Source organism: Coregonus lavaretus (genome assembly GCF_964263955.1).
Source record: "Coregonus lavaretus genome assembly, contig: HAP1_SCAFFOLD_1497, whole genome shotgun sequence".
NCBI classification, from domain to species: Eukaryota; Metazoa; Chordata; class Actinopteri; order Salmoniformes; family Salmonidae; genus Coregonus; species Coregonus lavaretus.
The window spans coordinates 1-115839 of record NW_028160130.1 but is presented as its reverse complement, the minus strand read 5'-3'; the positions used below and the strand labels follow the sequence as shown (position 1 = coordinate 115839).

The window sequence follows — 115839 nt, the reverse complement described above, 5'->3', positions numbered from 1 at the left end:
GCTTCTGCACTGTGACCCAGCAGACCCAGAGTCTATAGTGTGATTGTTTAATGACGATGCAGACAGGTCACTTGAAAAAGAAAAGGAGAGCCACACTCTCCAGGAGCACGGATGCAATAATTGTATAACCAACCTGTCTACATCAGGATATGATGCAGACAGGGCAGCCACACACGCACGCACGCACGCACGCACGCACGCACGCACGCACGCACGCACGCACACACACACACACACACACACACACACACACATACACACACACACACACACACACACACACACACACACACACAGCAAACTCACAGGGGGGCGGCCAGTCTGGAGTGATAGATCAGGAGCATAAAAATATTATCTGGACAGTCTGAATGAGGCCTAGGTGTCATAATGGATAGTACCTAAATATTACCCTGTCGTAAAGTTTCATGTCTTGATTAACACTATAAAGAGAGATGGTTGGATGGATACGTTTATGCAGGAAGGGAGGCAGGGAGGGAGGAATGCACATGCACGCATACAGACAGACAGATAGACACACACACTATCATCTTCCTCTCCATTGGTCCATTCTCTTTACCTCATCTGCTATGATCCAATAGTCTCTGAGCTCAGATCTGTTGCTCTGAGTCTCTGACCGTTGTTAAATTATTAAGAGTTTAAAGGGAAACTTCACCGCTAGACACTATTTGTGGTGTTTTTCCAGAGAGTTCAACCAATGCTGTCATTGGTTGATTGAGCCTGCTGTCTGATCTAAAAATTAATGGAGTTATGTTTTGTAGCAATTATTGTGGCCTTTGTATTTCGCCGATCGGTATATCGGTAGATATGGTTGTCCTTGTTCAATAGAGCCATTTGACTTGTCTCAACGATGTTCCTATCTGCCAGGACATTGCAGGATATCTAGGTTGACTCATTTTCCCTGGCTTTGTAAAGACTGACGGAAGCCATACACCCTTGTTCCGACCCTCGAAGCCAGGCTTTTCAAAACGTGGGCGGTACTAGTTTACAGGTTCACAGGAGCTATGTTACCGTGACCGTGCACTGTCGATCCGAGACTGCTAAATAATTAGCTACAATGGCTGCTTCTGATGATTCCTCTTTCCAAGAAGAGGTGGAGGACGATCAAAAAGTTATTTAACATACAGCCCTGTTTATTTGAGCAGGAATACACTGAAGAGAAGTTGAAATGGCAAGAACATTTTTTGCGAGACCAGCAAGCCTAGACCAGCTGGACCAGGACTTGTTTTGCTGTCGTTAGCTAGCTAGCAATATAAGCTATCTTTTAACCGAGGCAGTGTTGTTCAGTACAGTACAATTTGGTGATCGATTCAGCCATAATGGGCTTGCTAGAACCACTACAAGTCTAGCTAGCTGTGTTGTTTGCTATACCTAAAAATGTTTTGTAGTCTAACGTTATAAATAGATAGCGAACTAGCCTAGCTAGCCTCAGTGCCTTTCATTATGAGCAAAACTGGAGAAATGTTTTGATGATGATGGCGGAGAGTAAAGGAATGACGTTGGCTTGATGACTGATATTAGTCTTGGGGTAACTATACCTGTGTGTTGTAGGCTAGCTAGCTAATGTGTGTCTGTGAGATGTCTCATATTCTACACCATACTGCTACAGTAGGAATACAGACAGTACACAACGAATGCCCATTAATGTGTACTAGGGTTTTTGTCTTTCTCTCAAAGACAATACCGCTTGGATACAAAGAAGTTGATGACTCCCAAGAGGACATGTGAAAGGTCCCATAAAAATAAACTCTCCTTCATTGTATCAGAGTGACTCTGAACTAGGGTTGAATATTTTACCGGTATTTTACAAATGTTCTATCCCGAGAAAAAATCACTTTTCTCCCGGGTAACCCAGTATTTCCCGCAAAAACCGGAAGTGTCATTCAAAAGCATTATAAAGCATATAAATACACTACCAGTCAAAAGTTTGGACACACCTACTCATTCAAGGTTTTTTCTTTATTTGTAAAGCATTTTACATTGTAGAATAATAGTGAAGACATCAAAACAATGAAATAACACATATGGAATCATGTAGTAACCAAAGAAGTGTTAAACAAATCAAAATATATTTTATATTTGAGATTCTTCAAGTAGCCACCCTTTGCCTTGATGACAGCTTTGCACACTCTTGGCATTCTCTCAACCAGCTTCACCTGGAATGATTTTCCAACAGTCTTGAAGGAGTTCCCACATATGGTGAGCACTTATAGGCTGCTTTTCCTTCACTCTGCCGTCCGACTCATCCCAAACCATCTCAATTGGGTACATTTACATTTTAGTCATTTAGCAGACGCTCTTATCCAGAGCGACTTACAGTTAGTGAATACATATTTTTTTTATACTGGCCCACCGTGGGAATCAAACCCACAACCCTGGCGTTGCAAACGCCATGCTCTATCAACTGAGCTACATCCCTGCCGGCCATTCCCTCCCCTACCATGGACGACGCTGGGCCAATTGTGCGCCGCCCATGAGTCTCCCGGTCGCGGCCGGCTGCGACAGAGCCTGGATTCGAACCAGGATCTCTAGTGGCACAGTTAGCACTGCGATGCAGTGCCTTAAACCACTGCGCCATTCAGGGGTATATATATTTTGATTTGTTTAACACCTTTTTGGTTACTACATGATTCCATATGTGTTATTTCATAGTTTTGATGTCTTCACTATTATTCTACAATGTAGAAAATAGTAAAAATAAAGAAAAACCCTTGAGTGAGTAGGTGTGTCCAAACTTTTGACTTGTATTGTATGCCATTATCAGCTTATGGCATCTTTAAGTGGACTACATCCAGCATCCAGACATGATGAGTGTATCATGACCGTACCACACTACAGAGGGGCAGGGCTGGCATTGTGCTGGTGGTTACAGTGTCTGTAGTGTGTATTGTGTACGTGTCAATGAGGCAGCTTTGTAGAGTAGGTGTCAGAGAGGCAGCTCTGTAGAGTAGGTCTCAGAGATACTGTAGAGATAGCCTGCAGAGCTATATCATACTATCCAGGTCTGTGCCCAAACAGTTTGAAATTCTACTTCTAAAAATCCACCTTTCCAGAAATAAATCTCTCACTGTTGCCGCTTGCTACAGACCCCCCTCAGCCCCCAGCTGTGCCCTGGACACCATATGTGAATTGATTGCCCCCCATCTATCCTCAGAGTTCGTACTGCTTGGTGACCTAAATTGGGATATGCTTAACACCCCGGCCATCCTACAATCTAAACTAGATACCCTCAATCTCACACAAATTATCAACGAACCTACCAGGTACAACCCTAAATCCGTAAACATGGGTACCCTCATAGATATGTGGTCCTCTGTAGCTCAGCTGGTAGAGCACGGCGCTTGTAACGCCAAGGTAGTGGGTTCGATCCCCGGGACCACCCATACACAAAAATGTATGCACGCATGACTGTAAGTCGCTTTGGATAAAAGCGTCTGCTAAGTGGCATATTATTATTATTATTATTATATCATCCTGACTAACTTACCCTCTAAATACACCTCCGCTGTCTTCAACCAGGATCTCAGCGATCACTGCCTTATTGCCTGCGTCCGTAACGGGTCCGCGGTCAAACGACCACCCCTCATCACTGTCAAACGCTCCCTAAAACACTTCAGCGAGCAGGCCTTCCTAATTGACCTGGCCCAGGTATCCTGGATGGATATAGATCTCATTCCGTCAGTAGAGGATGCCTGGTTGTTCTTTAAAAGTAATTTCCTCTCAATCTTAAATAAACATGCCCCATTCAAAAAATACAGAACTAAGAACAGATATAGCCCCTGGTTCTCCTCAGACTTGACTGCCCTTGACCAGCTCAAAAACATCCTGTGGCGTACTGCATTAGCATCAAATAGCCCCTGCGATATGCAACTTTTCAGGGAAGTTAGGAACCAATATACACAAGCAGTTAGGAAAGCAAAGGCTAACTTTTTCAAACAGAAATTTGCTTCCTGTAGCACTAACTCCAAAAAGTTTTGGGACACTGTAAAGTCCATGGAGAATAAGAGCACTTCCTCCCAGCTGCCCACTGCACTGAGGCTAGGAAACACTATCACCACCGATAAATCTACAATAATCGAGAATTTCAACAAGCATTTTGCTACGGCTGGCCATGCTTTCCACCTGGCTACCACTACCCCGGCCACCAGCTCTGCACCCTCCGCTGCAACTTGCCCATGCTCAGACAGCTGATGTTCTGAAAGAGCTGCAAAATCTGGACCCCTACAAATCATCTGGGCTAGACAATCTGGACCCTTTATTTCTAAAACTAGCCGCCAAAATTGTCGCAACCCCTATTACTAGCCTGTTCAACCTCTCTTTCGTAACGTCTGAGATCCCCAGAGATTGGAAAGCTGCCGCGGTCATCCCCCTCTTCAAAGGGGGTGACACTCTAGATCCAAACTGTTACAGACCCATATCCATCCTGCCCTGCCTTTCGAAAGTTTTTGAAAGCCAAGTTAACAAACAGATCACCGACCATTTCGAATCCCACCGTACCTTCTCCACTATGCAATCCGGTTTCCGAGCTGGTCATGGGTGCACTTCAGCCACGCTCAAGGTCCTAAACGATATTATAACCGCGATCGATAATAGACAGTACTGTGCAGCCGTCTTCATCGACCTGGCCAAGGCTTTCGACTCTGTCAACCACCGCATTCTTATTGGCAGACTAAATTGCCTTGGTTTCTCAAATGACTGCCTCGCCTGGTTCACCAACTACTTCTCAGATAGAGTTCAATGTGTCAAATCGGAGGGCCTGTTGTCTGGACCTATGGCAGTCTCTATGGGGGTGCCACAGGGTTCAATTCTTGAGCCGACTCTTTTCTCCGTGTATATCAATGATGTCGCTCTTGCTGCTGGTGACTCTCAGATCCACCTCTATGCAGACGACACCATTTTGTATACATCTGGCCCTTCATTGGACACTGTGTTAACAAACCTCCAAACGAGCTTCAATGCCATACAACACTCCTTCAGTAGCCTCCAACTGCTCTTAAACACTAGTAAAATTAAATGCATGCTCTTCAACCGAATGCTGCTTGCACCCGCCCACCCGACTAGAATCACTACTCTCGACGGGTCTGACCTAGAGTATGTGGACAACTACAAATACCTAGGTGTCTGGTTAGACTGTAAACTCTCCTTCCAGACTCACATTAAGAATCTCCAATCCAATGTTAAATCTAGAATCGGTTTCCTATTTCGCAACAAAGCCTCCTTCACTCATGCTGCCAAACATGCCCTCGTAAAACTGACTATCCTACCGATCCTTGACTTCGGCGATGTCATTTACAAAATAGCCTCCAACACTCTACTCAGCAAATTGGATGTAGTCTATCACAGTGCCATCCGTTTTGTCTCCAAAGCCCCATATACTGCCCACCACTGTGACCTGTACGCTCTTGTTGGCTGGTCCTCACTACATATTCGTCGCCAAACCCACTGGCTCCAGGCCATCTATAAATCACTGTTAGGCAAATCCCCGCCTTATCTTAGCTCATTGGTCACCATAGCAACACCCACCCGTAGTATGCGCTCCAGCAGGTATATCTCACTGGTCATCCCCAAAGCCAACACCTCCTTTGGCCGCCATTCCTTCCAGTTCTCTGCTGCCAATGACTGGAACAACTTGCAAAAATCTCTGAAGCTGGAGACACTTATCTCCCTCACTAACTTTAAGCATCAGTTGTCAGAGCACCTTACCGATCACTGCACCTGTACACAGCCCATCTGAAATTAGCCCGCCCAACTACCTCATCCCTATATTGTTATTTATTTTGCTCATTTGTACCCCAGTATCTCTATTTGCACATCATCTATAATTCCAGTGTTAATACTAATTGTAATTATTTTGCACTATAGCCTATTTATTGCCTTACCTCCATAACTTGCTACATTTGCACACACTGTATATATATTTTCTGTTGTATTTTTTACTTTATGTTTTGTTTTACCCCATATGTAACTCTGTGTTGTTGTTTTTATCGCACTGCTTTGCTTTATCTTGGCCAGGTCGCAGTTGTAAATGAGAACTTGTTCCCAACTGGCTTACCTGGTTAAATAAAGGTGAAAAAAAAGAAGAAAAAAAAAGAGAGGCAGCTCTGTAGAGTAGGTCTCAGAGAGGCAGCTCTCTAGAGTATGTGTCAGAGAGGCAGCTATCTAGAGTAGGTCTCAGAGAGGCAGCTCTGTAGAGTAGGTCTCAGAGAGGCAGCTCTCTAGAGGTCTCAGAGAGGCAGCTCACTAGAGTAGGTGTCAGAGAGGCAGCTCTCTAGAGTAGGTGTCAGAGAGGCAGCTCTCTAGAGTAGGTGTCAGAGAGGCAGCTCTCTAGAGTATGTGTCAGAGAGGCAGCTCTCTAGAGTAGGTGTCAGAGAGGTAGCTCTCTAGAGTAGGTGTCAGAGAGGCAGCTCTCTAGAGTAGGTGTCAGAGCCTGCGGTGGCATTGTGGTTATGGCAGTGTGTGTGCGTGTGTAGGTCCAGCAAAGCTAATTACATTTCCTCACCACGAGGTCCTCTGAAAACATCGCTCCGCCTCTCTGCCTCCCGGCTTGTTGTTGGTTTGGTTTCCCACGAGGATGGGATGTTGCGACCGTGCTTACTGTATTTGTTTGGCTGACGTCTCTACAGTGTATCCACAGTAGCATGGTGAATGGTTGTAATCACCATAGTGGAGAAGACACTGGTAAGTTTGAGCTAGACCCTCACTACATGGTAGGGGAGGAGTCTGTAGGTCTACTGTTTTACAGCAACACATTTCTCTTTATGGATTCTCCATCCAGTCCTCCTTCACACTCTGGTGATGTGATGAATATGGAGAATATGCACATGAGTATGATCCTGTGTGGCTCAGTTGGTAAGAGCTTTGCACTAGTAATGCCAAGGTCATGGGTTCAATTCCTATAGGGATCACATACATGCATTTATTATTAATATTCCACATGTTCTGAAGCCTGACACTGGCCTTTGGACTGTTTGACCTCAGGGGTCTTTTTGACCTTTGACTTGGTGACCTTTGACTGTGTGACCTTTGGGTCTCATGTTTTGTCAAAGTTGGCCTGTGAGGCTGCTGTTGTCAAAGTCCATCATGTTTTAGATTGGACACGCTGTCTCTGTGAAATGTCATGGTTTGCACTTTGTTTTGTTTACATTGTCAGGGACAAACAGAGAACATTTGGTGCTTATTGAATGCAAAGTAGAACAGAAATTGTAATACAGATTCTCGGGTGTATACGAATGACTATTCACTTATGTAATTATATTTATTTATACATTATACTTATTGTAATGGAGACGCAGGGAGTCAGGAAGCAGGTGGTGAGTTTAATATAAACGAACATGGCACAATACAAAACAAGACATGAATCTGACAGGAAAACAGAACCAATACTGCCTGGTGAGTAAAGCTACAGAGTGCTAGATATAGGGGAAGTAATCAGGGTAGTGATGAAGTCCAGGTGTGCCTAATGATGGGGCGCAGGTGTGCCTAATAATGGTTGCCAGGTGTGCCTAATGATAGGGTTGCCAGGACCGGTGGTTAGTAAACCGGCGACATAGAGCGCCAGAGTCGGGGAGCGAGTGTAGACATGACACTTATGTATAAGTGTGTTTGTGTGTATTCAAGAGAGAGAGAGGCACAGATGGAAAGTAAACACATTTCCATACTTGTTAAAATAGTGGAAATGTGTGATGACGATAACAAAACCTAATTTGAGCTTGAAGCACAGAAATGTTTTTCCCCCTGTTTTTTTCCAGGACGCAATTCATGCTTCCCTTGGGACGAGGAGAGGAGGCTTTCTGCTAAACAAAAGTACCTAAAATCACTCCATTTCACACCAATTGACATTATTATAATTTCCCAAAGTGGCAGTATTAACCGGTGCTAAAAGGTACATTTGAAGGAATTTAGCACAATCATGTCAAGTGTTTGGATATGCAATAATGCTACATTAAATTAATCACCTGTACTTCTCTCCTGGATAGGCCTTTTAATTTCTACCATTTTTCACCAAGTGCCGCACTTCCAGAAGTCTTCAGACGGCCAGACAAATGGGTTAGGACTTGATGTGGTAAACCTTGATGTTTATTGTTACTGACTAAACTATTGACAAATTCTCTGAAACGACATTGGAGTTGGCTTATGGTAGAGAAATTAACATTAAGTTATCTGGCAACAGCTCTGGTGGACATTCCTGCAGTCTGCATGCCAATTGCGCACTCCCTCACAACTAGACACATCTGTGGCATTGTGTAGTGTGACAAAAGTGCACATTTTAGTGGCCTTTTATTGTCCCCAACACAATGTGCACCTGTGTAATGATCATGCTGTTTAATCCGTTTCTTGATATGCCACACCTGTGAGGTGGATGGATTATCTTGGCAAAGGAGAAATGCTCACTAACAGGGATGTAAACAAATTTGTGCACAAAATTAGAAATAAATAAGCTTTTTGTGCATATGGAAAATGTCTGTTATCTTTTATTTCAGCTCATGAAACATGGGACCAACATATTTCACCATACAATTTCCTACACATCAAATACAATATTATACCTGAAATGAAAAATGAAAAATTTAAAAACATTTGCACGTGTGCAGAATTCATTCATTGGTATCATCACAATCCAGTTCCGTGTATTCCATATAAAGGTTCGTTTGCTCATTGTCTTGTAGACTTTCCATTGATGCACAGAAACACAATCCACAATAGAAATGAGGAATGGTGAATACAATGGAGGAACACAACTGATATGAATCTATAAGCCTCAATCCGCACCAGAGCAAAGCTCTATAATGGAAGGTCACAATGTCGAAGATGATGACTTAGGAGAAACCCAAAGTTACTTAGAAGTAACCAAACTTCATTGTCTGTAACTCTGCATGTCCGCAATATTGTAACAAAAAAAGTCCCCATTTGTCACGCCCTGACTCAGGGGACGGTTATTTGTTGAGTCAGGGTGTGTATATTTCGTGTTGTGTTTATTTCTATGTTTAGTTTCTAGATCGTTTAGATCTATGTTGGCCAGGGTGGTTCCCAATCAGAGGCAGCTGTAGCTCGTTGTCTCTGATTGGGGCCCATACTTAGGCAGCCTTTTGGCACCAGTCTGTGTGGGATCTTGTTCCGTAAAGGTATGTTATTTGTCTACCTTGGACTTCATGTTTCGTTTGTTCTTTTGTCGTGTGTTCAGTACGGAAATAAATATGAATGCATATCACGCTGCGCCTTGGTCCTTCTCGTTAATGAACGATCGTGACACCATTGCCTAGATATTTCCATATATTGTACATGGTATGACACTGATGGAGTGATTTAGAATTTTCTGCAGTAGTATTTACTGATTGCCAGAAACAGTCAACAAAATTGCACACATTTCTCTTCTGATGAAAACAATGGGTTATATCCTGTGAAAAAAACACAACAGGGTGTATTTAAAGTTTTTTTTAAAAGTGGTCTAAGATATGCAAGTCAGGTACTAAGGCAAGAAAATGTTCAGAATTTCTGTAAATGTATTTGAGCATTTGATCATTGCTGATCTGCTATAGATACGTTTCAACACAGATCCAAAAATTGTTTGTACGTGATTGAGAAACTGTAATGGCGCCTACAGATCTGTGTCTTTAGTAAATCTGATTGATAAGGGTTGTGTTTTTGAGTGATCACATGGCACTAAAGGGTTTGACGTTTCTCCGATGCCTACGCATCCTCTTTGGCCTGCTCTGAAAGAGAGAGAGTGGGATGGATCAGAAAAAGAGAGAGAGTGGGATCAGAAAAAATAAATGAGAGAGGGAGCAGCTTAGATGGAGGGAGCGAATTATATGATGGCACCGGATGGAAAGGATAGTGTTCCACAGGCCGTATGAATCAAAGCCATCATCTCTCTTTATGCCATATGAAAGGGGGATGAGGAGGAGGAGGAAGTAGAGAAAGAGAGGCTGAGAGGGAGGAGGTGTGAACTGTAATTAAAGCCTAAAGAAAGGCTGTGTGACTTTCACAGGGCCACGCTGAGGGGTACAACGGTCTCTATGGAGTTCCATCAAATGGATATAGCCTATTATTTAGTAAAACTAAATGCATGCTCTTCAACCGAACGCTGCTTGCACCCGCCCACCCGACTAGAATCACTACTCTCGGCGGGTCTGACCTAGAGTATGTGGACAATTACAAATACCTAGTTGTCTGGTTAGATTGTAAACTCTCCTTCCAGACTCACATTAGGCATCTCCAATCAAAAATTAGATCTAGAATCGGCTTCCTATTTCACAACAAAGCCTCCTTCACTCATGCTTCCAAACATGCCCTCGTAAAACTGACTATCCTACCGATCCTGGACTTCGGTGATGTCATTTACAAAATAGCCTCCAACACTCTACTCAGAAAATTGGATGTAGTCTATCACAGTGCCATCCATTTTGACACCAAAGCCCCATATACTACTCACCATTGTGACCTGTACGCTCTTGTTGGCTGGCCCTCACTACATATTCGTCGCCAAACCCACTGGCTCCAGGTCATCCATAAATCACTGCTAGGCAAATCCCTGCCTTATCTTAGCTCACTGGTCACCATAGTAACACCCACCCGTAGTATGCGTTCCAGCAGGTATATCTCACTGGTCATCCCCAAAGCCAACACTTCCTTTGGCCGCCATTCCTTCCAGTTCTCTGCTGCCAATGACTGGAACGAACTGCAAAAATCTCTGAAGCTGGAGACTCTTATCTCCCTCACTAACTTTAAGCATCAGTTGTCAGAGCAGCTTACCGATCACTGCACCTGTACACAGCCATTCTGAAATTAGCCCACCCAACTACCTCATCCCCATATTGTTATTTATTTTGCTAATTTGCACCGCAGTGTCTCTATTTGCACATCATCTTTTGCACATCTATCATTCCAGTGTTAATACGAAATTGTAACTATTTTGCACTATGGCCTATTTATTGCCTTACCACCATAACTTGCTACATTTGCACACACTGTATATATAGTTTCTGTTGTATTTTTGACTTTATGTTTTGTTTGCCACATATGTAACTCTGTGTTGTTGTTTTTTATCGCACTGCTTTGCTTTATCTTGGCCAGGTCGCAGTTGTAAATGAGAACTTGTTCTCAACTGGCTTACCTGGTTAAATAAAGGTGAAATAAAAAATAAAAAAAACAAATGATTTCTATGAAGTGCGTGCGTGTGTGTGTCTCTGCATGGCTCCCTGCATCTGGTTACTTGTTATTCCATGCGTCTTTCCACCCTAGTTACATTTTTTACAAGAAAAAAAAGCATATAAAGAATGACGTTTTTCTATGTCCCTGCTTCAGTAGTCAGCAGACCGTGTGTGTGTGTGTGTGTGTGTGTATGTTTTCTGTATGCAGCAGGCACTGCAGAGGACACCCGTGGTGGGATCCAAACACTGCATAGGCCACAGGCCCTAATGAGAAATTCAGGGATTTCACTGAACAACAAAATGGCACACAACAAGAATAAACAGAATATAAATTATAATTGGGTTGTAATATGTGTTCTGGTCCTTGTTCACATGACTGACTGAGACATGCTTGGAGCTGTGTGTGTGTGTGTGTGTGTGTGCGTGTGTGTGTGCGTGCGTGCACTCGTGGGCGTGTGTGTTTTGCTCTGAGCTGTTCTGAATGTTTATTCTCACCCTTCGGAGATGTGATGGAGATTGTCATGGAAGCCTTGTGGATGTTATGACATGATTGTTATCACATGATAGACTTTTCTCATAATCAATCTACACCGTCTGGAAATATCTAGAAAAGAACAAGACGGATGTCTGGTGGTTAACCATATGACATCTTTTTGCATCAAATTCAAATACATGTCCCTTCTCCATCCCTTAGAAAAAAATTATATTTGAAGCAAGGGTCCAGCCCTAAAGGAATTATTGTTCCTACAACAACAGAAAGCATTAACATAACCTCTTACAGCAAGTCGGCTTCTCTGAAAGGAGCAAAAGTGCCTCCTCCAGAAGTCTTCATTAAATGTTCATATCCCTGTAAGGTATCGATCTGGCGTTTTCCCTCCTTTTTCCAACAGACAGACAATACATACCCTCTAGGCTTGGGCGATATACTGTTTATACCGTATACTGGGGTATTTTGAAATACCAACGGTATGATTTTCAATACCGTTTAAAAAATGCTTATAACTATACGAAATCTAAAATGTGTCAAATAAATTATATCCAGCTCAGGGCTATGTATTTGGTTTGCTAACATGCTAGCTTATGTGGCTAGATGTCAAAATCAAGCTTATTGCTTACAGCAGAAACATTCAATCCCCTCCTGGATCAAAATCTTTTTTTTAATAGTGCCCCTTTTGTGCACATTCGGTATGGTACAGAAACGGTATGACAGCATGGAAATCTGGATACCGCCCAACCCTAATACCCTCCCTTTCTCTCTTTTCCTCTCTTCCTCCATTGGAGTTCCTCTCTACTTCACACTTGGGAACGGTAGTGGTGGTTGTGTGAGTGAGTGAGTGTGCGTATGTGTGTGTGTGTGTGTGTGTGTGTGGTGGGCTGCTGGGTAGGGAAGGATATAGGGATGGGAGCAATTGTGGAGCACTAATGAAACAATTTCACACAACAGCCTCTGCCTTGCAGTGCCAATCTCAGCATACTCTCCGCCTCGGAACTTTGTACGGTGCGACGTACGGTCAGAGAGAGAAATTACACTCTGCATCATACTACCACCACCCTCTATCTTACCACCCTTATATTATACCAACACCATGACAGAGTGGAGTGGATGGGGAAAGAGGGAAAGAGAGGAGATAGAGAGGACACAGGAGACTGAAAGAGGGGAGGAGAGGAGACCTAGTCTATGAAGATTAATGTATGCAGTAGATATATTTGAGAGGTGATGTCCAAATTGCCTTAGACAGGGCATTTAGACAGTAGACAGGGCATTTACTTTGCATCGACTTGAAAAGGTCACAAGTCGCACACCATAAATCACAACATACATATGGAGATCTAGCCTATAGCTCTATAGCTCTGGCATATCATGATAAATGATAGGCCTTTATGGGTCTTTCAAAAGGAATTTGCTATATATATATATATACTATATATACAGTGGGGGGGAAAAAGTATTTAGTCAGCCACCAATTGTGCAAGTTCTCCCACTTAAAAAGATGAGAGAGGCCTGTAATTTTCATCATAGGTACACGTCAACTATGACAGACAAAATGAGGAAAAAAAATCCAGAAAATCACATTGTAGGATTTTTTATGAATTTATTTGCAAATTATGGTGGAAAATAAGTATTTGGTCAATAACAAAAGTTTCTCAATACTTTGTTATATACCCTTTGTTGGCAATGACACAAGTCAAACATTTTCTGTAAGTCTTCACAAGGTTTTCACACACTGTTGCTGGTATTTTGGCCCATTCCTCCATGCAGATCTCCTCTAGAGCAGTGATGTTTTGGGGCTGTCGCTGGGCAACAGGGACTTTCAACTCCCTCCAAAGATTTTCTATGGGGTTGAGATCTGGAGACTGGCTAGGCCACTCCAGGACCTTGAAATGCTTCTTACGAAGCCACTCCTTCGTTGCCCGGGCGGTGTGTTTGGGATCATTGTCATGCTGAAAGACCCAGCCACGTTTCATCTTCAATGCCCTTGCTGATGGAAGGAGGTTTTCACTCAAAATCTCACGATACATGGCCCCATTCATTCTTTCCTTTACACGGATCAGTCGTCCTGGTCCCTTTGCAGAAAAACAGCCCCAAAGCATGATGTTTCCACCCCCATGCTTCACAGTAGGTATGGTGTTCTTTGGATGCAACTCAGCATTCTTTGTCCTCCAAACACGACGAGTTGAGTTTTTACCAAAAAGTTCTATTTTGGTTTCATCTGACCATATGACATTCTCCCAATCCTCTTCTGGATCATCCAAATGCACTCTAGCAAACTTCAGACGGGCCTGGACATGTACTGGCTTAAGCAGGGGGACACGTCTGGCACTGCAGGATTTGAGTCCCTGGCGGCGTAGTGTGTTACTGATGGTAGGCTTTGTTACTTTGGTCCCAGCTCTCTGCAGGTCATTCACTAGGTCCCCCCGTGTGGTTATGGGTGAGATCTTGCGTGGAGCCCCAGATCGAGGGAGATTATCAGTGGTCTTGTATGTCTTCCATTTCCTAATAATTGCTCCCACAGTTGATTTCTTCAAACCAAGCTGCTTACCTATTGCAGATTCAGTCTTCCCAGCCTGGTGCAGGTCTACAATTTTGTTTCTGGTGTCCTTTGACAGCTCTTTGGTCTTGGCCATAGCGGAGTTTGGAGTGTGACTGTTTGAGGTTGTGGACAGGTGTCTTTTATACTGATAACAAGTTCAAACAGGTGCCATTAATACAGGTAACGAGTGGAGGACAGAGGAGCCTCTTAAAGAAGAAGTTACAGGTCTGTGAGAGCCAGAAATCTTGCTTGTTTGTAGGTGACCAAATACTTATTTTCCACCATAATTTGCAAATAAATTCATTAAAAATCCTACAATGTGATTTTCTGGAAAAATATTTCTCAATTTGTCTGTCATAGTTGACGTGTACCTATGATGAAAATTACAGGCCTCTCTCATCTTTTTAAGTGGGAGAACTTGCACAATTGGTGGCTGACTAAATACTTTTTTCCCCCACTGTATACAGTACCAGTCAAAAGCTTTGACACACCTACTCATTCAAAGGTTTTTCTTTATTTTTACTATTTTCTACACTCTAGAATAATAGTGAAGACATCAAAACTATGAAATAATACAAATGAAATCATGTAGTAACCAAAGAAGTGTTAAACAATTCAAAATACATTTTATATTTGAGATTCTTCAAAATAGCCACCATTTGCCTTGATGACAGCTTTGCACACTCTTGGTATTCTCTCAACCAGGTTCATGAGGTAGTCACCTGTAATGCATACAGAAGATAGCCCTATTTGGTAAAAGACCAAGTCCATATTATGGCAAGAACAGCTCAAATAAGCAAAGAGAAACGACAGTCCATCATTACTTTAAGACATGAAGGTCAGTCAATCTGGAAAATGTCAAGAACTTTGAAAGTTTCTTCAAGTGCAGTCGCAAAAACCAACAAGCGCTATGATGAAACTGGCTCTCATGAGGACTGGCACAGGAAAGTAAGACCCAGAGTTACCTCTGCTGCAGGGGATACGTTCATTAGAGTTACCAGCTTCAGAAATTGCAGCCCAAATAAATGCTACACAGAGTTCAAGTAACAGACACATATCAAAATCAACTGTTCAGAGGAGACTGTGAATCAGGCCTTCATGGTCGAATTGCTGCAAAGAAACCACTACTAAAGGAAACCAATAATAAGAAGAGACTTGCTTGGGCCAAGAAACACGAGCAATGGACATTAGACTGGTGGAAATCTGTCATTTGGTCTGATGAGTCCAAATTTGAGATTTTTGGTATTTTTGAGACGTATAGTAGTTGAACGGATGATCTCTGCATGTGTGGTTTCCATCGTGAAGCATGGACGAGGAGGTGTTATGGTGTGGGGGTGCTTTGCTGGTGACACTGTCTGTGATTTATTTAGAATTCAAGGCACACTTAACCAGCACGGCTACCACAGCATTCTGCAGCGATACGCCATCCCATCTGGTTTGGGCTTAGTGGGACTATCATTTGTTTTTCAACAGGACAATGACCCAACACACCTCCAGGCTGTGTAAGGGCTATTTGACCAAGAAGGAGAGCGATGGAGTGCTGCATCAGATGACCTGGTCTCCACAATCACCCAACCCCAACCCAATTGAGATGGTTTGGGATGAGTTGGACCACAGTGTGAAGGAAAAGCAGCCAACAAGTGCTCAGCATATGTGGGAACTCCTTCAAGACTGTTGGAAAAGCATTCTCATGAAGCTGGTTGAAAGAATGCCACGAGTGTGCAAAGCTGTCATCAAGGCAAAGGGTGGCTACTTTGAAGAATCTAAAATCTAAAATATATTTATTTGTTTAACACGTTTTTGGTTACTACATGATTCCATATGTGTCATTTCATAGTTTTGATGTCTTCACTATTATTCTACAATGTAGAAAATAGTAAAAATAATGAAAAACTCTTAAATTAGTAGGTGTGTCCAAACTTTTGACTGGTACTGTATATCAGTGCCTTTCCATCCCATCCTGTCCTCTTCCTCCTGTCCTCCACTTCCTCTTCTCTTCCTCTCCTCTACTGCCTTTGAGGAGTTGTGATTGGAAGGTGGCCATTAGAATACAGCTGGTTAGTTCTACATCTGCCCAAGCTTTATTCTATGTTTTTCAATAAGGCTACAGTAGGTACACGGTTTGGTGGGAGCTGAAATGTGAAAGCAGTGAAAGAGCTTCAAGGGATAGCAAATTGGAATTTCGTACATGTTTTATTATGTAGTAAAAATGCAATCTTGTAGGGATTGGATGGCACACATGATTCTAGTTGATATGCCACTGGTGGCGTGGAATTATATGTCTTCACTGATGGCAGCGGTCGTTGCGTCCTTCAGTCTCTGATCCTGAGGCAGTCATTAAGTTGAAATAACCAATGTCCTTCTCAGATGAAATCATTCATGATTTAGTGTTTTAGTTAGTCACATTTGTAGTTAGAGTCACATTTGTTTTAACAGGATTATAAACTGTTGCCAGGAAACACTGTGTGTGTGTGTGGGTGGGTGGGGGTGGAGTTAGAGGAAGAGGTAAGGAAGCTTCAGGATTTAGTGTTTTATCTAATAGAAGCTAGAGCAAGGAAGCTATATTAGGGGAGACAGTATTACAGTAGGAGGACAGCTAGAACATGGCTAGCATAGAATACATCAAAGCCAGTAAAACCCTCCAACTACAGGCTCATATCCCTGTGTGTGGTGGAAGGGGGGGGGCTGCTACAGGGCCTACAAACGGGGGATGTTTTTCAACAATTTGCCTCTCGTACCTTTAAAGTTCAGAGTGATCCTTTCTTACACACTTTATTTATTCATACCGCTTTGTTCTCTCTCCCCCCTCCCCTCCCCATCTCTCTCTCTCTCTCTCTCTCTCTCTCTCTCTCTTCTACCTCCGAGACATGTCAGTAGCGACAGCTATTATTTTGGGCCCTTTCCATCGGTGTGTGATTTAATGTTTTCTATCTGTATGTCTACAACACCACAGGTTGCTCTGGAGCCTAATCCGTGTGAGTGTGAGTGTGTGGCCGTGTGCTATCTGTGCAATTATAAGCAATTAACTAAAGACTAACGGCTGCTACATGGGAAGAGAATAACACTTTGGTTGCTGTTGTCTCTGGACAGTTTCAACTTCAGGAAGTGCTCTGCGTCTGGTCTGTTTTCTGTTGTTAGTAAACACACATTTATCATTTATTCTTACAAGCCTTTCCACCATTCATTTTAGCAGAAATTACAGAAGTTTGTCATAATTTCGTTCAGGTGAATATTTAATTAGATTACACAACACATGCACAGACACACACACACCCTAGATACACACAAATGCACATTACTATTCTAATTACATGGGATAGGCCTTCCGTTGCATGAGAAGCTCATTTGGGCACAGAGGAGTGTGTGTGTGTGTGTGTGTGTGTGTGTGTGTGTGTGTGTGTGTGTGTGTGTGTGTGTGTGTGTGTGTGTGTGTGTGTGTGTGTGTGTGTGTGTGTGTGTGTGTGTGTGTGTGTGTGTGTGTGTGTGTGTGTGTGTGTGTGTGTGTGTGTGTGTGGCAGAAGAGCATATGAATGATGAGTTAATGAGAGAATTCAGTGGAACGTATCTGATGATGGTGACATTCACTTCCTGAAACCAAGCAAGGCGTCCTCCATGGAGGAGAAACTTTGTATAAGGCTAAGCCATGGGGGCTGCCTTTCCTCTCCTCCTCTCCTCCTTATCCTCCTCCTCCTCCTCTCCACAGCCTGGAGAGGGGACGCGTGTCCCTTAAAGACCAGAGGAGAAAGAGAAAGTGTCTTGGTTGTTTATTGTAAGGGGAATGCCTTCTGCCAGCCTGCCCAGCCCACCTGCTGTTTCAAACAGGAGAAAAGTTAGTCCAAATTAACAAAGAAAACAGATGGAGAACAGCGGGCAACTGGCGTGTGCGTGTGTGTGCCTGTTTGTGTGTGTGTGCGTGAGTGTGTGTGTATGTGTGTGTGTTCCTGCCGGCTAGGTGGGATGCCTTTAAGCAGGGCCTGGCATGGAGTCAGAGTGGCTCTTTAACACAAGTCCTGTTCAGTGCTCTGGTCCTGCCAAGGCCTAATAGCTTTAATATTGCAGATTTAATATTGCAGCTTTAATATTGCAGATTTAATATTGCAGCTTTAATATTGCAGATTGTGGGTTCTATCAATGTAATTGTTTGCATCATTTCCAATACCCCATATTTAATTAAAAATATATATTTTCCTTCTTCACCATTTAGAGTAAACTAATGGACAATACTTAGACTTTAATTCCAATTGATCTATTTTTGCTAACTTTCTATAAAACAATTTTGTAGTGAGATCATTTCTTTCTTTCGGGATATGAATACACTTCACCATCAGACCATTTTATTGGTCAACAACACAGTAATGTAAAAGTTGTATTTTTTAGCGATCCAATATGTAATATGGTACACTAATCATAGTTTGGTTGTAATCCATAGACGTTAGATAAATTGTCTAGATCCTCTATAAGGCTGTGCAGGGATCCTGTGGACTGTTTGAGTTAAAGTAGAGTCCTTTTGACCTGTCTACCATGCCAGGGAAATGTGTGAGTTAATGGAGAGCCATGACAGGGCAGTGTCCGTGTGCATGTGTGTTTGTGTGTGTGTAAGATAGGGTACGGTGCATGTGGAAGTAAACTGGGCTTTATGTGAAGTGATATGCATGTCCTCTGCTTGTCCACCCACCACCAGTGTTCCACTCCTGCTACTCTCACTGGTTCAGTCCAACTCACGCCAAGGGCAGAGACTGTGGCTCTCCGCTGGTACCATAGCCAATAGCAACATTTACATTTACATTTACATTTACATCATTTAGCAGACGCTCTTATCCAGAGCGACTTACAAATTGGTGCATTCAACTTATGATAATTTTTATGGGGGGTGGGGGAAGAAGGATTACTTTATACTATTCCAGGTATTCCTTAAAGAGGTAGGGTTTCAAGTGTCTCCGGAAGGTGGTCAGTGACTCCGCTGTCCTGGCGTCGTGGGGGAGCTTGTTCCACCATTGGGGTGCCAGAGCAGCGAATAGCTTTGACTGGGCTGAGCGGGAACTGTGCTTCCATAGAAGTAGGGGAGCTAGCAGGCCAGAGGTGGATGAACGTAGTGCCCTCGTTTGGGTGTAGGATCAGAGCCTGAATAATAATAATAATAATATGCCATTTAGCAGACGCTTTTATCCAAAGCGACTTACAGTCATGCGTGCATACATTTTTGTGTATGGGTGGTCCCGGGGATCGAACCCACTACCTTGGCGTTACAAGCGCCGTGCTCTACCAGCTGAGCTACAGAGGACCATACTGTAAGGAGGTGCCGTTCCCCTCACAGCTCCGTAGGCAAGCACCATGGATTTGTAGTAGATGCGAGCCTCAACTGGAAGCCAGTGGAGTGTGCGGAGGAGCGGGGTGACATGAGAGAACTTGGGAAGGTTGAACACCAGACGGGCTGCAGCGTTCTGGATAAGTTGTAGGGGTTTAATGGCACAGGCAGGGAGCCCAGCCAACAGCGAGTTGCAGTAATCCAGACGGGAGATGACAAGTGCCTGGATTAGGACCTGTGCCGCTTTCTGTGTAAGGTAGGGTCGTACTCTGCGAATGTTGTAGACAGAGCCATGTGACTTGGTATGTAGAGAGAATAGGAGAGGGCCTAGAACTGAGCCCTGGGGGACACCAGTGGTGAGAGTACGTGGTGCGGAGAAAGATTCTCGCCACGTCACCTGGTAGGAGCGACCTGTCAGGTAGGACGCAATCCAAGAGTGAGCAGCGCCGGAGATGCCCAACTCGGAGAGGGTGGAGAGGAGGATCTGATGGTTCACAGTATCAAAGGCAGAGGATAGGTCTAGAAGGATAAGAGCAGAGGAGAGGGAGTTAGCTTTAGCAGTACGGAGAGCCTCCGTGACACAGAGAAGAGCAACCTGAGTAGTATTACTTAGTCTATTCACCTTATCAACAAACTTGTTTTTCAGAGGGGTCTTTTTATTCTGTGTACAGTATATCATGGTATGTATTGTCCATTATTTGGGCATAGGAGACATGCAGCATTTAGCGATTGTGTTTCATTTAGGACCATTTTGTTCTCGGTTATTATGTAGCTGCTGGCTTTAAATCCTGTGGTTGGTATGGTTAGAGCTGAGAGAGGGTACTAGGAACTGGGATGATGAGCCTGACAGGGTGGTAAAGGTCACCTTCACTCACTGTCTGGCTGAGAGCCCCCCCCTCCACCCCACACACACACCCTCCCCGCCATCCCCATCAGCTGTGATGGTGCCACTACCTCCCTACTCTGGCAGCACCGCCACCGCCTGTCATCTCAGCCCTATCTCAGTGACCTGTAGCTGGCCTGCTATTTTCACACCACAGGGCTAATGGGGCCAAATGACCATGGCTCTGTCCCAAATGGCACCATATTCCCTATATAGTTCCCTATGAGCCTTGGTCAAAAGTAGTGCACTTATATAGGGTGCCATTTGGGATGCAGACCATTGATTCCCCAGGGGGAAATGGACAGGAGGACAAAAGCATTATACTCAGCCAGACCTGGTCATGTGGCTCTTACACTCAGTCAGACACTGTCGCCATGCTGCAATGCCACCTAGACTACCACTATTAAATGTTATTTGGACAGAAAATATGGCTTTTTAGCTGCGAGGAGTCTACAGTTTATTGATGTAGGCATTTATAGTCTGCCCTTGATGATGTCATGTGTTTGGGCCTGAGTGCCCATAGTGGCAGTGCTGCTGTTGTCCTCTAATAGAGCTCATTATTCATTGTATGTCTTTGAGAACAATTTTCTCTTGCGCTTCCCAAAGAACAAAGTATAGCTACGAGGTATGGATTTTCTTTGTCATTTCATTGATCCCCTCAAAAAAGTGGTTCCCACACAAAAACAGACAAACTAGGAAATATTAATTATTTTAATTATTTACTGGATCTACAATACATTACCAAAAGTATGTGGACAACTGCTCGTTGAACATATCATTCCCAAATCAGAGCCATTAATATGGAGTTGGTCCCCCTTTGCTGCTATAACAACCTTCACTCTTCTGTGAAGGTTTTCCACTAGATGTTGGAAAAAAAATTCACCAATTTCATGAAGCTCCCGACAAACAGTTCTTGTGCTGATGTTGCTTCCAGAGGCAGTTTGGAACTTGGGAGTGAGTGTTGCAACAGAGGACAGCCGATTTTTACGCGCTTCAGCGGTCCCATTCTGTGAGCTTGTATGGCCTACCACTTCATGGCTGAGCCGTTGTTGCTACTAGACGTTTCCACTTCACAATAACAGCGCTGACATTTGACCGGGGCAGCTCTAGCATGGCAGAAATTTGACGAACTGACTTGTTGGAAAGGTGGCATCCTATGATTGAGATTGAATGGCTGTGTGCTCGATTTTATACACCTTTCAGCAACGGCTGAAATAGCCGAATCCACAAATTTGAAGGGGTGTCCACATACTTTTGTATATACAGTGCATTCGGAAAGTATTCAGACCACTTGACTTGTTCCACATTTTGTTACGTTACAGCCTTATTCTAAAATGGATTCAATTGTTTTTTCCCTCATCAATCTACACACAATACCCCATAATGATTTGCAAAAATAAAATAAAATAATGAAATATTACATTTACATAAGTATTCAGACCATTTACTCAATACTCTGTTGAAGCACCTTTGGCAGCAATGACAGCCTCGAGTCTTCTTGGGTATGACGCCACAAGTTTGGCACACCTGTATTTAGGGAGTTTCTCCCATTCTTCTCTGCAGATCCTCTCAAGCCCGGTCAGGTTGGATGGGGAGCGTCGCTGCACAGCTATTTTCAGGTCTCTCCAGAGATGTTAGATGGGGTTCAAGTCCGGGCTTTGGCTGGGCCACTCAAGGGCATTCAGAGACTTGTGCCGAAGACACTCCTGCATTGTCTTGGCTGTGTGCTTAGGGTCATTGTCCTGTTGGAAGTTGAACCTTCACCCCAGTCTGAGGTCCTGAGCACTCTGGAGCAGGTTTTCATCAAGGATCTCTCTCTACTTTGCTCCGTTCATCGTCCCCCGATCCTGACTAGTCTCCCAGTCCCTGCCACTGAAAGACATCCCCACAGCATGGTGCTGCCACCACCGTTCTTCACGGTAGTGATGGTGACAAGTTTCCTCCAGATGTTATGCCTGGCATTGAGGCCAAGGAGTTCAATCTTGGTTTCATCAGACCAGAGAAGTTTGTTTCTCATGGTCTGAGAGTCCTTTAGGTGCCTTTTGGCAAACTCCAAGTGGGCTGTCATGTGCTTTTTATTGAGGAGTGGCTTCCGTCTAGCCACTCTACCATAAAGGCCTGATTGGTGGAGTGCTGCAGAGATGGTTGTCCTTCTGGAAGGTACTCCCATCTCCACAGAGGAACTCTAGAGCTCTGTCAGAGTGACCATCGGGTTCTTGGTCACCCACTGACCAAGGCCCTTCTCCCCCGATTGCTCAGTTTGGCCAGACTCTACGAAGAGTCTTGGTGGTTCCAAACTTCTTCCATTTAAGAATGATGGAGGCCATTGTGTTCTTGGGGACCTTCAATGCTGCAGACATTTTTTGGTACCTTTCCCCAGATCTGTGCCTCGACACAATTCTGTCTCATAGCTCTACGGACAATTTGTTTGACCTCATGGCTTGGTTTTTGCTCTGACATGCACTGTCAACTGTGGGACCTTATATACACATGTGTGTGCCTTTCCAAATCATGTCCAATCAATTGAATTTACCACAGGTGGACTCTAATCAAGTTGTAGAAACATCTCAAGGTTGATCAATGGAAACAGGATGCACCTGAGCTCAATTTCGAGTCTCATAGCAAAGGTTCTGAATACTTATGTAAATAAGGTATTTCTGTTTATTATTTTTAATACATTTGCAAAAAATCTAAAAACATTTTCCCGCTTTGTCGTTATGGGGTATTGTGTGTAGATTGATGAGGATATATATACTCAAGTACTCCTGAGTGGCGCAGTGGTCTAAGGCACTGCATCGCAGTGCTAACTGTGCCACTAGAGATCCTGGTTCGAATCCAGGCTCTGTCGCAGCCGGCCGCGACCGGGAGACTCATGGGCGGCGCACAATTGGCCCAGCGTCGTCCATGGTAGGGGAGGGAATGGCCGGCAGGGATGTAGCTCAGTTGATAGAGCATGGCGTTTGCAACGCCAGGGTTGTGGGTTCGATTCCCACGGGGGGCCAGTATAAAAAAAAATATATGTATTCACTAACTGTAAGTCGCTCTGGATAAGAGCATCTACTAAAATGTAAATATATATATTTTTAATCCATTTTAGAATAAGGCTGTAATGTAACAAAATGTGGAACAATTCAAGTGGCCTGAATACTTTCCGAATGCACTGTATAGTGTATGTTATTCTAGCTTGAAGAGCAGGGCAATAGACTTTGACCCACAAAGACTGTTTGAGTTCTAAGTTGGTTGAACGCAATGGTAACTTATTTCTTCACTATTGATGCCTTCTAACCACCACTTCCCCTCTCTTTCTTTCCCCTACAGCTGGCTGTACCTTTGACGATGACTCTGACCCTGGGCTGTGTGAGTACAAGCAGGGACAGGAGGACGACTTTGACTGGCAGCTGATGAGGACATACAACTGGCCACACACAACCCCAGACCTGCTGCGAGGTAAATCTCAACACTGTTACAATGTGCTTTATAACCTTAGGTCTTCATCTACATTTCTTTCTGATTATCATAATTTCTGATGTAAGTTTTAGCAAAGGGTCCCAAAAACTCTACCCCCTTTTCCAAATGCACACTTTACTATTTGTTATGGAGTATTTGGACAGTTGGACTATGTTTTTTTAGCCTAGGGCTGTAGCGGCCATGACATTTTGTCCGCCGGTTATTGTCATGCAAAAGACTGCCGGTCTCACGGTAATTGCCCATTAATTAACATAAACGACTTTAGCATCTCCAGGCCTCCACACATACTTGCTGCATTCAAGCTGCTGATGTGTGCCTTTGGAACATCTACATCTAAAAAGTCCCAAAAAAGCTGTATAATTTACACCATCACAATAAATCCATTTTTTATTTTAGTCCAGTCTAAAGAAACATTATGAAATGAATAAAATGTATTTTACAAGAACAGAAAATGAGTTGGCCTACTGTATGTTATCTGGCTATGCTCCATGCCATAGGCTGTAGGCTTGTTAATTTAGCTGAAGATGTGCTTATAAGGACCATTATTTTATATTAGTTTATAGTAAGAAGAATTTAATTGAACTTAGCTGAATAAAATAGAAAGGATATTTTTCCCATTCCGGAGCAAGTGTGCATATGAAGTGGCTATGTTGAGCGTGAAATTTATAATTTGAAACAGGTCCTATAGGCTAGATTTAGAGTTATTTGGCAAATTTAGATGTGAATGATACAAACCTTAGAATGTCTTTGAAATCAAAACATATATGGGCTGCATAATGTGACTATAGGCTATTGATGCTTTGAGAAAGTCTGAAAAAAAGCTTGCACTCAATTCCTTGCCTCAGGCTGCACAGCTGTTCTCGCATAAAGTGATCATATTTTCACCCATCAGACTATTCTCTATTTAATATTGTCTTTACTAATATGTCAAATTAGTTAGGAATGGATAGGCTACTTCGGTTTTATAGCAGAGCTGTGCTTAAAATGAGCAGCTGAGAAATACATATACAGTGGGGAAAAAAGTATTTAGTCAACCACCAATTGTGCAAGTTCTCCCACTTAAAAAGATGAGAGAGGCCTGTAATTTTCATCATAGGTACACGTCAACTATGACAAACAAAATGAGGAAAATAAATCCAGAAAATCACATTGTAGGATTTTTAATGAATTTATTTGCAAATTATGGTGGAAAATAAGTATTTGGTCAATAACAAAAGTTTCTCAATACTTTGTTATATACCCTTTGTTGACAATGACACAGGTCAAACGTTTTCTGTAAGTCTTCACAAGGTTTTCACACACTGTTGCTGGTATTTTGGCCCATTCCTCCATGCAGATCTCCTCTAGAGCAGTGATGTTTTGGGGCTGTCGCTGGGCAACACAGACTTTCAACTCCCTCCAAAGATTTTCTATGGGGTTGAGATCTGGAGACTGGCTAGGCCACTCCAGGACCTTGAAATGCTTCTTACGAAGCCACTCCTTCGTTGCCCGGGCGGTGTGTTTGGGATCATTGTCATGCTGAAAGACCCAGCCACGTTTCATCTTCAATGCCCTTGCTGATGGAAGGAGGTTTTCACTCAAAATCTCACGATACATGGCCCCATTCATTCTTTCCTTTACACGGATCAGTCGTCCTGGTCCCTTTGCAGAAAAACAGCCCCAAAGCATGATGTTTCCACCCCCATGCTTCACAGTAGGTATGGTGTTCTTTGGATGCAACTCAGCATTCTTTGTCCTCCAAACACGACGAGTTGAGTTTTTACCAAAAAGTTATATTTTGGTTTCATCTGACCATATGACATTATCCCAATCCTCTTCTGGATCATCCAAATGCACTCTAGCAAACTTCAGATGGGCCTGGACAAGCAGGGGGACACGTCTGGCAGTGCAGGATTTGAGTACCTGGCGGCGTAGTGTGTTACTGATGGTAGGCTTTGTTACTTTGGTCCCAGCTCTCTGCAGGTCATTCACTAGGTCCCCCCGTGTGGTTCTGGGATTTTTGCTCACCGTTCTTGTGATCATTTTGACCCCACGGGGTGAGATCTTGCGTGGAGCCCCAGATCGAGGGAGATTATCAGTGGTCTTGTATGTCTTCCATTTCCTAATAATTGCTCCCACAGTTGATTTCTTCAAACCAAGCTGCTTACCTATTGCAGATTCAGTCTTCCCAGCCTGGTGCAGGTCTACAATTTTGTTTATGGTGTCCTTTGACAGCTCTTTGGTCTTGGCCATAGTGGAATTTGGAGTGTGACTGTTTGAGGTTGTGGACAGGTGTCTTTTATACTGATAACAAGTTCAAACAGGTTCCATTAATACAGGTAACGAGTGGAGGACAGAGGAGCCTCTTAAAGAAGAAGTTACAGGTCTGTGAGAGCCAGAAATCTTGCTTGTTTGTAGGTGACCAAATACTTATTTTCCACCATAATTTGCAAATAAATTCATAAAAAATCCTACAATGTGATTTTCTGGATTTTCTTTTCTGAATTTGTCTGTCATAGTTGACGTGTACCTATGATGAAAATTACAGGCCTCTCTCATCTTTTTAAGTGGGAGAACTTGCACAATTGGTGGCTGACTAAATACTTTTTTCCCCCACTGTAAGAACAGTTATTTCACTCCATGCGTCAACCACTGTTTGAGGAGCATGCTCTTGTTGCGCGACAGGTGATATTCCGCCAAAACTCTGAATGCGATGGGCTCTCCAACCCTGTTCCTGTAGCTACCCAGTGCTTAATTTGGGAAACCAAGTGAAACCTGTTCGTGAACATCGATAGTAACATGTTTTCACAACAAAACATATTTCACTAAACTGCTGACAGCCCGTCTGTGCGATGGAGAAAGGAATAAAGGAGAGAGAGGATAAGATGGAAATGCATGGTGGTGAGATATTATGTAGCTAAAGGTAATGTCAGCCTATTAATTATGAAAATATAAAAAAATGCCCTATTACTAGGCTATTCAAAATCAAATACAAATTCACTATAATTATAAGCTAACTGTAACCCGCCCTGCACAATCAATGAACCAACAGCCTTGCTTAGACTCGTGGATGGAAATGTTGGAGCGTAGCATAAGGTAACCCAGTCCATCCAGTATGCATAATAATACAGTCCACACTCAAAGACAATTACTCAAATTTGTTTAATTTTGGAGTATAGGCTAGACCTATTATTTTTCAAAGACATCTTAAATCAGTTTTGTTTTATGTTTTTCTTCCATGCATAATATGCTGGTAGGCTATGTATTGTATAACTGCACAATCATTATTTTAATTCAGGGCTTTTTTCAGGATTGGGCTCATAAGCCTATGCATAAACTCTAATATGCATATGGGTGTTTGAATTAATCATCACCTTAGAAAGCGTTGTCCATTTCATTGTGTTAGGCTTTGAAACAACATCCACAAGGACAATGTTTTAAACTCAGTTTCAGCCTGTTTTTGAACTTCTTTCTTCAAATTGATCATCACAGTGAGGTGAGTTTTAAAAGCACAATACTGTTTTGATGATACGTTTTTGATATGATTTTCAATTGCATTTGTATTGATCTCAGAGTGGTTAGAGGGACAATAGAGCCCTGACTACCAGTCCATTAACAACCCAATGGTCGTTAGGGTACTACCAACGCATGTCCTGAATGCATAAAAGGAGATTAAAAGGAATTTTACTGCGGTCACGACTAGGGCTGTGGCGGTCACAAAATTTAGTCTGCCGGTGATTGTCAATCAAATAACTGTCGGTTTCACAGTAATTTACCGTTAATTAACATAAACACATTTAGCATAAAAATAATATGCCAGTTAGCAGACACTTTTATCCAAAGCGACTTACAGTCGTGTGCATACATTTTTACGTATGGGTGGTCCCGGGGATCGAACCCACTACCCTGGTGTTACAAGCACCATGCTCTACCAATTGAGCTACAGAGGACCACCCCTGGCTTCCACACATAGCCTACAAGCCATTTTAAAAAGTCTAATAAATCCATGTAATATAGCCTACACCTTCACAATAAATCCATTATTTATTTTAGACAGGTCTAAAGAAGCATGATATGAAGAAAATGTAGTCTATTACAGAAGAAATGAATAGCATACTCTGTGCTGTCCTTATGTTAGGTCCTGATCTGGCTATGCCAAATCGCTGTAGGCTACACTAGTTAATTAAGCTGACGAGAATTCCGTGGCACTATTTTATATTATTTCATAGTATGAAGAATACAATTGAACAAAGCTGAATAAAATATAAATATTTTCTCCAAACGATTTGAGGGAGTGCGCACATGCGGCTATTCTGTGTTGAGCGGTTACAAATAAATAGGTACTCCTAAATGCTTAATTTAGAGTTATTAATGTTGGGCTATATGTTTGGCTTTTTAATACATTATAAGGCTGCATGATGAGACTCTAATGACAATTTGAAAAAAGTCGCTTGAAAGGCATGAGCTTTGCTTAGTTTTTTTGCGCAGGCTGTACACACTCCAATAGTCTCTCATTCACAATTTGACAAGCACTTGATAATGCCTCAAATTTAAAATGCATTTATGCAAGTAATGCTTTTATTAGAAAGGTGCATTTTTACTTGAAACTCACGCGCTGCTTATATATGCCAGTTAGGCTCTACACCCCTTGTAAAGCGGATAAATGTGCTTAATTTTAAGAAATTATTTGGCCACTTTAGTTGTGATACAAACCTTATTAAAACATATAGGCCTATGGGCTAGGCTACATGAGGTGTGCCACTATGATTAGAAAAAGTCTAAAAAAAAAAGGCATTGTTTCTTATGCTGGGCATCATTCACAAGTTATAATATATAATGGTGGTCCTCTGTAGCTCAGCTGGTAGAGCGCGGCGCTTGTAACGCCAGGGTAGTGGGTTTGATCCCCAGGACCACCCATACACAAAAAATGTATGCACGCATGACTGTTAAGTCGCTTTGGATGAAAGTGTCTGCTAAATGGCATATTATTATTTATTATTATAATTCACAAGTGATAGGCTAATATTGTCTCCCATCAGACTATTCTTGATTAAATATTTACATATACTAATATATGTTTGACATTTGTTTTGATTTAGAATGGACCATTATCATGCACCTGTATCGAAACAGGGGCAGCGGGGAAAAAATAAGGAATCTATGCACTTAAATAGTGAATGGAGGACGCTTCTTCCCGTGATTTATTTTCATGTCAGCCAGGTAGGCTATACTCATTTTACATTTTTTTACATTTTAGTCATTTTAGCAGATGCTCTTATCCAGAGCAACTTACAGTTAGTGAATACATATTTTATTTATACTGGCCCCCTGTGGGAATCAAACCCACAACCCTGGCGTTGCAAACGCCATGCTCTATCAACTGAGCTACATCCCTGCCGGCCATTCCCTCCACTACCCTGGACGACGCTGGGCCAATTGTGCGCCGCCCATGAGTCTCCCGGTCGCAGCCAGCGGCGACAGAGCCTGGATTCGAACCAGGATCTCTAGTGGCACAGTTAGCACTGCGATGCAGTGCCTTAGACCACTGCGCCAGGAAAGTTGAAAAGTTGAGAAATAAATATAGTAGGTCTACCCTATAGAAAGCTGATGGGATCCTCCTCTTTTTATTAGCGGCCATCACTCTGTTTTATCCCGCAATTGCATAGTCTATAGAACTGTTGCGCAACATATGCTCATGGGCTCTCATGAAGAGTTTGATTAGATTTTCTAAAACATTTGCATTGATGTCAGAGTGATTAGAGGGACAATAGAGTGCTGAGTACCATGCAGTTAGCAGGTTTGGTAGGCTAGTAATGACCAGCAGCATCAGAGCTTGGAGAAGCCTAATTACCGTGACTGCCGGTGTGGCGGTAATACAGTCACCGCAAAAGCCCTATTTGAGCTTAGGTTACTATATGCTAGCTGGTGGAGTATTTTATTTGAGCCTGTCAGTATGTTAGTATGCTAGCTGTTTGATTCTTTCAGGCTTTGATTGAACCTAATTTAGTATGCTAGCTAGGTTTTGAAACAGGAGAAAAAAAACTGCAAATAGAACTGTTGAGTTGAGCCTAGGTACTGTAAGTACGCTATCTGGTTCACTATTTGGTATGAGCTGTTAGTATTCTATCTGCTGTACTGTTGATTTGAGCTTAAGTTACTATGCTAGCTGTTGTACTGTTGATTTGAGAGTAAGTTAGTATACTAGCTAGGTTTTGAAACAACATTTAACATTTAAGTCATTTAGCAGACGCTCTTATCCAGAGCGATTTACAAATTGGTGCATTCAACTTAGGATAGCCAGTGGGACAACCACCCTTTTTTTATGGGGGGGGGGGGGGGGGGGGGGTTGGGGGGTAGAAGGATTACTGTTATACTATTCCAGGTATTCCTTAAAGAGGTAGGGTTTCAAGTGTCTCCGGAAGGTGTCCTGGCGTCGTGGAGGAGCTTGTTCCACCATTGGGGTGCCAGAGCAGCGAATAGCTTTGACTGGGCTGAGCGGGAACTGTGCTTCCGTAGAGGTAGGGGGGCTGTAGATGCGAGCTTCAACTGGAAGCCGGTGGAGTGTGCGTAGGAGCGGGGTGACATGAGAGAACTTGGGAAGGTTGAACACCAGACGGGCTGCAGCGTTCTGGATAAGTTGTAGGGGTTTAATGGCACAGGCAGGGAGCCCAGCCAACAGCGAGTTGCAGTAATCCAGACGGGAGATGACTAGTGCCTGGATTAGGACCTGTGCCGCTTTCTGTGTAAGGTAGGGTCATACTCTGCGAATGTTGTAGAGCATGAACGTGCAGGATCGGGTCACCGCTTTGATGTTAGCGGAGAACGACAGGGTGTTGTCCAGGGTCACGCCAAGGTTCTTTGCACTCTGGGAGGAGGACACAATGGAGTTGTCAACCGTGATGGCGAGATCATGGAGTGGGCAGTCCTTCCCCGGGAGGAAGAGCAGCTCCGTCTTGCCGAGGTTCAGCTTGAGGTGGTGATCCGACAGCCACACTGATATGTCTGCCAGACATGCGGAGATGCGATTCACCACCTGGTTATCAACAAACAACAGGAGGTTGGTGCCAAACGGATCAAACACATTGTTTCCATGGAATCAATGGAATGTTGTATCAAATACATCAACAACATGGTTTCCATGTGTTTGATACCATTCCAGTCACTCCATTCCAGCATTATTATGAGCCGTTCTTCCCTCTGCAGCCTGCTGTGTTTGAAACAGGAGGGAAGGAAAACAGGCCCAACATTTCCATTAGCTCTGTTTCCATCATCCACACACTGCCAGGTGGTCTCTCTGCATGTGATCAATCGCTGTGAGTTAGTCATGCTTCAACAGGGGGGCCAAGTCTCGTTCCACACACACACACACTTGTTTTACTATCTTGTGGGGACCAAACAATTGATTCCCATTCAAAATCATATTTTCCCTAAACCGTAACCTTAACCTTAACCCTAAATCTAAACGTAACTCTTAAACGTAACCCCAACCCTAATTCTAACACCTAATTGTAACCATGACCCTAAACCAAACCCCTAAGCCTAAAATAGCCTTTTTCGTTGTGGGGACCGGCGAAATTTCCCAAATTGTCTGAGGACTTCTTGTCCCCAAAAGGATAGTAAAACCAAACACACACACACACACTCTGAGGGCCCAAACCTTATTCCGTGCACATATTTGCTGCAAACATACAACATGCATGTTTATTTAAAGCTTCCTGCCACTGTTGAGGGAAATGGTGTATGAGCTTCTCCACGCCTCAGAGAAACTGTCCATGTGCGGGCGCCGCATGTAATGATGGGATATTTGTGTGTGTATGTGTGTGTGTGTGTGTGTGTGTGTGTGTAGCGTAAGAAATGGTCCCTGCAGAGCGTCCGGATTCTGCATAATGCATCTGCTGTGTTATTAAACACTTGTTCCGCTGTTCTGGGCACGCACACACACACCTCTCTCTGCTCCGGAGGCAGAACAGGGTTCGTTAACAAACTCCCTCCCTGGGATTGGCTGATTGGCCATGGGTCAATGCTGATTGGGTCACACTGCTGATTACACTTCCTGGTCTTCCTCAGGGACCAGTAGTGGAAAAAACACAAACCTTTTAATGTTCCTTTTTGATCTAATTTGTATTCTTTTCATCTGTTAGAGGTCTTCAGATGGGTTAAATGTGCGATTGAAGTGGAGTGTGCGCGTGTGTGGCTTTAAAACGTTGAAGTGGGATGATTCAGTAATGTCTTTGTTCATCATCACAGACACTTTCTCTCTCTGGGATGAGAAATAAAGACTATATGAAATTAGCTACTCTGTTGAGGGTTCTCCATGCCAAGTACCTATTGTGGGGTCTACTTGAGGCAGTAGCTAACAAACCCACAGCGCACAGGCAAAGATCACTTGATAGACAGACAACCTTTTAGACAATTATTCAAGCTGCTTTGTGAGAGTGTATTTATGTTTACATATTATGTGTAACAGTTGGTATCCATTTCTGAATTGAAAAAATAATGTACGTCATTCATTGTGGCCATTTACTGCCGTTACTCACTTGCCCATAAAATAACGCAAATTATCAAGTGATGTTTTCTATGTTTTCTCTGTGAGAAAATTGAACCCCAATCCTGGTTGGTGTCTTTCATGAAAAGATCTTACAGTATTTCTCTTGAAATATATCAACATAAAATCACCATTCCGCCGCATAAACAATCTATAGACTTACCCATTGGGGATTCATTTTTTATGGTGCTGTAAATGCTACAGCACATCTTTAACCCAATAACTTTCCAAGGGTTTAAATTCCTACAATAAAGACACTCTTATTGAGACAACAGCTTAGTATATCAATCGGACACCGCAGCAGATTGGTATATCTTAGTATATCTATCGGACACCGCAGCAGATTGGTATATCTTAGTATATCTATCGGACACCGCAGCAGATTGGTATATCTTAGTATATCTATCGGACACCGCAGCAGATTGGTATATCTTAGTATATCTATCGAAACCCTCTGACAAGATGGCGCCGACAGAGAGGGCTTCCTCGCTTCTAGTCCTTAGGAAACTTTGCAGTATTTTGTTTTTTTATGTATTATTTCTTACATTGTTAGCCCAGAAAATCTTAATTGTAATTACATACAGCTGGGAATAACTATTGGATATCAGAGCAGCGTCAGTTTACCAGCACTACGACCAGGAATACGACTTTCCCGAAGTGGATCCTTTGTTCGCACCACCCAGGGCATTTGAACTGATTCCAGAGGCCGACCCAAAACAATGCCACTGGAGGAGAGGGAGCCGGAGCGGTCTCCTAGTCAGACTTAGGAGGCACGCACACTACCCATTGCTTCAGAGTATATTACTCACTAATGTCCAGTCCCTAGACAACAAAGTGGAATTAGATCTGGTCTGACCAATCGGAATCCACGCTTCAAGATTGTTTTGATCACGCAAACTGGGATATGTTCCGGGTAGACTCTGAGAATAATATAGACGTATACGCTGATTCGGTGAGTGGGTTTTAAGGAAGTGTATAGGAGATGTCGTACCCACTGTGATTATTAAAACCTACCCTAACCAGAAACCGTGGATAGATGGCAGCATTCGCGAAAAACTGGAGGCACGAACCACCGCATTTAACCATGGCAAGGTGACGGGGAATATGGCAGAATACAAACAGAGTGTCATTCCCTCCGCAAGGCAATCAAACAGGCAAAACGTCAATATCGAGACAAAGTGGAGTTGCAATTCAACGGCTCAGACACGAGACATATGTGGCAGGATTTACAGACAATCACGGACTACAATAGGAAAACCAGCCACGTCGCGGACACCGATGTCTTGCTGCCAGACAAGCTAAACAAGTTATTTTCCCGCTTTGAGGATAACACAGTCCACCGAAGCGGCCAGCTACCAAGGTCTGTGGGCTCTCCTTCTCCGTGGCCGACGTGAGTAAGACATTTAAACGTGTTAACCCTCGCAAGGCTGCCGGCCCAGACATTATTCCTAGCCGTGTCCTCAGAGCATGCACAGACCAGCTGGCTGGTGTGTTTACGGACATATTCAATCTCTCCCTATCCCAGTCTGCTGTCCCCACTTGCTTCAATATGGCCACCATTGTTCCTCTACCCAATAATGCAAAGGTAACTGAACTAAATGACTATCGCCCCGTAGCACTCACTTCTGTCATCATGAAGTGCTTTGAGAGACTAGTCAAGGATCATATCACCTCCACCTTACCTGTCACCCTAGACCCACCTCAATTTGCATACCGCCCCAATAGGTCCACAGACGATGCAATAGCCATCGCCTTCACACTGCACACTGCCCTATCCCATCTGGATAAGAGGAATACCAATGTAAGAATGCTGTCCATTGACTATAGCTCAGCATTCAACAACATAGTACCCTCCAAGCTCATCATCAACCTTGAGGCCCTGGGTCTCAACCCCGCCCTGTGCAATTGGGTCCTGGGCTTCCTGACGTGCCGCCCCCAGGTGGTGAAGGTAGGAAACATAATCTCCACTTCGCTGATCCTCAACACTGGGGCCCCACAAGGGTGTGTGCTCAGCCCCCTCCTGTACTCCCTGTTCACCCATGACTGCATAGCCATGCACGCCTCCAACTCAATCATCAAGTTTGCAGACGACACAACAGTAGTAGGCTTGATTACCAACAACGATGAGACAGCCTACAGGGAGAAGGTGAGGGCTCTCGGAGTGTGGTGTCAGGAAAATAACCTCTCACTCAACAAAGGAGATGATCGTGGACTTCAGGAAACAGCAGAGGGAGTACCCCCCTATCCACATCGACGGGACAGCAGTGGAGGAGGTGAAAAGTTTTAAGTTCCTCGGCGTACATATCACTGACAAACTGAAATGGTCCACCCAAACAGACAGTGTGGTGAAGAAGACGCAACAGCGTCTCTTCAATCTCAGGAGACTGAAGAAATTTGGCCTGTCACCTAAAACCCTGACAAACTTTTACAGATGCACAATTGAGAGCATCCTGTCGGGCTGTATCACTGCCTGGTACGGCAACTGCACCGCCCACAACCGCAGGGCTCTCCAGAGGGTGGTGTGGTCTGCACAACGCATCACCGGGGACAAACTACCTGCCCTCCAGGACACCTACAGCATCCGATGTCACAGGAAGGCCAAAAGATAATCAAGGACAACTACCACCCGAGCCACTGCCTGTTCACCCCGCTATCCAGAAGGCGAGGACAGTACAGGTGCATCAAAGCTGGGACCGAGAGACTGAAAAACAGCTTCTATCTCAAGGCCATCAGACTGTTAAACAGCCATCACTAGCACAGAGAGGCTGCTGCCTACATACAGACTTAAAAATCACTGGCCACTTTAATAAATGGAACACTAGTCACTTTAATAATGGCACTTTAATAATGTTTACATATCTTGCATTACCCATCTCGTATGTATATACTATATTCTATACTATCTATTGCATCTTAGACTATGTCACTCTGATAATGATATTGCTCATCCATATATTTATATATTCTTATTCCATTCCTTTACTTAGATCTGTGTGTATTAGGTTTTTGTTGTGGAACTGTTAGATGTTACTTGCTAGATATTGCTGCACTGTCGGAACTAGAAGCACAAGCATTGCACTACACTTGCAATAACATCTGCTAACCATGTGTATGTGACCAATACATTTGATTTGATTTGATTAATAATATGGATCTGAGACCCAGAGACCACCAGAACACCAATGGTGTGGAAACACTGCAAAGATGAAGGGAAGGAGGGAGAGAGAGGGAGAGAGAGAATGAGAGGGAGGGCGAGAGAACGACAGGGCGGGAGAGAGAGAAGGGCGGGAAACAGAGGCGTCAATTCCATTAAAACTGAGGATTATTGCATAAATGGTTTGGATAAAAATATACAACATATACTGAACAAAAATATAAACTCAAAATGCAACAATTTCAACAGGGATGTAAACACATTTCTGCACAAAATGTGAGAGAAATAAACCTTTTGTGCATGTGGAACATTTCTGGAATATTTTATTTCAGCTCATGAAACATGGGACCAACACGTGTTGCGTTTATATTTTTGTTCAGTATAGAAACAGAATCAATGCATATTGAATTTGGCCACTAGTGCCTTCTGAAATGTTTTTGGCCTCTCCCCATTCTCTCAGGTCTACTCCCAGCATCTTAATGCAGGTCTAGAAATGCAGCTGACATGTGGCTGAAGACTTGTGTAACGGATATGTTGTTTGCATTTCATAAGGTGTATGTAGGAAATGACAGGAAACTGTCATGCCATGGTTTGGTATAGAAAAATTATCGCTTCGTGGTATGTGATTCAGGTCCCATACCTAACAATGAATGAAATGAATGAATGAATGACATTTTATTTTTGTGTCAAATCAACCCATCCCTTATGGGATTAATTGACACATAAACAAACATTACAATAATTCACTGTGATAATTCAGTGATATTTCTTATTCCGGTGTTCTCTGCAGTGCACATCACATAAAGAGTGAAAAAAGTAAAGATAAAAATCAATACTAAATAGTAAATAATGTTATCCAAACAATAATTACAGTGTCTTGCAAAAGTATTCATCCCCCTTGGCGTTTTTGCTATTTTGTTTCATTACAACCTGCAATTTAAATTGATTTTATTTGGATTTCATGTAATGGACATACACAAAATAGTCCAAATTGGTGAAGTAAAATAACAACAACACTTGTTTAAAAAAATTCTAAAAAATAAATAACGGAAAAAAAGTGCGTGCATATGTATTCACCCCCTTTGCTATGAAGCCCCTAAATAAGATCTGGTGCAACCAATTACTTTCAGAAGTCACATAATTAGTTAAATAAAGTCCACCTGTGTGCAATCTAAGTGTCACATGATGTCAGTATATATACAGTTGAAGTCGGAAGTTTACATACACCTTAGCCAAATACATTTAAATTCAGTTTTTCACAATTCCTGACATTTAATCCTAGTACAAATTCCATGTCTTAGGACAGTTAGGATCACCACTTTATTTTAAGAATGTGAAATGTCAGAATAATAGTAGAGATAATGATTTATTTCATCACATTCCCAGTGGGTCAGAAGTTTACATACACTCAATTAGTATTTGGTAGCATTTCCTTTAAATTGTTTAACTTGGGTCAAACGTTTCGGGTAGCCTTCCACAAGCTTCCCACAATAAGTTGGGTGTATTTTGGCCCATTCCTCCTGACAGAGCTCGTGTAACTGAGTCAGGTTTGGAGGCCTCCTTGCTCGCACACACATTTTCAGTTCTGCCCACACATGTTCCATAGGATTGAGGTCAGGGCTTTGTGATGGCCACTCCAATACCTTGACTTTGTTGTCCTTAAGCCATTTTGCCACAACTTTGGAAGTATGCTTGGGGTCATTGTCCATTTGGAAGACCCATTTGCGACCAAGCTTTAAATTCCTGACTGATGTCTTGAGATGTTGCTTCAATATATCCACATAATTTTCCTTCCTCATGATGCCATCTATTTTGTGAAGTGCACCAATCCCTCCTGCAGCAAAGGACCCCCACAGCATGATGCTGCCACCCCCGTGCTTCACGGTTGGGATGGTGTTCTTCGGCTTGCAAGCAACCCCCCTTTTCCTCCAAACATAACGATGGTCATTATGGCCAAACAGTTCTATTTTTGTTTCATCAGACCAAAGGACATTTTTCCAAAAAGTACGATCTTTGTCCCCATGTGCAGTTGCAAACCGTGGCCTGGCTTTTTTTATGGCGGTTTTGGAGCAGTGGCTTCTTCCTTGCTGAGCGGCCTTTCAGGTTATGACGATATAGTACTCGTTTTACTGTGGATATAGATACTACTGTACCGGTTTCCTCCAGCATCTTCACAAGGTCCTTTGCTGTTGTTCTGGGATGGATTTGCACTTTTCGCACGAAAGTACATTCATCTCTAGGAGACAGAACACGTCTCCTTCCTGAGCGGTATGACGGCTGCGTTGTCCCATGGTGTTTATACTTGCGTACTATTGTTTTGTACAGATGAACGTGGTACCTTCAGGCATTTGGAAATTGCTCCCAAGGATGAACCAAACTTGTGGAGGTCTACAAAATAATTTGGCTGATTTATTTTGATTTTCCCATGATGTCAAGCAAAGAGGCACTGAGTTTGAAGGTAGGCCTTGAAATACATTCACAGGTACACCTCCAATTGACTCAAATGATGTCAATTAGCCTATCAGAAGCTTCTAAAGCCATGACATCAATTTCTCGAATTTTCCAAGCTGTTTAAAGGCACAGTCAACTTAGTGTATGTAAACTTCTGACCCACTGGAATTGTGATACAGTGAATTCTAAGTGAAATAATCGGTCTGTAAACAATTGTTGGAAAAATTACTTGTGTCATGCAGAAAGTAGATGTCCTAACCGACTTGCCAAAACTATAGTTTGTTAAGAAGAAATGTGTGGAGTGGTTGAAAAACGAGTTTTAATGACTCCAACCTAAGTGTATGTAAACTTCTGACTTCAACTGTACACCTGTTCTGAAAGGCCCCAGAGTCTGCAACACCACTAAGCAAGGGGCACCACCAAGCAAGCACCACCATGAAGACTAAGGAGCTCTCCAAACAGGTCAGGGACAAAGTTGTGGAGAAGAACAGATCAGGGTTGGGTTATAAAAAACATCCGAAACTTTGAACATCCCACGGAACACCATTGAATCCATTATTAAAAAATGGAAAGAATATGGCACCACAACAAACCAGCCAAGAGAGGGCCGCCCAGCAAAACTCATGGACCAGGCAAGGAGGGCATTAATCAGAGTGGCAACAAAGAGACCAAAGATAACCCTGAAGGAGCTGCAAAGCACCACAGTGGAGATTGGAGTATCTGTCCATAGGACCACTTTAAGCCGTACACTCCACAGAACTGGTCTTTACGGAAGAGTGGCCAGAAAAAAGCCATTGCTTAAAGAAAAAAATAAGCAAACACGTTTGGTGTTCACCAAAAGGCATGTGGGAGACTCCCCAAACATATGGAAGAAGGTACTCTGGTCAGATGAGACTAACATTTAGCTTTTTGGCCTCCAAGGAAAACGCTATGTCTGGCGCAAACCCAACACCTCTCATCACCCCGAGAACACCATCCCATGGGTAGGGACTGGGAAACTGGTCAGAATTGAAGGAATGATGGATGGTGCTAAATACAGGGAAATTCTTGAGGGAAACCTGTCAGTCTTCCAGATATTTGAGACTGGGAACGTTCACCTTCCAGCAGGACAATGACCCTAAGCATACTGCTAAAGCGAACACTCGAGTGGTTTAAGGGGAAACATTTAAATGTCTTGGAATGGCCTAGTCAAAGCCCAGACCTCAATCCAATTGAGAATATGTGGTATGACTTAAAGATTGCTGTATACCAGTGGAACCCATCCAACTTGAAGAAGCTGGAGCAGTTTTGCCTTGAAGAATGGGCAAAAATCCCAGTGGCTAGACGTGCCAAGCTTATAGAGACATACCCCAAGAGACTTGGAGCTGTAATTGCTGCAAAAGGTGGCTCTACAAAGTATTGACTTTGGGGGGGGTGAATAGTTATGCACGCTCAAGTTTTCAGTTTTTTTGTTTTATTTCTTGTTTTTGTTTTCCAAGAAAATTTTGCATCTTCAAAGTGGTAGGCATGTTGTGTAAATCAAATGTTACAAATCCCCCTAAAATCAATTTTAATTACAGGTTGTAAGGCAACAAAATAGGAAAAATGCCAAGTGGGGTGAATACTCGCAAGTCACTGTGTATCTCTAGAGTAGTAAAGAAATATACTTACATACATACATATACAGTGAGGGAAAAAAAGTATTTGATCCACTGCTGATTTTGTACGTTTGCCCACTGACAAAGACATGATCAGTCTATAATTTTAATGGTAGGTTTATTTGAAAAGTGAGAGACAGAATAACAACAAAAAAATCCAGAAAAACACATGTAAAAACTGTTATACATTGATTTGCATTTTAATGAGGGAAATAAGTATTTGAACCCTCTGCAAAACATGACTTAGTACTTGGTGGCAAAACCCTTGTTGGCAATCACAGAGGTCAGACGTTTCTTGTAGTTGGCCACCAGGTTTGCACACATCTCAGGAGGGATTTTGTCCCACTCCTCTTTGCAGATCTTCTCCAAGTCATTAAGGTTTCGAGGCTGACGTTTGGCAACTCGAACCTTCAGCTCCCTCCGCAGATTTTCTATGGGATTAAGGTCTGGAGACTGGCTAGGCCACTCCAGGACCTTAATGTGCTTCTTCTTGAGCCACTCCTTTGTTGCCTTGGCGTGTGTTTTGGGTCATTGTCATGCTGGAATACCCATCCACGACCTATTTTCAATGCCCTGGCTGAGGGAAGGAGGTTCTCACCCAAGATTTGACGGTATATGGTCCCGTTCATCGTCCCTTTGATGCGGTGAAGTTGTCCCGTCCCCTTAGCAGAAAAACACCCCCAAAGCATAATGTTTCCACCTCCATGTTTGACGGTGGGGATGGTGTTCTTGGGGTCATAGGCAGCATTCCTCCTCCTCCAAACACGGCGAGTTGAGTTGATGCCAAAGAGCTCGATTTTGGTTTCATCTGACCACAACACTTTCACCCAGTTCTCCTCTGAATCATTCAGATGTTCATTGGCAAACTTCAGATGTGCTTTCTTGAGCAGGGGGACCTTGCGGGCGCTACAGGATTTCAGTCGTTCACAGCGTAGTGTGTTACCAATTGTTTTCTTGGTGAATGTGGTCCCAGCTGCCTTGAGATCATTGACAAGATCCTCCCGTGTAGTTCTGGGCTGATTCCTCACCGTTCTCATGATCATTGCAACTCCACGAGGTGAGATCTTGCATGGAGCCCCAGGCCGAGGGAGATTGACCATGATTTTGTGTTTCTTCCATTTGCTAATAATCGCACCAACTGTTGTCACCTTCTCACCAAGCTGTTTGGCGATGGTCTTGTAGCCCATTCCAGCCTTGTGTAGGTCTACAATCTTGTCCCTGACATCCTTGGAGAGCTCTTTGGTGTTGGCCATGGTGGAGAGTTTGGAATCTGATTGATTGATTGCTTCTGTGGACAGGTGTCTTTTATACAGGTAACAAGCTGAGATTAGGAGCACTCCCTTTAAGAGTGTGCTCCTAATCTCAGCTCGTTACCTGTATAGAAGACACCTGGGAGCCAGAAATCTTTCTGATTGAGAGGGGGTCAAATACTTATTTCCCTCATTAAAATGCAAATCAATTTATAACATTTTTGACATGCGTTTTTCTGGATTTTTTTGTTGTTATTCTGTCCCTCACTGTTCAAATAAACCTACCATTAAAATTATAGACTGATAATTTCTTTGTCAGTGGGCAAACGTACAAAATCAGCAGGGGATCAAATACTTTTTTCCCTCACTGTACATATACATACATGTGGACAGTGATAAGACAGCCATTTTGTCCTCTGGTATGATTTGTGGAGCGTGAGACTAGTGATGGTGGCAGTAAACTACAGTAGCTACAGTGTCACTACAGTGTGAAGAGTTCTATTAGACTAAAGGCATCCGCATGTTTCCCAGCCTCAACAGCTTGGAAGAGTTTATACATATATTATGACAACAGTTTGTGAAGTTGTTGTTTGTTTTGGACTTCAGTATGTTTTTTTTGGACTGTTCGAGCACACACATTTTTTTCTCGAGGCCAGACGAAGTTCGGGAGCCAAAGTCTATGCCCCTTTGTCCGTGATTGGTGAACTGTAGGGATTCTTCAATAAAATCATTTTCATGCAATTGTTTTCATTGAGACATTGAGAATCATCTTAGTTAGATGTAAAGATCTCATTTTACATTTACATTTACAGTCATTTAGCAGACGCTCTTATCCAGAGCGACTTACAGGAGCAATTAGGGTTAAGTGCCTTGCTCAAGGGCACATCGACAGATTTTTCACCTAGTCGGCTCGGGGATTAGAACCAGCGACCTTTCGGTTACTGGCACAACGCTCTTACCCACTAAGCTACCTGCCGCCCCCTATCTCATCTTAGTTAGACGAAGATCTCCTCGCCAAAAACGTCAAAATTAATTTCAGATTTCTTGAGTTATCTTAGATTAATTCTGACTGTTTTGAGGAAGTGTATACTGGCTAGGCCGTCTCAAAATGGACAAAAAGTACTATTGATGCTTTTTTCTAGGTTTTCAAGCTACATTATTTTAAGGGAGTATGTGAGCATACTCGTTCGACTAGCCAACTTCGGCTAGCCGCCAGCCGAACTCAAACATGCTGACGCCTTAAGCCATGTGTGTGTGTGTGTGTGTATCTGCCGTGCGGCAGAAGTCACTCCAGCCCTCGTTCAAAAAGCATTCTACTCACTACTGAACAAAGTGGTGGTGAGGGGCTAGCGAGGATCTTTGTCTAGAACATTCCTCTCAGGGTTCAAACGAAACGCGACACTCATCTCTCAGCAGGACGTCCACCTGGGCTTTCTCTTCCCCCCTTCCTCATCTGTCCCCCTTCCTCCCCCTTCCTCCCCTTCTCTTCCCACCCCTCCGTAGCAGCAGTTTGAAGACAGGACGTTCCCTGCACTTCACCGGCTTTGATGATCACTGACTCCAGAGTACAAAAACTAACTAGAGGTAGCGGAATGTCTCTCTGCATTTAAATGGCACATTACCAGAGTGCTATTACTCCATGTTTGAACATAACATGACTCCTTGCCTCATTTGCATCCCTGTGTTCCACGGCTATGTTGTCTTTGAAGTATAGGTGTAGTAAGTGTTTGTCCCGAATGTCACCCTATTCCCTATATAGTGCACTACTTTTGACCAGAGCCCTATGGGTAGTGCACATCAAAGGGAATCGGTTGCCATTTGGGACGCAGCCTCAGACAACCGTGTTCAGATGTTTTTTTCATTGCCTAGTACTCTAAAGCCATCTCCAGCTTTGCCCAGTGTTGTTGTGGGACCTTTAATGAATAAATGTACAAATCCTAATCGGGTCTTAATTTACTCTAATAACATGATTTAATTAGCAGTATTAGGATGTTAAGGAGAATTGTATGTTTTTGCTGCTTGAGGATGTATTTTGATGTTTGGTGCCAGCACTGGTTGAAGAGGATTTTTTTTTAAATTAGGCTATTACTTGTTATTTCCATATTTCCCACTTGTATAATATGTACTGGCCAAAACTACTGGCAAAATATTATGCGGTAAAAAATAATAATATTTCGTAGTCAATCACATCCTACCTGTTTGAGTAGAATACTTCCCTTTTTGTTTTCAGAGGAAGTGGAAGACTTTTACTGGTCAGTTTGATCAGAATCTCCTGAGAGGGTTGGAGGAGGGGAAGATTTTTCACAGAAGACAGAGTTTTACTTGGAGCTTATCAGACTCTGGGGAGAGTCGAGGGTGGGCGAAGACATTTACCTTGTGTCTGTGGTCTGTGTAATCTGGACTGCTTCAGTACATCCTAATTAAACTAGGACCAGTGCATGAACTGAAGAGGGGAAGAAATGGAAATGAAAAAGATAAAAAGAGAGTGAGGGGAGGGAGAAACGGAGAGAGAAACGGAGGGGGTGTGTGCAAAGAGACTAGGGGACTAGACATAGTCCAAACACTTTTGGAGATTGGAGGCAGAGTGAAAGATAGATATGGCTGGGGAGTCGAGACCTCTTCGTGTTAGAAAGTTAAGAGAAATTGTCAAGTGGAACTCAAAAGAAGGCTAAATTCTTAGCCGTCTAAAGCACATTGAATGATAAACACTGGAAACAAATAACTGAAATGGTCAATATTCATCAGGGGAAGGAGAAGATTACAAAATAAACTGTAATTACTTGTTAGCTAGGATTTGTTTTTCTTGAATGTAGTATCTTGTGATTTTCAAGGATTATCTAAATGTAGCTGGGCTTTCTGCATAATTCAGTCTTGTCGACTGTGAGCATGAATGAAATAAATCAAATCAAAAGAACAAAGCCTTTCACCCCTCCCAGCCTCTCTTGGATATCCAGGAATTGGATCTCAACCATGAACATTCTCAATTGTTCCTTATTTGACAAGTTCGGAAAATAACTCTCTTTCATGCCTAATGAACACAACCCTGAAATGGCAACCGAACCAGGCCCATTCTCCCATTCCAAAAGGGGAACAAAGAATCTGTTCTGTTCAATCATTTACCTGTGATTTCATGGCTAACGTCCTGGTCTCCTCCTGCAATCCTACGGATGGCACAGCATGGGATGATTGGCTTATGTGGAGGACACAGCAGGAGTTGATTGGCTTATTGTCCTGCTGAGCCGTAGCTCAGTGATTACCACCGGAGACTGACTCTGATTCTGCATTGCATCTGAAGAACAGAACACACTCTCGCCATTCACTGTAACCAGATCATTCAATATGCAGGTTGGCAGATGGGAGAATGTGTTGTAATATACTGCTTCAGTCTGCTTTGGATCGGGTTGAAACATGACCGAAAATGGACCCTAAGAAAATGAACCACCTTGTTTACTTCTTCTTTGCTGTGGCCTTCACAGCCTTAGCAGGATGACCAACCAAAGGAGTCAACAGAGAGACTCTCTTTCATATTCTCTCTTTTCCCCCTGGTCGTGATCAATCCCTAGCATTGTGTAACTAGTTACACTGAGATAATTGAGGGACCAGATCCTCTATAATTAACCTTACTGTAATTATTTTAATGACAGTGGCTTATGAAAGGAAGCTATTGTGAGGTGTGTGGTACTGTCATTAAGGGGGAAGTAACAGCATTCTCTCAAGGCTCGCACACATTGCACCGAATGTGGAATTAGCATTAATCTGCCGATGGTTCAGCGCGCTGTGTTTTAAGGAGCACCTGCTGTAGACATCTGACTTCCGACATTTTTCACATGATTCTACATGTAAAATCGGTGCGCACTCGGTTCACAAGTTACGTTCAGAGGTGCTAAGTACTCTCGGCCTGCAAACTCTATTGGTGTGTCTGAGACCTCAGTAGTTTAGTAGACCTTATTTTGAGTACATAACAGGGAGGGTCCATTTCCATTTTCAAATGACATCAACTGATGTTTTCACACACTTGGATTGACACAGCTACATGGAGTAGGGAGAGGAGGCATTTTTAGATAGGACTGTTGTCATAGAAACTGCGATTAGAGTACTGGACATATTGTGTGTATGTGTGTGTGCGTGCGTGGCAGGTAGCCTAGTGGATAAGAGCGTTGGGTCAGTAACTAAAAGGCAGCTGGTTCGAAACCCCGAGCTGAATAGGTGAAAAATCTGTCAATGTGCCCGTGAGCAAGACACTTAACCCTAATTGCTCTGGAAAAGAATGACTTAAATGTACACTACCTTTTAAAAGTTTTGGGTAACTTAGAAATGTCCTTGTTTTCGAAAGAAAAGCACTTTTTTTGTCCATTAAAATAACATAAAATTTATCAGAAATACAGTGTAGACATTGTTAATGTTGTAAATGGCTATTGTAGCTGGAAACGGCAGATTTTTTATGGAATATTTACATAGGCGTACAGAGGCACATTATCAGCAACCATCAGTCCTGTGTTCCAATGGCACGTTGTGTTTGCTAATCCAAGTTTATCATTTTAAAAGGCTAATTGAGCATTAGAAAACCCTTTTGCAATTATGTTAGCACAGCTGAAAACTGTTGTGCTGATTAAAGAAGCAATAAAACTGGCCTTCTTGAGACTAGATAAGTATTTGGAGCATCAGCCATTGTGGGTTCGATTACAGGCTCCAAATAACTTTCTTCTGAAACTCTTCAGTCTATTCTTGTTCTGAGAAATGAATGCTATTCCATGCGAGAAATTGCCAAGAAACTGAAGATCTCGTACAACGCTGTGTACTACTCCCTTCACAGAACAGCGCAAACTGGCTCTAAATAGAATAGAAAGAGGAGTGGGATGCCCCGGTGCACAACTGAGCAAGAGGACAAATACATTAGAATGTCTAGTTTGAGAAACAGGTCCTCAACTGGCAGCTTCATTAAATAGCACCCGCAAAACACCAGTCTCAACATCAACAGTGAAGAGGCGACTCCGGGATGCTGACCTTCTAGGCAGAGTTGCAAAGAAAAAGCCATATCTCAGACTGGCCAATAAAAATAAAATATTAAGATGTGCAAAAGAACACAGACACTGGGCAGAGGAAGATTGGAAAAAAGTGTTATGGACAGACGAATCGAAGTTTGAGGTGTTCGGATCACAAAGAAGACAGACCAAATGAAACGATGCTGGAGGAGTGCTTGATGCCATCAGTCAAGCATAGTGGAGGCAATGTGATGGTCTGGGGGTGCTTTGGTGGTGGTAAAGTGGGAGATTTGTACAGGGTAAAAGGGATCTTGAAGAAGGAAGGCTATCACTCCATTTTGCAACGCCTTGCCATACCCTGTGGATGGTGCTTGATTGGAGCCAATTTCCTCCTACAACAGGACAATGACCCAAAGCACAGCTCCAAACTATGCAAGAACTATTTAGGGAAGAAGCAGTCAGCTGGTATTCTGTCTATAATGGAGTGGCCAGCACAGTCACCGGATATCAACCCTATTGAGCTGTTGTGGGAGCAGCTTGACCGTAAGAAGTGCCCATCAAGCCAATCCAACTTGTGGGAGGTGCTTCAGGAAGCATGGGGTGAAATCTCTTCAGATTACCTCAACAAATTGACAACTAGAATGCCAAAGGTCTGCAACGCTGTAATTGCTGCAAATGGAGGATTATTTGACGAAAGCAAAGTTTGAAGGACACAATTATTATTTAAATTAAAATCATTATTTCTAACCTTGTCAATGACTACATGTCCTATTCATTTAGCTATATTTCCTATTCAAACTCATTTCATGTATGTTTTCATGGACCCCAAACTTTTGAACGGTGGTGTAAGTGTTTGTGTGCTCCAAACTGTGACATTGTCTCCTCGCTACTTTAGCCTTATCCTCCTGCTGACGTGATGGAACTCCTGAGTCATTATGCTAATCAACGACAGGGTCAATCATTATGGCAGCCTGTTTAAGCCCCCTCTAGGAAAGGCGTTTAGAGAAGGATTTACATATATTTTTTAGCTTTGTGTCATGCCCTTCAACATCTAGTTGAGCTTTTAATACCTGCTGTTACCCACACAGTGTGTTGCCATGGACTCAAGGGCACACATAGGTCCCAGTAGACTAGCCTGCCTATCGCTACAGTCATGCTACTCTGCAGTATCAGCTACTCCCACTAATTTGTTTTATCAACACTACTTCGAGTAAGAGGAACTTGGAGCTGATCTTTTGGACACTGATATGCACACACACACACACACACACACACACACACACACACACCCACGAGAGAGAATTGTCCTTGTTTTAGTATCCTTGTGGGGGGTTTTGGGTCCCCCCAAGGATAAAAGAACCAACCCACGCACACACACGCACACACACACACACACACACACACACACACACACACACACACATAGGATTATACATTTGTCAGATCATCTCTCTCCTTACTTTATTTTCTTCTGGGGCTGTATTAGTTGTTTCTGATTGGTTTTGGCTGAGTGTCGAGGCAGTGTTATTATCTATATGGACTGCCAGGGCATGGTTTATGTTAACAATATCCTAACAATATCCTGGATTAGGGAACAGTATATAGAATGTAAATTGCTATGGGATCTACAGTTGTGGTCAAAAGTTTTGAGAATGACACAAGTATTGGTCTTCACAAAGTTTGCTGCTTCAGTGTTTTTAGATATTTTTGTCAGATGTTACTATGGTATACTGAAGTATAATTACAAGCATTCCATAAGTGTCAAAGGCTTTTATTGACAATTACATTACAGTTTTTTTCAATTGTTTAAGCACAATTTTGAAAACAGGGCCCGGTTTGTCAAAACACTACACACAATTAGCACAACCCTACACCAAAGTAGCACAACACTTCAGATCATTTGCAAAAATGAACTCTTTTGTCAAAACTATACACGACTTCATAAAAACAATATTTTGTCACCATACGAAACACACACATTTCATATGACTTCAATCTTTTTGAACCAGTTACACACTGCTGTTGGAAACCTAAAACACTTTTAGCAAGTCTAATTCTCAGTGATTAGAGTATTGTAAATGAAGTACACAGAGAAAGTGCAACTACACAAACACTACACAAGACCAATGCTGCAGACTGAGGAAAATATAATTTATTTCTCTCCATATGCCCAAATCAGTCAACATGTCAACATGGAGAATCACAACAAAACATGTCCCAGTTTGCATGCTACTACAGTAGTGTGCATAACACTGTTAGCTCAGCAAACAACAGACAAACGTAACATACTGTATCCAGTACAGGTTACAATTACAGTAAATAACAACAACAACAAACATAAAAAATAATCTGAAAAAAAACAGACAATATTGTACAGAAAATACTACAGTAAACATACTATACATTATCTCTTCGCCTAGCTGGATCTGGCCAGAGAATTTCATCAACATCACAAGCAATATCCTTATTAGCAAGACAACGCGGGAAGAACCGTCTTGAATGTCGAATCCATCCTTGCACAGCTGCGGCGTCGACTTGGTCACAGGCGTCCTCCATGGCCTGAATGAGGGGTACCTGAGCCTGGGGCTGGAGATCGTAAACCTTCCACCGCCATGCAGAGAAAAACTCTTCGATAGGGTTTAGAAACTGAGAGTATGGTGGAAGGTATAGTACTGTCAACTGTGGATGGTGTTGAAACCAGTTCTGGACCAAAGCAGAGTGGTGGAATAACACATTGTCCCAGATGACAGTGTATTGCATCTGGTGCATTTCATTACCTGCTGTGACGATGTGGTGCAATCGGTCCAAAAATGAGAGAATGTGAGGTGTGTTGTAAGGGCCCATTTTGGCATGACGGAGGAGAACCCCATGCTGTGAAATGGCAGCGCAAAGGGTGATGTTACCCCCACGTTGCCCTGGGACATTGATTATAGCCCTGTGGCCAATGATATTTCTGCCTCTCCTTCTTGCTTTTGTGAGGTTGAACCATGCCTCATCAATATATATGAATTCATGCAGGATTTCCTCAGCATCCATCTGCAAAACTCTCTGAAATACAGTGAAAGACAAGATTGTGTAGTTCAGGATAGGTCTAGTATACAGTCAATGTAAAAAAGTAATGTGTGCAGTATGCAACATCACAGTGCTAAAGTGAACAATACAAACCTCCACATATTCGTGCCGCAGCCATTTGACCCTCTCTGAATTCCGCTCAAAAGGCACTCGATAAAGTTGTTTCATTTGAACCTGATGTCTTTTCAGGATGCGTGCCAGTGTTGACTGAGAGACCTGACAGATGACACTGTATATCTGCTAAGATTTGGCTGAACTCTCAGTCCAGCCTCCCTCAGCGTCAATCCGTGCTTCACAACATGGTCCACTAGTGTTGCACGAATGTCATTTGATAAGTTTGGTCCTCTTCTTCTTTGTGCACGTTCTCCTCCTGCTTCAGGTCTTCCTCGACCTCTGGCTCGGCCTCTGCCTCTTCCTCTACCTCCTTCTCCTCCTCTGTGTACTCCTCCTCTCACCCTCTCTCTTCTTCTGACTCCTTCCATTTTGGTTGAAGGCAGGTGAACCTACCTGCTGCATTTTTATAGTGCTTAAACCTGATTGGTGTGTCTACAATTTAGCAATCATGTGTTTGTGCACCTGATGGCTGTGTTTAACAGATTGGCTCATAGGTGTGGTAATTTGACAGTCAGTGCTTTGGAATTGCAAGGAAGTGACATCATGATATACTTCTGTGTCTGATGTATACAAGTGTGTTTAGTGTTTTGCAAATCACTGTGTGTAATGTTTTGTAAATAGTGTGAAGCTGACAATGTGCTTACAGTTGTGCAAATCTAGCCTTGTGTTTTGCTCCTTGAGTGTAAGGTTTTGCTAATTGTGGGAAAAGTTTAATTTTAGTGTGTAAGCAATCGTAAAAAACTGTAAGTTTATGCAAAGAGTCAATATTTGCAGTGTTGACCCTTCTTTTTCAAGACCTCTGCAATCCGCCCTGAGTCATCCAAGATGGCGTAGTAGTGCAGTCCTGTTTTTGTCGTGTGTCTGTAAATAGCCTGTAAATACCCTGTTTTTTTTGTATTTTTCGTACATATTTCCCTATCAGACTTTTCATCCTTCTACAAAATATACTTTCCTGCAACCCGCCTCACTCAATGTGGAACGGATTCTATTATTGACTTACCTTTTATCTAGAATCTCCAGTTGAAACTAGCTAGCCAGCTAACTAGCTACTTGCTATTAGCCACAGTTAGCGGTATTTCACCCAGAACATTGGATTTTTCTGCCGGAATAATTTAATCACCGGATCGCAACTAGCTAGCCGCAACCGAATGGATGTTGCTGTTTGGCTAATCACCACTGCCCCCGATGCAAGCACCAGTTAGCCTCAAGCTAGCCTAGAGCCAGGCTCATATCCCGGCTATCTACCTCTAGGTCTACCGGACGGGAGTAGCCAGCTAACTAGCTACTTGCTATCAGCTGCCGTTAGCGGTTTTTCACCATTGTCCGTTGCCTGCACCACCTACCAGCCAGCTCTAGTCTGGACTATTATTCGGCCAGTCTGCACTGTCTGCACAGCGCGTTATCGACCCAGAACATATCAGTTTTTCTGCCGGAATCACTGAATCACTGGACCTTTAACTCCGGATTCAACGCTACCAGCTAGCTGCAACAAAATGGACGTTGTGGTCTGGCTAATCATCCTGAGCTAGGCCCATCTCCCGGCTATCTACCTCTCTGTCAACCGGACGGGACCACCTAGTGTTGACACGGAGCCCCGCCGATCCTACACGACTGGTCTGCCGACGAAATCGTCTGATGTGGTTACAACAGGCTTCCCGTTACGACGTCGACCACGAAGATTCCATCTGCTGGCCCCGGCCCGCTAGCACACGCTAGCCGTGGCCTCTTGCTCGCTAGTGCTTTAGCAGCCCCCGAACTACCTCCGAACTATCCTATTGCTGTTCACCGGACCTTATGATAACTCAGCTATACAGCTGATGTCTGCTGGACTGTTCCTTTTTACGGTACTGCATCCTGTTTATGTTTAGCCACAGCCCAAACTGTGTCGTCATTACCAGCTGTTGTCTTAGCTCTCTCAAATTACACCTGTGATTGCTTTATGCTCTCCCATGTCAATATGGTTAGCTTATTGTTGTTTCGGTTATTTCTAATTGTATTATTTCACTGTAGATCCCCCAGCCCAGCTAAACCTGCCTTAGATAGCTCCTTTGTCCCACCCCCCATACACGCGGAGACCGACTCAATTGGTGCCTCCAGTGATGCTATCTCTTTCATTGTTACCCAACACTTAGGTTTACCTCCACTTTACTCATATCCTTCCATATCCTTGTCTGTATATAATGCCCTGAATCTTTTCTACAATGCCCGGAAATCTGCCCCCTTTATTCTATGTACCCAACGCACTAGAAGACCAGTTCTTAAAGCCTTTAGCCGTATCCTTATTCTAGTCCTCCTCTGTTCCTCCGGTGATGTAGAGGCTAACCCAGGCCCTGCAGCCCTCAGTATCACTCCTACTCCCCAGGCGCTATCATTTGCTGACTTCTGTAATTGCAAAAGCCTTGGTTTCTTGCATGTAAATATCAGAAGTCTACTTCCTAAGTTTGAGTTATTCACTGCGTTAGCACACTCCGCCAACCCTGATGTTCTAGCAGTATCTGAATCCTGGCATAGGAAGGCCACCAAAAATTCTGAAATGTCCATCCCCAACTATAACATTTTCCATCTAGATAGAACTGCCAAAGGGGGTGGAGTTGCAATCTACTGTAGAGATAGCCTGCAGAGCTCTATCATACTATCCAGGTCTGTGCCCAAACAGTTTGAGCTTCTACTTCTAAAAATCCACCATTCCAGAAATAAGTCTCTCACTGTTACCACTTGCTACAGACCCCCCTCAGCCCCCAGCTGTGCCCTGGACACCATATGTGAATTGATTGCCCCCCATCTATCCTCAGAGTTCGTACTGCTTGGTGACCTAAATTGGGATATGCTTAACACCCCGGCCATCCTACAATCTAAACTAGATGCCCTCAATCTCACACAAATTATCAACGAACCTACCAGGTACAACCCTAAATCCGTAAACATGGGTACCCTCATAGATATCATCCTGACTAACTTACCCTCTAAATACACCTCCGCTGTCTTCAACCAGGATCTCAGCGATCACTGCCTTATTGCCTGCGTCCGTAACGGGTCCGCGGTCAAACGACCACCCCTCATCACTGTCAAACGCTCCCAAAAACACTTCAGCGAGCAGGCCTTCCTAATTGACCTGGCCCAGGTATCCTGGATGGATATAGATCTCATTCCGTCAGTAGAGGATGCCTGGTTGTTCTTTAAAAGTAATTTCCTCTCAATCTTAAATAAACATGCCCCATTCAAAAAATACAGAACTAAGAACAGATATAGCCCCTGGTTCTCCTCAGACTTGACTGCCCTTGACCAGCTCAAAAACATCCTGTGGCGTACTGCATTAGCATCAAATAGCCCCTGCGATATGCAACTTTTCAGGGAAGTTAGGAACCAATATACACAAGCAGTTAGGAAAGCAAAGGCTAACTTTTTCAAACAGAAATTTGCTTCCTGTAGCACTAACTCCAAAAAGTTTTGGGACACTGTAAAGTCCATGGAGAATAAGAGCACTTCCTCCCAGCTGCCCACTGCACTGAGGCTAGGAAACACTATCACCACCGATAAATCTACAATAATCGAGAATTTCAACAAGCATTTTGCTACGGCTGGCCATGCTTTCCACCTGGCTACCACTTCCCCGGCCACCAACTCTGCACCCTCCGCTGCAACTTGCCCATGCCCCCCCCCGCTTCTCCTTCACACAAATTCAGACAGCTGATGTTCTGAAAGAGCTGCAAAATCTGGACCCCTACAAATCAGCTGGGCTAGACAATCTGGACCCTTTCTTTCTAAAACTAGCCGCCGAAATTGTCGCAACCCCTATTACTAGCCTGTTCAACCTCTCTTTCGTAACGTCTGAGATCCCCAGAGATTGGAAAGCTGCCGCGGTCATCCCCCTCTTCAAAGGGGGTGACACTCTAGATCCAAACTGTTACAGACCTATATCCATCCTGCCCTGCCTTTCGAAAGTATTTGAAAGCCAAGTTAACAAACAGATCACCGACCATTTCGAATCCCACCGTACCTTCTCCGCTATGCAATCCGGTTTCCGAGCTGGTCATGGGTGCACTTCAGCCACGCTCAAGGTCCTAAACGATATTATAACCGCGATCGATAATAGACAGTACTGTGCAGCCGTCTTCATCGACCTGGCCAAGGCTTTCGACTCTGTCAACCACCGCATTCTTATTGGCAGACTAAATAGCCTTGGTTTCTCAAATGACTTCCTCGCCTGGTTCACCAACTACTTCTCAGATAGAGTTCAATGTGTCAAATCTGAGGACCTGTTGTCTGGACCTATGGCAGTCTCTATGGGGGTGCCACAGGGTTCAATTCTTGGGCCGACTCTTTTCTCCGTGTATATCAATGATGTCGCTCTTGCTGCTGGTGACTCTCAGATCCACCTCTACGCAGACGACACCAGTTTGTATACAGTGGGGAAAAAAGTATTTAGTCAGCCACCAATTGTGCATGTTCTCCCACTTAAAAAGATGAGAGAGGCCTGTAATTTTCATCATAGGTACACGTCAACTATGGCAGACAAATTGAGAGAAAAAAAATCCAGAAAATCACATTGTAGGATTTTTAATGAATTTATTTGCAAATTATGGTGGAAAATAAGTATTTGGTCATCTACAAACAAGCAAGATTTCTGGCTCTCACAGACCTGTAACTTCTTCTTTTAGAGGCTCCTCTGTCCTCCACTCGTTACCTGTATTAATGGCACCTGTTTGAACTTGTTATCAGTATAAAAGACACCTGTCCACAACCTCAAACAGTCACACTCCAAACTCCACTATGGCCAAGACCAAAGAGCTGTCAAAGGACACCAGAAACAAAATTGTAGACCTGCACCAGGCTGGGAAGACTGAATCTGCAATAGGTAAGCAGCTTGGTTTGAAGAAATCAACTGTGGGAGCAATTATTAGGAAATGGAAGACATACAAGACCACTGATAATCTCCCTCGATCTGGGGCTCCACGCAAGATCTCACCCCGTGGGGTCAAAATGATCACAAGAACGGTGAGCAAAAATCCCAGAACCACACGGGGGGACCTAGTGAATGACCTGCAGAGAGCTGGGACCAAAGTAACAAAGCCTACCTTCAGTAATACACTATGCCACCAGGGACTCAAATCCTGCAGTGCCAGACGTGTCCCCCTGCTTAAGCCAGTACATGTCCAGGCCCGTCTGAAGTTTGCTAGAGTGCATTTGGATGATCCAGAAGAGGATTGGGAGAATGTCATATGGTCAGATGAAACCAAAATAGAACTTTTTGGTAAAAACTCAACTCGTCGTGTTTGGAGGACAAAGAATGCTGAGTTGCATCCAAAGAACACCATACCTACTGTGAAGCATGGGGGTGGAAACATCATGCTTTGGGGCTGTTTTTCTGCAAAGGGACCAGGACGACTGATCCGTGTAAAGGAAAGAATGAATGGGGCCATGTATCGTGAGATTTTGAGTGAAAACCTCCTTCCATCAGCAAGGGCATTGAAGATGAAACGTGGCTGGGTCTTTCAGCATGACAATGATCCCAAACACACCGCCCGGGCAACGAAGGAGTGGCTTCGTAAGAAGCATTTCAAGGTCCTGGAGTGGCCTAGCCAGTCTCCAGATCTCAACCCCATAGAAAATCTTTGGAGGGAGTTGAAAGTCCGTGTTGCCCAGCGACAGCCCCAAAACATCACTGCTCTCAATGTTCCCATTGACCCCGTAAGGCCAGCAGGCTAGTCTTTGTTTTAAATGTTTTAAATGTTTTATTTCTTATTTCTTACTTTTATTGGTGCGTGACTGTTATTGAAAGTTGTATTGTCAATCTTGTTTTGTATTTAACGCCACTTTAAATGTGTACATGACACTGCAACAAAATTTCCCCATGGGGACAATAAAGTAAGTAAGTATCTTCCCAGATATCTCTACTACTGAGTGGAGAGGAGATCAGCATGGAGGAATGGGCCAAAATACCAGCAACAGTGTGTGAAAACCTTGTGATGACTTACAGAAAACGTTTGACCTGTGTCATTGCCAACAAAGGGTATATAACAAAGTATTGAGAAACTTTTGTTATTGACCAAATACTTATTTTCCACCATAATTTGCAAATAAATTCATAAAAAATCCTACAATGTGATTTTCTGGATTTTTTTTCCTCATTTTGTCTGTCATAGTTGACGTGTACCTATGATGAAAATTACAGGCCTCTCTCATCTTTTTAAGTGGGAGAACTTGCACAATTGGTGGCTGACTAAATACTTTTTTTCCCCACTGTACATCTGGCCCTTCATTGGACACAGTGTTAACAAACCTCCAAACGAGCTTCAATGCCATACAACACTCCTTCAGTAGCCTCCAACTGCTCTTAAACACTAGTAAAACTAAATGCATGCTCTTCAATCGAACGCTGCTGGCACCCGCCCACCCGACTAGAATCACCACTCTCGACGGGTCTGACCTAGAGTATGTGTTCAACTACAAATACCTAGGTGTCTGGTTAGACTGTAAACTCTCCTTCCAGACTCACATTAAGAATCTCCAATCCAAATTTAAAACTAGAATTGGCTTCCTATTTCGCAACAAAGCCTCCTTCACTCATGCTGCCAAACATGCCCTCGTAAAACTGACTATCCTACCGATCCTTGACTTCGGCGATGTCATTTACAAAATAGCCTCCAACACTCTACTCAGCAAATTGGATGTAGTCTATCACAGTGCCATCCGTTTTGTCTCCAAAGCCCCATATACTACCCACCATTGTGACCTGTACGCTCTTGTTGGCTGGTCCTCACTACATGTTCGTCGTCAAACCCACTGGCTCCAGGCCATCTATAAATCACTGCTAGGCAAATCCCCGCCTTATCTTAGCTCATTGGTCACCATAGCATCACCCACCCGTAGTCTGCGCTCCAGCAGGTATATCTCACTGGTCATTCCCAAAGCCAACACCTCCTTTGGCCGCCATTCCTTCCAGTTCTCTGCTGCCAATGACTGGAACGAATTGCAAAAATCTCTGAAGCTGGAGACTCTTATCTCCCTCACTAACTTTAAGCATCAGTTGTCAGAGCACCTTACCGATCACTGCACCTGTACACAGCCCATCTGAAATTAGCCCACCCAACTACCTCATCCCTATATTGTTATTTATTTTGCTCTTTTGCACCCCAATATCTCTATTTGCACATAATCTCTTGCACATCTAGCATTCCAGTGTTAATACTAATTGTAATTATTTTGCACTATAGCCTATTTATTGCCTTACCTCCATAACTTGCTACATACTGTATATATATTTTCTGTTGTATTTTTTGACTATATGTTTTTTTTACCCCATATGTAACTCTGTGTTGTTGTTTTTATCGCACTGCTTTGCTTTATCTTGGCCAGGTCGCAGTTGTAAATGAGAACTTGTTCTCAACTGGTTTACCTGGTTAAATAAAGGTGAAAAAATAAAATAAAAAAGGCTGCCAATTAACTTCTGGGCCACATCCTGACTGATGGCAGCCCATTCTTGCATAATCAATGCTTGGAGTTTGTCAGAATTTGTGGGTTTTTGTTAGTCCACCCGCCTCTTGAGGATTGAACACAAGTTCTCAATGGGATTAAGGTTTGGGGAGTTTCCTGGCCATGGACCCAAAATGTCGATGTTTTGTTCCCCGAGCCACTTAGTTATCACTTTTGCCTTATAACAAGGTGCTCCATCATGCTGGAAAAGGCATTGTTCGTCACCAAACTGTTCTTGGATGGTTGGGAGAAGTTGCTCTCTGAGGATGTGTTGGTACCATTCTTTATTCATGGCTGTGTTCTTAGGCAAAATTGTGAGTGAGCCCACTCCCTTGGCTGAGAAGCAACCCCACACATGAATGGTCTCAGGATGCTTTACTGTTGGCATGACACAGGACTGATGGTAGCGCTCAACTTGTCTTCTCCGGACAAGCTTTTTTCCGGATGCCCCAAACAATCGGAAAGGGGATTCATCAGAGAAAATGACTTTACCCCAGTCCTCAGCAGTCCAATACCTGTACCTTCTGCAGAATATCAGTCTGTCCCTGATGTTTTTCCTGGAGAGAAGTGGCTTCCTCTCTGCCATTCTTGACACCAGGCCATCCTCCAAAAGTCTTTGCCTCACTGTGCGTGCAGATGCACTCACACCTGCCTGCTGCCATTCCTGAGCAAGCTCTGCACTGGTGGTGCCCCCGATCCCGCAGCTGAATCAACTTTAGGAGACGGTCCTGGCGCTAGCTGGACTTTCTTGGGCGCCCAGAAGCCTTCTTCACAACAATTGAACCTCTCTCCTTGAAGTTCTTGATGATCCGATAAATGGTTGATTTAGGTGCAATCTTACTAGCAGCAATATCCTTGCCTGTGAAGCCCTTTTTGTGCAAAGCAATGATGACGGCACGTGTTTCCATGCAGGTAACCATGGTTAACAGAGGAAGAACAATGATTTCAAGCACCACCCTCCTATTAAAGCTTCCAGTCTGTTATTCTAACTCAATCAGCATGACAGAGTGCTCTCCAGCCTTGTCCTCGTCAACACTCTCACCTGTGTTAACGAGATAATCACTGACATGATGTCAGCTGGTCCTTTTGTGGCAGGGCTGAAATTCAGTGGAAATGTTTTTTTGGGATTAAGTACATTTTCATGGCAAAGGGGGACTTTGCAATTAATTGCAATTCATCTGATCAATCTTCATAACATTCTGGAGTATATGCAAATTACCATCATAAAAACTGAGGCAGCAGACTTTGTGAAAATTAATATTTGTGTCATTCTCAAAACTTTTGACCACGACTGTATGTGGGGCATCAGTGTTCTACAGAGTCAGCATGCACTGGTCAGAGCTGTAAGGACATAGAATGAGGGGAGGATTCACTTTTCTCCTTCCTTCCTTCGTTTCCTCCTCTCCTCCTTCCATCCCAAGTGCAGACTAATTACCTCCCCCTCCCCCTCCCTCTCTCTGTCACAGTAATTGATATATAGGTGCCGGAGCTATGGCGCTAAGCAGAGACATTTGCATATAATGTCCTGGTAACGGATGTAATAATGAATGCCCTGAGAGCTGTACAAGGAGGAGGATGAACCTCTATAAGACTGATGATCCTTTCAATAATGCACAATAAGCAATATTTTCCTGCCAGATCAAATGAGTCTGACATACAGCTGAGGCTGGAACTAGCGGTGGTCAACTGAGGAGACTAGAGTATTCCTATCTAGCCTATTGTTCCTGCCCATGGCTCTAATCTGTATGAGTCCAAGGCCCCAGTCGCTCCTCTTTAGTCCCAGGTCTAATTACCTCATCACTCCAGTTCTTACTCCCAGCCCTCACCTTTAGTAACCTATCCTGTAATATAACAAGAACTCCCTAGTCTCTCAACTCAATACCTGATAGGTCTCTTAGTCCAGGCTCTGTAGTCCAACCCAAGCCCCAGTCCCAGCCTGGAGTTAACACTAGAACCGCCATAGGCCAACAGCCACTGATGTTTGATTTTGTTAATTAAAAAGATCTCCCCACCAAAAAGAAATGTCCTGCTCCTTTCCTGACTTTTCCTAAATGTTTTTATTTTACATTGCTCATTTGTCCGATTTTTGAAATCACAAACAGAAAAGCATTTAGAGCCTTTTATCTGTTTTGTTTTCACTCCTATTCTCAACTTAACCCGCCAAGACAATGGGTTGTAGGACGTTGGTACCCAGCCAGGTGCTAATGCGTCTCTCTCTCCTCACTGAATGAATGACAAATGGATGAATAGGTGATAATTGCGCACATTACTTCACAATTGAATTTAAATTAGGCCCAACTGAATGATAAGGAGGGTGAAGAGGTTGATTTAATTTAGAAAGGCAATAGTGTAATGATGAGATTGTGTTATGTCTAATTATCAGCTTTGGTGCTCATGTATATAGCAAATAATCTGACCGCGTGCCTTGCGGGTTGATACCATTTTCTTTTACGTTTGACTTTGTTAAAATAAGCTGTTAAGGGACTCTTTTATTTACTATAACTGTATTACTAATAAAATGTATTGTAAGGGAAACAAAAACATGCTAGGTGTTGCAGTAGGCCTTTAGAATAATGCAAAACATATCCTTGACTCTATCCAAGTTATGAGTGAGGGGAAACAAATGTTGCCAGCCCAATTAATGAATGACAAATGGATGAATGGGTGATCATTTTGCACCTTACTTCACAATCAAATTTAAATTAGGCCTAACTGAATGATAAGGAGGGTGAAGAGGTTGATTTTAATTTAGAACAACAATAGTGTAATGATGAGTTTGTGTTATGCCTATTTATCAGCATTGGCGCTCATGTTAATAATTTGACTGTGTGCCTTGCGGATTGATACCATTCTCTTTTACATTTTACGGGACTGTTGTATTTACTATAATTCTATTACTAATCACATTTATTGTAAGGGAAACTAAAACATGCTAGGTGTTGCAGTAGGCCTTTAGAATAATACAAAACATATCCTTGACTCTATCCGAGTTGATGAGTGATGGGAAACAAATGATGCCAGTCAGCCTGTGCAGCCGGCCCATCGAAACTACAGTGCCTTGCAAAAGTATTCATCACCCTTGGCGTTTTTCATATTTTGTTGCATTACAACCTGTAATTTAAATGGATTTTTATTTGGATTTCATGTAATGGACATACACAAAATAGACCAAATTGGTGAAGTGAAATGAAAAAAATAACTTGTTTAAAAAAATTCAAAAAAATAAATAACGGAAAAGTGGTGCGTGCATATGTATTCACCCCCTTTGCTATCAAGCCTCTACATAAGACCTGGTGCAACCAAGTACCTTCAAAAGTCACATAATTAGTTAAATAAAGTCCACCTGTGTGCAATCTAAGTGTCACATGATCTCAGTACATATACACCTGTTCTGAAAGGCCCCAGAGTCTGCAACACCACTAAGCAAGGGGCACCACCAAGCAAGTGGCACCATGAAGACCAAGGAGCTCTCCAAACAGGTCAGGGACAAAGTTGTGGAGAAGTACAGATCAGGGTTGGGTTATAAAAAAATATCCGAAAATTTGAACATCCCACGGAGCACCATTAAATCCATTATTAAAAAATTGAAAGAATATGGCACCACAACAAACCTGCCAAGAGAGGGCCGCCCACCAAAACTCACAGACCAGGCAAGGAGGGCATTAATCAGAGAGGCAACAAAGAGACCAAAGATAACCCTGAAGGAGCTTCAAAGCTCCACAGCGGAGATTGGAGTATCTGTCCATAGGACCACGATAAGCCGTACACTCCACAGAGCTGGGCTTTACGGAAGAGTGGCCAGAAAAAAGCCATTGCTTAAAGAAAAGAATAAGCAAACACGTTTGGTGTTCACCAAAAGCCATGTGGGAGACTCCCCAAACATATGGAAGAAGGTACTCTGGTCAGATGAGACTAAAATCGCTATGTCTGGTGGAAAACGCTATGTCTGGTGCAAACCCAACACCTCTCATCACCCTGAGAACACCATCCCCACAGTGAAGCATGGTGATGGCAGCATCATGTTGTGGGGATGTTTTCCATCGACAGGGACTGGGAAACTGGTCAGAATTGAAGGAATGATGGATGGCGCTAAATACAGGGAAATTCTTGAGGGGAACCTGTTTCAGTCTTCCAGAGATTTGAGACTGGGACGGAGGTTCACCTTCCAGCAGGACAATGACCCTAAGCATACTGCTAAAGCAACACTCTAGTGGTTTAAGGGGAAACATTTTAATGTCTTGGAATGGTCTAGTCAAAGCCCAGACCTCAATCCAATTGAGAATCTGTGGTATGACTTAAAGATTGCTGTACACCAGCGGAACCCATCCAACTTGAAGGAGCTGGAGCAGTTTTGCCTTGAAGAATGGGCAAAAATCCCATTGGCTAGATGTGCCAAGCTTATAGAGACATACCCCAAGAGACTTGCAGCTGTAATTGCTGCAAAAGGTGGCTCTACAAAGTATTGACTTTGGGGGGTTGAATAGTTATGCACGCTCAAGTTTTCAGTTTTTTTGTCTTATTTCTTGTTTGTTTCACAAGAAAAAATATTTTGCATCTTCAAATGGGTAGGCATGTTGTGTAAATCAAATGATATATAGTATCAGAAAGATCATATTCTGCATTTTCTATGACACTTTGTCAAATAACTCTCAAAATTAAAGAGGTGCAGCTGTATTTCCAAATGTCACTTTTTCTAAGAATATCTGCGCTGTCCATGTGTTCAGCACATGACTACTCGCACAGCAGCATTGTTCTGGCTACTAAGCAGACTAGTAACATAATAAATGTATAATTCGCTATTCTGTTTTCTTTTAAATACATTTTCTTATTTCCACAGTGTTTCTTTAGACCTGCTGTGTGATGGACTTCTTTGTGATGGACTTGAACTAGTGGTTTTTCATTTTAACTTATAGCCTAGAGTAACATAAACTAATGAAAATGCTATTATGTTCTTTGAAATAATTTTTTTTTCATTTTCTAATATGACCTAAGACCTTTATAAACACAACCAAATTATTATTCTTCAGAAAGCATATACAGTGGGGAAAAAAAATATTTAGTCAGCAACCAATTATGCAAGTTCTCCCACTTAAAAAGATGAGAGAGGCCTGTAATTTTCATCATAGGTACACGTCAACTATGACAGACAAATTGAGAAAAACAAATATCATTTTTAATGAATTTATTTGCAAATTATGGTGGAAAATAAGTATTTGGTCACCTACAAACAAGCAAGATTTCTGGCTCTCACAGACCTGTAACTTTTTCTTTAAGAGGCTCCTCTGTCCTCCACTCGTTACCTGTATTAATGGCACCTGTTTGAACTTGTTATCAGTATAAAAGACACCTGTCCACAACCTCAAACAGTCACACTCCAAACTCCACTATGGCCAAGACCAAAGAGCTGTCAAAGGACACCAGAAACAAAATTGTAGACCTGCACCAGGCTGGGAAGACTGAATCTGCAATAGGTAAGCAGCTTGGTTTGAAGAAATCAACTGTGGGAGCAATTATTAGGAAATGGAAAACATACAAGACCACTGATAATCTCCCTCGATCTGGGGCTCCACGCAAGATCTCACCCCGTGGGGTCAAAATGATCACAAGAACGGTGAGCAAAAATCCCATAACCACACGGGGGGACCTAGTGAATGACCTGCAGAGAGCTGGGACCAAAGTAACAAAGCCTACCATCAGTAACACACTACGCCGCCAGGGACTCAAATCCTGCAGTGCCAGACGTGTCCCCCTGCTTAAGCCAGTACATGTCCAGGCCCGTCTGAAGTTTGCTAGAGTGCATTTGGATGATCCAGAAGAGGATTGGGAGAATGTCATATGGTCAGATAAAACCAAAATAGAACTTTTTGGTAAAAACTCAACTCGTCGTGTTTGGAGGACAAAGAATGCTGAGTTGCATCCAAAGAACACCATACCTACTGTGAAGCATGGGGGTGGAAACATCATGCTTTGGGGCTGTTTTTCTGCAAAGGGACCAGGACGACTGATCCGTGTAAAGGAAAGAATGAATGGGGCCATGTATCATGAGATTTTGAGTGAAAACCTCCTTCCATCAGCAAGGGCATTGAAGATGAAACGTGGCTGGGTCTTTCAGCATGACAATGATCCCAAACACACCGCCCGGGCAACGAAGGAGTGGCTTCGTAAGAAGCATTTCAAGGTCCTGGAGTGGCCTAGCCAGTCTCCAGATCTCAACCCCATAGAAAATCTTTGGAGGGAGTTGAAAGTCCATGTTGCCCAGCGACAGCCCCAAAACATCACTGTTCTAGAGGAGATCTGCATGGAGGAATGGGCCAAAATACTAGCAACAGTGTGTGAAAACCTTGTGAAGACTTACAGAAAACGTTTGACCTGTGTCATTGCCAACAAAGGGTATATAACAAAGTATTGAGAAAATGTTGTCATTGACCAAATACTTATTTTCCACCATAATTTGCAAATAAATTCATTAAAAATCCTACAATGTGATTTTCTGGATTTCTTTTTCTCTATTTGTCTATCATAGTTGACGTGTACCTATGATGAAAATTACAGGCCTCTCTCATCTTTTTAAGTGGGAGAACTTGCACAATTGGTGGCTAACTAAATACTTTTTTCCCCCACTGTATATGTCAAGTTTCCATCCAATACTATGTGATATGAAAATTTAATAAACTATTTTTGTTAAGATAGGAATGTGATATTAGGAGTCATAAGAGATAACTTCAAATCATATTGTTGCACAGTAACTAGCCACGCCCCAAGTGCCATCAGAGATCGTGTCAGCAAGTAGGAACGCCCCTTTTACCAAGAGGGCATAAAGACTTGAAATACAAATTAACATTAGACCAGGAAGCGTGGAGCTGTGGCTACACGGCTTAAAGTGATTAGACCAGAAAGACGAGCCGACGTGAAGCACGAGCTCACGTTACAAATGGTTGAACCTCTATAGACCAGCCGACGTGCAGCAGGAGCTGAACGTTACACGTGGTTGACACTCTAAGACCAGGAAATGTGAGACGTTAGTCCACACGTTTGAAATGGTGAGAAACTCTGAAACTCTCAATCTCTACACAAGAAGAATGAACTCACTAGACCGTAGCATTACCACATTTACATTTACATTTACGTCATTTAGCAGACGCTCTTATCCAGAGCGACTTACAAATAGGTGCATTCACCTTATAGCCAGTGGGATAACCACTTTACAATGTTTTATTTCTTTTTTTCTTTTTTTCTTTATTATTCGTTTTGTGTTTTCCTTTTATTAATTTTTTATTTATATTTTTGCTGTTGTTAGTCTGCTAGGGACTTTTCTAATTTATTAAGTATGTAGGTATTCTGTGTTATTATTTAGTTAACTAGTTCATAAATAATTAAGCCAATTTGTGTATTGCTGACTCATAAGTAAGGTTAGGGTTCTTGCGGATTCAAGGATTATGCGACGTTCAGAATGAGACCGATAAGAGGTAATGCTTGATACATTGACTGTTCTATACATAGTGAAAGGTAAAGACCTTTTAGAGTTTAATTCGGGAGATGGTAACTCTATAAACAACTTCTCCCGTGGTGACCCAAATCCTAACGAGTTAATTGTTACATGATTAATTTAATCGAGTAACAATTAAACATAGTTAGTTGATTCAATAAATAACAGTCATCATATTAATGAAAGTCACGTGACAACAATATGCATCTGATGCGTATGCTAAATGGGTCGCCCGGCAATGTTCTCAACATTCTCTAGCGGGTACCTATAGGTTGAAATGCCAGGCAGTTCTAGTGGTAAGAGGTTAATGCTGACTCCTGTTACTGACCACTGTGTTATACCTGCTCTCTGTAATATCTTATTCCAGTCAGACATTGAACCTTTAGATGTCTCATTATTATATTATTCAATTAGTGTCTTTCTACTGGTGCAGGGTTACTAAGCATCAGACTTTCCTTGGAAAATAAAACTTTAAATCTCTTGATATTAAGATATCTGAGACTTGTTAAAGTGGTTAAGTGCTGATGGCTTGGTCGTAACTGAAACCTACAGTCATTGGGGAGACAAGAGAGTAATGTAGAACACCCTCATAGTCCTTTGTTTTCTTTTTTTAATCAGTGTTTAAGATTCTTAATTAATTTGTATGCATGTCACAATTCCTCTGAATGAATTAATCATGTTCCTCAATTACAGAAATATTCCAAGTCAACAGACATGTTTATCGATCAACGCTTCCATTGAACCAGCTCTGATTTGAAACCATTTAATTTGGGAGTGAAAGAGTTGGGCCATATACCCTTTATGATTCTCCACAGCTAGACATAATAAGATAATTGCTTTTTTCAATGCTAAGTCAATAAAGACTTTTCAGCTGAGCTGAGTTGATATACTTCTCTGTACCTTAAATGCAATCACACACACACACACGCATGCACGCGCACGCACGCACACACACACACCATAATAATAGAATAGCACCCTGGTTTTAACAAGGTAATTTTCTGAAATGAATAGGACACTAATTAAACATACAGTGTGACACTAATCATACAGTGGGGAAAAAAAGTATTTAGTCAGCCACCAATTGTGCAAGTTCTCCCACTTAAAAAGATGAGAGAGGCCTGTAATTTTCATCATAGGTACACGTCAACTATGACAGACAAAATGAGGAAAAAAAATCCAGAAAATCACATTGTAGGATTTTTAATGAATTTATTTGCAAATTATGGTGGAAAATAAGTATTTGGTCAATAACAAAAGTTTCTCAATACTTTGTTATATACCCTTTGTTGGCAATGACACAGGTCAAACGTTTTCTGTAAGTCCTCACAAGGTTTTCACACACTGTTGCTGGTATTTTGGCCCATTCCTCCATGCAGATCTCCTCTAGAGCAGTGATGTTTTGGGGCTGTCGCTGGGCAACATGGACTTTCAACTCCCTCCAAAGATTTTCTATGGGGTTGAGATCTGGAGACTGGCTAGGCCACTCCAGGACCTTGAAATGCTTCTTACGAAGCCACTCCTTCGTTGCCCGGGCGGTGTGTTTGGGATCATTGTCATGCTGAAAGACCCAGCCACGTTTCATCTTCAATGCCCTTGCTGATGGAAGGAGGTTTTCACTCAAAATCTCACGATACATGGCCCCATTCATTCTTTCCTTTACACGGATCAGTCGTCCTGGTCCCTTTGCAGAAAAACAGCCCCAAAGCATGATGTTTCCACCCCCATGCTTCACAAATCAAATCAAATTGTATTGGTCACATGCGCCGAATACAACAGGTGCAGACATTACAGTGAAATGCTTACTTACAGCCCTTAACCAACAGTGCATTTATTTTTAACAAAAAAAGTAAAAATAAAACAACAACAAAATAATTGTTGAGAAAAAAAGAGCAGAAGTAAAATAAAATAACAGTAGGGAGGCTATATATACAGGGGGGTACCAGTGCAGAGTCAATGTGCGGGGGCACCGGCTAGTTGAGATAGTTGAAGTAATATGTACATGTGGGTAGAGTTAAAGTAACTATGCATAAATAATTAAATGAGTAGCAGCAGCGTAAAAATGATGGGGTGGGGGGGGCAGTGCAAATAGTCCGGGTAGCCATGATTAGCTGTTCAGGAGTCTTATGGCTTGGGGGTAGAAGCTGTTGAGAAGTCTTTTGGACCTAGACTTGGCACTCCGGTACCGCTTGCCGTGCGGTAGCAGGGAGAACAGTCTATGACTAGGGTGGCTGAAGTCTTTGACAATGTTGAGGGCCTTCCTCTGACACCGCCTGGTATAGAGGTCCTGGATGGCAGGAAGCTTGGCCCCAGTGATGTACTGGGCCGTACGCACTACCCTCTGTAGTGCCTTGCGGTCGGAGGCCAAGCAGTTGCCATACCAGGCGGTGATGCAACCAGTCAGGATGCTCTCGATGGTGCAGCTGTAGAATTTTTTGAGGATCTGAGGACCCATGCCAAATCTTTTCAGTCTCCTGAGGGGGAATAGGCTTTGTCGTGCCCTCTTCACGACTGTCTTGGTGTGTTTGGACCATGATAGTTCGTTGGTGATGTGGACACCAAGGAACTTGAAGCTCTCAACCTGTTCCACTACAGCCCCGTCGATGAGAATGGGGGCGTGCTCAGTCCTCTTTTTTTTCCTGTAGTCCACAATCATCTCCTTTGTCTTGGTCACGTTGAGGGAGAGGTTGTTGTCCTGGCACCAGACGGCCAGGTCTCTGACCTCCTCCCTATAGGCTGTCTCATCGTTGTCGGTGATCAGGCCTACCACTGTTGTGTCGTCGGCAAACTTAATGATGGTGTTGGAGTCGTGCCTGGCCATGCAGTCATGGGTGAACAGAGAGTACAGGAGGGGACTGAGCACGCACCCCTGAGGGGCCCCCGTGTTGAGGATCAGTGTGGCAGATGTGTTGTTACCTACCCTTACCACCTGGGGGCGGCCCGTCAGGAAGTCCAGGATCCAGTTGCAGAGGAAGGTGTTTAGTCCCAGGATCCTTAGCTTAGTGATGAGCTTAGAGGGCACTATGGTGTTGAATGCTGAGCTGTAGTCAATGAATAGCATTCTCACGTAGGTGTTCCTCTTGTCCAGGTGGGAAAGGGCCGTGTGGAGTGCAATAGAGATTGCATCACCTGTGGATCTGTTGGGGCGGTATGCAAATTGGAGTGGGTCTAGGGTTTCTGGGATAATGCTGTTGATGTGAGCCATGACCAGCCTTTCAAAGCACTTCATGGCTACAGACGTCAGTGCTACGGGTCGGTAGTCATTTAGGCAGGTTATCTTAGAGTCCTTGGGCACGGGGACTATGGTGGTCTGCTTGAAACATGTTGGTATTACAGACTCAGTCAGGGACATGTTGAAAATGTCAGTGAAGACACTTGCCAGTTGGTCAGCACATGCTCGGAGTACACGTCCTGGTAATCCGTCTGGCCCTGCGGCCTTGTGAATGTTGACCTGCTTAAAAGTCTTACTCACATCGGATACGGAGAGCGTGATCACATAGTCATCCGCAACAGCTGGTGCTCTCATGCATGCTTCAGTGTTGCTTGCCTCGAAGCGAGCATAGAAGTGGTTTAGCTCGTCTGGTAGGCTTGTGTCACTGGGCAGCTTGCAGCTGTGCTTCCCTTTGTAGTCTGTAATAGTTTTCAAGCCCTGCCACATCCGACGAGCGTCAGAGCCAGTGTAGTACGATTCAATCTTAGCCCTGTATTGACTCTTTGCCTGTTTGATGGTTCGTCGGAGGGCATGGTGTTCAGGTATGGTGTTCTTTGGATGCAACTCAGCATTCTTTGTCCTCCAAACACGACGAGTTGAGTTTTTACGAAAAAGTTCTATTTTGGTTTCATCTGACCATATGACATTCTCCCAATCCTCTTCTGGATCATCCAAATGCACTCTAGCAAACTTCAGACGGGCCTGGACATGTACTGGCTTAAGCAGGGGGACACGTCTGGCACTGCAGGATTTGAGTCCCTGGCGGCGTAGTGTGTTACTGATGGTAGGCTTTGTTACTTTGGTCCCAGCTCTCTGCAGGTCATTCACTAGGTCCCCCCGTGTGGTTATGGGATTTTTGCTCACCGTTCTTGTGATCATTTTGACCCCACGGGGTGAGATCTTGCGTGGAGCCCCAGATCGAGGGAGATTATCAGTGGTCTTGTATGTCTTCCATTTCCTAATAATTGCTCCCACAGTTGATTTCTTCAAACCAAGCTGCTTACCTATTGCAGATTCAGTCTTCCCAGCCTGGTGCAGGTCTACAATTTTGTTTCTGGTGTCCTTTGACAGCTCTTTGGTCTTGGCCATAGTGGAGTTTGGAGTGTGACTTTTGAGGTTGTGGACAGGTGTCTTTTATACTGATAACAAGTTCAAACAGGTGCCATTAATACAGGTAACGAGTGGAGGACAGAGGAGCCTCTTAAAGAAAAAGTTACAGGTCTGTGAGAGCCAGAAATCTTGCTTGTTTGTAAGTGACCAAATACTTATTTTCCACCATAATTTGCAAATAAATTCATTAAAAATCCTACAATGTGATTTTCTGTATTTGTTTTTCTCAATTTGTCTGTCATAGTTGACGTGTACCTATGATGAAAATTACAGGCCTCTCTCATCTTTTTAAGTGGGAGAACTTGCACAATTGGTGGCTGACTAAATACTTTTTTTCCCCACTGTATACCCGGTGATTGAAAAGGATAGGTTACTTTGTGCCCACTTGTTTTACAGAGAACATTGAGTTAACATGAAAAAGTTTAAAACAAGTTGAAGATTAATTAGCGATATTGATGAGGTATTTGATAGTCTTCTATTTTGGTATGGAATTACAGTAAAATCATGGTCATCAATAAATATATTAATCCATTATAATATACAGTATAGGTCTGGGAATTGCCAGAGACCTCAAAGATATGATATTATCACGATACTTAGGTGTCGACATGATATGCATTGCGATTCTCACGATTCTATATGTATTGCGTTTCGATACTGAAATGTTATTGCGATACGATGTTCCAAACATATTGCTCCCCATATGTATGTTGCAGAAGGACAAGAGAGAGCCATGAGAAAACAAGTTTTGATCAGTCATGGAATTAAAAGTGCTGACAACAAATTGTCCAACTATTTAAAAAGAAGATGGAGAATAAGCAATGAAGGAAAAATACTGGAGTTTTGGTGCAGGTACAGCCAACTAGTGCAAAAATAATATTGCGACAGTCAAAAACAATATTGCGATATATTGTCAAAAATAATATCCCGATATGTAACCTCATCAGTTTTTTTCCCCCATCACTAAACAGCATATATATCTTCACATGCATTTGAAAAACAGCTACAGGAAGCACAACCATACTTAGTGTAGCAATACTAAACTACTGCACATTCTTATCCATCCGGCCTGGCCACGATGATGGTTAGGTAAACAAACATTCACTTAGGAAATAGTTTTCCATTCCAAATATTGTTCTGCTTTCACTTCATATCTAAAGTGCTGACAGAGAAGAGCCAGAGGTGAAAAGTCATCACATTCTGTTCTTGAACAAATTTTTTTAGGTCGAGACAGATCATATTCATGTTGCTTCTCAGAAAAGTTAGTATGAGTCTTTTAATGTCCTTAAACTTTTAAACCACACTACTTTGACTTCTTGACACAGTCAGGATTTGTTTAGGATGCATTAGTATTTTTCCTCTCTCCTCTCCTGCTTTGAGGCTGTGTATGTGTATGTGTTTGTGTGTGTGTGTGTGTGCGCGCCCAACGGTTGTTGTTGTCTGTGGTGTGGTGGCTGTCATTTCCCCCAGGAGCAGATAAAGAGCAGACGTATGAATGCAGGGACGACACTGTGTGCGTGTACAGTACCAGTCAAAAGTTTGGACACACCTACTCATTCAAGGGTTTTTCTTTATTTTTACTATCTTCTACACTGCAGAATAAGAGTGAAGACATCAAAACTATGAATAACACATATGGAATCATGTAGTAAGCAAACAAGTGTTAAACAAATCAAAATATATTTTATATTTGAGATTCTTCAAATAGCCACCCTTTGCCTTGATGACAGCTTTGCACACTCTTGGCATTATCTCAACCAGCTTCACCTGGAATGCTTTTCCAACAGTCTTGAAGGAGTTCCCACATATGATGAGCACTTGTTGGCTGGTTTTCCTTCACTCTGCTGTCCGACTCATCCCAAACCATCTCAATTGGGTTGAGGTCGGGGGATTGTGGGGGCCAGGTCATCTAATGCAGCACTCCATCACTCTCCTTCTTGGTAAAATAGCCCTTACACAGCCTTGAGGTGTGTTGGGTCATTGTCCTGTTGAAAAACAAATGATAGTCCCACTAAGCCAAAACTAGATGGGATGGCGTATTACTGCAGAATGCTGTGGTAGCCATGCTGATTAAGTGTGCCTTGTATTCTAAATAAATCACAGACAGTGTCACCAGCAAAGCACGCCACACAATAACACCTCCTCCTCCATGCTTTATGGTGGGAACTACACATGCGGAGAACATCCGTTCACCCACACGGCGTCTCACAAAGACACGGCGGTTGGAACCAAAAATCTTCAATTTGGACTCATCAGACCAAAGGACAAATTTCCACCGGTCTAATGCCCATTGTGCGTGTTTCTTGGCCCATGCAGGTCTCTTCTTCTTGTTGGTGTCCTTTAGTAGTAGTTTCTTTGCAGCAATTCGACCATGAAGACCTGATTCACACAGTCCCCTCTGAACAGTTGATGTTGAGATGTGTCTGTGACTTGAACTCTGTGAAGCATTTATTTGGGCTGCAATTTCTGAGGCTCGTAACTCTGCAGCAGAGGTAACTCTGGGTCTTCCAGTCCTCATGAGAGCCAGTTTCATCATAGCGCTTGATGGTTTTTGCGACTGCACTTGAAGAAACGTTCAAAGTTCTTGAAATGTTCCGTATTGACTGACCTTCATGTCTTAAAGTAATGATGGAATGTTGTTTCTCTTTGCTTATTTGAGCTGTTCTTGCCATAATATGGACATGGTCTTTTACCAAATAGGGCTATCTTCTGTATTTACCAAAGGGGGGTCTACCTTGTCACAACACAACTGATTGGCTCAAATGCATTAAATTCACTTTTAAGAAGGCAAATCTGTTAATTGAAATACATTCCTGGTGACTACCTCATGAAGCTGGTTGAGAGAATTCCAAGAGTGTGCAAAGCTGTCATCAAGGCAAATGGTCGCTATTTGAAGAATCTCAAATATAAAATATATTTTTGATTTGTTTAACACTTTTTTGGTTACTACATGATTCCATATGTGTTATTTCATAGTTTTGATGTCTTCACTATTATTCTACAATGTAAAAAATTGTAAAAATAAAGAAAAACCCTTGAATGAGTAGGTATGTCCAAACTTTTGACTGTTAGTGTATGTATGTGTGTGTGTGTGTGTGTGTGTGTCACACGGAGGGTTAACACAGGGAGGGTTATCGGCCGCGGAGAAGGCAGCCTCCGGTTCAACACTCCTCACTCTTGGGTTCACCTGTACCCATAATTGTCTTCTTCTGACTCTGATGCCCTGATGCCTGATGCCCACTGACTGACGAAGATCTGTCAGAAGCTCTGGCTTTAGGTTCGCTTTATCTCTCTCTCTCTCTCTCTCTCTCTCTCTCTCTCTCTCTCTCTCTCTCTCTCTCTCTCTCTCTCTCTCCCTTTCTTCTCTCTCTCCTCTTTCATTCTCATGCACTGCAGAAATTGGATGTTAGCTGGATTAACTAAATTAAATGTTACTGCCAAACATGTTTAAAGCTGGATGATGTTTGAAGACCTGACAACTACTGTAGATACGAGGGGGGATGGAGGGATGGGGGGATCAAGGGAGTAAAGGAGGGATGGACGGTGGGGAAACATGATGTCAAAGGAAAAGGCTTTGTGTTGAACACTCAAATGAGAACAAGGAAATGTAGAGTCTGTCTGTCTGTCTGTCTGTCTTTTTCTCGACTGTGGGCCGCTACTTCCACCATGGGCTGCTACTCCCACGAAGGAGAATGCATGACTTTGATTGGACCGCCTACGCATGTTGCAGGATCCAGGCCAGAGAGCTTGGGCTTATAGGCTATCTCTGTGGTTCTGCACTTTATTTTCTTTTTTACATGAGGGAAGAGTGAGACAATGCAGAACAGTGATCGTGACCCTGTTAACTGTCTTTAGCTCTTGTTGGTGATGAACATGCTCTCTGTTGGTAATGAGTAATACGCTCTCTGGCCCCCTCTCTGGTCACACAAGGGATAGGGAAAGTAATGATAAAAAACAATACAATACGACTTGATCAATCCAACTGTTGCATCGTAAATTGGTCTCTCTGCTCTGCTCTCAACCCCCCCATATAACACGAACAGACACGTTTTGAGAGGAGCACAGGCAGATTGAACCAGTTATCGGTCGGAAACCCACTATGGGGGCTTTATCTATTTTCTTCTAGACAACGAGACCGTAAATCTCATCCAGCTAAAACCTTGATTGGACCGTCACACTACGTCAACAACACTGAATAAGGAAGTTCACAAATCTCTGAACTTCTCTGACAGAGTTCACCAAACCAATTAACGCTTCTCAACGAATATAGCTGTAGGAGTGAACGGGTGTCTAGCATCTCAACGTTACAATTCAATTGGCCATGGATGGAACCATCTGCCTGATTGCAGTAGAGCTGGTAGAGGTTTTTTTCTGAAGTTTCTCATTTGCCGTCTCGGTTACAGAGATTGCGAGGAGTCGGATGGGTTTGAATTGAAACCTCCGACAGTCAGGCGGGGAGTAGAGAGGGAACTAGCTGTCTTGCCTTTCATTGTGATGGGAGCGGGAGATAAGCAGGATTTAATTCCCAAACAGGCTAAGGGTAATTAATTGGATGAACGAGGGGGAGGGGGGATCCTGTTTTCCATGGCCCCTAACCCCAATGCACCATGGGAGAAACCGACCCAGGCACATCAAAAAACACACCCGTCAAGAACTTTACATGGAGACAGAGGAAATGTGCACCATCTTTACCCAGCTGTCCCCGTCTCTCTCTGTCTCTCTCGCTCTCTTTCTGTCTCACACTCTGTTCCTCTCTCTCGCTCTCTCTGTCTCACACTCAGTTCCTCTCTCTCTCTGTATCTATCTCCCTCTCTCCCCTTGTTCACTAACTAGGAAGTATAAATAGAGAAAATTAGATAGATAACGTAATTAAAAGTATGTGAAGTTTTCCTCTGTAAGCTGTAGATCAAATTTAGACACCATGTTTTTAGCTGTACTTTGCTCTCTGAGTGGTACTTGAGACGGCCACATTAGGCATAATATTCTGAGCATGGAGCTAAATAATAATATAATATGCCATTTAGCAGACACTTTTATCCTAAGTGACTTACAGTCATGTGTGCATACATTTTTACGTATGGGTGGCCCCGGGGATCGAACCCACTACCCTGGCGTTACAAGCGCCATGCTCTACCAATTGAGCTACAGATGGGTTTAGATGTAAAGTCATACAAGTCCCCTTTATATTAAAATGAAATATATACAGTGCTTTGTCTACTCTGAAGGGAAATTACGATGATGTCTTTGCGTGCTTCTGAAACCCAGGAATAATCTAGTTGAAATTAATTTAATAAAATGAATGCTGGACCCCCCTTAAATAACCCTTATGATGAGAGGGCCAAGAAACCTGTAGATATGAGTGAAAGATGTGATATAAGCTCTTGCTATCAGAACTCAGGATAAGACCCAGATGCAGACAGTTCGAATAACAGATGTTTATTAATAAAACAGGGCAGGCAGACGACAGGTCAAGGGCAGGCAGAGGTCGGTAATCCAGGGCAGAGTCAGTAAGGTACAGAATGGCAGGCCGGCTCAGGGTCAGTGCAGGCAGAGTGGTCAAAACCGGAAAAACTACAAAAACAGGGGCTAGAGAGAAACAGGAGTACGGGAAAAACACGCTGGGAGGCTTGACCAGACGAACTGCCAATGTTACGCCCCTGAAAAAGGGGAGAAATAATCACGAGAGTGATGCAGTTATGTTTCCTCAATGAAAACTTTAGTATAATCCTTTTACAAAAATACCACATTTTACAGAACAACAGATCTACAGGAACTAGATAGTTTTGTTAGGGTACAAAGCTCATTCAAGTCACAACAGCATAAACTGTAATTTACTAAAACATATACAAATGTTTCAATATAACTGTCAAACACAACGTAGCTTTAGCTCAGTAACCCATAACTACATTTATCAACCATGTCAACAAAGTATTCTAAACACATTATACAAATAACCCCAAAATATATTATTAACAGCGCACATGTTCATTCACAATTAACATAAAATGGCAGCTACTCTCAGTACGAAGCTATTCTTCGCTGCATCTGAGCAGGTTTCACTCACACACGCACCTATTACTCTCTTCAACTTAACTCTAACTTACTCAAGATGTTACTAAAACATACCTTAAACTCTCTTGACATGTTAGCAAGTTATTACATTCAAATTAACTTGTTTTATATCAATAACGTACCTGAAAAAGGGGAGAAATAATCACGAGAGTGATGCAGTTATGTTTCCTCAATGAAAACTTTAGTATAATGAGGAAAAAGACCGCGACTTCCCCGGGAAGTTGGGTGGAGACCAGAGCAATCAATCTCAGGCTCATAGATTAAGAGCATTTAGTAGATCACAGATTAACACTTTTACCCTTCAATTAGGCACCACAAAATAAAGTAGTCAATATAACGTTTACACATTCCTCTTACAATTTTTACCCTTTGTACACTTGACGGATTTTAACCTTTTAACACAATTATGAATTTTATCAATCTCTATGAACTAGTACTGAATGCATGATCTTTTTAACCTTAGATATTTTAAGATCCTTACATACCATGAACTTACTAATACTTTTTAGTGTATAACAGGCTATGAATATGTCCTTTAACCTGTCACACCAACAGACAAACAGAAAACACAGGTATAAATACACAGGGGATAATGTGGAAAATGGGGAGGAGGGTGGAGACAAGCACAAGACAGGTGAAACAGATCAGGGTGTGACACTTGCGAGCAATAATTTTGCAGAGTAGCTATTTTGAATATTTTTCTTGATCGTGATCATGGTATGTGGCTGTTTGGCCTACACTGGTTTTGAAGATCATCTGCTAAATGACTCATACGGGCATTTTGTTTCTCCCTCACCTTCCTAGGTGAATCCAGGGGTGTAATAGACAGTTTGTTGGGATGGGACAGTGCTTTCATATTACAACAATACTGTGTGATGCCAGCACTCCAATTGATGGCTACGTGATGTGTTTTGTGTGTGTGTGTTTGTGTGCGAGTGTGTGTGTGTGTGATGCCAGCGATCTCTGTGCCTGCAGGTACCACTCCACAGCTGTGATTCCACAGTTATTTTGTTTTCTCCCACCTGTCTGCTCAGTCCAGGATGAAGGCAGAGGGGTTAACATGCTGCCATGTTGACAAGAGGGAATAGGTCTGATAAAGCAACTCAGATACTTCGTAGTGGTTTGTGTGTGTGTGCGCAACATGCGTGCGTGCATGTGTGTGTGTTTGAGAGAGATAATGTGTGTACACCAGTTTATGCCTTCCGGTGCTACGATTGCCTTTGTACCCAGGTGTTTGTCAGTATAGCATTTGAAGTCCAACATACAGTATGTTTCTTTCATCTGCAACATACAGTGGGGAGAACAAGTATTTGATACACTGCCGATTTGGAAGGTTTTCCTACTTACAAAGCATGTAGAGGTCTGTAATTTTTATCATAGGTACACTTCAACTGTGAGAGACTGAATCTAAAACAAAAATCCAGAAAATCACATTGTATGATTTTTAAGTAATTCATTTACATTTTATTGCATGACAAAAGTATTTGATAAATCAGAAAAGCAGAACTTAATATTTGGTATAGAAACCTTTGTTTGCAATTACAGAGATCATACGTTTCCTGTAGGTCTTGACCAGGTTTGCACACACTGCAGCAGGGATTTTGGCCCACTCCTCCATACAGACCTTCTCCAGATCCTTCAGGTTTCAGGGCTGTCGTTGGGCAATACAGACTTTCAGCTCCCTCCAAATATTTTCTATTGGGTTCAGGTCTGGAGACTGGCTAGGCCACTCCAGGACCTTGAGATGCTTCTTACGGAGCCACTCCTTAGTTGCCCTGGCTGTGTGTTTCGGGTCGTTGTCATGCTGGAAGACCCAGCCACCACCCATCTTCAATGCTCTTACTGAGGGAAGGAGGTTGTTGGCCAAGATCTCGCGATACATGGCCCCATCCATCCTCCCCTCAATACGGTGCAGTCGTCCTGTCCCCTTTGCAGAAAAGCATCCCCAAAGAATGATGTTTCCACCTACATGCTTCACGGTTGGGATGGTGTTCTTGGGGTTGTACTCATCCTTCTTCTTCCTCCAAACACGGCGAGTGGAGTTTAGACCAAAAAGCTCTATTTTTGTCTCATCAGACCACATGACCTTCTCCCATTCCTCCTCTGGATCATCCAGATGGTCATTGGCAAACTTCAGACGGGCCTGGACATGCGCTGGCTTGAGCAGGGGGACCTTGCGTGCGCTGCAGGATTTTAATCCATGACGGCGTAGTGTGTTACTAATGGTTTTCTTTGAGACTGTGGTCCCAGCTCTCTTCAGGTCATTGACCAGGTCCTGCCGTGTAGTTCTGGGCTGATCCCTCACCTTCCTCATGATCATTGATGCCCCACGAGGTGAGATCTTGCATGGAGCCCCAGACCGAGGGTGATTGACCGTCATCTTGAACTTCTTCCATTTTCTAATAATTGCGCCAACAGTTGTTGCCTTCTCACCAAGCTGCTTGCCTATTGTCCTGTAGCCCATCCCAGGCTTGTGCAGGTCTACAATTTTATCCCTGATGTCCTTACACAGCTCTCTGGTCTTGGCCATTGTGGAGAGGTTGAAGTATGTTTGATTGAGTGTGTGGACAGGTGTCTTTTATACAGGTAACTTGTTCAAACAGGTGCAGTTAATACAGGTAATGAGTGGAGAACAGGAGGGCTTCTTAAAGAAAAGCGAATAGGTCTGTGAGAGCCGGAATTCTTACTGGTTGGTAGGTGATCAAATACTTATGTCATGCAATAAAATGCAAATTAATTACTTAAAAATCATACAATGTGATTTTCTGGATTTTTGTTTTAGATTCCGTCTCTCACAGTTGAAGTGTACCTATGATAAAAATGACAGACCTCTACATGCTTTGTAAGTAGGAAAACCTGCAAAATCGGCAGTGTATCAAATACTTGTTCTCCCCACTGTATGTATAGCATTTTCTGTGTGTCTCTTTGTACATTTAGTGGTCCTAGTATGTCATCCATAGCATGGTGTTTGAAGCTAAGCATGTTAGATGTGAAGGCCTGCAGGGAGAAGGAGAAATCCTATTTTCTGTGGATTGTCGGTAATGGCTAATTCTCTGCCTGTCCTGGTAATCTCCCTAGATCAAATCAAATCAAATCAAATTTTATTGGTCACATGCGCCGAATACAACAGGTGCAGACATTACAGTGAAATGCTTACTTACAGCCCTTAACCAACAGTGCATTTATTTTAAACAAAAAAGTAAGAATAAAACAACAACAAAAAAGTGTTGAGAAAAAAAGAGCAGAAGTAAGATAAAGTGACAGTAGGGAGGCTATATATACAGTAAAATAAAGTGACAGTAGGGAGGCTATATATACAGGGGGGTACCGGCTAGTTGAGGTAGTTGAGGTAATATGTACATGTGGGTAGAGTTAAAGTGACTATGCATAAATACTTAACAGAGTAGCAGCAGCGTAAAAAGGATGGGGTGGGGGGGCAGTGCAAATAGTCCGGGTAGCCATGATTAGCTGTTCAGGAGTCTTATGGCTTGGGGGTAGAAGCTGTTGAGAAGTCTTTTGGACCTAGACTTGGCACTCCGGTACCGCTTGCCGTGCGGTAGCAGAGAGAACAGTCTATGACTAGGGTGGCTGGAGTCTTTGACAATTTTGAGGGCCTTCCTCTGACACCGCCTGGTATAGAGGTCCTGGATGGCAGGGAGCTTTGCCCCAGTGATGTACTGGGCCGTACGCACTACCCTCTGTAGTGCCTTGCGGTCAGAGGCCAAGCAGTTGCCATACCAGGCGGTGATGCAACCAGTCAGGATGCTCTCGATGGTGCAGCTGTAGAATTTTTTGAGGATCTGAGGACCCATGCCAAATCTTTTTAGTCTCCTGAGGGGGAATAGGCTTTGTCGTGCCCTCTTCACGACTGTCTTGGTGTGTTTGGACCATGATAGTTCGTTGGTGATGTGGACACCAAGGAACTTGAAGCTCTCAACCTGTTCCACTACAGCCCCGTCGATGAGAATGGGGGCGTGCTCAGTCCTCTTTTTTTTCCTGTAGTCCACAATCATCTCCTTTGTCTTGGTCACGTTGAGGGAGAGGTTGTTGTCCTGGCACCACACGGCCAGATCTCTGACCTCCTCCCTATAGGCTGTCTCATCGTTGTCGGTGATCAGGCCTACCACTGTTGTGTCGTCGGCAAACTTAATGATGGTGTTGGAGTCGTGCCTGGCCATGCAGTCATGGGTGAACAGAGAGTACAGGAGGGGACTGAGCACGCACCCCTGAGGGGCCCCCGTGTTGAGGATCAGTGTGGCAGATGTGTTGTTACCTACCCTTACCACCTGGGGGCGGCCCGTCAGGAAGTCCAGGATCCAGTTGCAGAGGGAGGTGTTTAGTCCCAGGATCCTTAGCTTAGTGATGAGCTTAGAGGGCACTATGGTGTTGAATGCTGAGCTGTAGTCAATGAATAGCATTCTCACATAGGTGTTCCTCTTGTCCAGGTGGGAAAGGGCAGTGTGGAGTGCGATAGAGATTGCATCATCTGTGGATCTGTTGGGGCGGTATGCAAATTGGAGTGGGTCTAGGGTTTCTGGGATTATGCTGTTGATGTGAGCCATGACCAGTCTTTCAAAGCACTTCATGGCTACAGACGTCAGTGCTACGGGTCGGTAGTCATTTAGGCAGGTTATCTTAGAGTTCTTGGAGTTCTTGGGCACGGGGACTATGGTGGTCTGCTTGAAACATGTTGGTATTACAGACTCAGTCAGGGACATGTTGAAAATGTCAGTGAAGACACTTGCCAGTTGGTCAGCACATGCTCGGAGTACACGTCCTGGTAATCCGTCTGGCCCTGCGGCCTTGTGAATGTTGACCTGCTTAAAAGTCTTACTCACATCGGCTACGGAGAGCGTGATCACATAGTCGTCCGGAACAGCTGGTGCTCTCATGCATGCTTCAGTGTTGCTTGCCTCGAAGCGAGCATAGAAGTGGTTTAGCTCGTCTGGTAGGCTTGTGTCACTGGGCAGCTCGCGGCTGTGCTTCCCTTTGTAGTCTGTAATAGTTTTCAAGCCCTGCCACATCCGACGAGCGTCAGAGCCAGTGTAGTATGATTCAATCTTAGACCTGTATTGACTCTTTGCCTGTTTGATGGTTCGTCGGAGGTCATAGCGGGATTTCTTATAAGCGTCCGGGTTAGAGTCCCGTTCCTTGAAAGCGGCAGCTCTACCCTTTAGCTCAGTGCGGATGTTTCCTGTAATCCATGGCTTCTGGTTGGGGTATGTACGTACGGTCACTGTGGGGACGACATCATCGATGCACTTATTGATGAAGCCAGTGACTGATGTGGTGTACTCCTCAATGCTGTCTGAAGAATCCCGGAACATGTTCCAGTCTGTGCTAGCAAAACAGTCCTGTAGCTTAGCATCTGCGTCATCTGACCACTTTTTTATTAGCCGAATCACTGGTGCTTCCTGCTTCAGTTTTTGCTTATAAGCAGGAATCAGGAGGATAGAGTTATGGTCAGATTTGCCAAATGGAGGGCGAGGGAGAGCTTTGTATGCGTCTCTGTGTGTGGAGTAAAGGTGGTCTAGAGTTTTTTCCCCTCTGGTTGCACATTTAACATGCTGGTAGAAATGAGGTAGAACGGATTTAAGTTTCCCTGCATTAAAGTCCCCGGCTACTAGGAGCGCTGCATCTGGATGAGCGTTTTCCTGTTGATTAATGGCCTTGTACAACTCCTTCAGTGCAATCTTAATGCCAGCATTGGTTTGTGGTGGTAAATAGACAGCTATGAAAAATATAGATGAAAACTCTCTTGGTAAATAGTGTGGTCTACAGCTTATCATAAGATACTCTACCTCAGGCGAGCAAAACCTCGAGACTTCCTTAGTATTTGATTTTGTGCACCAGCTGTTGTTTACAAATATACAGAGACCGCCACCCCTCGTCTTACCGGAGTCTGCCGTTCTGTCCTGCCGATGTAGCGTATAGCCTGCTAGCTGAATGTTGTCATTGTTGTCGTTCAGCCACGACTCCGTGAAACATAAGATATTACAGTTTTTAATGTCCCGTTGGTAGGATAACCGTAATCTTAAATCGTCAATTTTATTCTCAAAAGATTGAACATTGGCTAATAGGATTGATGGGAGAGGCAGTTTACTCGTTCGCCGTCGGATCCTTACAAGGCACCCGGATCTGCGTCCACGATATCTCCGTCTCTTCCTCACGCGAATGACGGGGATCTGGGCCTTGTTGGGTGTCTGTAGAATATCCCTCGCGAACGCCTCGTTGAAGAAAAAGTCTTCGTCCAACGCGAGGTGAGTAATCGCTGTCCTGATATCCAGAAGCTCTCTTTGGTTATAAGAGACGATGGCAGAAACATTATGTACAAAATAAATTACAAATAACGCGGAAAAACACACATAGTAGTACAATTGGTTAGAGGGCTGTAAAACGGCAGCCATCTTCTTCCGGCGCTGTTCTGTGCAACATAGTCCATTACTCCACACGTGCGTGCGTCAGGGGAGGCAAAGAGAGCAAGCGAGAGAGAGAGTCATAGAAATGGACAGAGTTTGAGAAAGAGAGAGATTGAGAGATATATCAATAGTGAGAGTTTGAGATAAAGAGTTGGGGAACAATTTAGCTAGTGAGTCAGGTGCATCGCAGTGAAAACATAATCCTGAATCTTCATTTCACCCCTACTTTCTCTCCCACGTCTTAAGAAAGATTGAAACAAACACACGTTCATTTAGTCCCTGACACCATGGCAGTTGTTGTTTTCCATCCTTCATCCTCTGTGGTTGGGCTGTTTTGGTTTGTGTTTGTTAGGTTTTTCATCTCTCAAGGCAACGCCAGCTAATGTGTGATTAATGGGAAATATAAGACCAGCGCACAGGGCTCCCATGGTGAACACACACATACACACACACACCACACAACGCTTCCACGGAGCTCTTCGTCATTATTCAGAATGCTCTTTGTGAGCCAAGCCACCAAATAAAACATACATATGAGCACTGAACTGAGTGAGAAGTCATATCTCAAAGCTAAAGGAATAAAACAGATAGTTCCTGGGTTGTGCCTCATACAGCATGATGTATTGACACCTAGCTAAAATATATTTGTCCTAGCTCCATTTTGTACTGGTGCCTTGTATTACATTGTAAGGAACCACTCAGGTCCCGGTCTCTTTGCAGGCGTACTGTGTTTCCTTCACAAACCAGGCCACACATACTGGAGCCACCCGAGTATCCTTCCTACACAGGTTATTGAAGCAGATGACGAAGGCTATTCTAGCTGAAACATCCATGTTGGTGCAGGAATAAAGCCTGAGAGCAGCGTGTTGGCTTTCCTTTCATTATGTCCTTTTCAAGTTCAAGTTTATTTGACATGTACTGTATTAGTAACTCATTGGAAATCATCACCACAGAGCCTGTAAGAACTCAAGATCATGGTAACATACAGAAGATGGACAGAGAGATAGAGAGAGAAGAAAGACAGAATCAAAAACTCAGTCAGACAATACAGAAATCCTTCTGTGTAGAGGGTTTCAGTTCCACTGCCTGGGGCTAGCTGTAGGATGAGTCTTCAGTGTTCACTGAGTACTGTGACAGCTCTGCTCAATGAGCTTCGATCCGTCTCTCAAGACCCTCAGAGCAGATCCTTAGAACAGGGCACTTAGAGTCGTCTGACAATCCAACCCAGAGAGTAGACTCTGGTGGTTGAAATCAGGAGTTACCTTCTGAACTCTCTGAAACACTTAGCCCTTATGGAATGAGAGACCTCTGTTTTTTAGAGGACTACCCTCTAAAGTGTGTTGTGTGTGTGTGTGCGTGTATGTGTGTGTGGACACATTTCCCACTTCTGCTCTTAGGTAGTTTTTATGCTGCCAGCCTTGGTTTAGTCGCAGGGGAGATCATACTGCAATTGAATACACCAGTAGGATCTCAGTACTCTGAAGTGGCTCCAGACCCTGGCTGTAATAATGGGTCTATTGAATGAATGGTTGAATGCTCAGCTAGCAACATTAGCAAGGGGAATGTCAGATACTATGCTCGGGTGGTATCCAGATTGTCATACCTTAATACTGACCTTGTACCATCCCCGGATATTCGGTAATACAGTACCTTGCAAAAGTATTCATCCCCCTTGGCATTTTTCCTGTAATTTAAATTGATTTTTATTTGGATTTCATGTAATGGACATACACAAAATAGTCTAAATTGGTGAAGTAAATTTATTATTATTATTTTTTAACAAAATATCGTAAAAATAAATAACGGAAAAGTGGTGCTTGCATACAGTTGAAGTCGGAAGTTTACATACACTTAGGTTGGAGTCATTAAAACTCATTTTTCAACCACTCCTCACATTTCTTGTTAACAAACTATAGTTTTGGCAAGTCGGTTAGGACATCTACTTTGTGCATGACAAGTAATTTTTCGAGCAATTGTTTACAGACAGATTATTTCACATATAATTCACTGTATCACAATTCCAGTGGGTCAGAAGTTTTCATACACTAAGTTGACTGTGCCTTTAAACAGCTTGGAAAATTCCAGAAAATGATGTCATGGCTTTAGAAGCTTCTGATAGGCTAATTTACATAATTTGAGTCAATCGGAGCTGTACCTGTGGATGTATCTCAAGGCCTACCTTCAAACTCAGTGCCTCTTTGCTTGACATCATGGGAAAATCAAAAGAAATCAGCCAAGACCTCAGAAAAAAATGTGTAGACCTCCACAAGTCTGGTTCATCCATGGGAGCAATTTCCAAACACCTGAAGGTACCACGTTCATCTGTACAAACAATAGTATGCAAGTATAAACACCATGGGACCACGCAGCTGTCATACTGTTCAGGAAGGAGACGCGTTCTGTCTCCTAGAGATGAATGTACTTTGGTGCGAAAAGTGCAAATCAATCCCAGAACAACAGCAAAGGACCTTGTGAAGATGCTGGAGGAAACAGATACAAAAGTAGCTATATCTACAGTAAAACGAGTCCTATATTGACATAACCTGAAAGGCAAGGAAGAAGCCACTGCTCCAAAACCGCCATAAAAAAGCCAGGCTACGGTTTGCAACTGCACATGGGGACAAAGATTGTACTTTTTGGAGAAATGTCCTTTGGTCTGATGAAACAAAAATAGAACTGTTTGGCCATAATGACCATCGTTATGTTTGGAGGAAAAAGGGGGACGCTTGCAAGCCGAAGAACACCATCCCAACCGTGAATCACGGGGGTGGCAGCACCATGCTGTGGGGGTGCTTTGCTGCATGAAGGACTGGTGCACTTCACAAAATAGATGGCATCATGAGGAAGGAAAATGATGTGGATATATTGAAGCAACATCTCAAGACATCAGTCAGGAAGTTAAAGCTTGGTCGCAAATGGGTCTTCCAAATGGACAATGACCCCAAGCATTCTTCCAAAGTTGTGGCAAAATGGCTTAAGGACAACAAAGTCAAGGTATTGGAGTGGCTATCACAAAGCCCTGACCTCAATCATATTGAAAATTTGTGGGCAGAAATAAAAAAGCATGTGCGAGCAAGGAGGCCTACAAACCTGACTCAGTTACACCAGCTCTGTCAGGAGGAATGGGCCAAAATTCATCCAACTTATTGTGGGAAGCTTGTGGAGGGCTACCCGAAACGTTTGACCCAAGTTAAACAATTTAAAGGCAATGATACCTAATACTTATTGAGTGTATGTAAACTTCTGACCCACTGGGAATGTGATGAAATAAATAAAAGCTGAAATAAATCATTATCTCTATTATTATTATGACATTTCACATTCTTAAAATAAAGTGGTGATCCTAACTGACCTAAGACAGGGGATTTCTACTAGGATTAAATGTCAGGAATTGTGAAAAACGGAGTTTAAATGTATTTTGCTAAGGTGTATGTAAACTTCCGACTTCAACTGTATGCATTCACCCCCTTTGCTATGAAGCCCCTAAATAAGATCTGGTGCAACCAATTACCTTCAGAAGTCACATAATTAGTTAAATAAATAGTTATGCACGCTCAAGTTTTTTTTTTTTTTTTTTGTCTTATTTCTTGTGTGTTTCCCAATAAAAAATATTTTGCATCTTCAAATGTGTAGGCATGTTGTGTAAATCAAATGATACAAACCCCCCAAAAATCATTTTTAATTCAAGGTCGTAAGGCAACAAAATCTGAAAAATGCCAAAGGGGTGGATACTTTAGCAAGCCACTGTAACGGCGTTGAACACAAGTGGTGCTATTTTCAAACTCCACTGAGCCTCTCTACTCCAAAGGTTAGCAATGCTAACAAGTATATGTAAAATCCCATAGAGAACGCTAAGTAAATGGTAATGTTGCGAACATTTTATGCAGGACAAACATCCCAGCTCATAAAGGTATACAAGTAACTCAAAAATGCTACTCACATTTTGCTGCACACATAATGATAACAAAAATTAAGATAGGATTCTCTGCTGTCAACAAGCGAAGCTCGATTTTGGAAGAAGCTAACTACTTAGCTAGATAGCTAACTAGCTGCTAAGTTAGCAAACAAAATGCAAAACTGCAGAGCATTTAGCACATTTTACACAGTTAACTTCATAGGTATAAGATATCTAGCTGGCAAACATTTAGTTGTGAATTCCATACTGTAACTAGATCACCTGGCGTGTGCTGCACAACAGTGAGTGACTCACAAGGCACCGGTCTCTCATCTTTGTGTGCTTGAAAACAAACACCACGTGACTGGGGACTACCGGTAAGCTTCATAATGAAAACATATGTGACAGGTGAAATGAAAACAGTGATCTTCTTTATCTCCTGACGTATTCAGTGGTGTAAAAATACTTTAAAGTAATACTTAAGTAGTTTTTTGGGTATCAATTGTTTACTTTATTATTAATATTTTTCAGAACTTTTACTTTTACTTCACTACATTCCTAAAGAAATTATTGTACTTTTTCCTCCATACATTTTCCCTGACAACATAAAGTACTCGTTACATTTTGAATGCTTAGCTGGACAGGAAAATTGTCAAATTCACGCACTTATCAAGAGAACTCTTGGTCATCCCTACTGCCTCTGGGCTGGCGGACTCACTAAACACAAATGCATCTTTTGTAAATAATGTCCAATTGTTGGAGTGTGCCCTTGGCTATCCGTAAATTAAAAAAAAAAAACATTTTCTAGTATGACAATTGGGTACTTTTTCCAAAACTGAACGTATTGCACAAGTAGGTATTTACCTAAAAAGTAGCTTCAAATATTCAAATGTATATATATTTTTTAAAGAAATAGTTCCAATGGTATTGATGGTGTTGAAAAACAATCCCGTGGCTATTTCCAAATACACCGGTATACGGTATATGCGGTATACTGCCCAAGCCTACTTGGCACCAAGGATAAGACGTCGAACAGATACGTCAACACGACAAAGAGAGAGCAGAGAAAAGAAGATAGGTGAAGTGAGAGGAAAAGTAAGATTGAAGTTGAATGGAGCATATCAAAGATGAGGAGAGGGGAGGAGAGGAGAGGAGAGGAGAGGAGAGGAGGAGTGAGATGAGAGCATGCCATGCAGAAGTTATTATGCAGATGAGCAGATTGGGAGACTCCTAAACACTTTGAACGTTTCCTAATTCATCACTGTCATCAGGCGGGTGTTTTGGAGGATGCGGCGAGGTAGAGAGCAGCTGTGTAGTGGCCCGGTCACGACGGCGTTTGCCTTGCAGGACCAACTCTCTGATTGATCACTTCTCTACAGGCTTTGGATCTCCAGCCCCGCTGTTAACAGGTCGATGCGGAAAAAGAGAGAGAGACTTTAAAGACAGAGACAACCCTGGGGATGAGAACCCTGGCTGTTCTCTCTCTCTCTCTCTCTCTCTCCCTCTCTCTCTCTCTCTCTCTCTCTCTCTCTCTCTCTCTCTCTCTCTCTCTCTCTCTCTCGCTCTCTCTCTCTCTCTCCCCTCTGTCTATCTCCTTTCAAGCTCTGTCTTAGCTAGCTCTCTGACTGCTCTCTCTAACTGTGGCCATCATTCCTCTGTTCCTCTCTCCTTTTTCTCACCCACCCCTTTCTCCCTCCCTCCCTGTGTCCTGCTAGCTGTTGACTCTGACTCCCTGTGTGGAGCTGAACTGTAATGATGACCTTGCCTGAGTTGGTGTTCTATTAGAATGCTGTAATCCCCAGGAGAGTGTCACTGACGGGTGTTGAATAATACGGCTCAGCTATTACACATCATTACATTATTTATATACCACGACTATTACACAGTTACATTATTTATATACCACAAAATCCTTTGGTGCACAACAGAGGGTTGTGGCAGTACAGGAGGCACAGCACGCAACTACGCACGCACGCACCCACACTCTGACAGGTTGAAGGGCAGTAATGTTCCATTTCCTATTCCCTCGTGGCATGCTCTCTACCTCTGCCTCTCTCTTTCTCTTTCGCTCCTTTCAAACAGAGTGCCTGTAAATTCTCTCCTCTGATCCCTTCTCAGAGTGTGTCCCTCTCTGTCATGGATTAATTGGAATATTTGACCCAATACCAGATTGTGCCCCCATAGCCGCCCTGCTTGGGTTGTAAAGGGGCTGGTGGGAGGAGGAGGCTGGGCCTAGCAGTGCTTCAGCGAATGTGTGTGTCACCAGCCACTCTGCTCAACCCCCCCCCCCCCCCCCCCCGGACCAGCAACAGCAGGCACACAAGTTCCCCCCCTAACCCCCCCTACTGTCCACACACAGCCCTGTCCAGGCTGTTATTATAGGTCACAGCCACTGTCACTGCTATTGTTGTCTTGTTGTCTGCATGACATTTCTGGACCATGCTAGGGGGCCAAGGGAACGGGTACACAAGGATGGCAGATGTCAGGAATATACCTAGGCTGCGTCCCAAATGGCACCCTATTCCTTACATAGCGCACCACTTTTGACCAGGGCTCTATGAGCTCTGGTTAAAAGTAATGCACTAAATAGGGTATAGGATGCCATTTGGGACACATACCCTGCTGTTTGTTGTTCTGCAGCAGTCAGTCTGAATCAGCTCTGACTCTCATATAGACTGATCTAGTAAACCAATGTTTTATACCAGAGATCTTCTCTTCACAGTCCCCAAGTCCAGAACAGACAATGGGAGGCGTACGGTACTACATAGAGCCATGACTACATGGAACTCTATTCCACATCAAGTAACTCATGCATAGCAACACAAACATAGGCACAGACACATGCATACACACACATGATAACATACGCACTATACACACACGTACACATGGATTTTGTGTTGGAAATGTGTTGTAGATATGTGGCGGTAGAGTAGGGGCCTGAGGGCACACAGTTAATATGTTGTGAAATCGGTTCTGAATGTATTGTAATGTTTTTAAAATTGCCTTGGCAGCAGCTAATGGGGATCCATAATACACAAATACAAATGAACAATTAAACAAATATACTATTTTCTTTACATGTCAAATATGGTGTTTGATTATGTAGAAAACACAGTAAATTCAACATTTACTTTGTATTGCATATTCTGTTACACCGCAATATCCTCCATTTTGCATAGAAAATAAAGAGGATTATTGTCATATCTCTGCGCTAATATTGTCCCCTCTAGCTTCTCACTAAGTAAACAAACAATTTGTTTTTAATTACTTAGCGATGCTGAATGGCTGTGGGCACAAGCCTGAGGCACTGGCCAGTTCTATTAATGGGCCTCCTCATGTGTATATTTCCTCCTTGGGCTTTCATTGGTTCATCCGTATCACTGATGATTTGTAGGCGGCTGTCCATAGTGGATGTGACGAGGATTAAGAAGATACGCTCATAAACGCCTGATGGACTAGAGAACGGCGTGTTTACGGGTGTGTGTGTGTGTTATGCTCGTAACCGTTTGATGAACTGATAGAACAGCGAGTGTTTTCTCCTCCTCCCCCACCCTCTGCCGGAGATGCTTATTATGCTGATTTATGACTATTGATTTCAATTTCCAACAGCTTTATTTGCTAGAAGCCGTTTTCATTAAACTGCAACAATGCAGGATGTGAATTAAGATTCTGGATTACACACGTCTTTCAGTTGTATCTGCCTGAGTGATGGGTATTGTGTGTAAGTGTGTGTGCATACGTGTGTGTGTGTGTGTGTGTTTGGTGGAGTGATGGCTTTTGAATAAGTAACAGCTTTTAAATAAGTAGGCAGTGGGTGCCTCTGAAAGACTGAGGGGGACAAATGAACATGAAGTAATGCCTGTTTTGTTTGGCCTTTTTTTAACCACACCAGCCAAGCCCATTGGCTGAAAGTGAGGCATTGGCCCTCCTGTAGCTCAGTTGGTAGAGCATGGCGCTTGCAACACAAGGGTTGTGGGTTCGTTTCCCACAGGGGGCCAGTATGAAAATGTATGCACTCATTAATTGTAAGTTGTTCTGGATAAGAGCATCTGCTAAATGACTAAAATGTAAAAAAAATGCCAATCAGATCTGAGCGAGGACGTTTTGAAAAGCTCATTGGAAGCTTTCTTTTTGCGGCGACCTATCAGAGCTGAATGAGGACGTTTTTTGAAAAGTGCACATTCAGCCTTTTGTTGTGTCTTTTTGGGCTGTTGGGCTGCTCTCTCAAAGGGATTTAAATAATTTGATTTGTTTCATTGAGATCAGACTGGTGCCCCCCATTCACCCCATTCATTCAGTAATAGATTTAACATTTAAACCACCTTGTGTTTTAATCCATCAGTGTGCCGTATGTTCTGGCATAGGATTAAAGAGAGACGTAGGCAATTGTTGTGTTGGCATTTCCTCCTTTAGAGAAGAGAACACTAAGCTCTATAGGGAAAGTAGAGTGTGCCCCCTACTGCACAAAACATGCAACTAACCCAACATTTATTACTTGTTGATAGATATATTTAAGACAAGTTACAGGTTTGGATCTGATTAATATTAATGTGGTGAAGATGTAGGCTACAGATTGACACTTACTATGGAATAATGTCAAGTTGAAGCACTCAGGTTCAGACTACCTGACCACTATGCCTAACCCCTATTCGCTCTACCCTCCTCTCGCCCACTCAAAAGACCCCTCCATAGTGTGCTTGGGGTCAAGAGGATGTTATACTCATTTGGGTGAAGGAGGGGTGTAGGATGGACTCTTTATCTTTTCTAGAATTAGCCCCTACCCCGTACCCCCTAGGCACATGGGATTGGATACACGATATGGGGAAAAACCTATCTGGCCCATCCAAGTAAAGAGCTACTGTGATATTGCGTACACTTATCTAATCCTTTCAGATCTATGTGGGGCCAGGTTGTGAACATGTCTCTGGCCAGGGCCTTTCTCTCCCCTCTGCCTGAAGGTAATATGCATGCAACTCAGCTCACTGCTCTCTCTCTCTCTCTCTCTCTCTCTGCAACTCCCTGCTCTACTCCAGATGCACATACACCGTGGGCACTCAGCAGGGCTGTAACTGATACCGTCTTATCGCACCAACTGGATGTGGGGGGAGGATGGGAGGTAGGGGAGCACTGGGCCCTGGTCCATACTGGCAGACCTCATACCTGGGCTGGGCATCAACCGCACTGCAGTGCCACTGATAGTCAGAGAGGGAGAAGGAGACGGACGGACGGACAGACAGACAGAGAAAGCATTCAAGGCTGTTCCATACTGTTATTCTCTCCTCTCAGGGCTGTTTTTATCAACCAGCCTCAGGATATTCTACCTGGGTACACATGCTCATGTTGCAGAGCCCTGTAATTCCTCACCCTGTTACAACCCAACCCAGTCTCTTTACAGAACAGGGTTAGTGTCTTCTTCCTTCCTCCATGTGTTCTCTCCACAATGACCTGATGTCTGAGGTGTTTCTGTGTCTTTGCTGTGGCGATAGAAATGTAATTTAAGAGAATGTCTCGTCCTCCTGTTTCCATATCCTTGTTACAGTACAGACTGTACAAGCTGATCAATTAAGCTTGGTTCTGGATGTCACCATTTATTCAATCATATCCATAATGAGCCAAGAGGTCAAGGAAAGGGCATAGTGACTTTTAGATGGGTTTTTTGTTGTTGTGAAAAGTACAAAGTGATCTTCCTTATAGTACTATGAAGCACCTTCCATTGTAGAGACCATCTCTGATACATTGATATACTTTACTTCACTGTTTGACTTATTATCATCAAAGTCAATGGAGAGCTGTTCCTCGCATGCACGCACACTCACACCTACTCCGGCAGTGAGTGGAACAGCCATACAGCCATGAGTGGATTTGAGTACATTTACATTTACGTCATTTAGCAGACGCTCTTATCCAGAACGACTTACAGTTAGTGAGTGCATACATTTTCATACTGGCATCCCGTGGGAAACGAACCCACAACCCTGGCATTGCAAGCGCCATGCCCTTACCAACTGAGCTACAGGGGATCCAAGAGTAGTGTCTTTCTGCACGCCCCCATTCTCATCGACGGGGCTGTAGTGGAACAGGTTGAGAGCTTCAGGTTCCTTGGTGTCCACATCACCAACGAACTATCATGGTCCAAACACACCAAGACAGTCGTGAAGAGGGCACGACAAAGCCTATTCCCCCTCAGGAGACTGAAAAGATTTGGCATGGGTCCTCAGATCCTCAAAAAATTATACAGCTGCACCATCGAGAGCATCCTGACTGGTTGCATCACCGCCTGGTATGGCAACTGCTTGGCCTCCGACCGCAAGGCACTACAGAGGGTAGTGCCTACGGCCCAGTACATCACTGGGGCCAAGCTTCCTGCCATCCAGGACCTCTATACCAGGCGGTGTCAGAGGAAGGCCCTCAAAATTGTCAAAGACTCCAGCCACCCTAGTCATAGACTGTTCTCTCTGCTACCGCACGGCAAGCGGTACCGGAGTGCCAAGTCTAGTTCCAAAAGACTTCTCAACAGCTTCTACCCCCAAGCCATAAGACTCCTGAACAGCTAATCATGGCTACCCGGACTATTTGCACTGCCCCCCCACCCCATCTTTTTACGCTGCTGCTACTCTGTTAATTATTTATGCATAGTCACTTTAACTCTACCCACATGTACATATTACTTCAACTACCTCAACTAGCCGGTGCCCCCGCACATTGACTCTGCACCGGTACCCCCCTGTATAAATAGCCTCCCTACTGTTATTTTATTTTACATCTGCTCTTTTTTTTCTCAACACTTTTTTGTTGTTGTTTTATTTTACTTTTTTATTAAAAAATACATGCACTGTTGGTTAAGGGCTGTAAGTAAGCATTTCACTGTAATGTCTGCACCTGTTGTATTCGGCGCATGTGGCCAATACAATTTGATTTGATTTGATTTGACTGAGGGTGGCAGGCAGGGTATCTTCTCTCTGCAGAGCCAGCCAGTCAGCCACCTATCCAGCCACCCACCCACCCAGCTACCCACCCAGCCAGCCACCCACCCACCCACCCACCCAGCCAGACAGCCAGCCAGCCAACCACCGACCCTATACCCTCTCCAACTCCTCCCCCTGTCTGCCAAAGCAGCTCCATACTGTATAACACTCCTCTCCTTCCCAGAAGCTCCTCTCTCTTTCTTTATTTCTCTCTTTCCCTTCTTCTAACATGTGTGATCTACTACTTGTTTCATCTCAGTACCTCGCAGGCTTTTAGACAATGAACTCTGTTCTTTCTCTCTCTTCTGTCTCTGTGTCCCTCCCCTCCTCTCGTCTTTTCTCAAACACATCGCTCCCTTCCTCTCCATGGTGGGACCCTGGGGGGACATGCTGCTAGAACAGGTGGCTCTGCAGTGAACTCTGAGAGAGAGAGAGGATTCCTTAATACATTCATTGAGTCATTGAGTTGGTGCTGAGTTTGGAAAGAGAGGGGAGTCAATAGTGTCAGCCCAAATGTAATCAGAGCAGAGAGAGAGAGAGGGAGGGCGAGAGACAGATTGTGTGTGTGTGTGTGTATGTGTGTAGGTGTACGTGTGTACGTCATGGTTGTGGGTGTGTGTGTTTGCTGATAATGCTGCTATAACTACAGTATAACAAAGACAGTTCAGGCCTTGCGTACAGTGACTAGCTGTGATGTTGAATCCTCTACCAGCAGAAGGGGCTGTGTCATTCATTATACAGTGTCAATATCAAGTCAATCCCTTGAAGCTTAGTAATGATTCCATGTTTTTGAACCGAATCCCAGTCGTCTGTTTGGATCCCAACCCTCACCTTTGGAATCGCGTTAGCCCCCAGCCCAAGTGCCAGACGGACTCTGATTGTTTGTGTACGGAAGTTAGTTGTGTGTGTGTGTGTGTGTGTGTGTAGCTAGAGTCTCTCTCTCTATGTCACATTCATGAGCAGCTGGTGTTGGTTAGCCCATTTCCCATTTGCACAGCGTAAGCACTGTGTCACTTTGCATCGGTGCGTTTCGGCCCCAGTGAACACAACTAACACAGCACAGCCCTGCGACCTCAGTACCCTGCCAACCAGCTATACAGATTACACAATACAGCAACAGCAAGGCAAATCTGTGTGTTCCCAATAGACCACCACTACCGCCCTTCAGAGATCATCTGAGGTGAGGGTAGCCTGAGGTTACAGTATAAAACAAATAAAACACAAACAAATGAAACAGCAAAATACAAAAACAGTCAGAATTGAAAATTCCAGGATGACCTTCTCTCTTACACACACACACACACACACACACACGCACACACACACACACAGACACACTCTCTTACACACACACACACAGTCTTGTACAGCTAACATTGTGGGGACACACAATTCAGTCCCATTCAAAATCCTATTTTCCTTAACCCTAACCCGTACTCTTACCTTAATCCTAACCTTAACCTTAACCTTAACCCTATCCCTAACCTTAACCCAAAAACCTAACCCTAAACCTAACCCTAGCTCCTAACCCTAACCCTAAAACTAATCCTAGCTGCTAAACCTAACCCTTAACGTAATTCTAACCCTAACGCTAATTTTAACCTTAACCCTAAACCCCCTAGAAATAGCATTTGACCTTGTGTGGACTAACAAAATGTCCCCAGTTGGTCAAATTTTTGTTTGTTTACTATTATTGTGGGGACTTCTGGTCCCCACAAGAATAGTTAAACACGTCCACACACACACACTCACACACACACACACATACACACACACACAATAATCAAGGCCAATTGGACTCACACCAACACCAAGATGATTAACAGACACGCTGCCTGGCAGACTGTTATCTAACCTATATCAGTGAAACCCGAAAATAACAGAAAGTCATTGATTAAAATGCATGGTGTTTAGCTTGGTTTGGGGCTGTGAACGATGGTATTGTCTGGCTAATAAGCCTGGCTGAGTCATACAAAACATTATTAATGGGAGCAGAGGAAGAAAAGCTTCAGAAAGATGGTGGAGGGAGAAATATAAAGATAAAGGCAACGGACGTTGAGGCCCTCTCTATCTCACTTCCTCGCTATCTCACTTTCTCTCTATCTCACTTCCTCTCTATCTCACTTCCTTGCAATCTCACCTCCTCTCTATCTAACTTCCTCTCTATCTCACTTCCGCTCTATCTCACTTCCTCTCTATCTCACTTCTCACTTCCTCTCTATCTGTGGTCCTCTGTAGCTCAATTGGTAGAGCATGGCGCTTGTAACGCCAGGGTAGTTGGTTCGATCCCCAGGACCACCCATACGTAAAAATGTATGCATACATGACTGTAAGTCGCTTTGGATAAAAGCGTCTGCTAAATGGCATATTATTTATTATTATTACTTCCTCACTATCTCACTTCTTTGCTATCTCACTTCCTCGCTATCTCACTTCCTCTCTGTCTCACTTCCTCGTTATCTCGCTATCGCACTCCCTCGCTATCTCACCTCCTCTCTATCTCACTTCCTCTCTATCTCACTTCCTCGCTATCTCACTTCCTCGCTATCTCAAATCCTCGCTATCTCACTTCCTTGCTATCTCACTTTCTCGCTATCTCACTTCCTCGCTATCTCACTTCCTAGTTATCTCACTTCCTCGTTATCTTACTTCCTCGCTATCTCACATCCTCACTATCTCACTTCCTCGCTATCTCACTTCCTCACTTTCTCACTTCCTCACTATCTCCCTTCCTCGCTATCTCACTTCCTCTCTATCTCACTTCCTTGCTATCTCACTTCCTCGCTATCTCACTTCTTCGCTATCTCACTTCTTCGCTATCTCACTTCTTCGCTATCTCACTTCCTCGCTATCTCACTTCCTCTCTGTCTCACTTCCTCGTTATCTCACTTCCTCTCTATCTCACTCCCTCGCTATCTCATTCCCTCGCTATCTCACTTCCTCGCTATCTCACTTCCTCGCTATCTCTCCCTCTCCCTCCCGCTCTCTTTTTATCCTCTCTCTCTCTCTCTCTCTCTCTCTCTCTCTCTCTCTCTCTCTCTCTCTCTCTCTCTCTCTCTCTCTCTCTCTCTCTCTCTCTCTCTCTCTCTCTCTCTCTCTCTCTCTCTCCCTCCCTCTCTCTCTCTCTCTCTCTCTCTCTCTCTCTACGTGTGTGCATGTGTGTCTTGCTCCTCAAGGATGGACACGGAAGGTTATCAGAAGTCGTTTTATTTCATAGAAATGTTATCAATGACGTGCTAATTAATGCATTAATCAAATGAACTGACTCAAGCAAGCTCAGGTGAATGATGACCGTTTGGTATGTTTAGCAGATATTACCACGTATTTATACTCACCTTGAGCTTTAGATTCCGTCTTCTCTTGAAATATATTCACCGTCTGAAAGAGATGTCCCAGACAGTTCATAATATTAGCTCTTGATGAAAAATAATATGATTCAGTTATTTGTTTGTTCGTGGTTTACGGCCTCCATATTAGGAAGTCCCTCATTTGTCAGTGGAGTTTCATCTGATAACACGGATGGATTTCCTAATACGGATGCCGTAGTTCTTTTCCTAAATCACCACTAGGTGGCTTTCAACAGTGAGATAGGGGTATAGCTGCCTCAGTCAGTGAAATAATGTTATGCATATATAGAAAGATTCGAATACAGTGCCTTGCAAAAGTATTCATCCCCCTTGGCATTTTTTCCAATTTTGTTGCATTACAACCTGTAATTTAAATGGATTTTAATTTGGATTTCAAATATTGAACATACACAAAATAGTCCAAACTGGTAAAGTGAAATGAAAAAAATAACTTGTTTCAAAAAATTATAAAATAAATAACGGAAAAGTGGTGCGTGCATATGTATTCACCCCCTTTGCTACGAAGCCCCTAAATAAGATCTGGTGCAACCAATTACCTTCCGAAGTCACATAATTAGTTAAATAAAGTCCACCTGTGTGCAATCTAAGTGTCACATGATCTCAGTATACAGTTGAAGTCGGAAGTTTAAAACTCGTTTTTCAACCACTCCACACATTTCTTGTTAACAAACTATAGTTTTGGAAAGTCGGTTAGGACATCTACTTTGTGCATGACACAAGTAATTTTTCAGACAATTGTTTACAGACAGATTATTTCACTTATAATTCACTGTATCACAATTCCAGTGGGTCAGAAGTTTACATACACTAAGTTGACTGTGCCTTTAAACAGCTTGGAAAATTCCAGAAAATGATGTCATAGCTTTAGAAGCTTCTGATAGGCTAATTGACATAATTTGAGTCAATTGGAGGTGTACCTGTGGATGTACTTCAAGGCCTACCTTCAAACTCGGTGCTCGGTGCTTGACATCATGGGAAAATCAAAAGAAATCAGCCAAGACCTCAGAAAATAAATTGTAGACCTCCACAAGTCTGGTTCATCCTTGGGAGCAATTTCCAAATACCTGAAGGTACCATGTTCATCTGTACAAACAACAGTACGCAAGTATAAACACCATGGGACCACGCAGCCGTCATACCGCTCAGGAAGGAGACGCGTTCTGTCTCCTAGAGATTAACGTACTTTGGTGCGAAAAGTGCAAAATCCCAGAACAACAGCAAAGGACCTTGTGAAGATGCTGGAGGAAACATGTACAAAAGTATATATATCCACAGTAAAATGAGCCCTATATCGACATACAGTGAGGGAAAAAAGTATTTGATCCCCTGCTGATTTTGTACGTTTGCCCACTGACAAAGACATGATCAGTCTATACTTTTAATGGTGGGTTTATTTGAACACTGAGAGACAGAATAACAACAAAACAATTCAGAAAAACGCATGTACAAAATGTTATACATTGATTTGCATTTTAATGAGGGAAATAAGTATTTGAACCCTCTGCAAAACATGACTTAGTACTTGGTGGCAAAACCCTTGTTGGCAATCACAGAGGTCAGACGTTTCTTGTAGTTGGCCACCAGGTTTGCACACATCTCAGGAGGGACTTTGTCCCACTCCCCTTTGCAGATCTTCTCCAAGTCATTAAGGTTTTGAGGCTGACGTTTGGCAACTCGAACCTTCAGCTCCCTCCACATATTTTCTATGGGATTAAGATCTGGTGACTGGCTAGGCCACTCCAGGACCTTAGTGTACTTATTCTTGAGCCACTCCTTTGTTGCCTTGGCCGTGTGTTTGGGGTCATTGTCATGCTGGAATACCCATCCATGACCCATTTTCAATGCCCTGGCTGAGGGAAGGAGGTACTCACCCAAGATTTGACGGTACATGGCCCCGTCCATCGTCCCTTTGATGCGGTGAAGTTGTCATGTCCCCTTAGCAGAAAAACACCCCCAAAGCATAATGTTTCCACCTCCATGTTTGATGGTGGGGATGGTGTTCTTGGGGTCATAGGCAGCATTCCTCCTCCTCCAAACACGGCGAGTTGAGTTGATGCCAAAGAGCTCGATTTTGGTCTCATCTCACCACAACACTTTCACCCAGTTCTACTCTGCATCATTCAGATATTCATTGGCAAACTTCAGACGGGCATGTATATGTGCTTTCTTGAGCAGGGGGACCTTGCGGGCGCTGCAGGATTTCAGTCCTTCACGGCGTAGTGTGTTACCAATTGTTTTCTTGGTGACTATGGTCCCAGCTGCCTTGAGATCATTGACAAGATCCTCCCGTGTAGTTCTGGGCTGATTCCTCACCGTTCTCATGATCATTGCAACTCCACGAGGTGAGATCTTGCATGGAGCCCCAGGCCGGGTGAGATTGACAGGTATTTTGTGTTTCTTCCATTTGCGAATAATCGCACCAACTGTTGTCACCTTCTCACCAAGCTGCTTGGCGATGGTCTTGTAGCCCATTCCAGCCTTGTGTAGGTCTACAGTCTTGTCCCTGACATCCTTGGAGAGCTCTTTGGTCTTGGCCATGGTGGAGAGTTTGGAATCTGATTGATTGATTGCTTCTATGGCCAGGTGTCTTTTATTCAGGTAACAAGCTGAGATCAGGAGCACTCCCTTTAAGAGTGTGCTCCTAATCTCAGCTCGTTACCTGTATAAAAGACACCTGGGAGCCAGAAATCTTTCTGATTGATAGGGGGTCAAATACTTATTTCCCTCATTAAAATGCAAATCAATTTATAACATTTTTGACATGCGTTTTTCTGGATTTTTTTGTTGTTATTCTGTCTCCCACTGTTCAAATAAACCTACCATTAAAATTATAGACTGATCATTTCTTTGTCAGTGGGCAAACGTACAAAATCAGCAGGAGATCAAATACTTTTTTTCCCTCGCTGTAACCTGAAAGGCCACTCAGCAAGGAAGAAGCCACTGCTCCAAAACCGCCAATAAAAGCCAGAGTACGGTTTGCAACTGCACATGGGGACAAAGATCGTACTTTTTGGAGAAATGTCCTCTGGTCTGATGAAACAAAAATAGAACTGTTTGGCCATAATGACCATCGTTATGTTTGGAGGAAAAGGGGGGACTTGCAAGCCGAAGAACACCATCCCATCCATGAAGCATGGGGGTGGCAGCATCATGCTGTGGGGGTGATTTGCTGCAGGAGGGACTGGTGCACTTCACAAAATAGTTGGCATTATGAGGAAGGAAAATTACGTCGATGTATTGAAGCAACATCTCAAGACATCAGTCAGGAAGTTAAAGCTTGGTCGCAAATGGGTTTTCCAAATGGACAATGACCCCAAGCATACTTCCAAAGTTGTGGCAAAATGGCTTAAGGACAACAAAGTCAAGATATTGGAGTGGCCATCACAAAGCCCTGACCTCAATCCTATATAAAATGTGTGGGCAGAACTGAAAAAGCGTGTGCGAGCAAGGAGGCCTACAAACCTGACTCAGTTACACAAGCTCTGTCAGGAGGAATGGGCCAAAATTCACCCAACTTATTGTGGGAAGCTTGTGGAAGGCTACCCGAAACATTTGACCCAAGTTTAACAATTTTAAAGGCAATACTACCAAATACTAATTGAGTGTATATAAACTTCTGACCCACTGGGAATGTGATGAAATAAATAAAAGCTGAAATCATTCACTCTGTCACGGTCGTCTAAGAGCGAAGGAGACCAAGGCGCAGCGTGTGCAAGAAACATGACTTTATTAATTAAAGTTTCGAACTACAAACAAAAGACGACTCATGAAGTCCACGGTACACCGACCGAAACGGAACAAAAACCCACAACACCCAAAGGAAAACATACAGATAAATATGGCTCCCAATCAGAGATAACGAGCCGACAGCTGACACTCGTTACCTCCGATTGGGAGTCACATGACTACACAAGAACTAACCAAAACCACACACACCCAAATGAACACACCCTATTCCCAACCTAACCAAAACAAACCCCCACAAAACGAATACACCCTGGCTCAAATACAAGTCCCGGAGCCAGAGTGTGACAGTACCCCCCCCTAAAGGCGCGGACTGCGACCGCGCCTCAACTAGGGCTAACCAAGGGAGGGCTGGGTGGGCATACCTCTTCGGCGGTGGTTCTGGCTCTGGTCGTGGTCCCCACCCCACCATAGTCACTACCCGCTTCCGTAGCCTCCTCCAACTGACCACCCTCCAACTTAACCCCACCGGATAAAGGGGCAGCACCGGACTAAGAGGCAGCACCGGACTAAGGGGCAGCACCGGACTAAGGGGCAGCACCAGGATAAGGGGCAGCACCAGACTAAGGGGCAGCACCGGACTAAGGGGCAGCACCGGACTGAATGGCGGATCCTGGCTGGCTGGCTCTGGCGGATCCTGGCTGGCTGGCGGACCCCGGCTGGACGGCTCTGGCGGATCCTGGCTGGACGGCTCATGGCTGGCTGACGGATCTGGCTGCTCATGGCTGGCTGACGGATCTGGCTGCTCATGGCTGGCTGACGGATCTGGCTGCTCATGGCTGGCTGACGGATCTGGCTGCTCATGGCAGGCTGACGGATCTGGCTGCTCATGGCTGGCTGACGAATCTGGCTGCTCATGGCAGGCTGACGGATCTGGCTGCTCATGGCTGGCGGAAGGCTCTGGCTGATCCTGTCTGGCGGAAGGCTCTGGCTGATCCTGTCTGGCGGAAGGCTCTGGCTGATCCTGTCTGGCGGAAGGCTCTGGCTGATCCTGTCTGGCGGAAGGCTCTGGCTGATCCTGTCTGGCGGAAGGCTCTGGCTGATCCTGTCTGGCGGAAGGCTCTGGCTGATCCTGTCTGGCGGAAGGCTCTGGCTGATCCTGTCTGGCGGAAGGCTCTAGCGGCTCCTGTCTGGCGGAAGGCTTTAGCGGCTCCGGTCTGGCGGACGGCTCTGGCTGATCCTGTCTGGCGGAAGGCTCTGGCTGATCCTGTCTGGCGGAAGGCTCTGGCTGATCCTGTCTGGCGGAAGGCTCTGGCTGATCCTGTCTGGCGGAAGGCTCTAGCGGCTCCTGTCTGGCGGAAGGCTTTAGCGGCTCCGGTCTGGCGGACGGCTCTGAAGGCTCATGGCAGACGGGCGGCTTTGCAGGCTCAGTACAGACGGGCAGTTCATGCAGCGCTTGGCAGACGGACAGTTCAGACAGCGTTGGGCAGACAGGCAGTTCAGGCGCCGTTGGGCAGACGGGCAGTTCAAGCGCCGTTGGGCAGACGGGCAGTTCAGGCGCCGTTGGGCAGACGGGCAGTTCAGGCGCCGTTGGGCAGACGGCAGACTCTGGCCGGCCGAGACGCACTATAGGCCTGGTGCGTGGTGCCGGAACTGGTGGTCCCGGGCTGAGGACACGCATCTCAGGGCTAGTGCGGGGAGCAGCAACAGGACGCACAGGACTCTGGGGACCCACAGGAGGCTTGGTGCGTGGTGTAGGCACTGGTGGTACTGGGCTGGAGCGGGGAGGTGGCGCCGGAAATACCGGACCGTGCAGGCTTACTGGCTCCCTTGAGCACTGAGCCTGCCCAACCTTACCTGGTTGTATGCTCCCCGTCGCCCGACCAGTACGGGAAGGAGGAATAACCCGCACCGGGCTATGTAGGCGAACCGGGGACACCATGCGTAAGGCTGGTGCCATGTAAGCCGGCCCGAGGAGACGCACTGGTGGCCTGATGCGTTGGGCCGGCTTCATGACATCCGGCTCAACGCTCAATCTAGCCCGGCCGATACGTGGAGCTGGAATGTACCGAACCGGGCTATGCACGCGTACAGGAGACACCATGCGCTCTACTGCGTAACACGGTGTCTGCCCGTACTCTCGCTCTCCACGGTAAGTACAGGGAGTAGGCGCAGGTCTCCTACCTGACTTCGCCACACTCCCTTTAAGGCCCCCCCCAAGAAATTTTTGGCTAGTGCTCACGGGCTTCCAGCCTTGCCTCTGTGCTGCCTCCTCATATTGCCTCCTCTCGGCTTTAGCTGCCTCCAGCTCTTCACGAGGGCGGCGATATTCTCCCGGTTGTGCCCAAGGACCCCTTCCATCCAGTATCTCCTCCCATGTCCATGAATCCTGTGTAGGTGGATCCTGTTGCCGCTTGACACGCCGCTTGGTCCTAGAATGGTGGGTTTTTCTGTCACGGTCGTCTAAGAGCGAAGGAGACCAAGGCGCAGCGTGTGCAAGAAACATGACTTTCTTAATTAAAGTTTCGAACTACAAACAAAAGACGACTCATGAAGTCCACGGTACACCGACCGAAACGGAACAAAAACCCACAACACCCAAAGGAAAACATACAGATAAATATGGCTCCCAATCAGAGATAACGAGCCGACAGCTGACACTCGTTACCTCCGATTGGGAGTCACATGACTACACAAGAACTAACCAAAACCACACACACCCAAATGAACACACCCTATTCCCAACCTAACCAAAACAAACCCCCACAAAACGAATACACCCTGGCTCAAATACAAGTCCCGGAGCCAGAGTGTGACACACTCAACTATTATTCTGACATTTCACATTCTTAAAATAAAGTGGTGATCCTAACTGACCTAAGACAGGGAATGTTTACTAGGATTAAATGTCAGGAATTGTGAAAAACTGAGTTTAAATGTATTTGGCTAAGGTGTATGTAAACTTCCAACTTCAACTGTATATACAGTGAGGGGAAAAAAGTATTTGATCCCCTGCTGATTTTGTACGTTTGCCCACTGACAAAGAAATGATCAGTCTATCATTTTAATGGTAGGTTTATTTGAACAGTGAGAGACAGAATAACAACAAAAAAATCCAGAAAAACGCATGTCAAAAATGTTATAAATTGATTTGCATTTTAATGAGGGAAATAAGTATTTGACCCCCTCTCAATCAGAAAGATTTCTGGCTCCCAGGTGTCTTTTATACAGGTAACGAGCTGAGATTAGGAGCACACTCTTAAAGGGAGTGCTCCTGATCTCAGCTTGTTACCTGTATAAAAGACACCTGGCCATAGAAGCAATCAATCAATCAGATTCCAAACTCTCCACCATGGCCAATACCAAAGAGCTCTCCAAGGATGTCAGGGACAAGACTGTAGACCTACACAAGGCTGGAATGGGCTACAAGACCATCGCCAAGCAGCTTGGTGAGAAGGTGACAACAGTTGGTGCGATTATTCGCAAATGGAAGAAACACAAAATACCTGTCAATCTCACCCGGCCTGGGGCTCCATGCAAGATCTCACCTCGTGGAGTTGCAATGATCATGAGAACGGTGAGGAATCAGCCCAGAACTACACGGGAGGATCTTGTCAATGATCTCAAGAAAGCTGGGACCATAGTCACCAAGAAAACAATTGGTAACACACTACGCCGTGAAGGACTGAAATCCTGCAGCGCCCGCAAGGTCCCCCTGCTCAAGAAAGCACATATACATGCCCGTATGAAGTTTGCCAATGAACATCTGAATGATTCAGAGGAGAACTGGGTGAAAGTGTTGTGGTCAGATGAGACCAAAATAGAGCTCTTTGGCATCAACTCAACTCGTCGTGTTTGGAGGAGGAGGAATGCTGCCTATGACCCCAAGAACACCATCCCCACCATCAAACATGGAGGTGGAAACATTATGCTTTGGGGGTGTTTTTCTGCTAAGGGGACAGGACAACTTCACCGCATCAAAGGGACGATGGACGGGGCCATGTACCGTTAAATCTTGGGTGAGAACCTCCTTCCCTCAGCCAGGGCATTGAAAATGGGTCGTGGATGGGTATTCCAGCATAACAATGACTCAAAACACACGGCCAAGGCAACAAAGGAGTGGCTCAAGAAGAAGCACATTAAGGTCCTGGAGTGGCCTAGCCAGTCTCCAGACCTTAATCCCATAGAAAATCTGTGGAGGGAGCTGAAGGTTCGAGTTGCCAAACGTCAGCCTCGAAACCTTAATGACTTGGAGAAGATCTGCAAAGAGGAGTGGGACAAAATCCCTCCTGAGATGTGTGCAAACCTGGTGGCCAACTACAAGAAACGTCTGACCTCTGTGATTGCCAACAATGGTTTTGCCACCAAGTACTAAGTCATGTTTTGCAGAGGGGTCAAATACTTATTTCGCTCATTAAAATGCAAATAAATTTATAACATTTTTGACATGCGTTTTTCTGGATTTTTTTGTTGTTATTCTGTCTCTCACTGTTCAAATACACCTACCATTAAAATTATAGACGGATCATTTCTTTGTCAGTGGGCAAACGTACAAAATCAGCAGGGGATCAAATACTTTTTTCCCTCACTGTATAGCTGTTCTGAAAGGCCCCAGAGTCTGCAACTCCACTAAGCAAGGGTTACCACGAAGCAAGCGGCACCATGAAGACCAAGGAGCTCTCCAAACAGGTCAGTGACAAAGTTGTGGAGAAGTACAGATCAGGGTTGGGTTATAAAAACATATCCGAAACTTTGAACATCCCACGGAGTACCAATACATCCATTATAAAAAAATTGAAAGAATATGGCACCACTACAAACCTGCCAAGAGAGGGCCGCCCACCAAAACTCACGGACCAGGCAAGGAGGGCATTAATCAGAGAGGCAACAAAGAGACAACAAAGATAACCCTGAAGGAGCTGCAAAGCTCCACAGCGGAGATTGTAGTATCTGTCCATAAAACCACTTTAATCTGTACACTGCACAGAGCTGGGCTTTACGGAAGAGTGGCCAGAAAAAAGCCATTGTTTAAAGAAAAAAATAAGCAAACACGTTTGGTGTTGGCCAAAAAGCATATGGGAGACTCCCCAAACATATGGAAGAAGGTACTCTGGTCAGATGAGACTAAAATTGAGCTTTTTGTCCATCAAGGAAAATGCTATGTCTGGCGCAAACCCAACACCTCTCATCACCCCGAGAACACCATTCACCCCGAGAACAACATTGTGGTGGCAGCGTCATGCTGTGGGGATGTTTTTCATCGACAGGGACTGGGAAACTGGTCCGAATTGAAGGAGTGATGGATGGCACTAAATACAGGGAAATTCTTGAGGGAAACCTGTTTCAGTCTTCCAGAGATTTGAGACTGGGACGGAGGTTCACCTTCCAGCAGGACAATTACCCTAAGCATACTGATAAAGCAACACTTGAGAATATGTGGTATGACTTAAAGATGGAACCCATCCAATTTGAAGGAGCTGGAGCAGTTTTGCCTTGAAGAATGGGCAAAAATCCCAGTGGCTAGATGTGCCAAGCTCATAGAGACATACCCCAAGAGACTTGCAGCTGTAATTGCTGCAAAAAGTGGCTCTACAAAGTATTGACTTTGGGGGGTGAATAGTTATGCACGCTTAAGTTTTCAGTTTTTTTGTCTTATTTCCTGTTTGTTTCACAATGAAAAATATTTTGCATCTTCAAAGTGGTAGGCAAGTTGTGTAAATCAAATTATACAAACCCCCCAAAAATCCATTTTAATTCCAGGTTGTAAGGCAACAAAATAGGAAAAATGCCAAGGGGGGGTGAATACTTTCTCAAGCCACTGGACATCTTAATTTGATTTCCATACTGTCAGAATTATTTAGACATATTTTAATTATCACTCGTTCTCTCTCCCTGCCTTCCACCGCTGTTCAACAACTAGAAGCTTCACATTTTCAGAGTAAGAATTGTATGAGATTGGGTTGCAGTTTGTAATCAAGACAATGCGTTTCCATTGGTATGGCAGGGTCAATTCAATTCCAGCTAATGTCTTTGTTGTCTAACTATTGGTCACAGCACTCATATCATACCCTCCCCAGAGCAGCTCTCCCTCTCTCTCACACATAGGCCTGTTACCTGGTCTCAAATCTCAAACAGGGAAGGGAGAGGTAGTTCAGTGTCGTTCTGATCTAGCGAGAAAAGCAATTTAGCCTCATGGCCCCAAGAGCCTTCAGGAGTCTCCACACATCAAAGGCATGGTGGCAGTGAGGGCCCAGGGGCCGATAGGGGCCAAGTCAATGCCTGCCCTGGTCCAGCTCTGGATATAGGTGAGACTCTAAGGGAAGCAAGGGGAAGATCAATGTTTTCTGAGAATGCTGCCTGCCAGTCCCCCCGAGAAGGAGAAGCTGCTAGTAGGAATTTACTGAAGGCTTGACAGTTATGTCTGGGCTGGGTTCAGGGTCGGGGTCAGGGAAGGGAGGATAGGAGAGGATGAGAAAAGTGACCGGAGTGGTGTTTTGTCCAGATGGATCAGGAACGAGAAGAGAGAGGAAAGGGATTTAGGGATGTTTTGGACAGTAGAGGGGATTCAAGGTTTTGAGACAGTAAGTGTTTTTTTTTAACACTGAGCAGCACTGTGCTGTGACCTGGCAGATGTAGGTCATGGTTGGTTTGGGGAATCACACCTTTTGATGCGAAGGACTCTAAACCTTCTTACATTTCTTCCTTGTTCTGACTGTGACTCCTCTCCTTTGGATGAGCAAGCAAAGCAAACCGACAAGACCAGGGTTTCATTGAACCAGCACCAGCTTTTGTCTGTGTTAGCTTCTATTGTGTGTTGTTTTTCTCTGATATGGGCAACATCTCCAGGTTTTCCAGAAATCCTGGTTGGAAGATTCCCAGAATCAGGAGGAAATAAGCAGGAAATCCTGGAAAACCATTACATTTTGGGAAAGTTACTGGAATTGTGCAACCCGAGGGCAAGGTGATGAGGAAATGCAATGAGGAAAAGCAGCCTGTCTGAAAGGCATGTTGAGGTCACAGTGCTGAAGCTATAGAGACAGGTCACATGCTGTTCCTCCTCCTTATGAAGGCAGCCAGCGCCAGGCTGAGGCCAGGGACAAAGAGAGAGATAAGGTCCCCAAGGAGCTGTAGTATCTTAATCACTCTACCTGCCAAGAAGAGAGGGAGGAGAAGAAGAGAGGGAAAAGAAGGAGGAGAAAGGAGGGAGGGGAGCTCTCACTTCTAGGAAGGTCAGCTGGATTTGGGCCTGAGCCCATCGCTCTTTGTGTTTGTGTGTGCATGTGTGCGTGTGTAATCTCTGGTGTTCAAAGTATTCCCTAGGTTGCCATTACAGCCTAATAACAGTGTCAGTGTGATTAATGGTAGTAGGAGTGGCAGGGAATTGAGTCCCTGATTACACACTCATTCAACTACATTACCCAACCTGCCCTTCCAAAGACAATACACTACAGCCGTGTCTTTAAAGCACTTAGAAGATTCCTTCGGTAACAGGATAGAATACTGTGACCCAGTGATCATTATTAGAGGATTAGAAAGGTTTAGAAGGGTTAGAATGATACTCTGGTGTGATTCCTTCATGAACACTGTGTCCAATCTGGTGCGATCAATATGGACATCTCCCTATCACTAGTTTTCTCTTTCTGTTGATCTCTCTCTCTCTCTGAATTCACTTTCAATTGAAGGGCTTTATTGGCATGGGAAACATATGTTTACATTGCCAAAGCAAGTGAAATAGATCATAAACAAAATAAACTATAAAAAAATTTAACAGTAAACATTACAGTTCCAAAAGAATAAAGACATTTCAAATGTCATATTATCTGCAAATAGTTAAAGTACAAAAGGGAAAATAAATCAACATGTATATAGGTTGTATTTACAATGGTGTTTGTTTTTCACTGGTGTCTCTCTCTCTCTCTCTCTCTCTCTCTCTCTCTCTCTCTCTCTCTCTCTCTCTCTCATCCATTGAGGTGTGGACACCTGTGAAGGCAAATCTCCGTCTTTGTTTGTCAGGTTGTCTGTTTGACACCCGTGTCATGGCTAGGCGACAGGCTACAGCCCTGCTGTCTGTCCACCACACAGAGCTTTGAACAGGGGACATCTGAGGCCTTGTGGCAGACAAAGAAACCCTTAGAGGGCCAGAGAGAGAGGAAGACCGAGGAAGAGAGAAGTAAAGAGAGGTAGCGACTAGAGGAGGCTTCTGAGGGGAGGACTGCTCATAATAATGGCTGGAATGGTATCAAACACATGGAAACGATGTGTTTGATGTATTCAATACCATTACATTTATTCCGTTTAATCCATTATTATGAGCCCGTCCTCTCCAATTAAGGTGCCACCGGCCGCCTGTGGTAGAGACAGAGGTAGAGCAGAAAAAGGTAAAGGGATGAATCCTAACTTAGTATGCATGCTCAGGCCTTACCTCAACTCAGACTTTTGCTTAAATCATGAAGGAGATTTCAAGTCACGTCTCTGTTGACAGCAATTGCATTATAGCCATCTGACCCTGTCTCCTCCCTCCTCTCCCCCAGGGTCGTTCATGATGGTGAACTCGTCCCAGCATGCCGCGGGGCAGCGGGCCCACCTCCTCCTCCATTCGCTGAGTGAGAACGACACACACTGCATCCAGTTCAGCTACTTCCTGTACAGCCGTGACGGCCATTCCCCCGGGGACCTGCAGCTCTACATCCGGGTCAATGGGGGGCCGCGGGGCAGCGCCGTCTGGAACGTCTCCGGGTCACACGGACGCCAGTGGCACCAGGTGGAGCTAGCCGTCAGCACATTCTGGCCCAGCGAATACCAGGTGTGCGCTAATGATATATCTGTTGTGTTAACACATACAGTATGCTAATTCTATGTCTAATGCTACGCTGTTAGCACCTTCTGGCCCAGCAAATACCAGGGGAGAGACAATGCTATGCTAATGCTACACTGACAGTAATATGGCTCTATAACCAGGTGAGGGTTAGGGTGAGTGGCACCAGGTGGAGCTAGGGTTGGGCGGTATCCAGATTTTCATATCGTCATACCGTCCTTCTCTCACCCCGGGATTTACGGTATTACTGGCTTAGTACACAAGGTGGTGCCAAAAATAGCAAAAAAGCCCATTGGCGTCGATTACCAGAATACTAACAAAATGAGCACGTAATAGCGAATTACCATGGAGGCTGCTAGCCAAATATGCTACCGAGCGCAAACGAAAATAGACAAATTGCAAAGACAGGCAATCCAGCTCATAAAGTTATACATATATAGGTAGGATTTTTGGTGAGTTTGGACATTTACAAGTGAATGTGAACGAGAGACATTGTGGATATTAGCAAAGTTTTGACGCATGCTTGTCTGAAGGAAGTACAGTACTGGCTCTCCAGCAGCATGTCTACACCGTGTCTGTGTGGAGTCTGGAGTCGCTAGGGCAACGGGCCTGCCTGCTTTGCTTGGAGAAGAGGGGGGAGGAACAGAGAGGAGAAAAAACGCAAGGAAATCAAGATGGCAGCTGGACAGATAACTCATCCAAAGGGCTTTGACTTCTCAAACACGGATGAAAACTAACACTATATGATGCCCCTTCATCTTATTAATTCCGCCACTTACATATATAGCAAGTTAAACTTAGGGAATTCTGCGTTTTTCCCGCAGGAAAAAATATAAAACTCATAAGAAATATCTTGCTGCGTTTCGTAAACACAGATTTAAAATGCTTGTTATTGTAATTTCTGCTCGGCATCAGACATATTTTGTGCTTCAGTTGCACTTCTAAACTCGGATGAGAATTCACAAACAGGCATTCTATCAGCAGACAGCACTCTGACTGATGTGTAGCTGTCACGCCCTGACTCTGAGGACTTGTATTTGTTGAGTCAGGGTGTGTATTTTCTGTGTTGTGTTTGCTATGTCGATTTTCTATGGTTAGATCTAGTATGTATAGATCTATGTTGGCCTGAGTGGTTCCCAATCAGAGGCAGCTGTTGCTCGTTGTCTCTGATTGGGGACCATACTTAGGCAGCCTTTTGGCACCTCTTAGTTGTGGGATCTTGTTCCGTTTGAGGTATGTTATTTGTCTACCTTGGACTTCACGTTTCGTTTGTTATTTTTGTCGTGTTGTTTATTCGTTAATAAACATGTATGCTTATCACGCTGCGCCTTGGTCCGTCTCGTTCGTAAACGACCGTGACAGAAGATCCCACCAAAATAGGACCAAGCAGCGTGTCCAGGAGCAGACAGCCTGAACCTGGGAGGAGATCCTGGACGGGAAGGGATCCTGGACTTGGGAGGAGATTCAGGCCGGGATGGATCGCCGTCCTTGGGAGAAGACAGTGGAGGCGCGATATAGAGAGGAGCAGCGGCAACGCGAACGGCGCCAACAGTGCCGACGACGGAGACCCGAGAGGCAACCCCAAGAACATTTTTTGGGGGGGCACACGGTGTGGACGACGAGGCAGCAGGAGGCAGCGACAGGGCGATTCTGCAGGTTAGGAGAGGAGGCCACCAGGTTACGGGGCGAAGGAGAGTGTAGAGGCACGGCGAGAGGAGCTGGTTAGGCAGCAGAAGGAGCGGGGGTTTATAAGGGAACCCAGTCCCGCACCTCGCACCAAGCAAGTGGTGCGTGTCGCCAGTCCGGTCCGGCCCGTTCCTGATCCCCGCACTAAGGCAGTGGTGCGTGTTCCCAGTACGGCCCGACCCATTCCTGCTTCCCGCACAAGGCCAGTGGTGTGTGTTCCCAGTACGGTCCGGCCCGTTCCTGCTCCCCGCACTAAGCCAGTGGTGCGTGTTCCCAGTACGGCCCAACCCGTTCCTGCTCCCCGCACTAAGCCAGTGGTGCGCGTCGCCAGCCCGGTCCGGCCTGTTCCTGACCCTCGCACCAATCCTGTGGTGCGCGTCGCCAGCCCGGCCCGGCCTGTTCCTGCTCCTCGCACCAAACCTGTGGTGCGCGTCGCCAGCCCGGCCCGGCCTGTTCCTGCTCCTCGCACCAAACCGGTGATGCGCGTCGCCAGCCCGGCCCGGCCTGTTCCTGCCCCTCGCACCAAACCAGTGGTGCGTGTCGCCAGCCCGGCCCGGCCTGTTCCTGTCCCTCGCACCAAGCCAGTGGTGCGCGTCGCCAGCCCGGTCCGGCCTGTTCCTGTCCCTCGCACCAAGCCAGTGGTGCGCGTCACCAGCCCGGTCCGGCCCGTTCCTGCCCCTCGCACCAAGCCAGTGGTGCGCGTCGCCAGCCCGGTCCGGCCCGTTCATGTCCCTCGCACCAAGCCAGTGATGCGCGTCGCCAGCCCGGCCCGGCCTGTTCCTGCCCCTCGCACCAAGCCAGTGGTGCGCGTCGCCAGCCCGGCCCGGCCTGTTCCTGCTCCCCGCACCGGGCCAGTGGTGCGCGTCGCCAATCCGGTGTGGCACGTTCCTGCTCCCCGCACCGGGCCGCTGGTGCGCGTCATCAGCCCGGTCCGGCCCGTTCCTGCTCCCCGCACCAAGCCAGTGGTGCGTGTCGCCAGCCCGGCCCGGCATGTTCCTGCCCCTCGCACCAAGCCAGTGGTGCGCGTCGCCAGCCCGGCCCGGCCTGTTCCTGCTCCCCGCACCAGGCCAGTGGTGCGCGTCGCCAGTCCGGTGCGGCCCGTTCCTGCTCCCCGCACCGGGCCGCTGGTGCGCGTCATCAGCCCGGTCCGGCCCGTTCCTGCTCCCCGCACCAAGCCAGTGGTGCGTGTGTCCAGTCCGGCACGGCCCGTGCCTGTTCCACCGGTGCCTGGTCTGGCACCGGTCAGCTGCTCCACTCCGGAGCCAGAGCAATCCGCTACACCGTGGTCAGGTCCAACTCCGGTCAGCGGATCCCCTCCGGAGCCAGAGCAATCCGCTCCACCGGGGTCCAGTCCAGCTCCGTACGTCGTGGGAGGAAGGAGAGGGGAAGCAGCGCGCCGAGGTCCAGACCAGACCAGGGGCGCAACAGGGAGGTGGAGAGTAAGTGGTGGTCACGCCCGGAGCCGGATCCGCCTCCGAGGCGGAATGCCCACCTGGCCCCTACCCTGTTATGTTTATGTGGCGCAGTCGGAGTCCGCACCTTTGGGGGGGGGGGGGGGGTACTGTCACGCCCTGAATCTGAGGACTTGTATTTGTTGAGTCAGGGTGTGTATTTTCTGTGTTGTGTTTGCTATGTCGATTTTCTATGGTTAGATCTAGTATGTATAGATCTATGTTGGCCTGAGTGGTTCCCAATTGGGGACCATACTTAGGCAGCCTTTTGCCACCTGTTAGTTGTGGGATCTTGTTCCGTGTGAGGTATTGTTGTGTGTATGCTACCTTGGACTTCACGTTTCGTTTGTTGTTTTGTCGTGTGTTTAGTCGTCAATAAACATGAATGCATATCACGCTGCGCCTTGGTCCGTCTCGTCCGTAAACGATCGTGACAGTAGCTACTTTTCTCTGGTACTTTTCTCAGTGTAGCCAGCCTATTTTACTCTCTATTTTACATTCTTTCTATGATAGGCCTAAACATTAGAAATATGATGGCCATGCATCGCTTTTGCAAAAAAAGGCCTTGGTTTTTCATTGTAAGCTCATTTACTTGTGTGGCTGCCAGCCAAATAGCATTGCTCTTCTGTTGTCATTTGAATGAAAATGAATCTATTTTCTGCCGAATGTGTTGCACTACTGTATTTTCTGTGAAGGAAAACTATAGTTGCACGTCCCTGAACAATCTGCTGAAGCAAAAAAACACGGTTGACTTTCGATATTAAATGTGGCCCCTGTCAATACACAGCTGGACTCACCTGCTCCCGCTTTCTCCCGTTGTGCTATTTACAAACAAACACGTGACTGGCTCAGCTGTTCTGGAGATCTACTTAAGCTTCATAATGTTAAATAATGTGACAGGTTAAATGAAGAATGCGATCTGATTTATCTCCTAAAGCATTGCACAAGTTGACTGCAGGTATTTACTTAAAGAATAGCTACAAATTTTAAAATGTATTGAACAACTTAAAATAAATAGTTTCAACTGTATTGACAAACCATCTCGTGGCTATTTCCAAACACTCTGGTATACAGTATACCGCCCAAGCGGAGCTAGCACCTTCTGGCCCAGTGAATACCAGGTGAGCGCTAACTGACTGATCGTTGATTGAAAGGGATACCTAGTCAGTTGCACAACTGAATGCATTCAACCGAAATGTGTCTTCCGCATTTAACCCAACCCCTCTAAATCAGAGAGGTGCTGGGGGCTGCCTTGATCAACATCTTCGGCACAGTTGTTGTTTGGAGTTAACTGCCTTGCTCAAGGGCAGAATGGCAGATTCTTCCACCTTGCCAGCTCGGGGATTAGAACCAGCAACATTGCAGTTATTGGCCCAATGCGCTTAACCACTAGGCTACCTGGTTGGTTGATTGATTAAGAACAAAACATTGGCTTTTAGAGCCGTTGCACCTATGTTCTATACTGCAGCTGAGAAACTATGCCAGAGACGGGCCGCTAGTGGGCCACCACATGCTTGCTAGCTGGGAAACATCAAGCCCTTGATTAGTTTAATCTGTTGCTGGAATAGAGCAAATATGTGCAAACTACCAGTTGGTTCCAGAGGACCGGGTAGGGAAACACTGCTGCACTATGTCATAGTGACAACATGGGAGTATAAATGTGGTATATTAGTGTATTTGTTGTATGTTTACCTGTATGGCTTAATGTTCCCCAGTGCAGCAGAGTTATCAATATCTCTTTGTTCTGCCCTGTGTTTAGTTGATGGTGTTGTTATGGTTATTGTGTGTGTGTGTGTGTGTGTGTGTGTGTGTGTGTGTGTGTGTGGTGGGCTATTTGGAGGCAGCCTCATTAAATCCTATGATTAATACCTCTAGCCGTCTCTCGTTTGCCCTCCTCCAAAACGCCCTTTAACGAGAAGCCAGTAGCTGTGTGTGTGTGTGTGCCTGTGTGTCAATGGCAGCAGTAAAGGATTGTGGGGGTGAGTGTGGGTCGGCTGAACAGTCAATTGACCTCAATTCCGCGTGACCCTCAGTAGAGGAGTGTTTGCCTCCATAACCTTGGTCTCCTATCAGAGCTCCAAGCCTGGTCCCAGCCTGGTCTCAATAAATCAACACATCCTTAATGAGATTAGGCCCCGGTGTGGATCAATGCTGTGTGTGTGGCAGTATCCTCAGCTCTGATGTCCCAGGCCTCGCCAACAACACAACACAACCCCAAGGTGATTAAGAGTTAATGATTTTCATCCTCTCTTCTGCAACAACATCAAAAGGTTCTCTCGCCACCGCTACAGTCTCCCACCTTTTTCACACGGTGGAAGAGGGTGTGTGTGTGTGTTACCATTAAAGGGAAAGGGGATATGGGATACGGGGGTGTTGGTATCCAATATCCAATCTGATCAAGCTTTGCCTGGGCTGGTGGTTTGGTGAAAGTAGAACTGTGTTTGTTGCTTCTGTCTGAAAACAGCAGTTCAATTTACCACCCTGATAATATGTGTGTACGCTGAAGCAGCCTGGGTGTGGTGTGTTATATAAGTGGAAATGAAGACCTGTGGGTGGGTGTGACGTCTTAAGTCTTCCCCCTGGGTACGCAGAGAGACGCGGGACAGCCCGCTTTGTTGGTCCCATAGACCAGTAAGAGGTTCTGCTGCAGGTAATGAGGCAGGTAAAAGACTGAGAGGATGACTGGTGCAGGGTTTTAATCCTGTCCTGCAGGGATGTGTCTCTGACTGCACTGTGAAGAGGGGGACAGAACAGAATAGAATAGAACACAGCCTGGGGCGGGGCACACTGCCTGCCTGCCTGCCTCTCACTGCCTCCCATTTTCTCTCCTCTCTCCCCCTTTCTCCCCTCTAGTCCTCTCCCCCTCTATCTTCTACTCTTTCCCCCTCTCCCTCTGTCTTCCTTTCCCTTTCTCTTCTCTCTCTGTCACGGCTCAAAGTGCTAGTGAAGGCCCCAGAGGGCCCATTCATCCAATCCCACAGATAAGGATCACTGTCCAGCAGTCCCAGCCAACAGATCGGCCCCGTGGGACCCTGACAAACAGCCAGGAACAGACAGACAGAGAAGAGAGAAGAAAGAGGAGAGAGAGAGAAGAACAGAGAACGGGACTGCTTCACAGGGCTTTAAAAGAGAGAGGGGGAGAGCAAGAGATCGATAGAGAGAGAGAGGGCGAGAGAGAGAGGGAGAGGGAGTGAGAGAGCGAGAGGGTGTTGAGATGGAGATCAGGTATCCCTGAGAGGCCCCCAGGGGCCAGAAGGACACAAACTGGAGGAGAGAGATAGACTACGTGCTCTGTAGCTGGAGATTGATCAGAGACTGAGCTAGCTATAGCCCCCCACAGCAATCATAAAGAGGAGAGCAGTCAGTGAAGTGCCATTACCATTCATTGTCTCTGCCTCAAGCAATAGTAGACTATTCAGATGTGTCTTGTCGACTACAGTGTAGGTGAGAAGCTTGTTACTTTGGTATCAGTGGCAGGTGAACAGTCCCAGTCTTTTGATCTTTTAAAAGGAGAGGTAGCAGCAAACACGATCAAAATATTATATGAAGCTCTCAAGACGTTCTCCTCCTCTTTTTGTGAAATCCTGCTTGGGAACAAAGTCAATAGACATAGCAGCACTAAAGACTAAAGAGGGATAAAGACAGAGAGTGATCACAGTGGCCCTCAGACTGAAGTGTCTCTGTCTCTCTCTCCACATCTCTGTCTGTCTGTCTCTCTCTCTCTCCTCTCCCCACCTCTCTCTTGGGCTCTCTCGCCTCTGTCTCTGTCTTTCTCTCTAACTATCTCTCTCTCTCTGTCTCTCCTCTCCCTTGTGCTCTCTCTCCGCTGTCTCGGTCTCTTCTCTCCCTCTCTCTCTCTCTCTTCTCTCTCTCTCTCTCTCTCTCTCTCTCTCTCTCTCTCTCTCTCTCTCTCTCTCTCTCTCTCTCTCTCTCTTCTCTCTCTCTCTCTCTCTCTCTCTCTCTCTCTTCTCTCTCTCTCTGGTTGAGCTCTGAATATTCATGGCTCTTGGTGCAATCAGTCCTGGGCAGGCTCAAAGAGACAGGGGGATGGAACCAAGCCAGGAGATGGAAGGAGGAGAACTCTCTCGCACTTTCTCTCTCTCCATTCTCAAACCGTACTGCACTCCTCTTTATCTCTCGGTCTTAATTCTGTGCGTTTTGCTTTTCACATTCTCTTCATCTCTTTCCAACTCTGTCTCCCTTCCTCTACATCTCCTTCTCTTCTCCTTCATCCCTCAATCCCTCTCCGTCCGTCATATCCAAGTGCTAAAGTTCACCTGCCACCCCATTGCTCACTGCTCAACCCAAGCCAACTATGCACACACAGGCATGCAGGCACACATGTACGGACACACGGATGCACACCTACATACACACATACTGAGAATATGGTGCAACCATGCATAATGCTCATATATACTACATGTAGTTGTGTGTCCCCATTTCTTCAGCCTACTAGATGAACTAGGTCCACTGGATCAAAGGTCATATATTACTGTGTATTGCCACAATGTCAATACCAGTCAATACCATTCGACACTCATTCCACTTTATTAAACCAAAACAAATCCATCAACAGAACATTGTGGACAATAACTGTACAACACGTTCCTGTTTCTGAAGCTGTTGAATCCACTTGTGTGGATCGATGGAGTCCGTCGGTGTACAAATTAAAAGCATAATAACAACACCCATAGCGATAAAAATTTAAAACCAGAATCCAGAAATATTAATTAGCCAACAAATCCTCTCTTTATTGCAATCCTTTATCGCCAGTCGGCCAGCCAGCAGCTAGCCAGCCAGCCAACCAACAAACCAGCCAGCCAACAAACCAGCCAGCCAGCTGATTGTATGTATTCCCTTTGAGGACGCAGAAGGGAACAGGGCAGAGATGCAGCATGGAGAAGTGTGTAATTCTGCCCAATTGAGTTTTATGAGATGAACTGAACTGGTGCTTTAGCAGCCAGGGGGAGAGGGAAGTTCATGTTAAAATGTATGAGGGGAATTCTTTAAAAAAAAGAGAAAAAAAAAAAATTTAAAAAAAAAAAAAAATTTTTTTCTTTTTCTTTTATTTCATTTTTTCTTTTTTTTTTTTTTTATTTTTTTCTTTTTTTTTTTTCTTTTTTATAAAAATAAAAAAAAAAAGGTATAAACAAAAAAA

The 115839-nt window shown here is 44.2% G+C and overlaps 1 protein-coding gene and 1 long non-coding RNA gene across 4 annotated transcripts; both read left to right on the top strand.

The window, feature by feature from the left end:
* Positions 1–7186: 7186 nt before the first annotated feature.
* LOC311122102 lies at positions 7187–9231 on the top strand. Of its 3 annotated transcripts, none has more exons than XR_014612382.1 (3): positions 7187–7407; positions 7767–7821; positions 7995–9231. It is a non-coding gene; the product is annotated as an uncharacterized lncRNA (long non-coding RNA). The 3 variants fall into 3 exon arrangements; XR_014612383.1 differs by having other exon boundaries at positions 7767–8080; positions 8499–9231; XR_014612384.1 differs by having other exon boundaries at positions 7767–9231.
* A 14441-nt stretch (positions 9232–23672) lies between these two features.
* Positions 23673–107529, top strand: LOC311122100 (receptor-type tyrosine-protein phosphatase U-like; the record flags this gene model as incomplete). The annotated part of the gene is made up of 2 exons (XM_084196511.1): positions 23673–23835; positions 107258–107529. Coding segments are annotated over exons 1-2 (318 nt in total), but the record flags the coding sequence as incomplete, so codon positions are not given.
* Positions 107530–115839: the final 8310 nt, after the last annotated feature.